Genomic DNA, 143,705 nt, shown 5'->3' with positions numbered 1-143,705 from the left:
CTGTCCCGTGTCAGCAGAGTGGGTCCAATTCCCAGCCCCCAGCTGCCTGTTCATGTGCACCTGGGAGGCACCTCTGTCCCTCCACCTGCTTGGCAGACCTGAATGACATTTGGGCTTGGGATTTCAACTGGGCCGAGCCCCAGCTGTGGTGGGCATTTGGGGGATGACTCAGCCCAGTGGAAGAGCTCTCTCTCGCTCTGCCTTTCACATGAAGTAAAACGCAGTAGTTAGGCCGGCGCCGCGGCTCAATAGGCTAATCCTCCACCTGCGGCGCCAGCACCCTGGATTCTAGCCCTGGTCAGGGCGCCGGATTCTGTCCCGGCTACCCCTCTTCCAGTCCAGCTCTCTGCTGTGGCCCGGGAAGGCAGTGGAGGATGGCCCAAGTGCTTGGGCCTTGCACCCTATGGGAGACCAGGAGAAGCACCTGGCTCCTGGCCTCGGATCAGTGCAGTGCAGCGGCCGCAGCAGCCATTGGGAGGGTGAACCAACAGTAAAGGAAGACCTTTCTCTCTCTCTCTCACTATCCACTCTGCCTGTCAAATAAAATAAATAAATAAATAAATTTTAAAAAACGCAGTAATTAGAAGAGATGCAATCAGCTCCTCCCCCTGTGAATCCGAGGTGGTCGTGTGGCTGCTCTGACTGCAGAACCAGGCAGAAGCAGTGCTGTCCGTATTACAGGTCAAGGCCCCAAGAGGCCTTACTGCTCTGCTCTCTCCTTCCCGTCTCCACTGCCTCCGTGTTAGAGCTGGACCTTGGCTGCCAGAGAAGCAACCAAATCTGGGAACCAAATCTACTGGACGCCCTGACCAGCCAGCCCCAGAAGGCAACAGCTTCTCAAGGCTAGCCCAGGGCAGAGAGAAGGACAGAAATGCTTCAATGAGCCTGGCTCAGCTGTGTGAGCAAACGAGTCATTGACTGAAGCCAGTCTATTTGGGCAAGCTTAACACAGCCAGAGAACTCCCACAGGCACCCACATTCATTTTGTTGGCCACCAAAAATATCCACTTGGTTAGGAAAATGGGCTCGTATAGTCACAGTTTTCTATGACATCTAAATTTTCACCACATGGCTCTGCCTAATTTAGGTCCACTTTACTCAACAAGACAATCCTAACGGACAGCTAGTATAGGTTCCTCCACCCATTTACTTCCCACACCTATGTGTCCTCCACAGTAGCACCACGGTAGCTCCAATCCTAATTCAAACGCTCCTTGCCACCAGTTCCCCTCAAACAATACCACCACTTGGACAACATCAGATAATGAAGATACCCAGACCGCTTCCCAGGGAGGCCCTGCTTCCCTGCAAGGGTTGTTACCCACAGCGCCCTACCCTGCTCGCAAACATGCCGACGCCACCTGTGCGTCCAAACAGGGCCTAGGCCACAGCCTAGCGTTCTCCGCACATCTACAACCTTTTCCAAGTCTGAAATCACTTGTATGTCTTCCAATTAAAAAGCTAAAGAAGTATTGAAAACTTATTTGTAAGAAAACGGGGGCAGGTGTGCTGCGGTGGGTTCAGTCCCCACCTGAAATACTGGCATCCCACACAAGAGCCAGTTTAATTCCCAGCTGCTGCACTGATCCAGCTCCCGCCTGATGCAACCGGGAAAGCAGGGGAAGATGGCCCAAGTGCTTGGGCCCCTGCCACACACATGGAGACCCTGAGGGAATGAACAAGTGGGATGGAAGAGCTTTGTCTCTCCCTCTAACTCTGCCTTTTGAAATAAAATATTTTTTTAAAAAATCTTATTAATAAAATCAATATGAAGGAAGATGGACAATTAGGAAGAGGACCCGTGAAATGACAAGTGACATCTCTCAAATTCAGCTGGATACTGGCTCGCAATAGCAATGATTTGCAACACCCCACACACACAATTCCCCTGCCCCGTATTCCTAATTTGACTATGTCAAGAAACTTAGAAAATTCCAGAACAGCACTGCTCACAATTCACTTTCTTGCAACATCAAATAGCCTGCATTCATCATTGTTATAGGGTAGAGAAAGTAACAAGTCAATCATCTGCCCTTTGGAGACTTAAAGTCATCAGCTGAATCCAAAGGGCCTGGGCCGCATTTTAAAAACCATGGCGCCCGAGACGCAGGCCAATCCTATGGGGGAACCCGCGGCGGGGCTCAGGGAGTCTGCAGCTCACAGAAAACACCGCCCCTTATCACCACTGGCCCTACATCAGGACCTGCTGACCACTAGGTGGCGCCAGGAACTCACACATAGAACTTTCTAGTACCACATTCATTACCCCTTTGAGTACAGAAACACAGATCTCCTTTCTTTCCTCCACATCCCTCACACTACATCAGCATCATTCTGTATGAATTTGTGGTTCTAACAGAGGCGCTTGTTCTCAGGGGACCTAGAGTTGGGGGGCCGTTGTGGTCAGCAGGGAAATGCACTCTCCTTTCCCAGGGCAAGGGGAGGCCACGGGAACCAGGCACTGGGTCACAGGAAACCATGTGACAGGTTCCTGACAGCCACGTTCCCAAAACCCCGACCCCAGAAGTGTTCCCAAATCGTCAGCTGGTTCTTTCCCAGCTGCCACTGCTTGGGCAACAGAGAAGTCAGCGGCTCCCTCAACCACCTGACATTCCTCAGAATTTTTGCACATTAATTCATTCCACCATTTTTCTGTGGAGTTCGTGCAATTGGATGTGCTGCAGGGCACTATTTATTATGTGTGTTTGTCTTTAAAGGTACATTAAACAGAAATGGCGAGAAATTCAAAAGGATATATGTATTACTTAGTATGCTTTATCTATTAAAAAAAAAAAAAAAACAAGGCTGGGAAATTCATGAAGAACAAAAATTTCTCTCACCGTTCACAGAGGCTCAACAGTCCGAGACCAAGGGCGCAGCATACAGTGAAGTCTCTCTTGCTGGGGTCTCACTGGGAGCAGGCAGAGAGGAAGCTAACTGAACGCCCTGAGAAGCCTTTTATGTGGTGCCCAACCCGGTGCACGGGGGAGAAGCCCTCAAGGCTGAGGCCCCTCCTAAAGACCCCGCCTCTTGCTAATGTCACATGAGCAACACCTGAATTTTGGAAGCGCTGCATTCAAACCATAGCAACCCTAGAACTACACATCTACGGTGGTGTGTTGCAGGCACCATGACACACCCAAGGGTAGGGACCAAAGATCGAACAAAACAAACAAGACAGCCACTCGCACAGATTTGCTTTCTTGGGAGAAACAAGTGGCAGGAAAAAAAAATAAATGAACGAGACAATGCTAGACAGTGATGACACCTCAAAATAATCAGACACACACGTGTGAGAGTTTCTGCACCAGGGAGAATTATTTCTTGACAGTGGATAGGGACAGTACCCCCCAAGGAAGGGACATCTGGGCAGGGATTGAATGGTGAGAAAAACTCGGGGGGCAGGCAGACTGGGCAGAGGACTCAGCAGGTGCTTTGGGGGCAAGCGTTGCCTTCAAAATGAAAAGCAAAGTAAGGAACTTGAGCCAAGTGAACTTGGACACATGGCAAAGGCCCGTCAGGGTCAAAGGTTACCATTTGGGTCCTATTTTTAGTGAAAGGTAAAATCATCTGGGTTTAAGGAAGAGAGTAACAGGGTCTAACTTTTACATATTTTTTTAGATTCCCCCTGACTGCTGATGGCAGAGGAGACGCAAGTGGACAATGAGATGGGACTGGAATCCCGTGACATTGATCTAGACGGGAGAGGCTTGGCGCGGGGACAGGAGCCACTGTCACTGAGTCCTGACAATGCAGCTGACGGGACTGGCAAAGGCGCTGGGCTGCCTGTCGGCCCCGCGGCGGGAGAGAAACCAAGCGTCTGAGCACCAGGTGGAAGGGGAAGAAGCCATTTATAGTGGAGGGGGAAACGGGTCAAGGGACATTCTGGGGGCGACCCGTGAGTGAAAATTCTGGTTCAGTCACATCAAATCTGAGAAGTTTACTTAATAGGGAGAAGGCAGAAGGAAATGATAAGAATTGGGAGTTATCAGCGTATGCATTGTATTTGAAGTCATAGGGCTGGATACTGTGGCGCTGTAGTGTAGTGGGTAAAGCTGCCGCCTGCGGTGCTGGCATCCCATGTGGGCATCTATTCGTGTCCCAGCTGCTCCACTTCTGATCCAGCTCCCTGCTGACACCCCTGGGAAAGCCATGGAAGATGGCTGAAGTCCTTGGGCCCCTGTACCCACGTGGGAGACCCAGAAGAAGCTCCTGGCTCCTGGCTTTGGATCAGCCCAGCTCCAGCCATTAAAACCATCTGAGGAGTGAACCAGTGAATGGAAGATCTTCCTCTCTCTGTCTCAACCTCTGTCTCCTCCTCTCCCTTTAAATTAAATAATTAAATAAATAAATCTTTTAAAAGAGAATGTGTGTAGATGGAGAAGAGCAGGGTTTATCCCACTGAGTCCTTGTTATGGTTGTCAACTCTCTCTCAATAAGGCTTCCATGGTGATCAAACATATGGATAAAATCGCTATAGGTAAGGTGAGAATGATAACACATGCAGTTTATTCAAGGAGTAAGTGAGGACTATATAAAATATCTAAGATGACGCTGGCCATCTAGGCCATCAGCAAAATGTTTTTTCCCCATTTCCCACCTTGGACTCTCAGTCAGCTTGGGGGTCTCACAGCCCAAGGAAGTCTGGGACATGGTCCCTCTCCGCTTTGCCAGAATGGGGATCAGGTTTCCAGGGGGTCTGTCGGTGACCCAGTTGTGAGGATCTCCTGAGTGCGGTTTTCACACAGGCTGCAGGAACTGGCCCAGAGCGTATTGAGGAAAGCACCCATCCACCCAGGCCCACGTTCCACGTGGGAAACAAAGGAGGACGCAGGAGGTGACCTAGCTTGGAACTCTTCAGTCTAAGCCACCAGCACCATGACAGCACTTGCTATGACTAGGGCCAGCCCAAGTCTCCCGCCAGCCAGCCGCCCTGCTCCCACCCTTGTTCTAAACGTGAGGCTGTGAGGAGTCCGGCACAGGCGTCAGGTTAACAAGCTACCCGCAGAGGGCCTTCGGTTCCTCCCACCATCCCAGACCCCTCACTCGAGCTGCAGGGGGAGCTGCCTACATCAGAAGACGTTGGCCGCACATCCAGAATGTAGAGTCCGGAGCGGCTTTGATGCTGCTCCTTCTCTGGTTGAGGAACGAACTGGGCTCTCAAGCGAGCACTGTACTGACGGCCGCGCCTCCAATCACAGGTGTGACCTTGGCGCTAGCCTCTCCATTAAAAAGCTCTGACCCATCTTCCTCCAGCTGCTTGTTAATGACAAGGCCGCACACTGGGGGTTAATGATTACTCGCACCTCGGCCCACGACTCCCAGACCCAGATCAGCACAAAGTGTCTTCACCTGGGATACGAAGAACCCTGGACTGGCTGAACAGCGATGACTTTTTTTCCCCTGATTTCTTTCCTTACCTGTAAGTCTAGGCTCTTCCCGTAAGAGGACGAGCAGAGCCCTGCCCAGAGCCCTGCCCAGAGCTTCCCTCTTTCTTCCTTTCTTCATTCATTTCAAAGTCAGAGCTACAGACAGGAGTGGGGCACTCTCCAGGTGGCCACAACAGCCAGGGCTAGGCCTGGCTGAACCCAGAAGCTTCATCCAGGTCTCCCACGTGGGTGGCAGGGCCCCAAGCACTTGGACCATCTTCTGCTGCTTTCCCAGGCTATTAGCAGGGAGCTGGATTGGAAGAGGAGCAGCCAGGACTTGAACCTGCATAGGAACAGGTTGCTGGTGTCCCAGGCAACAGCTTTATCGGCTATGCCACAATGCCGCTCCCTGCCCCCCAGGTGCCTTTTCCGATCACCCCTCTGCAGAGAGGAAAACCAGGGATATACCGAGCATGTCCTAGGCCCTGTGACATGTTAGACTCAAGGCAGCCTGGGAACCCAGGCTGGACTCACCCCTGTTACTGCCTCATTGCAAAAAACCTACGTGGCATCAACAACCAGGGAGGAAGCGGTACCGTAACAGACCAGAGAGGAGTGAGCAATGGGTACAAACATGACACCTGCACAGGGAGACTATGGGGTGGGGGGCACTATTGATACACCTACCGGATGTGATTTTGAGATAGAGGTCATCTCCCTTATCCTAAAAACTCTCTTCCCATATTTCTTGGGCCGGCCAGCCAGCCTTGGAGGCTTAAATCCCCACCTGTAGCCCAGCTGACTTATGAACTTGAAGGCTCTCTCCAAGTTACCTTCGCTTAGCTCAAGCAGTTGACAGTGGTTAGCACGCGATTGCCCTGGGGAGCAGATATTATCATCTGCCCTATCAGTAATGAGTGCAGTATCTGGAAGCAGTTAGCTATTGCCTGCAATAAACCATCTCACATGACTTTAAAACAACAATGATTTATCATTTTTTCAGGAGGATACCAGCTGGCAGGTGGTTCTACTGATCTAGACCAATCAGATGTCCGCTGGGTTCACCACAACACCGTGGTCAGAGGGGAGGTCCTCGCGGCTCAGTGGTCTGGGAGGCTGGGCTGATCCAGTTCTGCTCCAAGCGCTCTCACATTGGAGGACGCCTCTCGTTCGAAAGTGATGTCGTGGTGACCTCTCATTCGAAAGTGATGTCACGGTGACCACAGGGGAACCAGAGAAGAAGCAGGGACACGCAAGACCTCCCGAAATCTAGACTCAGAGCTGTCACATTGTGCTGCCCAGAGCCAGCCAAAAGGCCAACCCAAGTTAGAGTGGGCCAAGGGCCCCGGATCACGTGGGGAATACCGGAGGCCATGACCTTGACTGGCGTGTTCAATGCCTTCAGTCTACCACAGACTCTGATTGGAAAGCTGGAGAGGAAGGCTACAAGGTGGACATCATTCATAATCTTCATAGTCTCATGCATGGATATTCTGTGTTCTATGTAGCCTTGAACTTCAGCATATCTTCCTTCTCACTTGCAAATTTTTTGTTTTTAAAGACAGAGTTACAGAGAGAGGTAGAGACAGAGAGAGAGGTCTTCCATCCACTGGTTCACTCCCCAAATGGCTGCAATGGCTGGAGCTGGGCCAGGCTGAAACTAGGAGCCAGGAGCTTCTTCCGGGTCTCCCATGGGGTGCAGGGGCCCAAGCACTTGGGACATCTGCTGCTTTCCCAGGCACATTAGCAGGGAGCCAGATAGGAAGTGGAGCAACCAGGACTTGAACCGCCACTCACATAGGATAACAGCACTGCAGGCGGTAGCTTTACCAGCTACACCACAGCACCGGCCCCATTTTAGTATTTTCTAAACAAGTGAATCATCTCTCCACACCTTTTTTTTTTTTTTTTTTGGCAACAGTCTTAGTTCAAAATCAATTAAGTACTTAAAAAATACTTAATCATTTGAGTTCCAATTAGATTTTGTCTGTCACAGAGCAAACAAGAAATTTAAGTGGGAAGCATTTAGCCTAGCATTTAAGACACCCACATCCATACTGAAGTGCTCCGATTCGAGTCCTGGCTCCAATTCCCATCCAGTTTCCTGCCTAGGGAGGCCCTGGGGGATTAGCGGTGGTGACTGAAGTAGTTGGATCCTTGCCAACCACGTAGGAATTTGAATCAAATTCTGTACTCCTGCTTTTGGCTGTTGCAAGCATTTAAAAGAGTGAATTAGTGGGTAGAAGATCCCTGTCTGTCTTTTCTTCTACCTTTCAAATAAATAAAAATAAATGTAAAAAAGGTTAAACTTTCATGTCATTTTCTTATTCTAATACATGAACAACTTCAGCATCTGCAATAGCGAAAATATGGCAGAGCAACTAAAGAAAGAATAAAGAAGATAAACATTCTGGCGTAACAGGTTCCTCATCGGTAAATATTTACTGAAACCCTACAGTGAAGAAACAACCTGATCAACAGATATGGAAATTCTGATTACAGAAAGCATGGATGGGCGATAAGGCATGGATAGCATCATTTGATAGTATCAGAATTGTGTTGGCTGTGCTTAATCTGCATCACTTAAGGTATGACATTAGGAGAGTAAACCGAGAGGAACCCCGAGGGAGCACACCCTCGCGTCTTCTCACTGGCAGACACATTGGATTCCAGTAAGACACAGGCCAGCACCAGCGCAGACACTGTCAGTTCTAAGCCGCCATCAAGAGGAAGACCTTTGGTTTTTAAAAAATTGATTTATGAAATTATATCTTCGGAAGGCAGAGTGTCAGCAGGAGAGACAGAGACAGAGACATCTTCCATTTGTTGGCTCACTTCCTAAATGGCCACAGTGGCCAGGGCTACTCCAGGCTAAAGCCAGGAGCCCAACCCCAACACCTGGGCCATCTTCTGCTGCTTTCCCAGGCACATTAACTGGGACCTAGATCAAGAGGAACAACGTGGGACTCAAACCCATGCTCCAATGTGGGACACCAGTGTCGCAGGCGGTGGTTTAACCTGCCGCACCGCAACTCCAGACCTGGAAGAAGCTCTCCAGGCAAGCAGGTGCTGTGATGGTATCTGACGGGTCACGGTGTTTCTGTGCTCATTTTCTGGGTTTTGGTTGGCTTGTCCAGCCCCCCTGCGCAGACTGGGAAGGGAAAACCTTCTGAGACAGCAGCTGGGAAGGAACACGGGCCACTTGGTGCAAGGACTGTCATTGGCCACACCGGGAGTGAGGTCAAAGTCCCTTCCTGGGCCTGCCCACAGTTCCGTGGTGCCGAGTAGCCTCCGGAGGATGAGTGCAGGACGGCGCACCCTGGCAGCCGGGAGCAGCCTCCAACAAGACTTCCAAACACAGCTCATGCCCTGGAGGATTGTGCTGCCGGGGAGAGACCGGAAGCCAAGGAGGCCAGACCTGCGAGTGTAAGTCACAGGTCTCAGACCTGCCGAAACAGTTGAGAGCAGACTGTCACCTCTCTGCTGGGAAAGGGGTCTTTTGGGTGCCTCGGGGTCAGTGTCTCTGCCTGGAGGAAGTCTCTGTGGTTGTCCATTGGGAATATTTTCCTTATCATCATCCGAGGCTTAAGCAAAAGCAAAAATGATCATGCAGGATTTAATGTGCTCAGGAACTTGTGATACAAAGTATTTTGCTTCTCTGTTAATTGCAAAAAAAAAAAAAGTGGGAGAGTTCGAGGGTGTGTGTGTGTGTGTGTGTGTGATTCATTCGAGATGAAGGAAGGAATTCAAGCACAGAGGGACACGGAGCAATGCTAGGAGAGCCCTGGGAGGTGGAGCAGTGATCTAGACTCCCCACTTCGGGTAAGGGAAATGCTATGAAGTCACTTTCCATGTCATCCCTGTAGGTTCTGGTTTTGAGTTCCTTTTCATCTAGAAAGATCGGTTTGGATGGAGGTGGGTTTCTTTGAGTTCCACATTAGCAGGCACTATGTGTTAGCCTCTTGGGTTTTGGCTTTGGCTTTTTCTGTAGTTTACATTTTGGTAAAGCTCTAGCAGGGCACATCAAGTGCGTGTCGAGGTACTGGATGTCTTTAAAATCCCTCTATCAGCTGAACGACAATTGCTTCAAATCTCTCCAAGAAGCGTCTCTGTGAAAGATAAAGAATTTCTAGGAGCAATAAACAGAATGTCTTCAGAGAGACTTCTGACAGCATCCCCACAGTCCATGTGGGCATCAGGAGGTGTGAGGGCAACAGAAAAAAGGGAATTGGAGAGTAAACAAGCCAAGGAGGTTGGGGACTTTCGTCCCCACTTGGGGAGGCTGTGTGTGACAGTGGCACGAGGCGAGGCTGGGCATTCTATACACCTGCTGCATTCAAATCTCCTCTCTGCTGCCATTTAACTGAAGGTGTGGGCGAGGAAGCGACAGTTGCTCTTGGGTTTCAGTTTTCCTATCCCCAAAATGCTGCACAACGTACCTGTAGCCTGGCGTTCGTAGGAGGAGTACGTTTCTTTATGCATAGAAGTGACACAGTTTCTGCTGCTTCTCGTCCTTCAACAGGAGACACTGCAGGGCGTGGCAGAGAGCCCGCCTCCACGCTAACCCGGCCTTTCACTAACCTGGCCTCACCCTATGAGGTTTTCACAGGTGCATGGGGCGGGCAGACATCAAATTTAAACTCTGCTTGGCTGCAGATCTCAGAATGACAGCCGAACTGACCTGGCTCAGATGCTCGCGAGCAGCCCTATCTGGGTGTACAACACGTTTTGGCTTTGTCCCTCCCGAGTGTGGCACGGGTGACCAGTGTATGAGCCCCTTTGAGCCCCAGCTTTCCCTCTGCAACAACTAGTCTAACACCTGGAGATAGTAGGCTGAGAAACCATCAAAAGCCACAAAAGGGGTGACCTTTAAAAAGATCTGTGCCAATGTGTTACCCAGTTGAGCCTTCGCCTTTGTTAATTTTTTTATTACAAATAGAAAATACTTTTCATCTATTAGCCGGAGGCACTTCTGCTACAAGGTGCACGCTTATAAGCTGACCCACATTTTCAAAGATCCTATGAGGTCAGTTCTCATGATTGAACTATCATAAATAGCACAGTCTCAGGCACCTGTTCCACATCTGACCCAGCCTCACTGCTCTCCACTCATAAAAAATTGGCAGAACATGGCCGGCGCCGCGGCCCAATAGGCTAATCCTCTACCTTGCAGCGCTGGCACACCGGGTTCTAGTCCGGGTCGGGGTGCCAGATTCTGTCCCGGGTGCCCCTCTTCCAGGCCAGCTCTCTGCTGTGGCCAGGGTGTGCAGTGGAGGATGGCCCAAGTGCTTGGGCCCTGCACCCCATGAGAGACCAGGAGAAGCACCTGGCTCCTGCCTTCGGATCAGCGCGATGCGCCGGCCACAGCGGCCATTGGAGGGTGAACCAACGGCAAAAGGAAGACCTTTCTGTCTCTCTCTCTCACTGTCCACTCTGTCTGTCAAAAAAAAAAAAATTGGCAGAACAAGTGCTGAACTGAAGAGATGTAACCAACAGCAACACAGGTATGTGATAATGAGACTCTTACACTCAACCATCTTTATTCAAGAGATGGTAGTCTGTACTCTTTTCTTTTTTCAAGATTTAGTTACTTATTTGAAAGTCAGAGTTACAGAGTAAGAAGACAGTTGGAGAAATCTTCCACCCACTGCAATGGCTAGAGCTGGGCCAGTCAGAAGCCAGGAGCTTCTTCTGGGTCTCCCACATGGATGCAAGGGCCCAAGGACTTGGGCCAACCTTTGCTACTTCCCCAAGCACATTAACAGAGAGCTGGGTTGGAAGCAGAGCAGCCAGGACTCGAACCAGCGCTCCTGTGGTATGCTGGCATTGCAGATGGCACCTTAACCTGCTGCGCCACAGTCCCAGCCCCTGCGCTCTTCTAAATGCCTAGAAATTGGCAGAGAAGAATCACTATCACTGTTCTCTCTATTACCATTGTTATCAAGATTGAAATATACAACCACCTAGAAAAATGTAATTCCATGATTGCCAAGAAGGAGTAAAAGAACACACCAAAAGTTCCAACCTTGGGCTTTTGCAGACATAGATTTAAAAGGGTTAAAACATAATATCTTTGAAAGAAACACAGGTGACCAAGTTTACCAATTCTGATTAAGTTTCTACTTGCATTGTTAAAATAATTTGTTATCCAGAAATAAATCCTAGCTTTATGGTTACTTGATTTTCAACAAAGGAGTCAAAACATCACAATGGGAAAAGAATACTACGGGAGAAAGAGTGTCAGTGCAGTATACAGAAGCCGGACCTTTACCGCACAACATGCAAGACCTTATTCAGAGTGGGTCACACAGCTTATGGCTAGGATGTAAGAGCTAAAACTATAGAAGTCCTAGAAGAAAACAAAGGAGTAAATCTTCAAGATCTTGGGTTGCATAATGATTTCTCAGGTCCAATAACAAAAGCACAAGTGACGAAAGACAAGATTGACAAACTGGACTTTATTGAAACGAAAAGATTTGTGCTTCAAAGGACCCTGTCAAGAAATTAAAAAGGTAACCTATGAAATGGTTGAAAACATTTGGAAATCATACTTCACAAACTTCGTGGAAAATGGAATTAAAGGATAAGCTTACTTTGGCCCAGAAAATTTCAAATCCACGGAGTTTTCATAATAAAAATTTCCCAATATCTTTTTAAAGACCCTCCTCTTAGATCTTAAGGAATTTGTGTCTAAAATATACAATGGGATTGCTTCTCGGCCTTTTGGCTAAGATCAAGTGTAAAATATACAATGGACATCACTCTAATAAAAGGATAAGGGAATGGATTTGAATCAATTTTTCTCTCCAAAGAAGACATACAACTGGCCAATAACTAAATGATGAGCTGCTAACATTAGAAAGAAAAACAAAACGAGTCTTGGCAAGCTTGTGGGGAAACTGGAGCCCACACCAATTGCTGGCATTTTGGAAACCAACTTGGTGATTCCTTAAAAATTGAAATAGCATGATTTCATTCCTCGGTACATAATCAAGAGAAGTGAAAACCTGGCCACACAGAAACCTATACACACATGTCTAAGGCAACATTATTCAGAATAGCCAAAAAGTGGAAGCAATCCAAGTGCCCATCAACTGAGGAATGGGAACATGACATGAAATAAAGAATTCGTCATCTATAAAAAGAGAAACAATAGATTAAGGATTGCCTAGCGCTGAGTAGCTGAATGCAGAGGGGCAAGTAACGGGTGTTAGGGTACAAGGTTTCTTTTGAGAGTGATGAAAATGTTCTGGGCAGCACTGTGGCATGGTGGGCTAAGCCTCTCTCTGCCCAGGTGCCAGCATCCCCTGTAGGTGCTGGTTCGTGTCCCGGCTGCTCCTCTTCCGATCCAGCTCTCTGCTTATGGCCTGAGTAAGCAGTGGAAGATGACGCAAGTGCTTGGGCCCCTGTACCCACGTGGGAAACCCAGAAGAAGCTCCTGGCTATTGGGTTTGGATTGGCTCAGCTCCAGCCATTGCAATCCTTTGGGGAGTGAATGGGTGGATGGAAGATTTCTCTCTCTCTCATCTCTCATCTCTCTCTCTCTCTCTCTCTCTCTCTCTCTCTGCCTCTCTGCTTTCTGTAACTCTATCTTTCAAAAACATAAATGAGTCTTTTTTAAAAAATGTTCTAAAATTAGTGGATGGCAGTGGTTGCACAACTCTGAATATACTGAAAGCCACTGAATTATGCACTTCACATTGGCAAACTTTGTGTTAAGTAAATTCTATCTCACAAGGTTGTTTTTATACAATTCCAAAATCAGGCAATTGGTTACTATAAATAAGACTCTATGAATTTATTATAAATGTTGGTTAAAAAAAGACTATTATAAATCTTGATCAAGATAAACATAAAAACTTCTCAAGTGCTCATTGTGTGCAGGCAGCATTCCAAGTCTTTACAAATCTGAATTCATTTATTTCCCCAACAGACCTATTCGGTGGGTACCATTATTCCCATTTTGCATATCAGGAGACTAAGCATAGAGATCCTTAAGTCTTCTGGTGACCAAGCGGCCAGTAAGAACTCAAGCACAGAGAGTCGGCATCATTGAAACCAAATCTGTTCTGGCCCTGGAATCTGCCTGTGAGATATGGGGAGCAAATCCCTGAAATTCAGAGAATTCAGGAATGCCAAGGCCTAAGAAGATGAAAACCTGCAAGTAAAGTATTAGGCAGTATTGAAAAAATTCATGGAAAATGGGTGTGATGAGATAACTATCCACAGATTTCAAAATTTTTCACCCCAAAATGAGCTCATTTTTTAATTCCACGAATTTTGGCAAGTCCCCTCTGGTTTGTTGATTTATTCTGCTGCCTCACACAGCAGCTGTGGGATCTGGAAGGCAGCAGCGTGTGAGCCCACACCCCCGTAGCACGCTGTGTCTAAAACAGTGGCCACACGGGGCTGTTTGCTGGACAGAGACCCCGGTGGGAGCCCCTGGTTTGTTTTCCTGCTCCATGAGTTAGTGAGGAGACATTCTGCCCAGCAACGTGGTATGAAGAACAATCCAGTGATTAGGCCAGGAGCTAGGGGTGAACCAGGAGGCAAACCCGGCTCAGCCACAAACTATTCCTGCGACTTTGGGTGGGACATCTACTCCCTGGGGACACCAGCGATGGATCTGTAACACGCAGCCTCTTCCATAGGTGCGCTCTAAGATCCCTACAGATTCTAAAATCTCATCATGTAGCAGCTAGTGTCTAGACTATGCTTAGAAACGCTGCCGGTGGTATGCTGACTCCCAAACACATCTTCCTCAAGTCAGTTTCACGGAAGTCTCCAACCATGTTTCCTGTTCAAGTACAACCACGCTGTGCCCCACGCTCCAGCTGCAGGCAGAGACCAGAAAAGATGTGCTTGTTCCTCACTTTGAAATCTGAGACCTCTTGAAAATCAAAAAAATATACATATGCTTGGCAAATATACATCTGCTTAGCAAATATTGGTTCTACTTCTAGGACTATCAAAAGCAGTTTGATTCCTGTGGAGTAAAGCATAATTTTGATGATACTACAATGTTAAGTCCGATTATCTTTGGGAGCAAAGAGCTACAGCTTTTTGTTTATTTTTTTTTCTTTATATTGTGTGGGCTTTTTTCAAAAAAAAAAAAAGTGTATTTTAAAAGCCTTATGTGTTGAGGCCAGCGCTGTGGGGCAGTGGGTTAATGCCCTGGCCTGAAGCACCGGCATCTCGTATGGGTGCCAGTTCTAGTCCCAGCTGCTCCTCTTTTTTTTTTTTTTTTTTTTTGACAAGCAAAGTGGACAGTGAGAGAGAGAGAAACAGAGAGAAAGGTCTTCCTTTTTGCCGTTGGTTCACCCTCCAATGGCTGCTGCAGCCGGCACATCTCGCTGATCTGAAGCCAGGAGCCAGGTGCTTCTCCTGGTCTCCCATGCAGGTGCAGGGCCCAAGCACTTGGGCCATCCTCCACTGCACTCCTGGGCCACAGCAGAGAGCTGGCCTGGAAGAGGGCAACCAGGACAGAATCCGGTGCCCCGACTGGAACTAGAACCCGGTGTGCTGGCGCCGCAGGCGGAGGATTAGCCTAGTGAGCCGCAGCGCCAGCCCCCAGCTGCTCCTCTGCTGCTGCTCTTCTGATCCAGCTCTCTGCTGTGGCCTGGGAAAGCAGTGGAAGATGCCCAAGTCCTTGGGCCCCTGCACCCATGTGGGAGACCCGGAAGAAGCTCCTGGCTCCTGGCTTCAGATCAGCGCAGCTCCGGCCATTGTGGTCAATTGGGGAGTGAACCATCGAATGGAAGACCTCTCTCTCTCTCTCTGTGTAACTCTAACTTTCAAACAAATGAATATCTTTTAAAAAAATAAAGCCTTATGGGTTCAATGCTACCAGTGTACTTAATGCCACTAAATTTTAACCTTTGAAACAATTAAAATTGCAAATATTATTTTACGTATACTTTCCCCCCAATAAAAAAATACCAAAAAACAACCTATAATGATCCCATCTTCAGGAGTATTCTCTGTAAACACTTATCACACTGTATAATAGTAAACAAAGACAGAATGTACAATAATGACTACACCGTTTGTCAGACGATACTATGATTTATATTGAAGAGCACCGTTTTTAAAAATCTGGTAACTCCGGGGTCAAATTCATAGGTTTTACCAAACACCCAAATTTGAAGTTTGAGGTGTGGCAGTGGTGGGAGGAACTGATTGTCAGCGTCTCTTCCCAAAGCCACCTTCAGTGCCGTCAGCTCGGGGGTAGGACCTCCACTATGGAAATTATCCAGTACTATAAGTCAGAGGGTTCCTTCCACCCCGATTTAGAAAGCCAGTTAACCACCTCCTCCTGATTTAAATCATAAATACATCAATGAACAGAAATTTACACTCACAGAATGTTTTAAAGCAATTGAAGCAAGAACAATGGAAGCCTTAGAAACCATAAATTAAACAGTTTGCTTAGGGGTTGGAATCCTATGTGCATTTTTTTCTTTTGATGTTACTTTCTTTTTTTTTTTTTTTAAGATTGTATTTATTGGAGAGGTAGAGTTACAGAAAGAAAAAAAAGGAGGGACAGAGAGGAAACTCTTCCATCCACTGGGTCACTCGCCAAGTGGCTGAAACGGCAAGGGATGAGCTGAGCTGACCCAAAGCCAGGAGCCAGGAGCTTCTGCCTGGTCTCCCACGCATGTGCAGGGGCCAAAGCACTTGAGCCATGTTTTCCTAGGCCATAGCAGAGAGCTGGATGGGAAGAGAAGCAGCCGGAACATGAACTGGCACCCATATGGGATGCTGGCACAGCGGACAGGAGATTAACCTGCTACGCCACAGCACCGGCCTCTGATGTTACTTTCCGAGTCTTTCATAATCTACATGTTTTTATTCATATTGTTGTACTTTAAAAAAAAAGAATAATTTTATTTGAAACTCAAATGCACATACACAAAACAACCTGAAGCAAATATCATCCCAGACAGCGAGAAGACTTGCCCAGGCAGGCGAGAAGCCAAGAGCAGGAACCTGGGCTTCCAACTTGGTTTCTCTTGTATCATTGAGAAAAAACGCACAAAAAAACAAGTTACCCTAAGACTGAACTCACCAGGTTTACGGGAGCTGCAAGACTGATTTTCTCATCGTCTGGATGGCAGAACTCCCTCTCCAGTGGCAATCTGCTGCAGATAGAAATCGTTTTTCTGTCGGCATGCTCTCAGAGAAAGGCTCGTGACTGTGGGGCAGGAATGAACCCCCTCTCCAGTCCTTGTCACAGCAACCACAGAATAAAGGTGTTTGGGGAGAGAGGCAGGGACTTCCACTGTGTCCAGTCCAGCAGTTACTGGAGTACCCCGCGCTGCCTGGCTGTGCCTTCATCATCAACATCAACACTCCATAAACCAGGATTGGTCCCCTCACTCTCCCTAGGGGATTGATTTTTCCACAAAACACCTGCAGACATAGCTGATGCTACATTGAGAAACACAGATCGTATCTTTTGGTTAGATTAGATAAGGCTCCACTCACCGTTAGTGAAAATATGGCCCAGCTCAAAAATCACCAACATCACCATCACCACCACCAGCACCGTCATCATCATCGGCAGTATTTTCTGGATGGACTCAGCCTTCCACGTACAGGCTTCGCCCTTGAACTCCACATGCACTGTGCCAAGCCCTCACAGCAGTCTTATGGGGTAGATATTAGTATTGTTGCTCTTTTTACAGAGCACGGCAAACCTCAGTGCCACTCTAAAGTAACATGGCAAAGAAATAATGGTCCCTCCCAACCCAGGAAATGTGGTCTCCAGGCCACACAACGTCAGCCACCGTACCTTAGGAGGGTGGGCATTTTCACTTCACACCCAGTTAGCAGGGTTCTCTCTGTGCGTATTCCAGGGTGAAGTCTGGCACTGCAGGTAGCTTCAGCAAACCACAAGCTTCTTTACCCAAGTGGCAGTGCTACGTGCTTAGAGCATGCAAACTCATTTTGTGAATTCCAGCCTCAACAAAGCATAACCAACCAGATACGTTTGCTGACTTCCTAATCGTAGAGGAACTCTTGTTTATTTATATATATATATATATATATATATATACAAATAAATTGTATGCATATGTATGCAAATAAGTTTATGTATATATCAAATGTGTAAGAAACTTCTGTTTATAAAAAAGACATAGTGGCTTGCGCCGTGGCTCACTAGGCTAATCCTCCGCCTTGCGGCGCAGGCACACCGGGTTCTAGTCCTGGTTGGGGTGCCGGATTCTGTCCCGGTTGCCCCTCTTCCAGTCTAGCTCTCTGCTATGGTCTGGGAGTGCAGTGGAGGATGGCCCAAGTCCTTGGGCCCTGCACCCACATGGGAGATCAAGAGGAAGCACCTGGCTCCTGGCTTCAGATCAGCACAGGGTGCCGGCTGTAGTGGCCATTTTGGGGGGTGAACCAACAGAAGGAAGACCTTTCTCTCTCTCTCTCTCTCACTGTCTAACTCTGCCTGTCAAGAAAGAAAGAAAGAAAGAAAGAAAGAAAGAAAGAAAGAAAGAAAGAGTAAAGGCCAAATAATATAATAGGTGTGCCAAATGCATCCTAAAATCTTGATTTGGTAGAAGAGAAAAGCAAATTCCAGAGGTATTAACGGACTTAATAAGTGAAAAAGCCCAAATTCATTTTTTTTAATGTCAGAGTCTCTTTTACGAACTCGATTTATAAGGATACAACACTGTGATTTATTCGACAGTATTGGGGAAATGAGATATTTCTATCATGGGTGGTCTTAATGAACCAGCCTGCTAGGCAGGCTTCGTCATGGTTGGCTTTGCTTTCCTGTCCACTTCCACTCAAGGACATAAATAAGTCTGCCCATCCCTTTGTTTTAGCTGTGTTCTAGTTACTACGATTACTCTTCATTTTGGCCAGTGTGTCTGTGTCTGCTCTTTTGTAGCTGTATTTACACAAATGTCCTACTCCAGTTGTTTATCTTTGGTCGCCTGGTCTTTGTTTTAGTTTCCACACGCAAAAATGAACACTGGAGTCCAGGCTAGAAAGCTCCTTGGGCAGAAGCCATGTCCAGATGGCCAAAGGAGTCACACAGGGGTAGCTCTGTGCTACTGAGTATTGCTGCCTGGTGATCAAACACCATCGATCTTAAAAACAGAGCCGGCAGAATTCATGTTCTCTGAGAGGTCACGTGCCACCACCACTTCATTCTCCTTTGAACGTCTGGAGACTATTGTCAGATCTCTCATCAGCAGCTCCCAGCAAGAGCTGAAGTTCCCGGGGTCAGGGTGGGGCCAGCCCCAACTGAATCCAGTCCAGAGTGAGGTTGCAATGGCCTCCTCCAGTGTCTGTTGTGTCCGAAACCTGAACACCCCTGCGGAAGACGTGAGCGTTCCCAGTCCCCACCACTCTGAGCTGGCTTCCGTCCGCACCTGCTGGTTTGCTCACCTCTCTGGCTCCTGAAGCCGTTTGAGTTCGTGACCCTTGCTCTAGACTTCCAGCTAATCTCCTCTTTGACACAATTTCTTATGATAAAGAATTAACTCAGCATCTTACATAAGAGTTCGGTCAATGCTGTGTTAACTGCTTCAGTGTGCTTCCCACAGGCTGTTAAGCTGCTGCCTAAATGAAATCCCATAAAGCCCAGACCACGGCTACAGTGGTGCAACTTGTCTCCTTCGGCCTCCATGCTGTCTTGCACACACCCATTGAGCTACTCTTTCATCTGTTTATTCCTATTACCTACAGGGAAAGTTTGAACTCACCACCCCGGCATTCAGACTGCTTCAGAGTTCAGCCTCCATGTAGCTGCTCCAACCTATGTATCTACTTCACCTACACAATCACACACACACACACACACACCCCTGCCTCATGACCCAATCCCTTTCCTCCCTTTCTGCCCTTCCAATGTCCCCTGGTTGAAACTCAACTCAGTCCCCACCTTTTCCTCTACACGTCCCTAAGTCATCCCAGCCTCAAGTGGTCTTGCCTCCTTTTCAACCTAAATGCTCAACAAATATTTGCTGAATGAATGAATGAATTCCAGCATGACCACATTCTTACTCCTGAATTCTGGCCAAGTTGCTTACTCTTCTTCTTTTTAAGATTTATTTATTTACTTGAAAGTCAGAATTACAGAGAAAGAAGGGGAGAGAGAGAGAGAGAGGTTTTCTATCCACTAGTGCACTCCCCAAGTGGCTGCAACAGCCAGGGCTGGGCCATAAATAAATAGGTGTTACTATTATTGGAGATACCGTGATTGGCTTAATTCAACCCTTTGGTATAATTTATGTCTTTCTAACAAGATTTCCAACACAACTGGAGCACAGCGCTAAGGAGGGAAAGAGAAACGCAAACCGAGCTATCAAGGAAGGAGAAGGGAAGCTGGGTGTGGTGCCCTGTTGGAATTGTAGCCCAGGGATGCTGGGAGCAAGGGGGACCACCTGTGTCACAGCGAGGCCAGCACTAAGGGCTTCCCTGGATTCAGGGAGCTGTCTGCTAAAAAGAGGAAAATCCCAGGCAAATCAGGACAAGCTGGCCACCCTATTAAGCCCCACTGAGACCCACACCATGTCTCATTTCGAAAGCAAGCTTAGAGACAGTGCATCACACAGAGCAACAGGAACCTGTCCCTGCCTGGTTATCAGCTAGGGAGAGCAGAGTGCTGACAAGGCCAAGGCTCAAGGCTGATTTCCCAGGAAACTTTGCTCTCTTCCACAGTCAGAATCTAGGCACATCTCTTAGATCAGCCATTCTCCAGTGTCACTCACAGTGACAGCACAGCAAGAAGAGAGAGCCCAGCTACTTCGGGACAAGGCCTGCGTGGCTGCTGGTCACACTGGTGAGGGACACTGACGCTTTGAGATGGTCACATGAAAAAACACGATTTCTGAAGTTCGTGTTTTGTGTAAAGTATGGATCAGGAGCATAATCCACAGAACAGCTACGAATTCCCACAGCACGATCGCCCACGTCATTTCATCCCAACCCATGCAGCGGGCATGACAGACTCCAAGCACAGCAGGGGTGGGACCACACAAGAGATGGAGCACAGCTCTCGCCTCCTAGTGTGTATGCATGTGTATGTGTATGGGTGTGGGTGGGTTTCACACTGGTCCCTGCCTCCTGTGACCCAGCCACATACACTGCCCAAGTGTTGAGACTCCCTTGACCCCATCCGTATCACTTGCATAGAAACTCCTGAGCCATGCAGACCCCAGGAACCGAGGAGTGCAGCCTTGAGCCTCCAGGGCCTCAGCTGTGGCGCACAGAGAGGGCTGGCCAGGTCCTGTGTGTGAAAGGCTCAGAGCCGCATTCCTCACCCTGCTGGTCAGGCTCATGCGGTCAGAGAAAGCATCCTCGCTTTGCACGATCTGTCGCTCCCGGGCTCTGCCCCCTGCTTTCCTGAATTCTTGTCTGCCTAGATCCTTAGATTCCGCGGTGTTCCTAGGAATAAACGAAACACTGACTTTCCCAGACACGTCCATCCGTGTCTCCCTTAGAGTAAATGGCGGTGGGATGAAAGGCACCCCATGTCATAGTGATAGGTTACTCATTAACTGGCTTTAAAAACCTAGCCTGGGCTAGGTTAGGAGTCATGTGAAGAAAGTCTTCCTGCAGTGCAGGAACTGTGCCGAGCTGAAGGCAGCGATCCGCACGTCACTGGGGAGCCCCTGACACGCGTGTGTGAGCTCGCCACCGGCAGGGCACGATGGGGAAGAAAAGGCCGCCTTCCAGCGACACGGTCTTCCGCTTTGAGCTGCCCGGCAGCCCCAAGAGAGGCAGCAGAGAGGCGCCACACAGCTCCACGGACAGCCCCGGCTCCGTGTTCCTGAGGTGGGTACGGCGCGGCCCTGGCCGTCCACTCTGTTCCCTGGTGGCCCCGGGCCACCCAACAGGTGGCCCTTGGAGAGCTCCTTCCTCGGTTCCCTGGGGGAACGAGGAGGGACAGCCAGCCCTCCTGGAAGGAGGGTGTGTGGGAGACGAAACTGGGATGTGATTTTTCGGATCAAAGCCCGGCATTGTTACTTAGTATTACCGCTTGCGTGGGGAAATTCTCTTTACCGCCTTGGTGGGTGCTTCTTGGGTAAGTGGGTCGGGTCCTCTATTCCTGACCTGCTCTCTGGTTCATAAGACGTGAAGTCAGCTGGTGAAACCAAAAACCTGCTTTTGTGTCAGAACTACCTGGGTTATTACTAGTATCATTATAATAAGATAAATGCCTTCTCTCTGCCTCTCCAAATTAAACATTAAAATAGCACCAGCTGGGCGCCGGCTCCTCTGTTTACAATATAGTACTCACAGAGTTCTGACAGGGTTCAGACATAGCCTTCTTACCTGTACATAGTAATGCCTCATTCAGCTCTATTCTGATAATAACATACTTTGAATGGAAATTCACCCACCAAGTCTTTTGTTCATTCTCTCTAGCAAACTTACAAAATGTAGAATCAAGTAGAAGTGGAAATCAAATAGGAGAAAAAGTTTCTCATCCACTTTCACACACACTTTAATGTAACTCTCACATTAACTTTTCAAGGGAAAGCAAAAGAATGACCCCAACATCCAAGCCTGACTTCTAGATTAAGAAAGTCAAGGGTTACACTTGTTTTGTCTTTTAGCCATTTTCGATCATTTATACAAACAGTGCTGTACAGGTTTTACATATTAAGTAAAAAATAAAGAAACCCCATTTTATTTGATGACATTCACATATCAGCGCGTCAGTTTAGGAAAACGAATGAATAATTCTAAAAAGAAGTTTTAGATACCAAAAGACTGAACTTATGCAAGTTTGACTTCCTATATCTATTTTTAGTGTAGCTTAATTTTTCTACCCATCACTAAAATGAATCTGCCTCACTTGAGCTAGTGATTATTGGAGCAAGAGTACAGTTCTCATGATGGAAAGTGTGCCATTCCTGCATTACTTCCATATGTTGCTAAACTTCAAGTGTCTCTCACATTGCTCTATCTACTTAAACTGCCTCTTCAGTGCATGCAAACTCCTCACAACTCCAGCTCTAACCAGGAAAACAGTAAATCAAAGGCATCCGCAGACAAACACGGAATACATGAAGGATAATTGAAATAAACGTTTTCATAATCATAAATAAATGGAATGTAAAGCAACATAGGAAGCTTGAAGAGACTGGTAAAATCAAGAATCCTCCAGAATGATCCCGGCCTAAGTCAGCTGCGTGTTTGGTACTTGACATCAGACCGCTGTCTTTCCATCTGAAAGTGTTTTTGTAAAATGTGGATTGGAACCAACCTGAAAACACTTGGCGTGTCTCCAGATAGTATGGGCACCGGGCAACTTTCCATCTAGTGCAAAGGTTTTTTTTACTGTCCTGTGTAGGAAAAGGTTGAAGAGAATTCACAAAAGCACGCAGGCACACATTGTCTACATTTCTGAGGTCAGAAATAAGACCAGATAAGCACTTCCCTGTACCTGTAAATAAATATTAAGAATTTACGTGGCTGCTTTGAGATCCCATTATCCTTCCCATGAACTGGAGTTGATAAAAAATACTCTTAGAACAACACACTTCTTCAGATAGGCACAGAGACAACGTAGCAGGGGTTTTGTTCAATCATTCAACTCAACTTACTAACACAGGTGCAGCGGCATGTCCGGTCTGCCCCTTCTTCTGTTCCGAGCCTGCTTATGGATTTACAACCCTTTGAAGGCTAATGTCTTTTTTTCTTTTTTTTCTTTTTTTTTTTTTTTGTGGATAGTTTAAAACACACTCTAGTGATTTTTGTTGGAAAATGTTTCTAGCATATTGGTTTATTTTTGCACTTTTTATTATGTCCAAATTATTATTAATTTAATGAGGTGTTCCTTTTTTTTATTTGCATAGTCTGTGACTCACTGAAGAAGCCCTTATGACCCTTTGAGATCATAAGAATGTCCCTACACATCTGCTTCTAAAGGCATGCTTACCTTCCAAACAGGAGTCCTTTTCAAGTTTGGAATTTATTTTGTCTCTGATATGAATTAGGGCATTTTAATATTTTTATTCAGCTAATGAATGCTCTCACACTATTTAAGAGCTTCCTCTTTCTCCATTAATTTGCAACATGAACTCCATTAGACAGCCTGCTTTTAATTATTTTCTCTTTATAGCAACCAATCTGGAAAGACATGTCTTCTTCCCTAGTTTAAACATCTTTGGTTACTGTTAGCCCTGTGCTCTTCCATTTACATTTTAGGACCAGCTTGTGAAGAAAAATCTCTATTTTTTTAGTTGAAATTGCATTAACTCCATTGCTTAATTTGAGAATCTTACAGTATAAAATATACCTTTCCATAAACATGGCGTCTGCCTCCACGTACTTAGGTCATTTTTAATGTCCTTCGATAAAACTTTAGAATATCCTGCACACAAATCTTCTCATATTTATTCATGAGTACTTTACATCTTTGTTTCTATTGTAAATATATATTTGTCACACTTTTTTGTGAATGTTGTAGAGGAATGGTAACTAGATTTCTAAACTGACCTTTATTCAACATCCTTCTTATTAATTTTAATAACTGATTAGTATGGCCTAAGATTTTTTATAGAGACAACCTTTGAAATAATAAAAGCTTTGTTTTTATTCTTCCAATCTTTAGTTTTTTTAGAACTCTTTTGCTTTACTACACAAGAAAGAAACTCCATTATAATGCTGAAATAAGTAATAATTCCAAGCATTTTTGCTTTGTTCCTGATTTTTTTTTTTTTTTAATTTTTGACAGGCAGAGTGGACAGTGAGAGAGAGACAGAGAGAAAGGTCTTCCTTTTGCCATTGGTTCACCCTCCAATGGCCGCCGCGGTAGCGCGCTGCGGCCGGCGCACCGCGCTGTTCCGATGGCAGGAGCCAGGTGCTTATCCTGGTCTCCCATGGGCTTTGTTCCTGATTTTCAAAGAAATCCTTTTAGGATTTCAGGATTTATCATCCTTTTCTGGGTTAAAAAAATTTTTAATTGATGTTTTCCTTTTGTTTTTTTTAAGATTATTTATTTGAAAAGCAGAGTTACAGAGAGAGAGCAGAGATGGAGAGAGATCTTCCATCTGCAGTTTCACTCCCCAAATGTCTGCAATAGCCAGGCCTGAGCAAGCCAAAGCCAGGAGCCTGGAACTCCAGCTGGGTCTCCCCCGTGGGTGGCAGGGAACCAAGCACGTGGGCCGTCTTCTGCTGCTTTCCCAGGAGCATTAACAGGGAGCTGGATCAGAGGCAGAGCAGCTGGGATTCAAACTGGCGCTCATTTGAGATGTTGGCATCACAGGTAGCGACTACACCCACTACGCCACAACCCCAGTCCCTGAACAGAGGTTTTCCAAGAGGTTATTCAAGTTCCTGAGTACTTTCCTCACTTCCAATGAAGTGACCCTCATGTGAAACTCGTTGATGTTCATAATGGCCGCAGTACCTCAAAATTCAGATTCACAAGAAATCATCATCTTCCAAAACATACAGAACATCAGGCAGCCTTGGAAAAGCCCGAATTGCTGTAATCTTCATAGGAAGTTGACTGGCAAAGGCTTTGGCGAATTAAACATTCCATAAATGAAGTGTTCAGGAAATTTAAAACTCGAGAATTTCAGTCTAATAAAGTAGCTTTGGGAGATGCATTATGCCAATCAGCCTTTAGGTAAACATGAGAGCTGCCCAGTGGAGACAGGGCACTGTGGACTTCAGAGGCAAGCTGGCAAGCACACAGGGCAAAGATGAGGCAGACATAAACAGGGAGGGACAAGGGTGGGGCCGGGCCAGGCCTGCCCAGACTCCTCCTGACCTCTGCTTTGGGGAGCACGCCAGGCTGCGGTCAGCAATGACCTCAGAGTCCAAGGCCGCCCTGCAGTCCCACTCCCTGTTCCTGCGCTGTGTGGTTCTGTGCATCTCCTATTGCTCTTCTCCCAGCTACGGCCACTGGGTGGGAGCAGAAGCGGCTGCCCTTTCTCCCCTCCACTCTCACCTCCCAAGAGCCTTGCCTTTTCCTAGCAAAACCCTCAGCTTCTGCTTGGCACCTGAAGACCAGGACCTAGGCGAGGTTGTGGCTTTGCCTGGTTCTCACAGGTCAAGCCAATGGGCTCAGCTGCTGCTCACTGGAGCTCACACACCACATAGATACTTCCCGGCTGTGATGTGGGGGGCAGGGCTAAGCCCTGGGAAGTGGGGTTCCCCTCCAGGAGCAGGGAGGGGGTGGCCCAGTCGAGGAGAGCAGGACCGTCTTATGGGGTATGAAATGGCATTCGTTGGCTGAATGGGGGGCGGCAGAACCTGTGAACTCCTCGGAGTGCAGCGTGGTGCAGGGCAGAGGGAGGAGGCAGTGCATGGGGGGCAGCACAAGGTAGAACGCAGAGGTTAGGTGGGAGGCCCAGGCCTCCCTTCGCGGAGGGTTAGAATCTCCGGAGCAGAGAACAGAGAACCCCTCAGGGGTATTCATCGCCAGGACAGCAAGCACCTGGGTGTCTTCCTCAGACTTCCTGACTCTTCCCCATAGGCCATGATACAAAGCAATCAGACGTCCCTAACTCATCGGCTCTCGCCAGTTGGCAGGCTTCAGAACTCGCTGGAAGCCCACCTTTGACTGCCTCACAAATCCGTAGTCAGCTTCCCGGACGTACCGCTGAAGGGTCTGGCACAGATCCTGGGGACTCCCCTCCCCCCAAATCCTGCCCCTCAGAACAACAGTCTCTTCTTGTTTGTTGGCCCTCCCTCCCACAACCATACCAGAATGCCCTGCCGTTGGGATGGACTTAGGACAAAGCCAATGCAGCTTAAAATCAATGTGGTCCCTAGCTAGGTGCTCCCAGTCGTGCAGTTTGTGAAATATTTTGATTGTAATTCGGATCACTCTGTCTCTCTCCAACCTCAGTTTGTCCTCTGTCGCATGTCTACTCCAGTCAGGTGGCCAAGGACATTACTGGAAATCTGAACTAAGGAAAGGGAAGTTGTTTGGAGATAAATTTAGTTTATCTGTAAGTGCAGGGTATAGATAGCTTCGTGATATGGACGTGCCCCACGGGTGTCATGCATCAGAAGTATGTGGGGAATGAGAGCGAAACAAGGTTTGCAATGTATGAAGTCAGAGGATCTGGTCTCTGGCAAATTCTCCCAGTCATTAGATGGGAAAATTGTGAATGGTGGAGTCCATTCTTGTCACAGCCTAGTCCAAACATTCTTTCCTGCTATGCTATGTGACTGTGTACCCAGTAAGAGAGCTGATATAATGTGTACACCAACCTCACTGTTCTTTTCTTTTTTGATGGCAATTGCACATGACAGAATTTACCAGAATTCCAGTGTTTACGGTGCACATACCCCAACTAATCCTAAAACTGTACACAGCCTCCATGGATGTGAATAGATGAACATGGCATTGTCAAGGATGAGCCTGAGTTTGAAAGAAATTAAAAAAGCAAGTCTTTTCTAGAGATACCAACTCCTTTTCTTTTCTTTACAAATATTACAAAGCTGTTGCCATAGGACAGAATCAATGAGCATCAGCTAAAAAATCGTAAGAAGATAGAATACATTGGGCTCTTAATTCACAAGAATATGGTATCTATTTTCTAGGTCTGGAGACATTTATGGAATTTGTCATCTCTCTTTCTCTCTCTCTCCCTATCTCAAATAATAATTAATAATAATAATAACCAGGTTCATTTACATACTTTCATCTTTTTTTAAAGATTTATTTATTTATTTATTTTTTCGACAGGCAGAGTGGACAGTGAGAGAAAGAGACAGAGAAAGGTCTTCCTTTTGCCGTTGGTTCACCCTCCAATGACCTCTGCGGCCGGCACGCTGCTGCCGGCACATAGCGCTGATCCGAAGCCAGGAGCCAGGTGCTTCTCCTGGTCTCCCATGCAGGTGCAGGGCCCAAGTACTTGGGCAATCCTCCACTGCCCTCCCAGGCCACAGCAGAGAGCTGGCCTGGAAGAGGGGCAACCGGGATAGAATCCGGCACCCTGACTGGGACTAGAACCCGGTGTGCCGGCGCCGCAAGGCGGAGGATTAGCCTGTTGAGCCACGGTGCTGGCCTTCATCTTTATTTATTATTTATTTAGCCTTCATATTTAACCAGAACAAGCCAGGCAAACATAAATGAACTGTAAGTTCTAAGAGTGGCTGCTGGGTAACTTTGAGGAAGATCTCGCAGGGAGCTACCAGAAGGCAAAGTGGAAGCCTTGCCAGGAAGTGTGGAGAGGATGCATGAGTGTTCATATGTAACCCAGCGGTGAACATATTCATCTCTTCCATCACAGTGGCTTCCTCAAAGGAATTTCTTACAGCAGTGGCCTTATAAACGTCTGTGGCTTTTCACAAAGGGAGACGGATTACAGTTAATCTCTGCATTGCTTAGATGAGGAGAGCAAGTAAGAAAAAGAAATTTCCTGTTGTTGCTGTGTGGCAAAACTAAGCCAACAAAATCATTTCAGGTAGCCAATGCACAGCCAGCTACATGACCAGGGAACCAGTATCCAGCTCCATTGACTGCTTTTTTTTTTTTTTCCCATCTTGCTCGACTGAATTATTTGAGCTATTCACAAAAATCAAATACATCTTCAAGAGTCATTTAATTCACTCATATTTAAATTTTATGTATGTATTTATTTTTGAGAGGTAGCGAGATAAAGAAAGAGAGCTCTCCTTTGCTGCTTTACTCACAACGCCTGGGACTGAGCCAGGCTGAAGCTGAGAGCTTAGAGTTCAATCCAGGTCTTCTCTGTGGGAGACAAGCGAGCCATTAGGGCTGCTTCCCAGGGTCTGCATTGGCACGAAGATGCAACCAGGAGCCTGAGCCCAGGGATAGGCTCAAACCCAGGCACCGCAATGTGGGGTGAGTGCATCTTAGCCACGAGGGGACACACCTGCCCCCAAGGGTCACTCAATTCAGTTCCTTCATCTCACCCACAGTGATATTTATAGCCCCCGAGAGGACACAGGTCTCAGAAGTACGCACGGTACTGTTTGAAAGAACAAGGTTAAAGGAGCCCTACCTGGGATTCCCAATTCTGCACTGACCCAATTTCAGTTAACTGTAGAGACACCTCTCAATTTACACTGCAGCTACTGCCCAATAAACCCATTGTATGTTCAAAGTGCCGTGCACTGAAAATGCATTGAATCCACCTAAGCTACCAAACACTGTCGCTTAGCAACACAGAACATTTTCCACTCATGACTGGGGGCTGAGTGGGAGCTGCCGCTACTGCCACTGACCAGCTTCCCGAGAGAGGATTTTCACACTGAACATCACTAGCCCAGGAAAAGACTGCATTTTAACATACAGTTCCTGTTCCATGAGTACTGCTTCCCCACTGTGGTAAAGTTGAAGGAGCACAAGTCAAACCATCATTGGTTTGGGATCGTGTGTATCTGTAAAATCCAGTGACATTTGCTCTGAGTACAGTTGAGGAGTGGCGAAAGAACAAGGCACAAGTGTGATGGCCAATTTCATTGCACAGCTATAAAATACTTTCCATAACCCCTGTGTAGAGACACCTTGAGGATTGGCCCACAAAGCCACTGCCTGGTGCACGGCTGGTTTTGTCACCTGCAAGCTGTGATTTTTCTTTGTGCCTCCTTTTCTGCACCTGTAACGTGGGGATGATCGCAGGATTGTGGAGAGCATTAAATGAGATCATTGACAGCATGTTTAGCACATAGCAAACGTTCCAATGCAAACTCTGATGATCATAACGCAATGGGAGAGATCCCACTGGCTTACTGGTATACCTACCACCTAGCAATCCCTGGCTAGGAAGACTTCCATCCCTCTTTGGCCCCAGCACCCAGCACATAGAAGAAACTGCTGCGAATGGATTCTAGCTGAGTATATACATGCCTCCAGATGCAGTGCCTGCTTCAGGAGCCCCAGTCTCTCTTGGTGACAGACACAGACTCAAGCTACTGCAGAGGGCAGACAACACACATGCCTTGGAAAATGATTTATGAGCCTGCCACTATGCACCGGAATTCCCACGGCATACATTCTCTTCGTCCCAGGCTGCAACACTGAGCTCTAGAAATAAACTGCACATTTCAAATGCGTAGTGCAACAAAATAAACTTTGCCCAGCGCCAACACCTAACAGCCTCCAAGGTGATCCCAGGGAGAAGGGATCCTGCCCTTTCATTCCTTCCATGCCCCCACAGGGGCAGAATGAGGTGCCGTAAACAGGCTCAACCCAAACAGAGAGAAGGGAGAAAGCTGGCACCAGGGATGGTGACACAGTTATACATTCATTCATCTCCCAGGGCTGTCCCTGGGAGACCTGAGCCCGAGACAGCCTGTCTGGTGGTGTCTCTTGCCTTTCCCACGCTCCGCACCCCATACATGCACCTTCACCCACAAGCCTTGGGCAGAGTCAGCTCTGAGCTGGAGCAGACCTGCGGGCCCTCAGAAAGCCTGAGCTCTCTCTGCTATGGCCTGGGGTAGCAGTGGAGGATGGCCCAAGTCTTTGGGCCCCTGCACCCGCGTGGGAGACCCCAAGGAAGCTCTTGGCTTTGAATCGGCGCAATTCCGGCCACTGCAGCCAACTGGGGAGTGAACCACTGGATGGAAGACCTCTCTCTCTCTCTCTCTTTCTGCCTCTCTTCTCTCTGTGTAACTCTGACTTTCAAGTAAAATAAATAAATCTTAAAAAAAAAAAAAAAAAAAAACAGTAAGTCCAAGCTGCCATCACCGCCCCTCTGTGCCCTCAGCTTGCTGCCATCACTGACTACACACTGACTTCTGTTTGCTGCGAAGTTTGCCTTTCTTCCTTTAGGGTCTAAGCAATCGGTCAGCTCAGGTCCTGGTACAGTGCAGGCAACAACACACGTGAGGTGGATGAAGCAATGTCAGAAGGTAACAGGTGAACAGAGGTGTCCCCTGGGGTGAGAGCGAGGCCGGGGTGCTCTGACCTCACCCTGGGAGTGCTTGGCAGGACGTTCAGGGCGCACAAGTCAGGGACTTGCTGGGGCAGGGAGAGCAGCTGGTGGCTCGGAGGACACCCCTGATCCTCCGACACCAAAATTGATTCTGAGATCTGACGGGATGTCACTCTCTGGGTGCCAAGTGTTTTACCTTCCCAATTAGGAAAGAAAGAAAAAATATGGGGGGGGGGGAGGGATTTACTCTGCAAAACAGCCACCGGAGCAACATAGGCTGACGTTTCTATTTTATGCAGGTTTAAATGTTTCAATGTAGGACGTGGCTTCCTTCTGGGAGCTCTACCTTCCTGCTGTCTACTTCATGTGTCACAGTCAATCAAACTTGTCTCTCAGCAAAAAAAAAAAAAAAAAGTAAGAAGTAAAATTTTTTTGACAGGCAGAGTGGACAGTTAGAGAGAGAGAGAGACAGAGAGAAAGGTCTTCCTTTTCTGTTGGTTCATCCCCCAATGGCCACTGCAGCTGGCACACCACACTGATCCGAAGCCAGGAGCCAGGTGCTTCCTCCTGGTCTCCCATGCAGGTGCAGGGCCCAAGGACTTGGGCCATCCTCCACTGCACTCCTGGGCCACAGCAGAGAGCTGGACAGGAAGAGGAGCGACCGGGACAGAATCCGGTGCCCCGACAGGGACTAGAACCCAGGGTGCCAGCGCCACAGGTGGAGGATTAGCCTATTGAGCTGCAACACCGGCAGTAAATTTAACTTTTACTTACATCTCGTATTGAATTCTCATAAAAGTCATCACTGGAAAATGGAATGAAACTACCCAGGAACGCATTTGCTCTAATGAAAGCTCCGTTTTCCATCTAATCTAGAATCCCTGTCATGTACCACCCACTTTCCTACCTTCAAGCTTGTCTTTTCTCTGCCTGGAATAGTGTTTCACATACAGAGAGAGGGAGAGAGCACGAGCAAGAGCGGGAATGAGAGAGATTTTCCATCTGCTGGTTCACGCCCCAAATGGCCAAAAACAGCCAGGGCTGGACCAGGCCAAACCAGGAACCAGGAACTCCATCCAGGTCTCCCTCGTGGGTGACAGGGACCCAAGCACTTGGGCCATGTCTGCTGCTTTCCCAGGCACATAAGCAGGGAGCTGGATCAGAAGTGGAGTGGCCAGGACAGGAATTGGCTCCCATGTGAGATGCTGGCCCTGCAGGCGGTGGCCTAACCTGCTGCATCAGGATGCCAGCTGCCCTGAAACAATTCTTTACGCACAAGAATGTGTTGTGTGAGAAGCCACTAGAGCTGTCGGCAGAAGAAAGCATCAGGACAGCCCCTGAGGGCTTGCACCTTGGGAATGCTGGGGGAGCTGAGGGTGACCCCAGTCCCTGCATGGATCAGGTAGTCCCTGGGGAAATGAAATGGATGTGGAGTTCTGAGCCACAGCAAAGGGGCTCTGGGAAGCAAGGAAGAGGGAGAAGCATTTGCCGTTGTCTGCAGAAGACAAACTGCCCATGACGCTGCCGAGACAATGAACGGGTGTCTCGTGTAGATAGACAGGGCCAGGTGGGAAGAAGCGAGGCACAGCCCAGACTCAGAGAAACCCCAACACTTACTCCTGTCTGCTTTATAAACAAAATAAAAGACCCTCCAGGATTCCTGCCACCGACTGGTACCCTGCAGGGAAGGCATCCAGCTGATGCACCTGCCGGCTGAGCAATTCTCTCTCCACTTACCGTGCCCATCCCCATTCCTCCCCAGCTCTGCCCACAGAGCCTGCAGGATTCCATGGTGCGCAACAACCAAGGGCTGATCCCGATCCCAAATCCGTCACAGACGCAAGCAGGAAACAGACCTACAGGAAACACGACAGGAAGGGCTGACAGAGTCTGTGTGGGTGGTGGGTGGCGTGGCTGCACTTCACGCCAGCACTCCGCCTCCTCACCAGCGAGCTCTCATCATCCCACACCGGGTCTGTGGGTTCTGAGCAAGGTGGCAGTCAGGGGTCCGGCAGGGTCACCATCCTACAAACCACTGACTGGGGATGGAGCAGGTTTCCGAGGTGACTGGTTGACATCCCTAGTGGGTTGGTGCCAGGGATCTGAAGGAGGTCCCATGGCTCCCCGCAGGGAGAGGGGCTGACTGTGTGTCTCTCAACACAGAAACTGCCTTCCATCACTGCAACGGACTCACCAGACAGCAGTGGGAAGGCCACAGGGTCCCATACTGCCCTCTCTCAGAAGGCAGGCACCCTCATTTTTGCAATATCCTTTGCGTTACACAGGTGAGCCCCATGAATTCAGTGTGCAAGGAGACAGGACAAAGGGTCGGAATACCATGAGCGAAATTCCCAGAATCACCTTGGAGGCGGCCACCACAATAACAAAAACGATCCATTTCCAGTCTGCAAAGCGCTACGTGATGAAAGCCAAGCGTGGAATCAGGTGGATCACTCATCTGCTGCTTCCTGCGTCCCCTGGTCCAGCTGGTCCCGCTAGGTAGCTCCCTAAACCCCATTTTTCTCATTTGTAAGACCCGGCTAATAACTCCTCCCTTGTCAGACTCTTTCAAGAATTAGGTCAGGACTGTTAAGTAGCAGGCACAGAGGAACTGCGAACTCCCGTTAGAGCTACAAAGTGGGTGACTCGTTACTATAGAAACAATACGCACACACAACCCTATGTCAAATTCTGAAGGTTTTTCTGGATACCATTCCATTCTATTACAACCCAGAGACAAGCACAGGAGGAAGAAAAGAAATAATGATGACAACAACAACAACAAAAACAGTGTTGCTTTTTGTGTATCTGGACACACAAAGAAAGCCTAAGGACTTCAGGGCCAAGCTTGAAGAGCAGAACGGGGGTCAAGCTGTTCCATTTGGCTGAAGTCTCTGTCAGGATGATCTCACAGCAGTACGGAAACAAGTGGGAGCAGGAGGAAAAGCCCCCAGTCCTGAGCTACGTGGATTGCTCCAAAGCAAAAATAAAACGAAACTGAAACGCATTAAGTCTATGAGGAAAGACAAGTTCAAGGGGTCTGACGCCCATCACAAGGAAGCATTTTCCAACATTGCCGCTGCTTACGAGGTTAAATGATGCTCTGTACTCGGGAGTGGCAGAGTGTGGGTCTGGGTGGGTTTGAACTGTCTCTGACCTTGGTTTCTCTCCTGGCACAGTACAAGTAGAGACACCAGGAGAAGAGGGTCTTAGCGTACATACTCAGAATATCATTTCCCCGCCGTCACACGCTGACGGTATACGTGGGGAGAGGCCCTGGTAGCCTTCGGTGTCCTGGAGCAATCTCTACCTGTCTCCTGCTGCTCTGCTCACAAAGTGGAGAAACTCACTGTGACCGAGACCTCTCCAGACACTAGAGGCATGGGAAGCAGAGGGCAAACAGTAAATGAGGCAGGAATCATTTAAAGTTAAATGGAAATGGTAAGCTCCTTCCAGGGGAGAGTGAATGCATCTCTTAGGGATTACTTCAAGTGTTTTTTAAAAATGTATTTAGCTGCTATCGAAAGCAGTGCATTTACTATGAAGACAATGAAGCCGAAACCTGAGGGTCTAGGACTTGAAGGAGCTGCTTCTGATTTTCACCTAACTGTGTGGGTTTTTTTTCTTTTTCTTAAAGTCCCCTATCGTGAATAAGCTCCAGACTCCACAAATCAGAATCCGTCCCACTTGCTGTTGTTAACCTAAACACGCATTTTCCAGCCAAGAACTGTTTTGTGTACATTATAATCAGGATTTGGCACAGTCAGTGGGTATTATTTACTAACGGTAGTTTAACAAATCTATCCAGGAAACTATTATTAGGCCATGAAAAGGTATTTCCAAGACGACAGGGCCCTAAAAACACACAGAAAGCAAATTTATCCCCTACACAGACATAACTTTCTTTGAAACATTCATATTACCATTATTAAGTATAACTGTATTATATCACATGAGGATACTTCAAAAGGTAATGAAAAAGACACCAAAAGATAAATGTATTCAGTGCAAAGAAATTATGAAACCCATGCCTACAAGAGGCTTCCAAAAAGTTCATGAAAAATGTGTATTATGAAAAACTGTACCTGAATTTCAAGAGGGTTTTGTACTACCATGAACTTAACTCTTTCTTTGAAAGGCAGAGAGAGAGAGAGAGAGAGGGACAGAGATCTGTCAGCAACTGATTCATGCCCACAATGCAGGCAGCATCCACCTCTCCCACATGCGTGGCAGGGACTCAGGTGTAGGGCTACCACCGCTGTCTCCCAGGGTGCGCATTAACAATAAAACAGAATGAGGAGCAGAGCCAGGCCTGGAACCCAGGCATCCCAAGCAGTGTCTTAACTGCTGCTCCAATTGCACACCTCGAACCCATCTTTCCACTCCATTTCTCCACTGACTTTTTGAAGCGGCCTCATATCATCAGTGCACTAGAAGATACAGCGTATTTTCACGTAGAGTTTTATTTTAGAATAATTCACATCTTTATTTTTCTTCTTAAAAGAAAAGGAAGACTATACAATCTTCTCTGTCAACATTGTTGTATCCCACGTTTTGGGGGTTTGGCAGAACGAGAGCTCCCAGACATGCCAAAGTTACCCTACTGAAAATCTTTCCGATCCGAATTCAGAAGCAGCATGGGACAGGACAGGAGTGTGGAGCACTGACTACTGAGCCACACTGCCTGCCCTCCCTTCGGGCGGAGCTCTGCTGCCTCGGTGAACTTCTGTTTGCTCTCCTGCCAGTGGGAGACCGGGAGCTCCTGTACTGCGGAGTTTTTGTGCTAGGGTTAACAGCAAAGTGCGTAGAACACCACCTCGCCCACGTCAGCAGTCGGAAGTGAGTGAGAGTGGCCCCACTGCCATCCTCTTTAGTAATGACATCTTGTTGCCAGATCAGCTACTAACCTGCCACACTTTTAGTGGAATAACTTTGCTATTCATCTGCTATCCTTTTTTTATTTTTTTTAATTATTTTATTTTTATTTATTTTTTGAGAGGCAGAGTTAGACAATGAGAGAGAGAGAGACAGACAGAGAGAAAGGTCTTCCTTTTTCTGTTGGTTCACCCCACAAGTGGCCACTACGGCCGGTGTGTTGCGGCTGGCGAGCTGCACCGATCCGAAGCCAGGAGCCAGGTGCTTCTCCTGGTCTCCCATGCAGGTGCAGGCCCCAAGCACTTGGGCCATCCTCCACTGCACTCTCGGGCCACAGCAGAGAGCTGGACTGGAAGAGGAGCAACCGGGACTAGAACCCGGGGTGCTGGCACCGCAGGCAGTGGATTAGCCTAGTGAGCAGTGGCGCCGGCCTCATCTGCTATCCTAAGGCATTGCTCCATCCTTTCTCCTTGGTAAGATTCCACGCATGTGTGTGCCTGTGTGTGTGTGCTTCTGTGGACAATATGTTTAGACAGGAATAACCAAATAGGAACTGTGTGGTTTAAAGGAAATGTTTCACAGTACAGGAGTATTACACTTCTTTTTGAAAAGGAGTTTTAATATTCAATAAATATTGGGAATTTGAATTCTGCCTATTGCAGACCAAAGGTTTCCTTGTTGATCTCGAACAAAGTGGCAAAATGCTAGGTTGAGTTGCTTAAACAACATTGCAGGAAGCTCTCTTTCTATTACGTAGCAGTAAGTGCTTCTCTCTGCCGTACGAGTCTGTCTGCCATGCAGGAGTTAACCTGAGAAGGTGATCTGACTTTGAACTCTCATCAAGATGTGTGTTTGTAATAATGAAACAGAAGGTGTTTTATTGTGGCCCTCAATCTGTTTCTGGGCCTGAGAACACCAAGTGACTGGGGCATGGCTGCGCAAGCTCTGTGTATGCAGTAAAGCACGGTAAATATTTAACTAAAATGTCAGGTGACCTTTCTTAAAGCTCTGGATCTAATTGGCAGGAAGGGAGTTTTGTTTGTGATTTTTCCATGTGGTTCTGCAAACACCATGAATTAATGATGAATAATATGGAGCACACGTCGTGCTGACACCACTGGGGATTCTTTTTGGCCTAGCAACCTTCTTACAGCTCCAAAGAGCATTACTTATTGCTGAAGCCAAAAGAAATTAAACCCTTCTTCCGTGCGCCAATCAGGTGTTTTGGTGGTGCCAAAAGCTACGTAACCATAAAAGCTACAGCTGTGTGTGGTGTCAGTCTTTCAAAAATGCACTGTGCAGAGCAGGATAACTTATTTGTTACACATTCCTTGATTAGACACGCATCTCTCAAGAAATATCATCACGCTCCAACAATTATTGCACATCCCCTGTGTGCCAGATGTCCCCTCCTAAGTCCTTTTCACAATCAGCTCATTCAAACTTCAGAGTAACCCCGTGTAATAGGAACTATTTGTACCCCATTTTCCAGATAGGAAATTGAGTCTTGGAAAGAGTATGTGCATAGCGCCTGAAACAATGCTCTGGATTTGTTATTAAGACCCTACATGCCTTCTTCTTGCCACCTCACTACACTCCAGCTCCTCTGGTCTTTGGCTTCCTTCCACTTCAGAGGAGAAGATTGGCCTAAAAGATGTAGAGTTCCCAAAGTAAGTGGGGTGACTAAGACCTGGAATGAGAGTTCCATGTGGCACCGAATGCATAAGCAACAAAGGAAATACCACATTGGAACTTGAACAAAATTAAAATACAAGATGCTATCAAGGAAGTGGAAACATACAGAATGGATATTTGCAAACGACATCTCTGACGATGGTCTAGGATTCAGAACACATACAGAATTCTCACAACTGAGTAATAAAAGACAACACATTTTAAAAGGGGCAGAAGGTGGGGCAGACATTGTGGCACAGAGGGTTAACTCATACCCTGGAATGCCTGCATCCCATCTTGATGTGCCTGGCCTGCTTCTCATCCAGTGTCCTGCTAACTCACTGAAGAGGCAGTGGATGATGACCCAAGTACTTGGGTTCCTGCCACCCACGTGAGAGACCTGGATGAAGTCCTGGCTCCTGGATTTGGCTTGGCCCAGCCCCAGCTGTTGCAAAATAAACCATAAAATGGAAAGTTTCTCTCTTTCCCTCTTCCTCTCTTTATCTCTCTCTCTCTCTCTCCCTCTCTCTCCCCTCTCTTTCTCTCAGTCATCACAATGCCTTCAAATAGATAACTCTTAAGAAAAATGGGTAAAGGAATTGAATAGCTTTTTAACCAGAGAAGATACATAATGGGCAATAAGATGCAGTATGGTACTTAAGCGGTAAAATCACAGTGAGTATCACTTTACACCCACCTGTCTCGCTGTGCATGGAATGAGAAACTCACTAGTGCTTGTCGCTGTAGAGGCATTAGAGACGCCTGTGCTGTTGGTGGGCGGGTAAACAGTTACAAGCATTTTGGAAAACACTTCCGCAGTCCCTCAAAAAGTGAAGCAGGATTACCATACATGTGATCAGCGATGTCCCACCTCTCTGCCTACCCAAGAGAACTGAGAACGCACATCCTCACAATACCTAGGGCATGCCTCTGGGCCAGTTACAGCTCAGCGAAGCCAGAGGAAAACAGGTGCACAAGTAACACTTGCGAGTGGATATGCACAGCGGCATTGTTCATCCCGGCCCAAAGACGGAAACAGCCCAAATCTCCATGGACGGATGAACAGATAAATAAAGTGTGGAATATTCCTAGAATGGAAAGTTATCGACCTACAGGAGGAGCGCAGTACTATTTTATGGTACAACGTGGGGAAAGGGAGCCGGTCACAGAAGGCTACAGGATTCCGTTTATATCAAACATCAGAAGAGGCAAATCAGTAGACAGGAAGTAGATTCACGGTGTCCAGTGACCGGCAGGGAGGGTCAGGGGGCATCACTGTTAATGCGTATGAGGTTTTTATGGGTGGGGGTTAAGGGTGTTGATGGAAATATTCTGATAGCTGCACAGTTCTGTTTAGTGGTACAGAAACCACTGAATCGTATACTTTAAAAGGGTAAAGTTTGTGGTGTATGAATTATATCTTAAAATTTGTTTAATGGCAAGAGATTCTTAAAAGCCATTCTTTCTTGAAAGCTTATACTCTATGCATAAAAAATCTATAAGTCATTTTTCCATAGCTGGTGTATTGGCCTCCTGATTTCCAAAATGATTGATGATGCATTTGTATCTCATAGGCCTGCTGGATCAATATTTTATTTATTTGAGGTTAAGCATTTCAAAAATACTTCCCTGTTATCTTTACACCGAAACTGTGTAGGGTTAGGGTAGGTATGCATCAAAGTGAACGTTGGAAGAGAAGGGGTTGTGTCCACAGTGCCCAAGAACATCCCCAAGAACACTCACAGAGTCCCTTGAAGGACACATAGCAGTACTCGGGCCTAAGATCTCTTGCAGTGACATAGTAAGCTGGGTCACTGTGACAGATACAGAAGGAGTCGGGAAGGATCCGTGTACAGGCCCATGAAGTGTCACGGAGAGCACCATCTTCCCCCAGCAACAAAATCGCGGCAAGCTGTGTGCCATGTCTGGCACAAAAGCCTGTTGCACTCAAGACCCCAGATTTCAGGGGAGGCTGCACCCTCGCCTAGCACATACCCCAACTCCCAGACCACAGAGAAGGTCAGCATAAATCCTACGACTTGCACAATGCACCTCCTTTACCATCATGGAAACATTCCAGAAATCCAAGTTCCTGAACGCTGGCCTCAGGCCTGCTATGCGAACTCTTTTCCTGCACAGGGCTAGAAGACTAGGTTTTCAAAAACCCCTCCAATGAGCACAGATCCTGGAGGGGACGAGGAAATGGAATCAAAGTCTGTGGAAGAGACCAAGGATTTGCTGGCAGGTGTGGCTCCCAAGTTAGGGGTCCACTGAAGACCGCACCCTGGACAGATGAGACTCCTGCAGGAACAGTGCCAGGAGTTTCTGACTTGCAGCTGCCTTTGCCACCAAGGGCTGCCAAGGGAAATGAACCCCTTGGCCCTGCCCTGGAATCAGCAGGTCATTACAGGGGAGGTGAAAGTAGGGACAGGTAAAGGACAGAGGATCTCTGCCTTTGACCCCTCGCCCAGGGAGCAATCCCAGCAGATCCACAGGTGCTGACATGATTATCACAGGAGCAGAGTTCGCAGCGCACCCCTGAAATACCTGTTAGCCCAGCTGTTCCTACTAACCCAGATGGGATGCTCCAAGAGGTAACCTTGAGAAATATTGAGAAATAAACCCTTTAGACCAGTTAGTTACAAAATATGTAATTACGGTGCAAGACTCAAATGGCACACAAGAAAACAGTGCGGGCTCTGTGAGGACTTGGAATTCCTTTCCTTTTTGTACTCCTTTCTTCCTGTTGCTGGTCCACTTTCCACCCAGCAGTGTCCATGGCTCCCCTACCTCCTCTCCACACACCACCTTCCCAACCAAGTGTAAACTGACTGTAATTTCATGGGATTCAAATCACAGGTTGATTTATAAAACTCAGACATGCTTGCATATACAGGGCACCTACACGTTCCAAATTAATAGTCTGATTTTAAAGATAGATTTATTTACTTTTAAAGTCAGAGTTACAAAGAGAGAGGTAAAGACAGAGAGAGAGATCTTGCTTCTGATGGTTCCCTCCCCAGATGGCCACAAGAGCCAGGGCTGGGACAGATGGAAGCCAGGAACCAGAAGCTTCATCTGGATCCCCCACGTGGTTTGCAGGAGCCCAAGATGTGGGCCATCTTCCATTGCTTTTCCCAACCCATTAGCAGGGAGCTGGGTGAGAAGCGCAGTAGCCAGGACACCAACTGGCACCCACACAAGATGCCAACGTCACAGGTGGTGGCTTGTCTCACTGTACCACAATGCGGGCCTTCTAATAGTTCGATTTTAAAATTTCCTGGCAGTGGTGAGGGGAGGCATTTGCACAGTAGTTCAGCCGCTGTTGGGGACGCTCACATCCCCTATAGAAACAGGTTCAAGTCCCTGCTCTACAATTCAGCTTCCCCACCAGCAGGCAGCCCTGGAGGCAGCAGGGGATGCTCAAGTACTTGGGTCTCTGCCACCCACGTCGGAGACCCAGACTGAGTTCCCAGCTCTTGGCTTTTGCAGGCATTTGGGGAGTGAACCAGCAGACTGGAAATGTCTCTGTATCTGTCTTTCTCTTCGCCGGTCTCTCCGTCTTTCAAATGAGAGGGGAAAAAATCGGTTTTTAAAAAAATATATGTTACCTTTAGTAAATATTAAGGTTCATAAGTATCAAAATCTATAAGTCTCTGTGTTCAATGAGACTTAAGTCCTAGGAAGAATATGATGAACTGTTACTTAGCAGTTGCATGGAAACCCACAGTCTTTAAAGTCTATAAAGTTCCACTTCCATTGTCTTCCATGGAAGCAGAGTTTTAAGATGAAAATAGAAATTATCTCTAAGGCTCAAAATAGTGTTTTCCCCAAAAAAAACCTGAGAAAGTCAAGTTGATAGCAAAGAGCATAAATAGATCCTTGAGCGCATAAGGTAAGAATCATAGGCAGCTGAGGCCTTCCCAGGTCACCCCGGTATCCCATTGGGCCATGCAGTGGTGCAACCCCAGGGGAGCACCTGAGAGCACGAGGAGGCACCCATATCTATGTCAGTGGTTAAAGACCGAGGGGAACAGTCTGCAGAAGCAGCCTCGGGCGTGAGGCCCAGAGAGAAGGGGTAGGAATCCACACAAACACCGAAAGGCTTGCAGTGTGGTCTGAGTTGACACAGCCTGAAGGACTGACCCTGAATCTGAGCAGGACAACAGGACGATCCAATCCTTAGACAGAGAACTCTCAAAACGGAATGGCCCCAGGATGGACGGGGCTGCTCTGAGCAGTACTGAGTTTGCTGTAGCCAGAGGTGCTTGGGTCTGGGATAGACTCAGCCCACACTGTGCCTCCCTTCACCAGATGCTTATTCCAGAGGCGCAACCTTAGCTATACACAGGTGAATCAGTCAAAGTTTCTGCTCTCATCCGACTTAGATTCTGGTGAGCATCAGAAGGATGTACAGAAGGATCCAAATATGCCTACAGATGGAGTCCGTGAAGTGTTGCCCAATTGTAAGAACCTCTAACTCTGTGCAACAGAAGCCACGGCTTTTTCTCCATTTGGAGTAGCCCAACTATGGTTGCTTCTTACCAAGAGTGAGCACAGCCAAATTAATAATCCTTATCGATGAACCAGCCTCAGGCTTGTTTAGAGAATAACTGGAATACTTTTCGGGCCAGGTCATTGAAATGATCACTGTGGGTCTGCAAAGTACATTAAGGAAGAGAGTCAAAACCATTTTCCTCGAGTGAGTGAGTTAGAAAACCCTGCTTTCAGTTACAGTTCTTCTATCTTAACGTCACGTATGTTTTATGACTAAAAAAATACTTTTCCTTCAGAAAAGTAGAATAAATGTCTTATAATTAGGAAAGAAACATAAAGCTGGTTAAGAAAAATACTAAAAAGGATTTTAAAATATGGTTCACATTCTCAGAATTAATTCTTTAGTGCACACAACTGGTTAAACACAATCTATTCTTGCCTATTAATTATAATCAGTGAAGTTCATTTTCTAATTACTTTCCTAATCAGCTTATTTCAAGACATGATCGCTTTACCTCCATTGGAATTCAGCAACCATGACCTCAGACTGAATTTCCGGGGCAGTTTGGAATCACCACCTTTGTAGAGAATTCTCCTGGCTTGAGATGCCGCTGGCCAGGGGCGCCCCGGAGAAATTCCAGAGGTTAATCTCACCGCACCTCCCAGCACAGCTCCCGGCAGCACCGATCTCACAAACAGGCCTTCACGGAAAATCAGCTTGCATTCACAAATGCTCACTTTATTTCTTTTTTGCTAAAGCTTTTTTAATTGCTAAGATTAATCTCCCATACCACCTCCCCCACAGCCAAAATCTATTAGCAAACTAAGGATTACTCAATGTTAGAGTGTTAGAAGCTTAAAAGAGAAGAATGCCAGGGAGTGAAAAGTAAAAGCAGCAGGAACTGCTACCCAGTTTCCAGAACGAGTTTTGCCCAACTTACTGAGGTATAATTGACAAGCAAAACTGTATACACCCAGAGTGCACAACATGCTGTTTTGACACACATAATACATTGCAAAATGATTACCACAGTGAACAGAACCAACATATCCATGCCCTCAGAGGCACCTTAGATTTTCTTTTTTGTAATGGGAACACATTAAATCCAGTCTCTTAGCAAATCTGAAGCTAATACCAGTTTCAAATACCAAGGTTTCTCTCTTTTCTACCATATTACTGCCTCTTGTTATCTGTAAGAATCTCTTGTTATCTTTTTGATAATAGCCCTCCTAACAGATGTGAGGTGATAAATCATCACGGCTTTGATTTGCCTTTCTCTGAAGATTGGTGCTGCATTGCAACTCCACAAATACCTTTTCAGACACCTTTCGAAAAATACCCATTAAAGTTATCTGCATATTCATTAATCACATTTTTAAACTGTTGAATGGCATGAATTCCTTACAGATTTTGAATATTAACACCTTCTCATAGAAATGGTTTACAAATATTTTCTCCATTTCTTGAGTTCTCTTCACTCTGTTCACTATTTCCTTAGTTTGGTACAAAACCATTTACTTTTGTACTTGTTGTCTGTGCTTTGGGATCATATGCAAAAAATTATTGCCTAGACCAATGTCAAAAGGTTTTCTCTCTGGTAATTTTATACTTTCAGGTCTCACATTTAGGTCTTTGATTCATTTGGGGTCAGTGTTTGTACATGGTGTGAGATAAGGGTCCAATTCCAGTCTTTATGTTCATGTCCAATTTTCCCCCCACACTAATTATTGAAGAGACAATCCCTTCTCCACTGTGTGGTCTTGGAACCCCTGCCAAAGACCAGTTCACCATAGACACATGTTTTACTATGGGACTCACTATTCTGTTCCATTGATCCATATAGGAGGAGTCTGCAAAAAGTTCATGGAAAATGCATATAATGAAAAATGCATGGATTTTTAAAATTCCTCCAAAATAAACTTCCCTTTCCATTCCATTTTTCTGCAAATTTGTTAAAGCAATCATATTTGGTTTCATACTAGTGCCACATTGTGCAGATTACTACAGCTTTGTAATATATTCTGAAAATAGGGGATGAGCTACGTGTAGCTTTGTTTTCTTGCTCAGTATTGCTTTTGCTATTCAGGGTCTTTTGTGGTTCCATACAAATTGGGGAATTTTTTTTTTATTTCTGTAAAGAATGCTATTGGGATTTGGATAGGGATTGCATTGACTCAGTAGAGCACTTTGGATAGTGTGGAAATTGTAGAAATATTTTTTCTGTCCACCCACAAACCCAGAATGTCTTTCCACTTATCTGTGTCTTTAATTTCCTTCACATTTATCTATGTTTTATAATTTCTAGTTTACAGGACTTTCCCTTCATTGACTGAATTTATTCCTAAGCATTTTATTTATTTATTTATTTATTTTTGCTTTTGCAGATGGGTTTTCTTTGTTCTCTTTTCAGATAGCCCATTGCATACTGAAGTGCAACTGAATTTTATATATTGATTTCATAGCCTACAACTTTTACTGGATTTATTTATTGGTTCTAATAGTTTTTTTGGTAGAGTCTCTTGGGTTTTCTACTAACATTATAATGTCACCTGCAAATCAGAGATTATTTTATTTCTTTTCTATTTGAGTATGTTTTATTTTTTCCTCTTGTCTCATTGTTCTCAGTAGGATTCCTGGTACTATGGCAAAAAGAGGCAGTGAGGGTGGCATCCTGACTTGCCCTGGACAAAGACGGTATGCTCTGAGGGTTTTCTTGCTGATTATGATGTAGGCTGTGGGGTTTTCACACAGAGCCTTCGCTGTGTTGAGGTCAGTTTCTCCTGTGCCTATGTTGTTGACAGTTTTAATCGTGAACGAATGCTGAACTCTGTCAAGTGCCCTTCCCGTTCCTAATGAGATGGTCAGGTGGCTTTTTTCTTTTGGTTTGTTAATATGTTGAATCATATCCATTGATTTGCATATGTTGAATCATGTACGTATCCCAGGGATTCATCCCAACTGGTTGTGATGTACGATACTTTTGATGTGCTGTTGAACTTGGTTTGTTAGTATTTTTGCATCTGTGTTCATGAGGGACATTGGCCCGTGGATTTCTTTTCTTAGAATGTCTTTGTTTTTTGGTATCAAGGTGATACTACGCTCATAGAATGACTTTAGAAGTGTTCCATCTTCTCTTTTGTGGAAGCACTTGAGAAGGACTAGTATTAATTTTTCTTTAATGTTTGGTAGAATTCACCTGTGAAAGCAGCTGGTCCTGGCCTTTTTTCCTGTTGGGAGTTTTTTGAATACTAATTCAGTTTCCTTACTTGGTACTGATTTGTTCAGGCTTTTCATTTCTTTTTGATTCCGTTTCAGTAAGTTGTATATTTCCATCAATTTACCCATTTCTTATAGATTACCCAGTTGGTCTATAATTATTCCTAACAATCCTTTATGACCTATTTACTTCCGAGATGCCCACTGTAAGGTCAACGCTGATTTTGAGTGCTTTCATTTATTTTTACTCTAGATAAGTGTTTATCAGTTCTTCTCAAAAAACAAGTTCTTAGTTCATCAATATTTTTATGGCTTTAAATTCTCTATTTGACATATCTGCACCAATCTTTATTTCCTTTGTTCTGCTAATGGTGGGCTTGCTTTGTTCTTTTTCTATTTTTTTGAGGTGTAAAGTTAGGTTGTGGACTTGAGATTCTCCTCCTCCTTCTCCTTCTGCAGGCATTGTGGCTATCAACTTCTGCTTAGGATAGCTTTTGCTGTATCCCCTAAGTTTCGGGACATTGAGGTTCTTGTCAGTTTGTTCTGAGTTAGTTTTTAAACTCTTTTGATTTCCTCTTTGACTCAATGCTCTTTCAAGAGTGTGTAACTCCATTTCCACATATTTGTGAATTTCTGGCTTTCTTATTTCATGAATCTCTAATTTCATTCCATTTTAGTTGGAAAGGATGCTTGGAACACTTTTGACCTTCTTAAATCTGTGAGGTCTTGTTGAGTTAACCTTTGACATACCCTGATGAATATTCCAGTGCACTTGAGAAGAATGAGCACCCTGTTGCTCTTGGGTGAAATGTATATGCATAACATATAATACGTACATATGTTTGTCTTTTATCTTTTATACCAAGTTTACATGTATATACACATATACATATTATTTGGTCCCTTTGATCAAGAGTGTTTTTTGTTCTGTTGTAAGGCTTTTTTGTTTTTTGGTTTTTTTTTTGAAAGGTATGTTAGAGAGGAGGCAGGCAGACAGATGGACACAGAGAGAGATGGAGAGATCTTCCATCTACTGGCTTACTCCCCAAATGCCTACAATGGCCAGGGCTGGGAAAGACCAAAGCCAGATGTCTAAAACTCCATCTGGGTCTCCCACACAGACGGCAGGAACCCAAGCCCTTGGGCCATCATTGCCACCTCCTGGACACATTGGCTGGAAGCAGGATCAAGGTACAGAACAGCCAGGACTCAAATCAGCACTGTAGCATAGGATCTAAGTATCTCAAGCTGTAGGTTAACCTGATATGCCACAACATGCACCTTTATTCTGTTCTTCAAGTCAGATATTTCATTACTGATGTTCTGTCTGGATGTTGTATCCATTATTGTAAGTGGGGTATTGAATTCCAAACATGCATTGTATTTTACTGTACTGTGGTGTGTTGCATTGCTGTCAATGCCTATCTTCATATCTGTCAACATTTGCTTTATATTATGTACATAGGTGCTCTGATGTTGGCTGCATACATATTTATGACTGTTACACCTATCTGTTGGATGCACCCTTTAATCATTCTGTAATTGTCTTCTTTGTTTCTGGAGGCAGTTTTAGATTTAACATCTATTTTTATGATTTAGCCATGCCTACATTTTGGCTATATTTTGCATAAAATATCATCTCCAATTTTTTCATTTTCATGTGTGTTTTTAAGTCTAAAGTAAATTTCTTATAGACAGAATATCGCTAGAACCTTTTGTTTTTTAATCTATTGGGCTACTCTATACCTTTGATGGTGAGTTTAGTCCTTTTCTTTTTCTTTTTTTTTTTTTTTTTTTTTTTGACAGGCAGAGTGGACAGTGAGAGAGAGAGATAGAGAGAAAGGTCTTCCTTTTTGCCGTTGGTTCACCCTCCAATGGCCGCCGCGGTTGGCGCAATGCGGCCGGCGCACGGCACTGTTCCGATGGCAGGAGCCAGGTGCTTACCCTGGTCTCCCATGGGGTGCAGGGCCCAAGCACTTGGGCCATCCTCCACTGCACTCCCGGGCCACAGCAGAGAGCTGGCCTGGAAGAGGAGCAACCGGGACAGGATCGGTGCCCCGACCGGGACTAGAACCCGGTGTGCCGGCGCCGCTAGGCTGAGGATTAGCCTAGTGCCGAGTTTAGTCCTTTTACATTGATGGTAATTATTGGTAAGGGAGCACTTACTATTGCCATTTTGCTAATTATTTCCTGTTTTGTAATTCCTTTGTTCATTTCTTCCTCTCTTATTGTCTTCCTGGGTGATTTGATAACTTTTTGCTAGTTGTATGCTTTGATTCCTTTCTCCTTATATCTGCATGTCTATGAGATGCTTTGTCTGTGGTAACCATGAGGCTTATATAAAACATGTTATAACATTATTTTCAGCTGATAAAAACTTTAATTGGATTAAAAAAAACCTCTAATTTCTCACACGGTTTATGTTATTAACGTCACAAATTATATCTTCAAATACGGTGTATTTATGAAAAATAATTGTAACTATTGTAATTTTTATCAGTTATCTTTTACAGTAGAGTTAAAAGTGACACACACAGCACCATTACAGGGTCTGGATATTGTGAACATGACTGTACTAACCTGTACAAATGAGCTTTATCCTTTTATGTGTTTTCATGTTATTAATTGTCAAACTTTCATTTCAACTTGAGGAAATCCCTTTAGCCCCTCTTGTAAGACAGCTGTAGTGATGAATTTCCTCCTTTGTTTGTGTGGAAAACACTTTATCTCTTGCAATTCCGGAGCTCAGCTTTATCAGGTGTAGTATTCTTGGTTGACACTTTGAATATCATTCCACAGAGAAGTCTACTGACAGCTTTACAGACGTTCCCTTGTTTCTGATAAGTGACTTCTCTCTGACTGCTTTCAAAATTCTGTCATTGACTTTTGATTATAACGTGTCTCGTGTCTCGCCATTATCTCCTTTGGATTGGTGCTGAGAATCTTTGAGCATAATGAAACGGAAAGTCTGTATCCCTCTCAAGATTTGAGAAGTCTTCAAGCCAGTACTTTTTAAACAAGTTTCCCTCTCTTTCTTTCTCTCTCGCTCTCTCCCTCCCCCCATCCCTCTTCCTATCCTCTTCCTGAGACCTTCATAATGCATGTATAGGTTTTTCTTGATGATATTCCATAAATCCAATAGGCTTTCTTCATTCCATTTTTTTTTCTTTTTTATCCTCTGGATGGATAATATAAAATTATCTGCCTTTGTGTTTATAGATTTTCCTCCTGCTTAATCAAGTTGCTGTTGAAACACTGTTGACTTTTTCACTTCAGTTACTATATTCTCTACATCCAAAATTTCCATTTGATTCTTTCTTATGATCTCTCTTTGTTGAACTTCCTGTTTTGTTGACATGTTGTCTATCTATGTTATCATGTGGCTCACTGAAGCTACCATAAAACAAATTATTTTTAATTATTGGGATGCTCATAGATCTTTATTTATTTGAGGTTGGTTACTAAAACTTAATGGGGTTCCTCAGTGGCATTGGGTTTCCTGATTTTTCGTGTTCTTTGAAGTATTTCATTGCTATCTTCACACTGGAAGGAGCACTCAGTTTCTCCAATCTATACTGACTGGCTTCATAAAAAAAAAAGATCTTTATTAGTCATCCTGGCTAAGGATTTTGGGGGTCCCCCAGAACTTTTCTGTAGATACAACTGCTGCACAACTTTTTGCAACAAGGAATGTTTCACAGAATTTTCTGAACATATATCTGCTTTATCTGGCACTTAGAAAAGTTTACAATCAAATAGAACAATGATTGATTATGTTATTAACGTCTGTAACCAGTCTGTCTTGAGTAGATTACAGGTACTCGGCGTGGTCAGAACATCACTGTAGCTAACTGAACTCAGGCAATTAAATACCAAGGTAATCCTTTAACCCCAGGTCATATGCAGCCATCAGACACTAATCTTACCAGATGATACAAATTTGTGAAACACAGAAGTAAAAAAATAAGGACTATGGAACTTACAGCAACTTGGAAAGTATCGGGGTCACTGTTAAGCTTTCAAACCCTAACAAAGCACACTGACTGATCACATTATCTGAGGATCACTGTTTTGTCACTGCTGAACTACTCACAGTGAAAAAAAAGACCACGTAGGACTTCCAGCAGAAATGAGGTCCAGATCCCACCCTGTGCTGGCATCCACCTTTCCCTCAGTGCCTACAGTAGCATCCCCCCTCTCACACATCTGCAGGGCTCCTGCCAGCAACTGCACCGGGTTCCAAGCTATCACTGCGCCTTCCTGTGACCCCACCCTAAGTGGAAAAAGGAAAGTGGAAGCATTCTCTAAGTCAGACAGTTCTCTCAGCCGACTCCCATTAATAACACGCAAGGCTAATGAGACATGAGACCAAGAGTTGGCTGACCTAGGAGGTAAACACCACTGGAATCACACGCTTAACCTTTATCCTAAGTGTAGCACCAGCTTCCTCAAAGGAGGTCATTCCTCTCTGTCCCTCATTAGGGTCCCTGCGGCTCAACCATCAAGTCCAAGGACTGGGACAACCTTCATTGTTCTCTAACTTGCGACATAATCTCATTGGTATTTAAGGTCCACAATCCCCTCCCCACAATTCTGAGATAGAAATGGCTCTGAAAACCAACTTTTGTAACTTGGCTAGCAGAACATGAAGTGATGTGATCTGAAGCCATAAAGAGTATCTATTTGTCTCAGAGGGAATATTCAACTGGTTAGCCAAAGAAATATCATTGTGTTGAATTACAGGCCAAGGCTATTATGCAATATGTAGCATATGTGTTATATTAACTTTGTAAGAACTAAAATATCTCTGGATTCCAAAATACATCTGGGGCCATGGGCTTGGGTTAAAGGCCTGAGGCTCTGTAGTAACTTCAGAATTAATTCTAGAGTTCTCTTTTACCGATTTCCTCAGTGGTGAAAGAAATTATGCAGGAACTGTGGTTGAAGGGAGAAGGTTACACGTAAAAATGGCAAATATTCACAGTGGGAAATGTAATAGGCAGAGAGCACTTTCATGGAGCCAGGAGTTAGGGTAGAATCTCTGTAAAGCCACAGAGAGGACAATATTTTTCCCTCCGCAGCCAGGTCCTCATTTCTGTGGGTATCATTGCACGAACATTCACGGAGAGAAATCTACCCTGGAGAAATCTACACTGGAGAGGTCACCTTGGGGATAAGAAGCACCTTCTGTACACAAACAAGGCTTAAAGCAATCATTTGATCCCAAGGTAACCCAGAAAAGTTTGCTCCTGGAGTAGTTAAAACATTAGAACGTACAACATGTGATAAACTGGCTTCAGGAGTGAACCCAGGGGCCAAGCTCTTTCATATTATTCTTTAAATGAGAAAATATATTCTGTATGCCCTCTAGTGAACCTCAAAATGCCATCTGGAACATACTGTATCTCTAAGCTAACACAAAGTCAACATTATACAGTAAGCCACAATTGTTTATTATTAATTAAGTAATCATTACTTATTATTCAATAGATATTCATTGAGCACCTAACACAATGATTAGGAATAGCAGCTCAGCAATAATCAATGAAACAGCCCTTGCAAAGTTCAGAGCCTCTAAAAGATGAGGAAACTCCCACCAATGGCCATCCAGATGTTTATAACATCATTTGAGGGCCATACAGAAATATCAACTGAAACATTAGCCTGCTACAGAGTTATTGAATTCCAAGTCCTTCCTGTGGTTGCCTGGGCAGGGCCAGACTAAATGATTTCATGGGCTGCACGCTCCCCGCTTCCTCTAGGGAGTGAGAGCAGAGAAAAAGCTTTTTACTGTGGTTTAAACTCACAAATATTCAAAAACATTCCTCTTTCTGTTGTAGGTTTTTTTTTTTTTTTGGACAGGCAGAGTGGACAGCAAGAGAGAGAGAGACAGAGAGAAAGGTGTTCCTTTTTGCCGTTGGTTCACCCTCCAATGGCAGCCACAGTCAGCGCACCGCGCTGATCCGAAGCCAGGAGCCAGGTGCTTCTCCTGGTCTCCCATGCGGGTGCAGGGCCCAAGCACTTGGGCCATCCTCCACTGCCTTCCTGGGCCACAGCAGAGAGCTGGCCTGGAAGAGGGGCAACCGGGACAGAATCCGGTGCCCCGACCAGGACTAGAACCCGGTGTGCCGGCGCCGCAGGTGGAGGATTAGCCTGTTGAGCCGCGGCGCCGGCCTCTGTTGTAGTTTTACACATCAGAACTTCCTTGCGCTCTTTCATCTTCCTTAAAGGCAACTTCATCTCTCCTGAAGCAGAGTTGTCCCCTGGAAAGATTCCTAGTGAGCAACAGAAAGGTACTTAGCTCTTCACGAAAGCAGACTTTCCAAATACAGATATCTGTTCACTGACAAGCAAGAGGCCATGTGGAAGCGTACAGTTCACAGAGCCCACAGTGGAACACAAGCATCATTTCCCCAAACATTAGATATTGGATAATACTTGGACGTTACAACAGTAGACACGGTATTTGTTGTTTTAAACAAAATGAAAAAATCCACAGCATTACCCGAAAGCGATGGGGTGCCCAGGTCATATAACTGTAGTGCACGTTTGTGCATGCCAGACTTCTGACCTCAGCCATCTGCTGCTGTGGAACCACTGAGGTTACATTCTCCAGGGGAAATTAAAAAAAAAAAAAAAACAATAGCTCTCTTGAAATCAGGAAATCCCAGGAATCTACAGCCTCAATGCAAACCAAGAAAACGAAGTGTTAGGAAGTTAGACTAGCTCTGCTGCTCACGGCAGTAATGGATAGATGGAGGAAATGCCAAGGAAGTAAGCAGGGTTAAAACCTGTGATTTTTCTCACGGCAGGTATTACGGGGAGTTGAAGGTACCACTGTCAGAGGAATGAGACACTGTGGATTGAAAGCACGTATTGGGATCACTTAGGTGTTACAGTAGATCAGTTTGCGTCAACAATGTAATGTCAAGAAGAGAAAGTCAGGCCATCTTGATGTGAGTCCCTTGACAAGCAAAAACACAGAAATAACTAATTTCTAAATGGAACCATGGACTTATATAACTACCACTCTCACTTCAGATTTCAAACAGCAGTTAGGAATCTGGGGGTTGGGGGTCTGCCAGCCTGGCAATCAATAATCAGGATCTTCGGGGTGGGCATTGTAGTGCAGAGTGTGAAGCCTCTTCTTGGGACATGCGCATCCCATACTGGAGTGCCTGGGATGGAGTCCCGCCTCCACTTCTCATCCAGCTTCCTGCTAGTGCACTTGGGAGGCAGCAGAGGATGGCCCAAGCACTTGGGTTCCTGCCACCCGTGTTGGAGACCCAGATGGAATTCCTGGGTCCTGGCTGTAGTCTGGCCTGTCCCTTGCTATCATAGCCACTTGGGGAATGAACTAGCAGATGGAAGATCTGTGTGTGTGTCTGTTGTGTATGTGTGTATGTGTATGTGTATTTGTGTATGTGTATGTATGTGTGTGTGCGTCCCTCTGTGTGCCTTTCAAATAAATTTGGATGAAAGAAAACTAAAATAAAATCATCAGGATCCTCAAGAGTAGCAAATGAGTCTGAGAGCCTTTGGTTCTATACTTGATAGAATTATTAACTGGAAAACTGAAAAATGTGCAAAGTCATTACCTCGGAAAACTAAACCAATCCCATAGATCTTGGTTTAGTGTCTCAATGTGTTAAGCACCAATCTTTAGTACTGAGGAAAGGGGACTATATTCCACACATTTATGTGATACCTTCTGCACCTCACTGGGGAGATACGCCTGTGCACTTGTAGCCATGAATCAAGACACAAGTACTATGCAGCAAAATAGCAGACAGCTTCTTCCTGGCACCTCCCAGTCAAACGGCAGACCATGTTTTTAACTCACTCAGTTATCACCACCACTATTACAGTCTCCCTTCTCACACAGAGGGAATTAAAGTTCAGAGAGGTGAAGGAACTCACACAAGGTCACACAGCTTATAAGTGCTTGATTAGGGATTTAAACCCAGGATCACCCAGAATACGTCACATGAGAGATTCTGATTCTGACCATGAGAGGGAGCAGGATGAGGTGCCAAGGGGGCTTGGGGTGGAGCAGCAGGGGTTAGGAAAAGGAGAGGAAGATTCTAGGAAGAGCTGATAGTTGAGCTGCTGTTGTCCAGACAAATGCTCAATAAACTCCATGGACCTTGTTTCCTTGTCTCCAAACATATGGGCGTGGAGAGGTAATCTCTTTGGAATTCAATGCTTATAATCTATCTGAAGACAGGGTAGTCTAGAAGGAGAGCAAGTTCTGGGAACAAGCCAACTAAATTATTTGTTGTTACGGTACTGGACACGCCGCCTGCCTTTTCTGAACCTTGGTTCCCTCGCTGGTGCACAGGGCCGTTGGGAACACTAAACCATCCACACAGGACCCAGTGCGTGACACACAGGGAGTGCTCAGTTATCGCACTGGCCTGGCACCCCTTGTTCCTATTTAATCCTGTGTGACTTCTCTTCTTGAACTTACCCAAGCAAGACTCAACCAGATCATGACGGGATTGGCCATGCATCGCTAGCCCATCCTTTGGAGGTAGACAGACTTTGAAAGTACCAACTTTTTTCTTTTTCATTTGGAAGATTCTAATTGGCCACCAAGCTTTTTTAGAGTAAAATGCTGTTTATGCCTCTTGATCGCTTTGATTATACAGCCCAACTAGCATGTTAAATAGCTAGGTGACCAACTAGGAACCAAGAGCTGAAAAACGTACTACTCAAAAATCATGAGTGGTTTAGAAAGTTTCCAACAGGTACTGCATAGGTTATTGAAAACAAAATATAATGAAGAGGGGGCCAGCGCCGTGGCTCACTTGGTAATCCTCTGCCTGCGGCACCAGCATCCCATTAGGGTACCAGATTCTAGTCCTGGTTGCTCCTCTTCCAGTCCAGCTCTTGGCTGTGGCCCAGGAGGGCAGTAGAGGATGGCCCAGGTGCTTGGGCCCTGCACCCGCATGGGAGACCAGGAGGAAGCACCTGGCTCCTGGCTTCGGATCGGCATAGCTCCAGCCATAGCAGCCATTTGGGGAGTGAACCAATGGAAGGAAGACCTTTCTCTCTGTCTCTCTGTCTAACTCTATCTGTCAAATAAATACTATATATATAATGAAGAGGTTACAACTTTGTAATGTTACATGCTAAAATAAATATGAGTAAGAGCGGGTAGCAAACTTATGTATACTTAGAAGTTTTCAAAGACTTAGCAAAGAGAGAGATAAAGAGACATTTATCCCTAGAAAAAAGTAAGTAAAGAGACAAGGATCATATTGGTATCCAAGAGAAAAAGGCAATAAAATTTCATGTGTGTTGGTATTTTCTTTCTTCTTTCTGTTACTTTATTAACTCAGGTGATTTTTTATTAATATAAACAGAATAGATTTCATGTATTTCATAGACAAAATGTTAAGATCACAATACTTCTCTCCCACCCTTCCTTTCTCAATCTCCCCTCCTTCTTTTTTTTTTTTGTTAATTTTTGTAGTAACATATTTTCAACTTTCTTTGTAGTCACAGGCTTCACTTGATACTTTGTATCACTAGACATAATGTTCAACAAGTAAAAAGTGGAAAGATTACTCTGGCTAAAGATTTGAGGCTTTTCTTCTTACTTTTTAACTTTGAGACTTTACACATGTTCAAATGTACAGTTTTAAGTGCATCCTGAATGTATGCATCAACTCAGGGAGATGAATATTTAGAACAATCCCAGTACCTCTTAGGGTTCCCTGCTTGCCCGGTCCATCCCCGCAACGTAACTACTGTGCGTACTTCCATCACTTTTGAAATGTCATTGCTCTCTCTCTATTTATTTAAATATTTGTTTATTCATTTTATTCAAAAGGGAAGGAAGGAGAGGGCGAGGTTGATACAGAGAAAAAGAGAGAGACAGCAAGAGTCAGAGAAATCTTCCATCTACCGATTCACCCCCAAAATGCCCACAACAGCCTGGACTGGGTCAGCCCAAAGCCAGATGCCTGGAACTCAATCTGGGTCTCCCACATTGGTGGAAAGGGCTCAGCTTCTCCAGATAGCACTTGCTGCCTCCCAAGGTGCACATTCACAGGGAGTTGGACTGGAAGCAAAGCCTGAACTGGAATCCCAGCACTGTGACAAGGAATGCAGGCATCCCCAGCAGCAACATCACCAGTGCACCACACCTGCCACAATCCAAACTTTTAAAGAAGAACTTTAAAGAAGATGATAATGAAAAAGAAAAGTAATCCTTTATCTGATCTTGTGTTTCCGGAATGTGCTAGAGTATCTTCATTAGAGTGTATTCAGCAGAAGTTTAGTAATCATTGGGCTCCCAAGGCTACAGGGAATTCATTCCCTGATTCAGTGCAAACTACAGCCTCTAAGTTCTTCCCATAGAGAAGTTGGATTACCAATGATGTCTTTCTTAATCTAGAACAAAACAGAAAGCATCTGGAGAATTAAGCCAAACATCTCACAACCTCAGTGTTAATGTAAGTGAGATTCAATAAACTCTAAACAAAACCTTCTGCCTCATGGTTAATAAAGTCAAAAGAATAAGTCAGTCAAACCCAAACACTTGACTACATCATCAAGCTAAATGCTCTGATTTGACATCAATGGAGCACGAGTTTGATTTGTTTTTCAAGGAACTGATAATTTGACCTTTTATCACCTCACCTTTCTGGTAACTTTCCAATTATTTAAATGGAAGCCCCGAGGACAATGAATGACAGAGAACAGCTTTCTGGCCAGCAAGGCACTGAGAGCTGATATCTTACTCCATTTGAACCCCAGTCTGATGAATTAAGTTAGTACGATGTTCTAGTTTGCTCAATATTATTGGACAAATTCCACAAATAAGAGCACCTTTTGTGAAAGAAGGATGTATAAGGAGACTTCAATAGGTTCATGGGTAGTTGAAGTAAAAGAATCACATTATCCATGAACTTTTTCAGAGCACCCCTGTCTGGCTCCTGACTTTCATGGTAGCCATCATAAACCTGCACTCTGCAAGAGTTCATTTGTTGTTGACTCTTCATTTCAATGACTCTTTTACAAGTTAAACTGAAGCTGTAATGATGACAAAGGCTTCCCAGAAAAGGAAAAACCCAGGAGACGTGAGGGATTATGCTTCAGCAGTCAGACACATCAAGGCTTCTGATCTAAGGACAGAGACTTAATCTGTGCCATGAGGAAATCAGTCTGAACAGGGCTGGGGACTCTGGGGACAGAGGTCACAAGTTGGGGATCTTTGGTAACTCTCTCCAGCAGGTGACACAGTGCCCCAGACACTGAGGGCTGATGAACAAGGTCCCCGACTTCTTAAAAACAGTACTCTGGGCTGTAAAACTGGCCATGCTGATGACCAATGGTTCGCAGGAACTGAGGCCTCACTGTGTGTCTGGCACACCACACTACATCTGCTGTACACATGAACTTTTCACGTCCCCTAAGCATTCTACAAAACAGATGCTCCCGCAGATGAGGACACGGAAACTCAGGGAAGGGAGGTCACGTGTCCCAGACAGCACGGTGTGTATTTGGAATTCAGATCAGCCTGTCTACTAAGCATTCCCTAATTCTACCTCCCAGTCAGCAGCCTCATATCGCCAGGACAACTCAACTTGCTCAAACAAGAAGAGGTGTTTACTGAAAGGATTCACAGCCCATCCCTCGGACACCCAAGGGCAGAAGAGTAAATATTCTAAGACCACCTGGGAAGTGCAGCCAAGAAGTTGGGAACAAGACCACCCCCACTTCTCACTGCTGTTCCTCTGTTGTGTCGACTGCCGGTTTATACCACAGTTTCTCAGAATTTGAGGGCTTAGGATTCTGAAAGACCAAACATGTCCCATGTCTGGCTCACCCTCTGTTATGTGTTCATTAGAGAACGTATTTGTCAATGGGAGGTAAAGATGAATTTTTAATTTGATTTCTTTGATTAGTACTAAAAATAAACATCAGATTTGGGTTTTAATTAGTCTATGATCCTAATACAAAGGGAAACATTCTGTCTTTATCTTGTATGGTTTTTTTAAAAGATTTTATTTATTTATTTGAGAGGTAGAGTTACAGACAGTGAGAAGGAGAGACAGAGAGAAATATCTTCTTTCCGTTGGTTCACTCCCCAAATGGCTGCAATGGCCAGAACTGCGCCAATCCGAAGCCAGGAGCCAGGTGCCTCTTCCTGGTCTCCCCTGCGGGTGCAGGGGCCCAAGCACTTGGGCCATCTACCACTGCTTTCCCAGGCCATAGCAGAGAGCTGAATTGGAAGAGGAGCAGCCAGGACTAGAACTGGCGCCCACATGGGATGCTGGCACCGCAGGCGGAGGATTAACCTACTGTACTACGGCGCCGACCCCTATCTTGTATGGTTTTAAAGGTTGAAGCTAGCAGCCAGTGTTATCGTGCAGTTGGTTAAGGCCCTACTTGTGACTCTGGCATCCCCTATAGAGTGCTGGTTCAAGTCCCAGCTGCTCTGCCTCTGATCCAGTTTCCTGCTAACGCACCTAGGAAGGCATTAGCAGGCCCAAGTAGTAGACCTGCTACCCACCTGGGAGACCTGGATAGAGTTCCTGGCTTTGGCCTGGCCTAGCCCTGGCTCTTCAGGCCTTTTGGGAAAATAAACCAATATTTGAAAAGTTGATCTCTCTCTCTCTCTCTCTCTCTCTGTCTCTCTCTCCCTCCTTCCCTGCCTCCCTCTCCCAGGAATGGGGATAAATTATTTAGTTTCTCTGGTGACTAGATTTCAATAATTTCCATCTCCTCATGAAACTATTTCAATATCTTTCAAGTTGTTTCCCATGACATTTTTGGGTAAAGTTCTTCTCCCCTTCGTTCCTATATCTTGCCTAGGTAAACTGGAATTGCTGTAACTCCAAGGTCTAGGTTTCCATCCTCAGCGCCAGCTGCTCTGTTACTTCTGCATTGTATTTCATTAATAGATTCACATTCCAGGACAAAGCACAGAGCTTGGACTGGAGCCCAGCTCTCTTGACTTGCAGCCTAGGGCCTTTTCTAAGAGTTGTGTGGATGTGTGTGTGTGTGTGTTGGAGGAGCAGAGATTGGGTGCTGTGTGCGACCCAGACCAGAAGAACAAGAAGCAGTGAATGGCCATGCCTTTCCCTTCTCTCCATTTGCTACCAGGATGCTCCTGGCACCGAGCGTGTGGTTGTGGGAGAAGAACGTGATAGCTTTTGACGGAGGTTCTGAGAATGTAGGTTCTGTAAACTCCTGTTTACTGATCCTGTCTCCTACTGGACTACAAGCTCACAGCAACCACAGTGCTTACTCATTTTTAAGTTCCATCACCCAAAATATGGCCTTGTACATAAAATGTACACAAAAATGCTTGCTGAAAAAAAAAAGGAAGAAAAGAATGAGAGAGAGAAGGAAGGAAAGAAGGTAGGTGGGAAGGAAGGAAGCAGATACACATCTTATCTCAACAAAGGACATCCGTGTAAGAGTCGACCAAAAAGTGAAAGTAAATCTGTAGCTATTTGAGAAAAATCAAAAACTTTCTTATTTGCCAGTGGAGCCCTGTTCATTCGTTTCTCAATTGCTTATTCTTTGCTAAATTTTGTTGGGAATGATTTTTAAAACTGAGGAGTGTGACACAGAGAAAAATCATTGAAGAAAAGATAATGAAATATAAATAGCAATTGCAAAACAAGCTGAAAGTGTGTAAGAAAGAAACAAGTCAGAATAGCCAATAAGGAGTGTACAAGTGACAGAAAGATAATAAGACATGTGTAGGCACTCATTTAAAAGTAATTAAATATTAACTGTTTCAAAACAGTGTGTCAGCTGCAGTATACATTTCCTAGGGAGAAAAAACAGCACATGGCAAACCCTGGAGGGCGCAGAGAAAGGCCAGTTCCGGTATTGATGGAGTGATCATCAGTTCCCACAACACAGGAAGGAAGTAGCTGTATGAATGTTTCTCTTTAAAAAATGAGCAATTCCATAGCTCTACAGCGTTGTCTGTGGGTTATAAACAGTGGTTCCTGAACTTGCTCCAGAGCTGCGCCATCTGGGAGTCATGGGACCTCTGTAATCGGCTTAGGGCCCTGGATTCAACAGGCCCACAAGTGACAGTAGCACAAGCTGAAGATTTTCTTTTTGAGTTGGGGGTGGGGGAAGAGATATTCTTACCATTTCTTTTTCATTAACTTTTTTTTTCTTTAAATTCAAAAACACAAAAAGCCAGTACTACTCAACACAGAACATCTCCATTAGTCCTAATTCCACATAAGCATGGGTGAGAATCAACAGGTGGAAACAACCTCCAGCTAAGGATGCATTCACTCAACAAGCATCTACTGAGCACCTACCATGAACCAGACACCCTGCACAGAGTAGCAAACAAACCCATAAGCTCTTCCAATTTGAGAAAAGTTGGGTTGTGGAATCTGGGGGGAGAGAAAAGATACTATGTCTATTGAAACTCTGTTATTAATGTCCTTACTACCAACAAGTTTGAATCTCTCCCACTAGAACGCAACAGCCACCACGGTATGAGTTTTGTCTGCTTTGCTCACTTCTGTATCTCATGCAATGAGAACACGGCTGTTAGAAACACGCCCAACGCCTAATCTATTATCTGGAGCGTGGGAGCTGACCGCCAGCAGCCGCCCCCAGGGAACAACAGTTCCTGGTATCCATATCTGGCGTGGTTCTCACACCATGATTCTGGGCTAGCCCCGTGGCTCACCATTGAGCAACATAACGCAGCATACATGAGGCTGCCTGACCTGCCAGGCTGTCTCATAAGGAGCCTAGCAGTTTGTACCTTAGCATTATGGGACTTACTGTCTGGAAAAATTAGGCAACAAATAAAAAAACACACACACCTGTATGGACACCATCGTGCTTCCAAGAAGCCAAAACCAGCCCTGTGTAGGGCCACGTGGAGATACTGAAACACTCAGCCAGCCCTCGGCTTTTCCAGACACGCCAGCTGGAGCAATGGACTTGGGAGTAGAAAGTCGAGCTTCTCAGCTCAATCTTCAGCTGACTCTAATCCCAGGCTCTATCCGACTTCAAATGCATGAGATCATAAGTGACAACCACCCAGCTGCACCTTATCAACCCACAAAACCGTGAGAGATAATAAACTTCAGGTTTTGCTGTGGGTAGTTGTACAGCAACAAGTACTAACTGCAAAAGGCAGCCATTAAAGATAGCTCTAGATTCAAGTATTTGTTCCCCTGCATACATTGTATTCACAGCTGAAGGTTCCGGGAGGCTGACCCTGCCCGCCCTCAAACCACTCTCCCACACGGCATGGGTCTCTGCCACTAACGAAACCTGTCTAGCACTCTTCACTCTCCTGCAACCCTAACAGCACCCGGCTGGAAGTCCGGAAAGCTAACTCTTCAACCTGAGCAGGCCGCAGCCAAGTCACTAAATTCCCTGAAGTTCAGGTTCTTCTAGGAAAATTAGGATTTAATGTTTGAATTTTGTTTGGCGTGTGGCTGCCAACACGTTCCTTCTCAGAATAGAGATGTGCAGGGGCCGCTCTAATTGTAAAAGAAGACACTGCACTGGAGAAGTGTTCAGAAGGAGGCTCTGGAATCAAGGACCCAAGCTCCAGGGCCAGGTGTTCCCCTCATTTGTCCCAGGAACCTGGAGCTCCCCCACCCATGCTGTGAAATCCCCGCACGGGAAGAACTCAGTGGCCTTCCCACGCCCCAGATTGGGCTCTGTACCATTTATCCTATGAAAATAGACATTTATTTTTAAACGCTGGGACAGATTTTCATTTCATTTATTTGTAGTCTTTATAAAACATCATTTATTTTTACTTTTTAAGGAGTATTGATCTCTCATTGCTTCTGTTTTCCCACTGAGCCAGGCTCCTGCCCGTGTTTCTCAGCCACCCTCTGGTCTCTGCCCATCCCTCTCAGCATAGCTGATAAGCTTAGTTCTTTCTTTATCTCTAGGGGGAGACATGGAATGTTTCAAAGCTCACAACTTATCACTAGGTTTGGGAAATGCTGGTTTAAAACCACTGTATTGATTTATCTTCATCATATTTTCCAAGACTTTCATAAGATATCCACAGCCTACTACAGTTTCCCATGCCAATATTTGATGGTTACAATCATTAGAAAACTTCCCTTTCTATTTGACCTAAGCATCCAAAAAAAGGTGCCCCGTCAAGTGATGCTTCTCAACTTTCATTGTCACATACAACTTTTCAAAAACATCGTAGAATTAAGTTTGTCAGTGTTAGTGTCTGAATGGTCTCAGCTCTTTCCCATTTTTTCCTTTGGATACTGACCTTAATTGAAAACAGGAATGGTCTGAGAAGTTTTCCCAGCATTCCTTGATTATGAAACATCATGCATAGTTAAATCATTATAGAGCTTCCTAGTTTCACCTTGAGATGATCAGCATGTTCCAAAACATGTCATCAGGCAATATGCGTAAAATTCCAGGCATGTGGAAAGACTTTACCTGCACTTATATTGGCTAATAAATATGCATCCTGTGACGTGCTATAAATTAGGTAACTGGGATCACACATGCAACCCACGTTCCATTCTCATCTCCCAGGTTATGTGACCTCTGCCCCGAGACTATGGACAGGTGTATCTCTCATCTAATCAGTGTTCAAAGCAGGTCAACGTCTGACCAATAGTCTAAGCTCCTACCTCCTTGAAGGTGCTGGGTTGGGCATTTTCTGGCACAGCTGCTTCAATAACGCAAAAACAGTCCTCAGAACTCTTCCTCACTGCTGTAACAAACGAGACTTTAGCTTCCCAGACGCTTGGAGGAAGAAATGTATTGTCTCATGGGTACAAAATCATCAAAACCTCTGGATATGGACTCTAGGAAGAATCTTACGTCTTTATTTTGTCACACTGCAGTGAAATTTCCCCTACTGCTTAGCTGCTGCCGCCTTTTAAATAGGGCATTCCATTGTAGCCCCAAGAAGAACCAAATTGGGCAGCTGTTTGGCCAGGTCTTTTACACTTCAGCAAGCCTGCTCCTTCCTAATCCCCCTACTCTACTGTATCCACTCAATCTGCTGTTAGCCCCTCCTTTCCCTGCACGCCCCCCTGTTCTCTCTCATTGAAGACCACAGCACTGGAAGTCCTCATCTCATGCCCTCAATGAGTTTCAGGGGGATTCCTGAGCCATAAGCCCATGCTGGGGCTACTCGGAATACTGGTCTTTATTCATCTCTCAGAATGGCTTAACCACAATTTTTCACAGGATGGCATGTGGCCCACCAAATCCACTCCCAGGTACATAAACATAAGAATTGAAAACAGGGACCTGGACAGATACTTGTACACCAGTGTAGACGGCAGCCTCACTCACAACAGACAGAAGATGGAAATAACCCCTTAGCAGGTGAAGGGATTAAAACACGTGGTCTGTAGTCTATAATGGACTATTAATTTAGCCAAGAGAAGGAACAAAATCTGCTATGACATGGATGGACCTTTAAGATAGTATGCCAAACACTGAAGGAAAAATAGTGTATGATTCCACTCAAGTTGACGTGTATGCAACAAACCCGTAGCGACAGCTCGTGGAAGACAGTGGAGCTGGGATGAGAAGGAAGATCTATAGTTGAATGGGCATTTATGTTGGGGATGATAAAAAAAAGTTGGGGGTATGGATAGTGGTGGTGGCTATACCACATAGTCAATGTATTTGATGAGACTAAACTTGTACATTTGCCAGTGGTTAAAATGATAAGTGTTACTATGTATATTTCACAATAATAAAATTACTTAGAAGGAGTAAGTCAGTGAGGTGTGAGCCCAGTAGCAGTCTTCCAGGGCACTTGAAATTTGAGGGATCACCAGCCAGAGTCTGGGAGTGTCACAACCTCCTCCCAATTCCAAGCCCACCCTCATCCTGAGGGTCCACAGGAAGAGACAGAGACTATGGGGACCCCTCCCAGCTTCCAGGTCACCCAGAGAGGCAGCCCTCCTTCCCTACCCCTCTCCAGTTACGTGCAGCCAGGGGGGTCAGTGGTCAGAAAGAAAAAAGAGAACTGATTAGGCGCACTGTTAAGGAACTTACCAGTACTCTTTGGCTTTACTTACTGAATTACAAGAATCAATTCTGCAGGAAGCAGGCTACAAAAGGATGCTTTGGCTCTCTCAGTCCAAAAACAGAAGCCAACAAATCCAGAGGGATTAAGAAAACACTGGAAAGCACTCCTATCTCCATAGCGCTGGTGGTTATTTAGAAGGATGGGTGCTTTGCACACACGTACACACACACACATTCATAGACATATACACTACGATGGTTGCATAGGCGTTGTAATCAAAATAGGCTCTATTTTTGTTTTAATCTGAGCAGCTCAGGGAGCGCTCTAATGATTCACTCCCCAGACAGCCACAACAGCTTAAGTCTGGGTGGTGCCCGCTGGGCGCCGAAACTCAACCCAGGTCTCCCACGTGGGCGGTAGGGATCCAGGAGCCAGAGTCATCATCACGGCCGCCTCCTGCAGTCCGCATCAGCAGGAAACTGTTACTGGGAGCAGGGCAGGGACTCAACCCCAGGCAGGCTCTGGGGTAGGGCACGTGGGCATCCTAACCGGCTTCCTCACCGCCAGGCCGGTCGGCAGCCCCTGTGCGCCTCGCTCTGGTTCTCGGATGCTCTAGAGCTACAGAGCCCACACATGCCACGCGCACAAATGCCGTCTGCTATCCTTGCCACGACGCCTGGAACATGCTCTCTCTGCCAAAACGCCAAAGCTCAGCCCAGGGAGAAAGCCGAGGCCCGGGGAAACCGGGGTCCGGGAGCGGCGCGCCCTTCTCCACCCCGACGCCCCAGCAATCACCCAAAAGACAGAGCGGCCGCCGCCGCCTCTGCTTCCCTTCGGTTATTTTCGCATGAAAAATTGAGCAGCCCCATTGTATGAGCGCGGAGAGGCGGCCCTCGCGCCGTCCACGTCCCGACTGAATAATTCAGGCCCGGGCGCAGGCCAGGCGGCGCGGCGCTGGGGGCCCCCACTCGGCCGGCTCCGTCTCCCCGGGTTCGAAAAACTCCCCCGGTTCCGGGCGCGGCGAGAAGGCCGCCCCCGCCCGCCACCCGGCCCGGCTGGCTGGGCCCGGGGTGGGCAGAGGCGTCACCTGCCCGGCCAATCGGCTGCGTCGGCCCGCAGGACTCGCTCAACAGGTTTCCTCCCGGTGAGCCGGCCCGCGGGGTTGGGGGAAGAGGCTGTCACTTCGTTCCGACCCACCCCCTCCCCTCCTCCCCGCCTCCCCGCCTCCCCTCCTCCCTCCCTTCCGCGGCTCTGCCCCGCCGCTCCGGGCCAATCGCGCCCGCCCCCCGACGCGCCCCGGCCCGCGGCGGCCCCGGGAGCCCGGCCCGGCCCGGATGCGGGGAGCCGGGGAGGCGGCGCGCGGGGCTGACGGCGCCCTCCGGAGCCGGGCCTGATGACCGAACTCCAGCCCGAGGTGGACGACGCCAAGACTGCGAGAGTGCCCGGCAAGCGGGAGGGCCGAGTCGGCTCCGCCGCGTAAGTACGCGCGCCGCTGCCCGGCCTCCAGCTGGCCGAGCCGCTCGGGGCAACTTTTCCGTGGCCGCTGCAGCGCCCTGAGCTCGTTCCGTGGCTCCTGCCAGATCCTCCCTCTCTCTCTGCCCCTGGGGGATGTGAATTACTCGATGGGAAGGCGCGAGCCCGGCCATGGGGTTCCCGACGCTTCTGCCCGGAGAAGTTCAAGGCTCGGAGCGGGGGAGGGATGAGCGGCCCGCCGTGGCGCGCGGGAATCCCGCCCCGCGCGGCCCCCGAGTGTCCCTGACTCTGGAAGTCGCTGTTGCTCTCTAACTCTGAAAAAGGCAGGCGTCACCCAGGGTGTCCCTCTTTGCCGGGAAGCTTGTCTGACACCTTGCGTGGCAGGACGAGACCGAGCCAGGTGCGCCCCGGGTGACGGCACACTAGATCCGGTTTGGGGGAGCTGGTGCCTCCGGAGAGCGGGCAAGGCTTCGTCTCCACCGCTGTTGCAGCGGCGAGTCCTTTTTTTGTAGACACCACAGCCTTGTTCCAGGCCAGGTCTGTGTGCCTGAAAGCTGTGCGTCGGTTGAGCTTCCGCTTGCTTGGGGAGAACAGCTGTGTGCGCCGCTTTGATGGGCGGCTGCAGGGCTGTTGGCCGCGTGGCTCTCCAGGGTCTCCCTCGCTCTGCCAGCTTTCTCAACCTAAGCTGAGCCTCTGGAGTCCGTGCAGCGCTGCTGTGGGGGAATCTCCCCAAGTTGTGTCTGCTTTGTCACCCTGAAATAAATTCCTAACTTTGTAGTAATTCATATTCAAGAACAAAAGATGAGCTCAGAGGGGTAGGTGTTTGGCTCAGCAGTTAAGTTGCTGCTCATCCCACATGGGGGTGCCTGGTTCCGCTCCCAGCTTCCCACCTGGCTTCCTGCACATCCGGGGAGACAGTAGGTGGTGGCTCAGGGGCCTGGGTCCCTGCTGTCCACGAGGGAGACCTCGATGGTGTTCTTGGCTCCTGGGAAGGGAACCAGTGGACAGATTTCCAACTGTCCGCCCTTCAAATAAAAAATGAAAATAAAATTTTAAAAGATGAAGGATCAAAATCCATTTCCTTGGCACTTACTATGTGCTTTTATCTCGATGAGGAAGAGGCCGTGGGCATGGTTATAGGTGGAGGTGACGTGTGTGCAGTGACAGCAGCAAGCCCGCCACCCCAGACTTGCTCTTAGTCCAGGACTCGCTGGGAAAAGGCAGTCTTGAGTTCCAGTTACACAGAGCAGAACGATTCAGGCCTGTCCAACAGGCAGTTTGAAGTCTTCGTGTTCCCAGTAGTCTAGATTTGCAGGACTTGGTTTTGATTGAAAAGTCTTCTGTAGCATTTACCCAGATTCTCTTAATTCAGCCTTCACGAGATGTTGGGAAAGTGATATCGGTAGAAAACAAGTCTAATCCCTTGGAGGCTCAGGACCCCATCCCAGAGCTCTGTTTGGAAAAACTGGTTTCATGGATTTGCGTTCGTTCAACAAATACCGCGGTACTTATTTTACATTATGGTGGACACTGCAGGGCTGGGCGTGACTTGGGATCTGCCCTCCTGGAACTCCCAGAGCAGGGAGGGCAGCACAAAGGCATCCTACCAGGGAACTTCAGAAATGGAGTGAACAGAAACGTTGTATTTTGGTGCAAAAATCTCTTGAATCCACAGCTACTTGGTTCATCACAAGCATTTTCCATCTTCCCTGAAGACGCCTCATGCTGTGTTTAGGCTCAGGCCAGCGCTGTGAACAGCCTCGCGTGTCCCTGGGTCGTCCCTGCTCTCGAGCCTCTCTGGTGAACTTTGGTGAGCGCCCAGGAGTCTGAGGGATTTGTGTTTGTTTTTCCCTGCAACGTGGTGTTTCCTAAACGTAGTGAGGCCGGCCACTCGTGACTCAGTCTTCTGTCTTACATGTGCCCTTCTTCTGGGTTCTTGAACTCTTGCTTCAGGATAGAATGAAAATAATTGTATGGGAGAAAGATGAAGGTGTATTATCGCAAGTACGTTCTGGTAGGAGAATTCCACGTTGAAATCCTTGGAGATGGCTGAGTTTTTGTGCTCAGTTTAACCTCTCCATTTGAAACTTAGATTTGTTGTCTCTGAGTTCAGAGCCTTGTTGGATCTCGGGGTCCCAGTGAAGGGGTGGTTCTCAGTTCTTCTCATCCTCTCCCCTCCCCCATCCCCTAGTGTCTGTAGCTGCTCCCACTGCCTCATGACCAGACATAGCCTCCTAAACGAGAACAGCTGGTGTTGCTTGAGACTGTTTGCCATGTGACAAGGATCACCTGGCTGTGTGGACAGACTGAAGTAGGCACTCTTAGCTCTGTTTGACACGGAAGAACGATGCAGCTCTGAGAAGTTGAGCAGTTAGACGGCATCGGCAGAGCTAATGCACGGGCAGCTGAGATTGGAGCCGGCAGCTCTGTAACCACTGCACTACACGCCCTTTAACCTCTGCCCCAAAACCTGGTGGCACTGAGTGACCTACCCTGAAAACCAGGCTCCTCTTCGATGAATGCGGACACGCCAAGACTATTTCAGCCTCCTTTGCTGATGCTGGGCAGCTTGTACATTTCTCATTGCCACATCATCGTGCCAACAGCCCTATACTTAAAGAAGTGACAGGGAACACTCCCCTGTTCATTGCAGCATTATCCACAACAGCCAATGAATGCATAAGGAGAATGGCGTGTGTGCACAGTGGAATATTACTCTGCCTTCAAAAATGGGAAACCCAGATGGAACTCGGGACAGGATGCTAAGTGACACAAGCCAGGCACAGAAAGATAAATACTGCGTTATGTCCTTTAGAAATAGAATATTCAAAAGTTGAACTCAGAGAAGTAGTGAGTAAATGTAACAATTTCCAGAGGCTGGGAAGGTGGGGAGGGGATGGAGAATTGCTGCTCAGAGGATACCAAGTGTCAGGTGGACAGCAGGAATAGTTTTGAGATCCATTGTACACAGGATGACGGTAGTATTAATAATGTGTAATAGCTACGTGTCACATTATTAGAAATGAGAGGTAAGTAAAGGGGTGGGTATGTTAATATTTGACAGTTATTCTACCTTGTATGCATATATTGAAGGCATACTACACCACACAACAGTACAATCATGATTTGTCAATTAAGAGTATTAACTTAGGCCGGCACCGTGGCTCAATAGGCTAATCCTTCTAGTCCTGGTCAGGGCACCGGATTCTGTCCCGGTTGCCCCTCTTCCAGGCCAGTTCTCTGCTATGGCCCGGGAGTGCAGTGGAGGATGGCCCAAGTGCTTGGGCCCTGCATCCCATGGGAGACCAGGAGAAGCACCTGGCTCCTGCCATCGGATCAGCGTGGTGCGCCGGCCGCGGCAGCCATTGGAGGGTAAACCAATGGCAAAAGGAAGACCTTTCTCTCTGCCTCTCTCTCTCTCACTGTCCACTCTGCCTGTCAAAAAAATAAAAAAATTTTAAAAAAGAGTATTAACTTAAAAATATATTTCTTATAAAACAAAACAGAGACAAAATGCCGGAGCAGTACGAATGGCGTCAAGTGTGGGTTAGAAAGCCGACTTCTCCCCACGCCCTCACTCCTGCCTCCCCCGCTCCTTCCTTTATCATGGCCATAAGCAAACATCTCCCGCTTATCCACGCTCACCTTTACCTGTGCGGCCAGCCCCATCGAACTTAGCTGCTGTGCTTATGACTGTTACGTAACACTTCGCTGGTACCAAGGACCATTCTAAGTAGTTGATGTCATTAACTCACACGAGCCCCATGAATAGGAATTCTTTCTCTCTGAAACAGAGCACAAACTCCCATCACATTTTCCTTCTTGAATTTCTCAGGGGGCTTAAAAGATAGTGATTCCCATCAGCATCTATGGGGGAGCAGTGGAGGCTGAGGCCCCAGACCTACTAATAAAGAAATGTACCAGGCTTGTGGCCGACGTTCAACTGCCCTGTGCCACGGAAGTTCTTTTAATATTTCCTTAATCCAGCCTTCCGTCAGTGGCAGAGTTTTTAGATGCAGTCACTCGCCTGAGAGCTGGGCCTTATTTTTTCCTTTTTGTGCTCAAAGATAAGCTGCATATTTCCTCATCACCACACACCGCATGTCTCATGCAAGAACAGGCAACGTTGGCTGTCTTTGCTCCTGCGATCATAGCTAGTCCCACTTCTATTAACTTGTTCCTTCTGAATGTTATGTTCCCGGTTCATAGACAGTTGCCTGTAGTCTACATTTTTTGTCACACGGTTGGTGAAACTCAGTTTCATTTTGTAAACAATCTTGTGGATCTCATTTGGTAATGGCCTAGTACTTTTAATTAACTTCAACAGGTGTCTAAAACAAGCACCGATATATTTCTGAGTAAACGTCATCTTGATTCTTATTTCAAATAGTGAATTATATTACCCATAAGCTACATTTGTAGTGTAGTTTGAATTTTTCATGTTTAAACTGTAGTAGCCTGGAACATAAGAATTTTGGAAATGTGTTCAACACCGTATAGAGGAGGAAGACCGGCATTTTTCGGCTAAGTGGTGAATTCTGGTGAAGATTCAGGGCTGTAGTGAGCGCGTGTCTGGGTCTTACCTAAGCTCTTTGACATGGGTCATTGACAGTGAGAAGTAGGAGCTGGGAGCAGGCCTGGTGGCCTAGCCACTGAAGCTGCAGCTCGGGACAGCCTCGTCCCATATCAGAGTGCTGGTTAGAGTCCTCGCCACTCAGCTTCTGATCCTGCATCCTGGGAGGCAGCAGGTGATGGCTCAAGTGCGTAGATCCCTGACACTCAGGAGGTAGAGCAAGAATGAGTTACTGGCTTCTGGCTTCGGCCTGGCCCAGCCCTGGCTGCTGCAGCCATCTGGGGAGTAGGCCAGCGGATGGAGGCACTGTCTGTCTGTCTCTGTCTCTCTGTTGCTTTCTTTTTCTCTCTCTCTCTCTTCAAATAAATAAAAACTTTTTTTTTTTTTTTAAGAATAAAGATATGCGCTGTGGCATAGTGGGTAAAGCTGCTGCCTGCAGTGCTGGCATCCTATTTGGACGTCAGTTCGAGTCCCGGCTGCTTCTCTTCTGATCCAGCTCTCTGTTGTGGCCTAGGAAAGCAGTGGAAGATGGCCCAAGTCCTTGGGCCCCTGCACCCACTTGTGGGACCCTGAGGAAGCTCCTCGCTCCTGGCTTCAGATCAACACAGCTCCGGCTGTTGTGGCCATCTAGGGAGTGAACCAGTGGATGGAAGACCTCTCTCTCTTTCCTTCTCCCTCTCTCCCTCTACCACTCCCTCTCTCTTTTTCTTTCCCTCTCCTCCTCTTTGTGTAGCTCTGACTTTCAAATAAAATAAATACATTTTTTAAAAAAAATTTCCAGGTCATCAAATCTGATAGACCGAGTTTACTCTTGTTGGGACATAAAGAAAAGAATTCTGTATGACATATTCTAAAACATAAAAATTATATTAAAGTGCAGTAATCAATGGAGGAGTTCAAGAAGATGGAAAAGAAACAGAACTGTTCTGGACCTTTTTTTTTTTTTTTTTTTTTTGGATTTATTTGTTTGAAAGGCAGAGTTAGACAAAGAAAGAGAACTCTTTCATCTGCTGGTTTGCTCCTCAAACGGCTTCAGTGGCCAAGACTGGGCCAGAACGTAGCCAGGAGCCAAGGACTCCATCCTGGTCTCCCACGTGGGTGGCAGGAACCCAAATACTTGAGCCATCTTCCATTGCTTTTCCAGGCACATTAGCAGGGAGCTGGATTGGAAGTGGAGAAGCCAGGACTCAAACTAGTACTTGTATGGGATGCTGGCATCAGGTAGCAGGTTAACCCACTGTGCCACAATGCCAGTCCCTGGAAGTTTTTAAAAGAAATGAAATGACCCAAATCAGCTCTCCGACTAGATTAATACCATACAAAGTTGCTGATTTGTGAAGGCAGTACATAAAGTGGTAGGAGGGAGCGGGTTTTGGGCCTGGTGGGTAAGATGCCTATGTTACCCATCTGAGTTACCTGGGTTCAGCTCCCACCAGTGTGGGACTGACTGCAGCTTCCCACCAGTGTGGAGGCAGCTACGACAGCTCCAGTCATTGGCGTCCTGCCACCTGTGTGAGGGATCTGTATTGCTTTCCCTGGCCCAGCTCTCGGGGGCCGTTGTGTGCACTTGGGGAGTGAGCCAGAAGATAGGAGCTCTTGCCGGCGCCGCGGCTCACTAGGCTAATCCTCCGCCTTGTGGCGCCGGCACACCGGGTTCTAGTCCCGGTCAGGGCACTGGATTCTGTCCCGGTTGCCCCTCTTCCAGGCCAGCTCTCTGCTGTGGCCAGGGAGTTCAGTGGAGGATGGCCCAGGTGCTTGGGCCCTGCACCCCATGGGAGACCAGGAGAAGCACCTGGCTCCTGCCATCGGATCAGCGCGGTGCACCAGTCGCAGCACGCCAGCCGCGGCGGCCATTGGAGAGTGAACCAACGGTAAAGGAAGACCTTTCTCTCTGTCTCTCTCTCTATCACTCTCTCACTGTCCACTCTGCCTGTCAAAAAAAAAAAAATTAAAATTAAAAAAAATAAAAAGAAGATAGGAGCTCTTTATCGATGTCTGACTGTCTCTCTAAAATAAATAAATAAATAATAAAGGCAGTTAAGTATGCATACCCTGAGGAACTAGCTCTAGAATTCTAGCCTTCCTGACTCCTGGAGGTGTGAGCATGCCAGGGTCCAGAGCATCTTCAGTCTGGGTTTTGTTGTCTGTGAAGAGAAACACCTAAGTCAGCTCTTTGTACTAAGCTTGCTTTGAGGTTTACATGGAAAATAGAAGAAAGACATTCGGCCAGTGCCGAGTGTGCTGTCAGTCTCCATGAACTGTAGACATCTTAGTCCTCAGTGTTGAGGGCCGGGGGTGTGCGCTGGGGTGGGGTGGGAGAATGACAGACAGGAAACGTCTTTAAACCTATCAGAATTCTAAAGGCTGAAACCCTTAGAGCAGCATACAGCATAAGTCGTGGAAAATGTGTGTTATGAAAAATACTGTGTGTAGGCTTCAGAAATTTTAGCACCAAAATAAACTTATCTTCTCATTCCATTTTTCTGTGAACTTAGAAAAATTTTAAAAATCTGGTAGAGAATCAGATAGACAGAAGAGAGAAGGATAGAAAAAGCTCCCATCACTGGTTCACTGCCCAGTGCTGCCAGCAGCTGGGGCCGGAGCCAGGAACACAGTCTCCCACGAGGGTAGCAGTAACCCATTTCTGGAGCTTCAGAGAATTTGTATTGGCAGGAAGTTGGAGCCAGGACCAGAGCCAGGAATCGAACTCAGGCCTTGTGATGTGGGATCAAGCATCGTAAACACCAGGCTCGAAGCTTGCCCCTTGCAGAAATGTTTTGAACCCCTTCAATGTCAGGTGCACCACAGGACTCCTGTGACAGCACCCGGGCACTTCCGTGAATCGAATGGGCACCTTGTTTTTGGCTTGGAGCTAAAAAGAGTCTCCTGCCATAATGCTTTTATATGACCTCTTGGCTTATTTAAATATTACTTTCTGGTTTGGTATTTCCACATCTGTTGCCCGGTGCTTTTGCCCATGATCCATTGATTTCCACATCCTGCACCCGGTGCTAGGCTTTTCTCACAATGACCCTCAGCTTTAAACTGGGTTTTTCCAGTTTGCTCACATCCTGCAGAACTGCCCATGAATGCCCTTCAGCCTTGGGTGCCTCGCGCATGCTCAGTGGGGTAAAGCAGAGGTCCCAGGGAGACTCCTCCATCGCAGTAGCGACTGTGTCGCTCTCAAAGAGGAGAGTCTTTATACAAGCACACACTGGTTATTTGCCATCAGACAAGAAGCAGAACCAGCTCAGACTGCATTCGCTTACATAGACGGATGTGTCTGCTGCCACTGGTCCCTGCTCATGTGCCACAAGTTTCCACGTTTACAATGGGACATGATATCCCAGGATGCATTTTACGTATCAGAAAATGCACTCATTTCTAGTGTACAAGTCAATGAGACCTGGTGCCTTGACCATCACCATAAGCCAGATGCAGACACGCTTATATGTGATCCTCATCCCCAGCCAGCTGTCAGCCGCAGGCTGAAATAACCACCTATTTTCTATTTCTGTTACCAGCCTTTTCTGGACATCTAATATACAGATGCTCGTGACTTACAGTGGGCTCACATCCTGATAAACCCGTTAAGTTGGAAACAGCAGGAGTCATAAATGCATTCCGCCCGCAGAACCCGCCAGACCTCGCACCCTCATGGTTGTGCTTGGCTGGGGCTGCAGCGACAGTGTCAGACCAGGAGAGCCTGGAGGACTGGCAAAGTGCACGATGTGTGTCGCGGTCACCCTGCTGTGAAGTGGAGAAGTCATGGGCTGCACCATCGTTGTGAGTTGGAAAGCTCAGGCGCACCATGCCGCTGCCCCTCTCACTTCACATGACATGCGGAGGGCTGTCCCCGAAGCCCTGTGTGCCTGTAGTCCGTTCATTGTATTGCTGAATATCCGGTGATGTGGATACACCACGTTCTGTCTCTTCTTGTTTCCACACTGAGGCTAGAATGAAAAATGCCTTGGTGGCTGGCACTGCAGCTCAATAGGCTAATCCTCTGCTTGCGGCACCGGCACACCTGGTTCTAGTCCCGGTCAGGGCGCCGGTTCTGTCCTGGTTGCCCCTCTTCCAGGCCAGCTCTCTGCTGTGGCCCGGGAGTGCAGTGGAGGATGGCCCAAGTGCTTGGGCCCTGCACCTGTGTGGGAGACCAGGAGAAGCACCTGGCTCCTGCCTTCGGATCAGCGCATGCGCCAGCCACAGTGCACCAGCCGCGGCGGCCATTGGAGGGTGAACCAATGGCAGGAAGACCTTTCTCTCTGTCTCTCTCTCTCTCACTGTCCACTCTGCCTGTCAAAAAAAAAAAAAAATGCCTTGGTGAATGTTTGCCTGCAGGTCTTACTGTGGACATACGCTTTCCTTCTTTCTTTCTTTTTTTATTTATTTATTTTAAATTCAGAGTTACACAGAGAAGGAGAGGCAGAGAGAGAGGTTTGCCATCCACTGGTTCACTACCTGATTGGCCTCAATTGCCAGAGCTGCACCGATCCGGAGCCGGGAGCCTCTTCCGGGCCTCCCGTGTGGGTGCAGGGGCCCAAGGACTTGGGCTGTCTTCTACTGCTTTCCCAGGCCATGGCAGAGAGCTGGATCGGAAGTGGAGCAGCTGGGACTCGAACCGTGCCCATGTGGGATGCCGGCAGTGCAGGCAGCGGCTTTACCCGCTATACCACAGCGCCGGCCCTGGCATACGCTTTCATTCTCTTGAGCATGTATCTCAGAGAGGAGTTGCCGGGTCCTGTAGTAGTTCTGTATGTGACACCTGCTCCGGTTCAGGTTGCTTGCCGCTGATGATGAGTGAGGGTCCGTGTGGGAGACTTTAACAGAGTGGCTTTCACGTAGCAAGGACAGCAAGCTTGTGAGCAGCCCCAAGGCCAGTCAGTGGCTTACTGTGGGTGACGTAATAAATACCCGATGTGTGCTGACTTGGTGACATGTGTGCTTGAGATCTGGCAAACTCCCCACCACAGTGTCACACAAACTCGGGTGATACAGGAGTACAGTTTTTATATCCTCTTAAAACTTTGCATGTAATGACTCAATACTGCTTTTCTTTTCTTTCTTTCTTTCTTTCTTTCTTTCTTTCTTTCTTTTTTTTTTTTTTTTTTTTGTAAGGTTTATCTGTTTGTTTGAATGGCTTCGTTATAAAGAGAGGGAGAGATGGAGAGAAAGGTCTTCGATCTGCTGCTTCACTCCCCACATGGCCACAACAATCCGAAGCCAGGAGCTTCTTCCTGGTCTCCCACATGGGTTCAGGGGCTCAGGGACTTGAGCCATCTTCCACTGCTTTCCCAGGCCATAGCAGAGAGCTGGATCAGAAGAAGAGCAGCCGGGACACAAACTGGCGCCCACATGGGATGCCGGCGCCAAAGGCAGAGTCTTAACCTGCTACACCACAGCGCCAGCCCCAGTGTTTACTTTTCTTCGGTGAAAAGAATTGGACCATAGTCTCCCATCTGATGACATTTGTAAACCAATACGAATAGAAGCTTAGAAAATTAAAACTGTCTAGACACATGGGAAATGACAGGTGAAGGTGTTCTTGTCCCCGCCTGACAGGTGCTCATTTCAGAGGGAGTCACTTTGTTCTTAGGCTCTTGTCAGTTTAGGCCAGAATCCAGTTTTTTACTAATTTGTTTTGTTCCTTAAAATATTTACTTGCCAGTATGCATATTAGTGTGTTGGACTTGGGGAACTGAAGCACCTCACTGCGTTTGCCCTCTGCCCACTGCCTGACTACGCACTGCAGGAGAGATGGGTCAGTGGTGGGCAATGTCCTCTGGTGTAACTTCTTTATGGTTTTCCCAGCAATAAATGAACCCATCAGAATACAACTCTCTTATGGTCCCCTTAGCGAAGTGGGCTCCAAGTGTTCATCAGAGGGGTTGGTGTCTGGGCCGTCCTAGGCTGCAGTTTCTTCTCCTGAGTCTTCTGTTCGCTCTTCTAGTCCCAGAGAGGCCCCGTGTCAGCCGGGGTAGCAACACCTGGGCCAGCCTCTGTGCCTAGAGGGCATGGTGTGATGCCCGTGTTCAGAAGGAGAACAAACCAGGTCGGGGAACAGCAATGTGAAGTTACAGAAAGTGAGTAGAGAGATGAGGAGAGAAGAGGGGAGACTGGAAGGGAGAGGAGGAAGTAATATTGAGTTCTATGGAGAAAAGAAAGAAACCGCATATTTCCTGTTAGCCGGTAGCAGCCCTCCTCCTCTGTGCTGGAGTGCTCCTCCTCCTCCCTGCGGTGCTCCGTGCCCTGGCACTGCTTTTCCTCTGGTGGAGATTCTGATTGTGTATGCTTGTTGGCACATCCTTCAAGTCCATGTGTATCAGGTGCACCTTTATATCCATACATACTGTCTTCTTGGTTTTTCAAGTTATGTCTTCCATTTTCTGCAGTGGGTTAAAAACTGGGACTGAGCCGGACATAGCCGGACTAAGCCAGACCATGTTTGTTCTGTGCCCCTCACTGTTAAGGACTATTCTCTGAAAACAGTTTCTGCGTGATGCTACCTATTACTTTGAGACTGCTGCTGCACGGGGCTGAAAAAGGCATTCAGGGCCGTGAACTGAGTTGTTGTATGTGGGTAATGATGAAAGACGACTAATTGATTCGTCCTGACAACGTCTATCATCACCATGTTATTCCTCAAATTCCTTGAAAAATAGCTACTAATTTGATCTAGTTACTCCTTAAATTTTGTGTTGGATGCTTTGTATTAATATGTAGTGATGGACGGCGCTGTGGTGTACCGGGCAAAGCCACTGCCTGCAGTGCTGACATCCCATATGAGCGCAGGTTCAAGTCCTGGCTGCTCCACTTCCGATCCAGCTCTCTGCTATGGCCTGGAAGAGCAGTAGAAGATGGCCCAAGTCCTTGGGCCCCTGCACCCACGTGGGAGACCCGGAAGAAGCTCCTGGCTTCGGATTGGCCCATCTCTTCCTGTTATGGCCATTTGGAGAGTGAACCAGTGGGTGGAAACTCTCTCTCTCTCTCTCTCTTTGCCTCTGCCTCTCTGTAACTCTGCCTTTCAAATAAAAAAAATAAATAAATCTTTAAAAAAAATATGTAGTGAGGTCCTCCAAGATTGTGTATGAATTGTCAAGAATATATTTCTTTTCCCTCCTGCTCCCCTTCCTCTCTTAATAACGAAGTTACATAGTATGTAAAGTTGGACTTGTCTTGACCTAAAACTGGTACATACCTGACATTTATTCTTTCTTTCTTTCTTTCTTTCTTTCTTTATTTTTATTTTTGACAGGCAGAATGGATAGTGAGAGAGAGAGAGACAGAGAGAAAGGTCTTCCTTTTGCCATTGGTTTACCCTCCAATGGCTGCCGCGGCCGGCGCGCTGCGGCCAGCGCACCGCGCTGATACGATGGCAGGAGCCAGGTGCTTCTCCTGGTCTCCCATGGGGTGCTGGGCCCAAGCACTTGGGCCATCCTCCACTGCCCTCCCTGGCCACAGCAGAGAGCTGGCCTGGAAGAGGAGCAACCGGGACAGAATCCGGCGCCCCAACCGGGACTAGAACCTGGTGTGCCGGCGCCGCAGGCAGAGGATTAGCCTATTGAGCCATGGTGCCGGCCACATTTATTCTTTTTTTTTTTTTTTTTTTTTTTTTTTAATTTTTAACAGGCAGAGTGGATAGTGAGAGAGAGAGAGAGAGAGAGAGACAAAGGTCTTCCTTTTGCTGTTGGTTCACCCTCCAATGGCTGCCGCAGCCGGCGCTCTGCGGCCAGCGCACCGCGCTGATCTGATGGCAGGAGCCAGGTGCTTCTCCTGGTCTCCCATGGGGTGCAGGGCCCAAGCACTTGGGCCATCCTCTACTGCACTCCCGGGCCATAGCAGAGAGCTGGCCTGGAAGAGGGGCAACCGGGACAGGATCGGTGCCCCAACCGGGACTAGAACCTGGTGTGCCGGCGCCGCTAGGCAGAGGATTAGCCTAGTGAGCCGCGGCGCCGGCCACACATTTATTCTTGATCAGACTATTTTCTGGAAAATTTTTGAAAGAGTTACAACGCCCTTTCTCAAATGGTAAAACTATAAAATAGCAGAGCTTTTGCCAGAACCTCTGAGACGAGAGGATAATAAATGGCATACATGAGCTAGGAGTCAGTGTTTGACAACTGATAATGACCTGAGCTTTGACCATGTACTCAGCCAACATTTGCCAAGTAATTTTGTGTACTGCGTGCAGTGCAGAGTGTCACAGAGATTACCAAGCTGACCAAGATAAGACCTTTGCCCACAAGGAAAATGGAGCAAAGGAAAGGAATATTTTGGTTTTGAGATTTGAGATTTGATCTTTTTTCGCTTCGCTGAGATGAAGAACCATAGCTACGTGTTGGAGACTGTTCAGAGTGCTTCTGTGTATGTATGGATAACAGACAGAGTTATCCAAGGTCGTAGCAGCTGTTCAGGGGTTGAAGCCAACATTCAAAGGCAGGCGGTCTAATCTGAACCAGCTTCCTAAAATCACTGCCTATGCAGCCTCCCTAGATAAAGGATTGGCGACCATGCAGAAGGCAGAGTGCCTTCCACCGCATTGCTGAGTAGGTCTCTTAACTCTCACAGGTCTCTCTTCCCAGCCAGAAAACCAGGGCTGTTTGCTTTCTGCTGTTCTGCCATTGAAAGGTTTTCTCCTGCTCTGTGGGAGACAAGATCACCTTTCAGTTCCTTGGCACTTTCTGTGTATTGTCAGATACAAGTTATCTCCTTGGAAACTCCTGCATTTGTTGGTGCTCAAACCTGACAGTGGAGAAGTTAATCTTTCTGGTTGGAGCTTTAGGTTGTAATTTGCTCAGTAGTCATTTGTAGATTTCAGTTTCTAAAAACTGGTCCTGGGTTCCTCTTTGCATAAGCACAGGGTGTTTTTATAAAGCGCTGTGACTGATTTATTTAAAAAGCATGTGAATGCTGTCTGGTTAAAAGTAGTCACTGCAGGAACCCAAAAGCACTTTGAACAATGCTGCAATTGCACCACATCTCTTTGAAATTCCTCTTGCAGAGTAACTTTCAAAGCCTAGAGCCAAGGCTTTGAATAGTCATAGGGTTGGCAAATCCTCTTCCTTTGAGAGGGCATTCGGGTTTTGGAAACAGTATAAAGTTCTTGAAGCCAGAAGTCTTGAATAAGGTGGATAAGAATAGTTTGAATACCTGTAAACCACTCTGTGGATAAGATCATTTTTAATTCAGACATAATGTGACTATGAAATAATAAAACTGAATTTCTGGCAGTACATACAAAAATTTGTATGCTTCAAGATGTAGGTTTATGACTTAGTAGCCTTATTATAGAAACAGTAAAATTTTATAGTTACCACTCTGCTCTAAAATAATTGTGCGGTGTTTATAATACACCCAGTAGGTGTTGATGTATCATAAGCATTACAGAATACTCTGAGGATGAAAATGTAACACGTAAATCTTTTTCTTGAAGAATTGTGTTACAGAAATTTGAGAAAATTTCCATGAGTTTACACAGGGCTTAGCTGTTAGAAGCTCTCCATTCTGTCTTCTACATATTTATACATGATGGGAATTTGTATGGAAATTGCATGTTTTCAGGCTCCTTCCCCGTGTTATCATTTTATATCAAATGAGCTTTTTGGGGGCTGGCACCATGGCTCACTTGGTTAATCCTCCGCCTGCAGCACCGGCATCCATATGGGCACCAGGTTCTAGCCCCGGTTGCTCCTCTTCCAGTCCAACTCTCTGCTGTGGCCCGGGAAGGCAGTGGAGGATGGCCCAACTGCTTGGGCTCCTGCACCCACATAGGAGACCAGGAAGAAGCACCTGGCTTCTGGCTTCGGATCGGTGCAGCGTACTGGCCATAGCAGCCATTTGGAGAGTGAACCAACGGAAGGAGGACCTTTCTCTCTCTCTCTATCTCACTGTCTATAACTCACCTGTCAAATAAAAAAAAAAAAAAATGAGCTTTTTTCACTGAATGCAAGGTACCACTCTTGACTTACCCATGTGATAATTATCTGTGTTCAGCATTGAGAGTTTGATGTTTTGGTCGTTAACACATGGCAAGGCCCTGAGCACACAAAAGGACATGTATTTCCTGTTCTTGACCATTGGTCAGAATGGATTCATGAGCATAGCAGTGTTTGTTTTTGTTTTTGTTTTTTAACATTTTATTTAATTGTTTGAGAGTAAAAAATACAGAGAGAGAGAGAGAGAGAGAGAGAGAGAATCTTCCATTCATTGGTTTACTCCCCAAATGTCCACGATAGCCAGGCGGGAGCCAGGAGTCAGGAGCTTCTTCCAAGTGTCCCAAGTGGGTTTGGGGGCCCAAGCACTTGGGCTATCTTCTGCTGCTTTCCCAGGCACATTAGCAGGGAGCTGGATCGGAAGATGAGCAGCTGGGACTCAAACCGGCACTCATATGGATGCCAGCACTGCAGGCAGAGGCTTCACCTTCCGTGCCACATCGCCAGCCCGAGCGTTGCGGTAATAACGCAGCCATTCATCTGTATTATTCCGTAACTTTGGCGTGCTGTGTTGCCAGTCTTCCGTCGCCCAGTGCCTTCCTCAGCCCTGTACCCAGCTCTCCTGGGCAGTCGGGGCTGTCTGAGGCCCGCGTGATGCACTGGAGGAGCTCCAGGCTGGGGAGGAGGGGGCGAGACGCACTCACAGGCCTGCTGGTACCACGCGATGAGAACTGCGTGGCCTCAGCCAGAGGGAGAAAGTCCTTCCAGGCAGCAGGAAGGACAAGGCTGGGACACTTGAAAAGTTCAGGTTCATGTTTCTGTGGGACTCCGGGTTCTCCTGCTGGAGGACTGGGGTGGTTGCCAGGGGAGGATGGGCCCCGGGGAGGTGGGGGCAGCCCCTCCTTGTGTTGCCCTCTGTTTCCCTGCCTCCTCGGGCTCCACCACAGACTCCTCCAAACTCCAGGGAAGTCGTTTTGCTCTTAGCCTGCGTGAAGACAGCAGGCCGGGTGACCTGTTTGTTAGACCCCTTCCAACTTGCAGCCCGCGCGTCTTTGAAGAAACTGCCCCAGTTCTGCGGCCTTTGTGTCGGCAGTTCTGCCACGTTGAATGCATTGAGGCAAATGCTTTCAGTACCAATAGAATCCGTGCTTCCTCGCTTGGGCTGGCCTGGTTTTTTTTTTTTTTTTTTTCCTTTTATTTCTTTGCCTGGGTAAACTTAGACCTGTTTAAGTGAGGACACCCGGACATCCACCAGGACATACCTAAGCTGCTGTCCTTGTACACATTTCTGAGATACTCATCAGCATGCACACTGCGTTCTCTCAGCCCTGCTTTGCCACAATGCCTCCAGACTGGGCAGAATGGAAGTGACTAATTGGGTAATTTAATTTCAGCCTCTAATGCAAACGAGGACCACATTCGTTCTGAATACACTCACACGCGTTTCTGGTATACTTATGGTCTGCAAATAATCGTGTATTTCACTTGAATACCGTATACAGTTTAAGGTTAAAAAAAGAAAAGTCCTGCTCTTCAGACATGAATTTGGGGAAATCCCGAGGGACACTGTCTACCTACTTCACCTTAATAATTCTGCTGCTATTTTTAATGTGTTTTTATCATCTGTACCTATCTGCAGACAGGAATTACATGGAAGCGCTGTTTTGGAGGACCTGCTGTTGGTAGGCACTGTGCTACACTGGAGCAGATTAGCGTGTGTCAAGCACGGATCCTGCAGCCGGGGGAACAGAAGGGAGGAAGCAGGCATCTGGTGCAGTTAGGACACAGCACGTCCCCGTTGGAGTGTCTGGGTTTGAGGCCCAGTTCCAGCTTCGTGCTAATGCGCGCTCTGGAAGGCGACTCAGGCGCTTGAGTCCCTGCCTGCCACATGGGACGACGCCAGGATTGAGTTTCTGGCTTCTGGCTCCTGCCTTCAGCCTGGCCAAGCCTGGGAAGTTGGGGCATCCAGGGAGTAAACCAGCAGATGAAAGATCTCTCTATGTGTCTCTCTCTGTCTCTCTCTACCTTACAAATAAAAAAAATTTGAAAGAACATTAGGGACGATTTCAGTATAATCTGAGCAATATGTCAATATGACATTAAATATGAATTTTACTCTAGCGTGATAAATATGAATGCGTACTGGGATTTTTTTTTTTTTTTTTTGATAGAGTGGATAGTGAGAGAGAGAGAGAGAGACAGAGAGAAAGGTCTTCCTTTTTGCCGTTGGTTCACCCTCCAAGGGCTGCTGCGGCCAGCGCATCTCGCTGATCCAAAGCCAGGAGCCAGGTGCTTCTCCTGGTCTCCCATGCGGGTGCAGGGCCCAAGCACTTGGGCCATCCTCCACTGCACTCCAGGGCCACAGCAGAGAGCTGGCCTGGAAGAGGGGCAACCGGGATAGAATCCGGCGCCCCAACCAGGACTAGAACCCAGTGTGCTGGCGCCGCAAGGCGGAGGATTAACCTGTTAAGCCACGGCGCTGGCCTGCATACTGGGATTTTTAAGAGAACAGTAACAAGAATAAACTAGCCCAGGGTGGGGATTGAGTGAAGACTTTGTAGAGGAGATGATGCTGCCGAAGGTAAGTTTGAAAGTACGAATAAGAACTCCCCATGCCACCCACAAAAAAGATGTCATTCTAACCATCTAAGTGAAGATACAGTGATATGAAACGGCATTGTGACTGTAGAGAATTAATATTACTAGGACATAAAACCCATGAAATTGAGTGCCAAAAGGGGCTGTGTCGCCTAGCGGTGTAGACTCCCATTGGAGTACTTGTGTTCATTCCTCAGCTCAGCCTCTGAATTGAGCTTCCTGACGGTGTAGACCCTGGGGGACTGCAGGCAATGGCTCCGGTGAGCCCCTGCTGCCCGTGTGGGAGACCTGGGTTACATCCTCAGCTCCTGGTTTGGTGCAGCTGTTCCCGCATTCGGAGCGTGCTTGCTGGTTCTCCCTCACCCTCCCTCCAGTGCATGAGATAAGAAGAGTGGGTTGGAGTAAGGGCACAGAGGAGGACTGTGTGTGGAGAGAAGGAGCCCGAGTGTGGCCGTAAGCCAGAGGGAACCACTAAAGGATTTACCCAGGATGGAGTACAGTTAGGTTTCAGTTTTGTTTTTTTAAGATTTATTTATATATTTATTTATTTGAGAGGTAAAGTTACAGACAGAGGGAGAAGCAGAGAGAAATGTCTTCCATCCACTGGTTCACTCTCCAAATGGCCACAGTGGCCAGAGCTGGGTCATTCTGAAGCCAGGAGCCAGGAGATTGCTTGGGTTTCCCACGTGGGTGCAGGGACTCAAGCACTTGGGCCATCTTCAACTGCCTTCCCAGGCCATAGCAGAGAGCTGGATCAGAAGTGGAGCAGCCAGGATACAAACCAGTGCCCATATGGGAAGCCAGCGCAATGGGCGGAGTCTTAGCCTACTATGCCATAGTGCTGGTCCCGGGTTTGAGGTGTTTTAGAGACGATTCCAGTGTCGGGGCTTAAGTTGGATTTGTTGGAGAACAGAGCAGTGAACAGGGGTTAGATGGTTGTGAAACAATCCAAGTGAGATAGTTTTGGTGTGCAAAAAAAAAAAAATATGTGAAAAATGCTGAGGAGATAAAATTGAACAGACTGAGTGGTGGATAGGATTGGATTGATGGAGAGAGGAAGCTAAAAGGACTCATTTTCTCCCTCTCGGACAGCTGGGCGGATGGTGACACCATCGTGTGAAGCCACGGGACAGGAAGTAAAGGAGATCTGTGTTATTTAAATGAATTCCCTTCTCTCTCTTTTTAAGATTTATTTACTTGAGAGGCAGAGTTATGGAGAGAGAAAATATGTTCCGTCCACTGATTCACTCCCCAAATGGCCACAATGGCTGGCGCTGGGCTGATCCAGGAGCCAGGAGCTTCTTCTGGGTCTCCCATGCTAGTGCAGAGGCCCAAGCACTTTCCCAGCTTTCGGCTTTTGGCTGCTTTCCCAGGCCATTAGCAGAGAGCTGGATCACAAGAGGAGCAGCCGGGACGTGAACGGGCGCCCATATGGGATGCTGGCACCACAGACGGAGACTTGGCCTACTACAACACCGGCCTCAGTGAGTTCCCTTCTGTAAAACTTAAGGTTGGAATGGAGGTCAGCGCTGGGAGATGTATTTGGGAATCATCAGCCTAGAGGTGTATTCCAGGCTTGACAGTCGATGGAATTTCCCAGTAGAGAGAAGAGGAGGAAACCAAAGAGAGAACCTGGGAAGGAAGGCTTAGAGAAGAGGCCACAAGGTGATAGGGAGGCAACAGGAGCAGAAAGCCAACACAAGGGAGCAGAGGAATAGAACCGTGACAAGACACAGGCAGAGGACTATCTCCAGGGGGAGCCATCAGTGGCAAGGGCAGCATGAAGAGAGCTGCTGGAATGCCTGGGCACTGAAAGACACAGAAGTCACCTGTGAACTTTGCGAGAGCAGTGTCAGTAGGGTGATGAGTGCGGAGGCCAGGCTGTCGTAGACGGGGTGGTTGAGAAGGGAAAGCAGACACAGCTTGGGTAGGCACCGGCCTCAGGGTGCCTGGTTGAGAAGCGAAGGAAGGAGAGGAGGGTAGCTGGCGGGGTGAGCGCAGTGGGAAGCTGCCGGTGTAAGGTGCAGGACCTGCGAGCCTGCACAGGAGCTCGGAGAAAGAACCACGGCAGAGGGAGAGGGTGACACAGGGCATCTGACGGCTGCAGGAGCTAGCCCACAGGTGTCAGGAACTGGACTTAACAGGAGAGAGACCGGAGGAGTGAGTAGATGCAGGTGCAGATAGCTGTAGGTCGGGAGGAGACGTGGCAGCTCTCCGCTGGTGATGTCTGATCTCAGTGTTCTTCTCTCTCAGCTCTCTCTTCTCAGCTAGAGGGATGACTTGTCTCTGCTTGGGGCTGGGGCAGCACACGAGTGTTTGGAAAATGAGTTCAGGGAGTAGAAGTAGACAGAGAGAGAGAGGTCTTCTATCTGCTGGTTCACTCCCCAAATGGCCGCAGCTGCCAGAGCTGGGCCGATCTGAAGTCAGGAACCAGGACCTTCTCCCAGGTCTCCCATGTGGGTGCAGGGACCCAGGGACTTGGGCTGTCTTCTGCTGCTTTCCCAGGCCATTAGCAGCGGGGGCTGGGTCGGAAGTGAAGCAACCGGAACTTGAACTGGTGCCCAAGTGGGATGCTGGCACCACAGGCAGGGGGTTCACCCACTGCACCACAGCGCCGGCCCCAAGGGCTGATGCTTCTGCCTGTTAGCATGCTCTAGACCTGGGGATTACAAGTTCAGATGGTGAGATGTGATGTGACTTGGATTTTTGTGTATTGAGTGGGTGTGGCAGAAGGACTAAGGAAGCAGGGTGACCCTTCACACGTGGGGGTTCCTCAGAAAGTTCATGGAAAGTAAACAGCTGAGTTGAATCAGAGAACCTGGCTCTACCCCTAACTCCAGCTCCCTGCTAGCGCAGACCCTGGAAGGCAGAATGTGGGCCTAAGTGAATGGGTTCACGGGTTCCTGTCCCTCACATCTCCTGGCCTTGGCCTGGGCCTTTGAGTTATTTGAAAAGAGAGAAGAGCACTCCCCCACCTCCCACCCCTCCCTTCCTCTTCTCTTTTCTCTCCAGGTATAGTTTTTTTTCATAATACACATATTCCATGTATTATCATTTTAAAAACATCGAAAATTTTCTGCATTAAAATAAACGGATACTTCTAGTTTTCCATGAATTTTTTGAAGCACGCTTGTTAATGGCCTGAGCTGTCTCATGAAGCCACGCTGAGTGTTCTTCAAAAAGTTCATGGAAAATGGAATTTAAAGATAGTTATTTTGGTGCAAAAAAATATTGGAAATCCATGCATATGCGGAGTCTTCAAAAAGCTCACTGGAAAAGCTATATGAAGAAAACTTCATGGATTTTCACCCACAAACTTGTCACGTGTTCCCAAGTGGTCCTGAGGGGAGATGGAGATGACAAGGCTGAGGCGCGTCAGCGGTGCGGGTGGCGAGGGGTAGGAAGCACTGTCAGAGGCGGGCGGTGGGGCCGTTGGTGCTGTCTGTTGACAGAGGGTCCCCGTATGGAGCAGTGGCAGCCATGATGAAGGCAGGCACTGAGGGTGAGTGACTTCTGGGAGCTGCCAGCACCGGTCACGCCTTAGGGCGAGATCCGTGGGTGCCATCCAGGTAGAAACTGGAGGCGTCGGTGTCGTGAAGAAAAGGGAAGTGTGGGCCGGCGCCATGGCTTAGCAGGCTAATCCTCTGCCTTGTGGTGCCGGCACACCGGGTTCTAGTCCCGGTTGGGGCGCCGGATTCTGTCCCGGTTGCCCCTCTTCCAAGCCAGCTTTCTGCTATGGCCCGGGAGTGCAGTGGAGGATGGCCCAAGTGCTTGGGCCCTGCACCCGCATGGGAGACCAGGAGAGGCACCTGGCTCCTGGCTTCGGATCAGCACGATGTGCTGGCCGCAGCGGCCATTGGAGGGTGAACCAACGGCAAAAGAAGACCTTTCTCTCTGTCTCTCTCTCTCACTATCCACTCTGCCTGTCAAAAAAAAAAAAAAAAAGAAAGAAAGAAAGAAAAGGGAAGTGTGGCAGAGGATGAAGGCCGTAAGAAACTTGCAGGCAGCTGGGACAGGGGTCACCTGTGGGAGGCTGGCCTTTCCCAGCATTTGTGTGGAGCTTACATAAAATTGTTTGTGCAGTATTCTTCAAACTCCAGTGAACCAACATAAGGCAATTAACAAGAATATTCAGGGGGGCGTCTCAAGGGCCGGCACGGCCTCGGCCCGAGGCCTTGGCTACCACATGCAGTCCACCGGCAGAGGAAGTGGACGGCTCAGCTGTCTGTGGCCACCTGTGTGTCCTGCTGCTCAGGTTTCTTCCACGGCTGTGCCTCGGGCGCAGGGGGTGGGGTGCTGGAGAGGTGCTGGCGGTGTGAGGCACAGCCCGGTGTGGCTGCCCCGTCCCACCCCAAGTCCTGCTGGTTCATCCGCTCCGATAATTCTGTTCCCAGTTACAGGTCACCTCGTGTTGACCACTGTCATCGGATTCTGTCTTTCCTCAGCTCCAGGAAAGCCTCATCTGGCCCCAGTGTTGAGATTAAAGAATGTCATTTCTATCTGCTTCTTCCCAGAGTAGCCACAGCGGGTGGGCCCCCGTGTGTGAAGGGGCACTGGTGCCCAGAAATACCAGGGGGGTCCCTTCCGGAACCATCCAGCCATTTCCATGTGGACTAATGCAGGGAGTAGGAACTCCGCCGCCCCCAGCTGCACGCACACCTCCTAGCAGGGTACTTCAGTCCATATTACCCTCACAACTGCCTTGCAGTGTTAATACTCACACTTCTTGCACTTTTCATTTTTTTAAAAAAAATTTCTTTTTCTTTGAAAGGCAGAGAAACAAAGAGAAAACTTCCTTCCACTGGTTCACCCCCCAAATGCCCACAATAGCCGGGGTTGGGCCAGCTCAAAGCTAAGAGCCTGGAACTCCACCAGGTTTCCCTCATGCGTGGTAGAGATCCAAGCACTTGGGCCATCGCCTGTCACCTTCCAGGATGCACATCAGCAGGAAGCTTTGCATGGAGAGCAGAGTGGGGCTCAAACCCCGAAACTCTGATTCAGGATGTGGGCACACCAAGTGGTGTTGTGACCATGGTGCCAAATGCCCCATCACTCGTTCTTTTCATTATCAGTTCTGATTTTTAATCGTTAGGTTTGGTGTGAGTATTATGTTTGTCTTTAAAGAACCCTTATCTCCTAGAGCTGTGTGCTGTTGTAGCAACAAATGGAAAGATAATATCTTGGATTTGCTTCAGAATAAACAAAAGGGTACAGTAGGCAGGGATACAGATGAGATAAGATTGGCCTGCCTAGTTATAATATGCTGTGTGTTCTTGTATATGTTATATAATGGTCATAGTAAGTGATTTAAAATTGTTTAATTCTCTATGAAAGTGGGGTCTCTTAATTACCATAGTCCTGGCTATACTTTGAATTTAATGTTAATCCCAAAAAGTAGACCAGCCTGAGTTTTTCTAAAGAAATCCAGCAGTAACCAGGATGATGTTTCAAACATTGCTACTGTTATCAACCATTCCTAGCTTCACTGGTCAGATAGGAAATGTATACATTCCCTCCAAGCTTTTTCTCCAAAGCTTATTCTTTTAAAGATTTAGTTATTATTTATTTGAAAGGCAGAGATACCGAGAGAAGGGTTCACTCCCCAAGCACCCACAATGGCTAAAACTGGGCCAGGCTAAGGCCAGGAGCCGGAGGTTCTTCTGCATCTCCCACATGGGTGCAGGGGCCCAAGCACTTGGGCCATCCTCTGTTGCTTTCCCAGGCGCATTAGCAAGGAGCAGGATCAGAAGTGGAGCAGCCGGGACTTGAACCAGTGTCCATATGGGATGTCACCCTGCAAGCAGAGGCTTAACCTTCTTCACCATGGCATCGGCCCCTCCAAAGCTTATTGTTAAAGGGGTAGGGGAGAGCCTGGAGTGGGCATATAGCCTTCGAGTTAACACCCATGTCACATGTGAAAGTGGGATACCCGGCTCTGCAGGAAGATTCCGGCTGCCTGCTAATGCAAACCTGGGTGGCAGCCGGGATGGCTCAAGTAGCTGGGTTCCTGCCCCCCATGTAGGAGACCTGGAGTGCGTTCTTGGCTCCTGGCTCTGACTCCAGACCAGTCCTGGCTGTTGCTGGCATTTTCTTAGATTTGAGTAAGATCTGACACAAGCAGCTGTAGCCACAGGCTGTGGGAGGGAGGCCTTGCAGGAGAGAGAGAGTGAGCACTTAGTAAGACGCTGAGGAATGCCAGACATCCGAATGAAGATGCCACTCCCAGAAACTGCAGATGGGAAGAGAGATCTCTTCGCCCTGGGCCGCCTCCATTTCTGAGGAGGGGTAAGATGAGGGAAAGCACTCCTGTCTGCTCCCATCTTTTGCAGTCTGCCCTATCTAAGCCTTGCCCTGTAAAGTCTCACAAAGTGCAGCCAACGAAGGTCCCAGCCCCTCCCAGCACCGGTGGTGAGATGGCCTGGACGCCACCACCTCCCACCTGGTCTTATGGGAAGGAATAAGTAAAACTTGCTTGGAGGAAATGCTCCTGCATCCCCCTTCGCAGTTCCGGTCCGTCCATCGTTGTAGGGGGAACCCCAAGGCCGGGCTGTTGGCTCACCCACACCACCCTCACGTCTTCAGTCTCAGGTTGTCGGAGCTGGACGCAGCCCCAGCTGAAAGCTTCCTGGCTGTTCCCGTGCCAGTCTTCCCAAGCCCAGGAGTTCCGAGTTGCTCACATCCCTTCCTGTTGCTATTTATATCATCTGTGCAGCTGTACAAGGCCCTGGGCTAGAAATCAGAAATCCTGACCTTTGATGCTGGCTAAAGAACACGCCATCCTTACGGTAAATGAATCGAGTCCTTCCGTGGGGAGACAGAGATGCAACACCAGGACCCGCCTCCCCGGGCAGGGCAAGGGCAGGAAGCAATAGCCCGTTCATAATTTCTAAACAAACCATATATTAGAGTGATGCAGTTGCCCTGACCATCAGACCTTATAAGGCAGTGGGGAGGAGTACAAAGAAGGGACACTCGGTCCTCGGGACCCAAAGGTGTTTGGGAAGGGCTTGGTGTAGAGGAGACCCCGGCCAGAGCTGGAGCTTAGAAGAGGAGCCGGAGAGGGCAGGCAGCTCCAGCGTAGGATGCTCATGCGAAGGGTGGCCGGGAGTGAAAACCGGACAAAGTGTCAGGTGACAGAGGACCTATCCTGTGGTCACATTCACCTCTGTGGTTTTAAAGTGGGTGGAGCAATGATGTGATCGTATTTGGGTTTCTGAGAGGCTCCAGGGCTCAGTGGTCTCCCATACTATGGGGGGAGGAGGCGGGTGGTCCGGGCAGGAGACTCTGAGGCCCCTCACCACGCCAGCCACGTGGGGAAAGACATGGAGGGGGATTCACTAAGAGGCGGTCAGGAGGTCAAGTCCACAGCTCTCGCATCTGGCTGGGCTTGCCGAAAGGAGGCCCAGGTGTGGGGTGATGGAGGCTCTCATCAGCTCTCCTCTCTGTCCTGGGGTTTGTGCCTTGTGGGCACTGCAGTGAGGGTTAGCGTGGGTTCCTATAGCCATGGGGCAAATGCGATGTGAGAACAACGTGGTACAGTGCAAATAGAAAGTCATCGGGGGGGGGGGGGGGGGGGCTGGCGCCGTGGCTCAACAGGCTAATCCTCCGCCTTGCGGCGCCGGCACACCAGGTTCTAGTCCCAGTTGGGGCGCCGGATTCTGTCCTGGTTGCCCCTCTTCCAGGCCAGCTCTCTGCTATGGCCCGGGAGTGCAGTGGAGGATGGCCCAAGTGCTTGGGCCCTGCACCATGGGAGACCAGGAGAAGCACCTGGCTCCTGCCATCGGATCAGCGCAGTACGCCGGCCGCAGTGCACCAGCTGCAGCAGCCATTGGAGGGTGAACCAACGGCAAAGGAAGACCTTTCTCTCTGTCTCTCTCTCTCTCACTGTCCACTCTGCCTGTCAAAAATTCAAAAAAAAAAAAAAAAAAAAAGTCATCCGGGGAACCCAACCCGGATGAGGGAAGAGGCAAAGATGTACTTTCCAAGGAAGTGTATTTGCAGCACAGATAGACAAAAACGGTGTTTGTGGTGGGAGGAAATAAAAATGTCAGAGGAAGATGTATTAAAATCTGTTCAGGGCCGGCGCCGCGGCTCACTAGGCTAATCCTCCGCCTTGCGGCGCCGGCACACCGGGTTCTAGTCCCGGTTGGGGCACCGATCCTGTCCCGGTTGCCCCTCTTCCAGGCCAGCTCTCTGCTGTGGCCAGGGAGTGCAGTGGAGGATGGCCCAAGTGCTTGGGCCCTGCATCCCATGGGAGACCAGGAGAAGCACCTGGCTCCTGCCATCGGATCAGCGCGGTGCGCCGGCCGTAGCGCGCCTACCGCGGCGGCCATTGGAGGGTGAACCAATGGCAAAGGAAGACCTTTCTCTCTGTCCACTCTGCCTGTCAAAAAAAAAAAAAAAATCTGTTCAGACTCACTGCTTGTTTCCTTGAAAGAGATACTAATTGCCACGTATAAATTACATTTAATCTACTTCCATCCTGTCCTAGCTAGTTGTATTTAAAGTATTGGGATAAATGTCTTATCAACAGTGGTGAGGAGTTACCATCAGTTCTAGAGCTATTCCATATTTTTATACATGTAAGAATTATTTTAATATTGTATTTTATGTGCATAAGAAGCATTAGGATAAATTTCGAGAAACACCAAATAAGACCTTTATTACCTAGGTAGGTTACAATAACACTTTGAAAACCCCATGACTTGTAAGAACTGAAAGTAGACTCTCTTATGTTTTGTTATGGGTAACAGGAACTGTGCCTTATATATCTAGTCAGGGAGTAAGTTGTAATTCAACCAAAGATTTTTGTAGAAAACTGTTTTTTCCTATGTGTGGATTTTCCCTTTTTAAACAAACAAACAAAAAATAGCAGTGTCTTTCTTCTCTAGATTGAGTCCCACTGATTTATTTTATTCATGGCATTTACACTCAGGAATTTTCTCCTTTAAGTTTTTTTTTTTCAAACATTTATTGACTTATTTTTTTTAAAAGATTTATTTATTTATTTGAAATGCAGAGTTACAGAGAGGCAGAGGCAGAGAGAGAGAGGTCTTCCATCCATTGGTTTACTCCCCAGATGACTGCAACAGCTGGAGCTGGGCTAAGCCAAAGCCAGGAGCTTCCTCCAGGTTTCCCATGCAGGTGCAGGGGTGCAAGGACTTGGGGCCATCTTCCAATGTTTTCCCAGGCCATAGCAGAGAGCTGGATTGGAAGTGGAGCAGCTGGGACTTGAACTAGTGCCCATATGGGACGCCCGCACTGCAGGTAATGTCTACCTACTGCGCTCCAGCGCTGGCCCCTACTAATTTATTTGAAAGGCAAAGTGAGGGGAGGGAGGAAGAGACAAACAGATGGAAAGATCTCTTCAGCCTCTGGTCCATTCCCCACAGCAGCCAGAGCTGGGCCAGCCTGAAGTTAGAAGCCAGGAACTCCGTTCAGGTCTCCCCTGGGCTGACAGGGACCCAAGTACGTGGCCATCATGTACTGCCTCTCGGGTGCATTAGTAGGAAGCTGATTGGAAGCAGAGGTGCCAGAACGTGAACTGGCACTCGTCAATGGGATGTGGGCATCCAGGTGGGGCTTTACCCACCGTGTCACAGTGTCCATGTGAAGCACAACATTTTCACCTGTGCTCATGGCGTCTGTGATGTCCTGTGCCTAAGTTCCCTCGGCACCGCAGTGTAGACGTCCCACGCTGTCCTCACACACTCGCCGTGTGCACTGTGAATGAGAGCAGGCACGAGAGCCAGGAAGTTGTGATGTTGCCTTTGAGGGAGGGAGGAGCAGCACGGAGAGGCGGTGCTGGGTGCTCCCTGGAGCTGTTTTTGGACTCTTGGAGTCACTTAACTCTGCCGCACAGCCCCCATACCCCAGTCTCCCAGCTCTCTCTGGCTTTTGATCTCCTTTTTTTTCCTCGTACATGGAACAGAAAGACAGTGTCACAGAAAGTGAGGGCACAAGAGGAAGGAAGGGCTTTCGTCATCGATGCCAGCCAGGGGAGCATCCTTGGAAGCCCTTGGAGCTTCAAGTCCCAATGCCAACTCCTCCAGCAGCTGAGGGCCGGGGTAACATGGCCATCTCCACGGAGACCTGGCAGGATCAAAACAAAAGCAAACATTTGTCTCCTCCAAAAGTGTTGGGTCTTATGGCCCTGGTTTTGTCCGTCTGTTTTCACCTTAAATGTCATTGCACTATTAATAGGTAAAATACTCCCTCCGACCCAACACGTGTTATTTCTGGCCATGACACGTTCTGCGCCCCTGCCCCCGAATGCATTTTATCGTTGGTGTGATGGCACGTAAGGTCGCGAGAACAGAGCTGGGATCCAGCACAGGAGGAATCTGTGTGGACCTGAAGGAGCAGTTATGCGTGGTGCACCCTGGGGTCTCTGCCTTCTTCCTTTTCCTGTCTCACTTTCTCCCCGGTCCACATTCCTTCTCTCTCCTGGAAGAGAAAAACCTGGTGCCCTAATCCATTCGGGCTGCTGTTACCTCCAAAACAATATTCGCCATGACTGCACTGCTGTCCATAATCCAGGCTGTAACGTAGTTATTTCTAAAATACCTGAACTGCTTTTCGGGCCTACGTGGTATTCATGGTATTTTGAATATTTTACTCTAATAGCTAAAGATGTGTTAATGTTGTACTTTGTCCAAGTATTTTCCTCTGGACTTTATGCTCTATTCTTTCATATTTCTATCTTTGTTTTTGGATCATGTTAGTATTCGCTTTAAAAATCTGTTCCTTGCTAACTATTTCCTCCAACCCAAGAACTTTAATCCACCAGGTGTCCTCTTGTGCATCTTTGATGTGACAAACAGTGGTTTATTCCGACCTCAGCAGGTGCCGGTAGAGGAACCAGTTCACAAAGAAGCGGAAGTAGACATGTGAACAACGTTTAAGGTCCCCGTCCCTGAGCAGGGTTTCTGCTGGTCTGAAGGAGATGTTTTCAGCGCGTGCTCTCAGGAATTGTGCTGGTAGTGAGCTGTGCCCAGCACTGTTTACCTGCTGATGTGTAAATCACAAAGAACTCACCAGTAGCACCAGCCTACCTTGAGTCGGAACTGGAACAGCCCATCGCTGCCTCCTTCCTGCATTTTCTTGTGATTTTCCTTCGTTGCTTTCCTGCTGTTTGGCCTCAGAAGGCCCCTGCCGAGAGGTTACTTAGTTTGATTGTGGTTTTGCTCGCTCTTGTTGATTCTTCCGGTAACAGAGTCTTTTTAAGTTCCCACATGGCTTCAGCGATTGCTCACACTCACCTAACTAACAATCAGTGTGAAACATGAGTTTGCACACAGTGCTGATACAGTAACGGTGAAAGGGAAAAGCTGGCCTCTACACCCCCCCCCCCCAACACGGCCTCTTCCAATAGGACCTGTCACCCCTACGTGATGACGGGGATCTTAGCAGGGGGGACTTGAGATCAATGTGTACCCAAGCCCTTCCTACCATGCTGATCGCTGTCCTGTATCATCGAGTCAGCAAGTATTGACCGCGCAATTTCTTACACCCAAACACTGGAAATGAAGAGATGGGGACGAGCGTACTTGCACTTGTTCTGGGCTGTGGGAAGTCAGGAGGAGCGGAAGTAGAGAGGACACAGCATGGTACAGACGTGACCAGGGAACATGGCGGGATTGAGGGCTCTTTTTGAGAAGTAGCCAGGATCAGGAAACCCTGGGGTATCCTGGCTCGCACCCAGCTTCCTCAGGGTGAAGGTCAGTAGAAAACCATTGTGGGCTCTGGAGCGGCGGCGTGACAGAGCCGGTGCAGGCGGAGTCTGGAAGATGAGTGGGGCCATGGACGTCCTAGCGGACAGACTTGGAGAGGGAGGCCCTGGACATGGCTGCCGTGTGTTCCGGGGGTGGAAGGGAAGCTTGTGCAGCTGCAGCTCTGTCCATGGCAGACCTGGTCTTAAAGCAGTGACCACAGCCCCGGGGCTGAGGGGGTCGGTTTGTTTTTGGCATAGCTACTTTGGCTGGAGGTTTTCCCCTTTGCCGTCAGCACCCGGACATTGAAAGACTTTGGGGAGTTATATGAGTTGCCTTGGAAGGAAGAGTTAGTGCTTTAGGAAAACAGAATTGAGATGTACAAAGGTGGCAGTGGGAAAATGATTTGTCGGCTGCAGGTGGAATGGAGGGGAGCCCCGTGGAACCTGGGTGCAGGCAGCTGTGGCCTCGGCGCCTCCATTCTGCCTCTGAAACAGGATGGGCAGAATCCTCCCCAGCCGACACGTCTCCTCCTGTGTTCCTGCGGCTCTTCCCGGCTGCGCCGTCCTCTCCATCCCCCAGCAGACCGGGGTTAGCATGGGTTTTCCTCTCCCTTGCTTGTTCCGCCCTGTCTTTGCAGTGCTGTCTCTGGATTCTTTCCAGTGCGGTCTGTGCATCTGCCCCGCACGGCCATCCCCCCATCTGCCTTTTCATTCTCTCCCTCTCTGCTCTCCCTGGTTCTTGTTCGCAGACAGGACCCTGATCCTCCAGACTCGGGCAGCTCACCAGACCCTCAGGATGAGGGGGCACTTCCCCATCCTTTCATTCCTTCCATTAAAACATCTTCAGTCAGTCCTTACAGCCAGACAAGTGACATCCGGAAGCAGCCCCCGCTCGCTGGGAATCCACCTTCACAGCCACCTAACTCCTGCTTCTCCCTTCTGCCCGTCCTCCACAAAGCCCCGAGCCACTGGGGTTCCCAGCGGGCGTGTGACTCTGCCTGGTCTCCGTGTGTCCCTTGGACAGGTGCAGCGGTTACGTGCCCAGCTCACCTGCCCGTCCCGCCGTGGTGAGCTCTGCACACTGACAGTAAGGCTTCAGGCAGAGAGAGAACACTGACGGCTGTGATTTAGGCGTGCAAGGTGTGATTCTTCCCGATCCAAAACACTTCCACTGTTTTGTAGAACAAAGAGGAGCATCATTTAAATTTTTGGTTTGTGGCAGTGAAATCTGTTTTTGGCCATGACAGTAAGTTTCTGATGAGTTGGAAGGGACGTATTAGCTGACCATCCCACACGGTCATACTTCTTCCACCTGTCTTCCTGATTCTCCTCATTACGATTAGAAGAGATTTCTGACTTCCTTAGACCCTGTTTTGTGGTAGATATTCCTTACGGCCTGTGTTTTCTTTACTTATGGGCGAAGCTAAAATCCCCAACAAAGGCCAAGTCACTTGAGAACACACAAGCTGGCATTGGGTTTTATTCTGGTAAGAACTCAAATATCTGAGGACGGTAAATCCACCGATTTTTATTTTCCATGGAAGTTGCGTGCTGCATCTTTTCTGCAGGAATGTTACTAGTGTTTCCCTGTGTTGTAGCCGTTCACCAGCGTAATGCATTCACATTTTTGTACCGGGCCCATTTCCGCCCTTGCCTGCAGCTCTTCACTGCACCTGATTTTTGTGGCGGTGGCTACTTCATCGCCTGTGAGAATGTGTGTACCCTGTGCCTTCTCGCATTAGCAGTTTTCACCCTTCTCTCTGTTTTCTGTTTTGATGGAGAAGGATCCACTCCCTCGCCTCCTACCCCCAAATTTGAATATTCATTTCACTCTTCCTGGCTCCTGTGTTTGTCTCAAGAAACCATACAAAAACCTCACTCGCTTGCTAAATCCCTCTGATTCCCTATGTTTTTAGAATAAGAAATTTTGGCCGGCACCATGGCTTAACAGGCTAATCCTCCGCCTTGCAGCGCCAGTACACCGGGTTCTAGTCCCGGTCGGGGCGCCGGATTCTATCCCGGTTGCCCCTCTTCCAGGCCAGCTCTCTGCTATGGCCCGGGAAGGCAGTGGAGGATGGCCCAAGTCCTTGGGCCCTGTACCTGCATGGGAGACCAGGAGAAGCACCTGGCTCCTGGCTTCAGATCAGCGCGATGCGCCGGCCGCAGCGGCCATTGGAGGGTGAACCAACGGCAAAAAGGAAGACCTTTCTCTCTCTCTCTCTCTCTCTCTCACTATCCACTCTGCCTGTCAAAAAAAAAAAGAATAATAAATTTTGGGGGGCTGGCACTGTGGTGTAGTGGGTAAAGCCGTCACCTGCAGTGTCAGCATCCAATATGGGCACTGGTTCAAGTCCTGGATGCTTCGCTTCCAATCCAGCTCTCTGTTATGGCCTGAGAAAGCAATAGAAGATGGCCCAAGTCCTTGGGCCTCTGCACCTGTGTGGGAGACCCAGCGGAAGCTCCTGGTTCCTGGCTTCAGATTGGCATAGCTCCGGCCATTGCAGCCATCTGGGGAGTGAACCAGCAGGAGGAAGATTTCTTTGTCTGGTTCTGCGTGTCTCTCTCTCTCTCTCTCTCTCTCCCCCCCCCCCCCCTCTCTCTCCCCACCCCCTCTCTCTAACTGCCTTTCAAATAAGAAATGTAACATTGCTGCAAACTTCCTCCCTTTATTTTTTTATAAGCTTTTCTCTTTTGCTCTCTTTAGAATGCCTTTTGTCTGATACATAAAAACGTGGCTTACACATACTTTGTTCTCTCACCTTTGCTCTTTTGTAACCTCTGTATCTTTATGCTGTCTTCCACCCTTCAGTTACACATGTAGGTCTCCTTGAGAAGGAGATGCCCGGGTAAAGACTTGAAGGGGACAGGGAGACCGCGCGCTGTTAGGCGGCAGCATGGCAGACAGAGGGGACAGCTGGTGCACAGGTTTTCTTTGTTTCTTTGTTGAAAAAGATTTATCGATTTATTTATTTATTTGAAATGCAGAATTAGAAATGAATCTTGTAGATAGTGGTTCACAGCCACCAGGGCTTGATGAGTCCAAAGCCAGGAGCCAGGAACTCAATCCAGGTCTCCCACAAGGGTGGCAGAGGCTCACATACTTGATCCTCACTTGCTGTCTGCCAGCGTGTGGGTCAGGAGCCAGCCCTTGCAGCAGCACTCCTGTGTGAGGTGTGTGTGTGTGATACCACTAGCGGTACCTTAACTGCTGCCACAGATACCCCTTGAAGGTGTCCAGGTTTTGTCGCAGGATCTTGGAGTGTGGCAGGCCCAAGGTGAGAGGCACCAGCAGCGCTGTACAGGTCAGGGCTCTGATCCCTTCATAGGCAATAACAGTCAGCCTTCCATACCCACAGTTCCCCAGCCATGGACTCAACACCAACCCCTGATATTAAAAATAGATTTTTGTTAAAAAGACTGCATTGTTCTGAACATGTGCAAGCATTTTTTCTTGTCATTATTCCCTAAACAATACAGCACATCAGCTATTTACATGGCATTTGCATTGTAGTAGGTATCAGAGTTAATCTCAGAATGGTTTAAAGTGTGGGGGAGGGTGGGGTGGCCTTGTGGCCCAGAGTTAAGTTGCCGCTGCAGATTAAGCCAGCATGTGGGATGCCTGGACCCCTGTATCACAGTTCCTGGTTTGAGACACAGCTGCTCTGTACTTCTGATCCCTCCTAATCTGGCTCAGAACAGCAGATGATGGCTGGAGTACTTGGGTCCCTGCCACCCACGTGGGAGACCTTGGTGGAGTTCTTGGCTCCTAGCTCTGGCCTGCCGCAGCCCCAACTATTATGAGCTTTTGGGAAGTGAATCAGCAAATGGAAGATCAATTCTCTCTCTCTCTCTCTCTCTCTCTCTCTTTCTGTCCCTGTCTGTACTGCTCTGCCTTTCAAGTAGATGAAAATAATTACGTTTTTAAAAGATTTATTTATTTAGTAGAAAGGCAGAGAGATTTCCATTCACTTGTTCATCCCCAAATGGCTGTAATGGCCAGAGCTAGGCCAATCCAGAGCCAGGAGCTTCCTCCAGGTCTCCCACACAGGTGCAGGGGCCCAAGCACTTTGACCATCTTCCACTGCTCTCCCAGACCATTAGCAGGGAGCTGGATCGAAAGCTGGGACTCAAACTGGTGACTATAGGATCCCAGCACCATAGGTGAAGCTTAACCTACTACGCCTCAGTGCCAGACCCAGTAAATAAATATTTTAAAATAAACTATAAGAAGGTTATATGCAAATACTACACCATCTTATTGAGGGACTTGCACACCCTTGGGTCTCTGTATCCGTGGTGGTCCTGGAACCAGCCCCCCCCACACACACACACAGATAGCGAGGGACAGCTGTACGTGGATTCGGACTCTGGGGACTTCGAGTGACCAGTAGGGTTTCCTTCTCCATCATACTGTGGCTCTGTTTATGCACGCTGTTTCATCTCTTGGAAGCTGTAAGCTGAACGTGTGGTTGTGTTTCCTTATTCTTTGTTTTGAGGCGGCTTCTGTTTTGCTGTTGGTTTACCTTAGTCCTTTCTCTCAGACCTGAGGCTTTCGTCAGAGAAATGGCCGTCTTCTTCCTTTCCTCTCCAGGGTGAGGGCGCAGAGTAAGGCCCTGTCCAGAGCCCAGCCTGTTTGAGTGCAGGGAGCTGGCTCTGGCCTGAGGACTCACTCCCCCCAGTGGAAGGGGAGGGTTGCTGTGGGCTCGTGCCCGGCGCGCTGTCCCTGCCTGGGCCACCTTTGCAAGCGGCACCCTCCTGGGGTTTGGAGCTGAGCCTCTGAGCGTGGGGCTGGGGCAGGGGACGAGGAAGACCTCCTCGGGCACACCCTGGGTGGAATCCGCTCTTGGCAGCCACCTCTCTTTCCCTTGAGACAGACCCCCGTCTCCCCCGGGGCCAGTGTCCTCCGCCGTGGCCTCCTCTCCTGCACTGCGTGAGTCGGGCCCTTTTCTTCCTGTTTTCCGTGTTGTAGGGATTTTGGGAGATCAGTCTTTGATTGGTGGTTTCCCTCCCTTACTATGCCAGGGTTTTTACTTCTCTTAGAAATACTCACTGTAAAGGCCTGAGAGTGAGAGAGGCAAGCCTATATGCCCCTTCCCCATCTTGCTCTGGAAGCCAGAGAGAGACAGACAGATGCCATTCACTGGTTTACTCTCCCAAATACCCACAATACCCTGCACTGGGAGCTGAAACTCGTAGCCAGGAACTCAGTCCAGGTCTCCCGGGGGGTTGCAGGGATCCAAGTACTCGGGTCATCACCGCTGCCTCCTAGGGTGGGCATTGGGAAGCTTGAGTGGGAACCCGAGGTGGGTACCGACCCAGATCCTGGCTGTACCAAGCACTAGGGAGATGGCTACATGCAGCAGCCAAAGTTCCGCTCACCTCAAAGAATCCTGGGTTTTGGGCATTGCTCTCAGCTGTCAGTGACTTTATCAAGCAAAAAGGCCGTTTCTCATTAGTTTTCTTCTGATGTCATGCTAACCCCTTGTAGCTGCTTAACTTTTATAATTGTATAAGATTGTTTGAAAAGTTAATTCTAGGATGTTGCCAAGAAGCTGTGATGCACTTATTAGGATTGTCTTTCCTAAGTATTCCAGTCAACAACCCATTAGAAAAACTGGCAAAATGTACATACAAGACGGGAAAATTGGGGCTGGCGCAGTGGCTCACTTGGTTAATCCTCCGCCTGCAGTGCCGGCATCCCATATGGGTACCGGGTTCTAGTCCCGGTTGCTCCTCTTCCAGTCCAGCTCTCTGCTGTGGCCCGGGAAGGCAGTGGAGGATGGCCCAAGTGCTTGGTCTCCTGCACCCGCATGGGAGACCAGGAAAAAGCACCTGGCTCCTGGCTTCAGATCAGCACAGCGCCGGCCGTGGCGGCCATTTAGGGGGTGAACCAATGGAAGAAGACCTTTCTCTCTGTCTCTCTCTCACTAACTCTTCCTGTCCAATTAAAAAAAAAAAAAAAAGGACAGGAAAATTATTTAAAAGACCCTCAATGTTTGAAAATACACTCAACCTTACTCATAAGAAAAGTGTGCATTGAAACTGTAATGAGATGTTTTTTAGCATCTCACGTTTGCAAAGATCAGGAAGTACATTTGTTGTTAATAAATGATTCCTGTTCCCCCGTGTGCCGGCTACTCTGCTAGCTGTTTTGAAATATGAACTTTTAAAGTGCAACGCTTTATTAGTAAGCCGCTATATATTGTGGGTGTGGATCGTAAAACCTCTCCTGAGGGCAATTCGACCATAACCATAAAACTTTTCAACCAGGAGCCTTTTGACACAGTGGTTCCATTTTTAGGAAATGACCTTCTGGATCTATTCACACACGTAAGAAGCACAGAGGGACATCTGTTGCAATGTGGTCTGTATTTGCAAATGTGCCCATCACTGCGGAACTGGTTAAATTATAGTTTATTTATTGCAGTGAAACTGCATGGTCATTAAGAAGAGAGGGAATGACCTGTGTGTCCTGATATGAAAACAGCAGGTACACTAAGCGAATGCTATTGCACGTGCCTAAAAAATGCACGCACTCATGGGAAGGGCCCAGAGTTCATGGAAAATGTCTATTATGAAAAACCTATGTGTCGATTTCAGAAAAAAAAAATTTAAGATTTATTTATTTGTGTTTTTAATTGACAGAGTGACGGGGGCTGGGGGGAGGGGGGGTGCGGGGGAGTGAGAGACTGACTGCCATCTGCTGACTTACTCAAGTGGCTGCATCAGCCAGGGCTGGGCCAGGCTCAGACCAGTAGCCTGGAACTCCATCCAGGTCTCCCACGTGGGTGGCAGGGACCCAGTCACTTGGGCACATGAGCAGGAAGCTGCATTGGAAATGGGGCAGCCAGGATGTGGCTCGAATCAGTGCTCCAGTATGGATGCCAGCGTTGCAAGTGGTGACTTAACCCCCTTGTGCCACAAATCTGGCCCCGCAAGACTATTCTTGCTTTGTTAAAAATCGTGTTTGGGAGATTCTGAGTGTATGCAGTTGGGGAACCCAGGGTGTCTTAGCTGGCCCAGGCCCTGTCACCAACTCCTGCACCCCGTTCTGCGTCCTTCTTCATGCTCCCAGGATGCGTTCTTTATTTGTACTGCACCTGCTGCCCAGCGGTCCGCAGAGCCGTACTGCCCACCTGCAGCCCAGCTCTTCACTTCCCAGTGTCACGGCCCTGGCTCACCAGCCAGGCAGGCAGCACCCCAGATGCGAGGGTGTATGTGACCACGGGGCTCTCAGTACAGGGTTCCAGCAACGCTCTCTGCCTCCATGCACCTGCCGGGCCACAGCAAGCCTGTTTCCAGGAATGTTGCCATGGAATCCTCTGGCAAAACAGCCGCCTTCAAGTCACTTCTCAACCTCTGCTGGCCGACAGTATGGTTTTCAAAAATCATAATGGGTATTAAACTATTAAACCATAAGGAAGTTTAATAACATATTTTTTTGCCTTAGCTTAGGCTAAGTTTATTTTATTTTTCTTTTTTAAGATTGATCTGTTTGTTTATTTGAAGACCAAAGGGGTGGGGCTTGAAGAAGGAGAGAGATCTTCCATCTGCTGGTCACTGCCCACATGCCGGCAAAGCCAGGAGCCTGGAACTCCATCTGGGTCTCCCACATGAGTTGGAGGGACCCAAGTACCAGAACTATCATCCACTGCTTCCCCCATGCAACAGCAGGAAGCTGAATTGGAACAGAACATGCTCCCATATGGCAGCCTAACTCCCTGCACTAACACCACCCGCCCCTGGCTAATTTCACATCAAGGCGGTGCTAACACGGGCAAGGGCACTGTAATTAGAAGGGAACCTGGCTTCCTGGACTGAGCCCCAGCAAAGCACTTGTTTTCCTTTGCCTGGGATGCAGCCTAATCACAGCTTCTGCCCAGCAGGGACTCTGCCCTGGGCTTGCTGGGAAGCTGCCTGGTTCAGTCCACTCTCTCAGAGAGGCAGCAGGCCTGGGAGACCAGTGTGAGCAGAGACAGGAGTGCTGCCATATCTTGCACTCACAGAGGTGACTGCAGGAGGAATGACGGCCGATCCCGCTTGGGAATCTGCATTCTGAGAAATCGTGAGATCCACATTTAATGAGGTCTGGGAAGTGACAGAGCATGGGCTGTGGACAGGGAGGGTGCACCCTGTTTGCCATTGACAGACCCCGTGAGTGGCAGGGTTTATTGAAGCCAGTGGTCCCCAGCGGTTCATCAAAGTGCTCTGCCCTTCTTGATGAGGCCAAGCTTAGGTGGTAAAGGCGTGACCGTCTCACCGCTTTGAAGTTCTGCTGAAAAGCTACCAGGGCCCTGGGCTGTGGCTTAGCTTGGAGGGGGGAGAAGAAATCACCTGCCATGGCCCAGGGGAGGCTGCAGCTGTGTTTTCAACGTCTGCTGCTTCCTGGGCACTGCTGTCTCACCCACCTCTTACCCCTACCAAGCCCTGAGTGTCCTACCAGCAGGATTGGTTGAAAGAGGAGGATTAGGGTTCTTTGCTTTTGTATTTTTTCAGTTGGCTCCTTAAGTCAACGTCCCTGAAGGGCTTTGTCTTCTTGTTTAGAAAAGAAGGAAGAAGGAGGAGAGGAAGGAAGGAGGGGGGGAGGGAGAGAGGGAGGGAGGGGAGAGGGAGCAAGGGAGGGAGGGGGGAGGGAAAGGGAGGAAGGAAGAAAGGGAGGGAGGAAGAGAGAGAATGAGAAGAGAAAGGGAGGAAGGAAGGAAACAAGGAAACAAACCAGGGTGGCCATTTAGCCAAGCAGTCAGGACACACACACCCGTATCAGAGTACTGGGTTCCATTCCCAGCTCTGGCTCCCAACTCCAGCTCCTGCTAGTGCAGACCCTGGGACGCAGCAGGTAATGGCTCGAGTGCTTGAGTTTCTGCCACACTGGGGAGACCTGGATTGTGTTCTCAGCGTCTGGCTTTGGCCCCGGCCTAGCCCCAGCCATCGTGGGCATGTGGGGAGTGAGGGGAGTGAGCCAGAGAGTAGCCACGGTCTCTGACACACTCTCTCTCTCTCTCTCTCTCTCTCTCTCTCTCTCTCTCGACATTCCAGTGAAAAGCACACACACAACCTTATTTTCACAACTTAACCCTATTCAGCTTCACTGACAGTAACTTGGATGGGGGCCTTCCAGTTGCCCTCCCACACTCTGCTCACTCAAACCCGGGCTCGGCCGTGGCCGTGGGGTGCCGCGTGGTTTCTGCCTGCTGCTGATAGCACGGCCAAGGGAAGAGAGGCTCCCAGCAGTCAGCACGCCGGTGTCAGGAGTGAGCGTGCTTGAGCCGGAGGCATCTTTAAGTAAACAAAATCCTGCAACTGCGTTGACCCATGGATGAATTTCACTCCCTCTTTGAGACACTACATAATTAACCCCCCATCAGTCCACCTGTGAATGACCACAGTGCACAGAGGGTGAGTTGAGTGCCACGGAAAAACCCAGACATTCCCTGCCCCGGAGGAACTTAGTGCAGTGGTTGGGTAACCGAGACCCTGGGGAGAAAGGAGTCTACGTGGCGCTCATTCCTTAGTGCCCAGCAGCGTGGAGGAGGCCACCTGGGTGGGAGGCTTGGAGGAGGGCTCCCTGGGCAGGAGAGAACCGGTGCTGGACACCAAGCTCAAGGTTAAGGAAAAGTTAGGGGAGAGGATGAGGGAACAACAAGAAATCCTTGGGAAATAGAAATCAAAGATGAGTTCATGGTGATGACAGAAACTGTGTAGTGCACGCGTGGTGTCTTCATCACGCGTGGTTTCCATGAACGTTTTGAAGATCTCATGTTTGCATGGATTTCACAATTTGGGGCACCAAAATAACCTTGTAAATCCGTTTCCCCAAGAAGTGCTCTTGTGTCTAGAGAACGGCTGTGTTGACTTGAGTGCACCTGTATGTTCTGTCACTGAAAGAGCTGGCGTGGGACAGGACCGAGGCACATGATGTACTATTGCCAGGGCGGGGCTGGGGGCCCCACAACAGGCCTCCCACGCGTCCCCCGTACTGCATGACAGTGCACGGCCAGGAAGGGTCAGGGTGAGTGAGGGGCTGAGGTCCAGCCCACGCTTGACTTCCTCCGCACCGTGGTCCTGGGCTCTCTCTGCCAGGGCCAAGCGTCAGCAGGATCCCTTCCAAACACAGGCACCTTCTCCCGAGTGCTGCGTGGACAGTGGCTCTGTCTGTGCACACACAGTGCTGTGCAGGACAGCCGCAGCGCGCCTGAGTCTCGTCTGACCGTGCACCGAACTCAGTAGCTGTTTCGGTGAACCCCGGGCTGGAATGTTGAGGTTCGCGCACAGTTGGTGTCCCTGCTGAAGGGGCTTAGTGGATTTCTGAAGAAAGGGAGTGACCCGTGTGTCGGGGGAGGGAGAAAGGAAAAGGTGAAGGTATGCTCTGAGACCCCTTAACAGTCACGGAGCTGGTAAATTAGCCTTGATGCTAAGTTGAAATAAAATCAAACTAATCCGTTCTAACCCAAAACAGTGTTTTCCTACTACTACTGCAAAGCCTTCGATGCATACCTCTGTAGCACAAAGCATTGCAGGTATGGACTGAGCCCTTTAGCTGAAGGCATTTTGTGCCTGCAGTACTTAGAGAACCAAAGAAGTAAAGTTGGACCTGTGCCTTCAGGTGTTAATCGACTTAGGAAAAGAAAGAAGCTGACTGGGGGCCGGCGCCATGGCTCACTTGGCTAACCCTCCGCCTACGGCGCCGGATTCCGATACAGGCACCGGGTTCTAGTCCCGGTTGCTCCTCTTCCAGTCCAGCTCTCTGCTGTGGGTCCGGAGGGCAGGGAGGATGGCCCGAGTGCTTGGGCCCCTGCACTGGCATGGGAAGGAAGAAGCACCTGGCTCCTGGCTTCAGGTGGGTGCAGCGCGCCAGGCCAGCCATAGGCCATTTAGGGGGTGAACCAACGGAAACAAGACCTTTCTCTCTGTCTCTCTCTCACTATCTATATCTCTACCTGTCAAATAAAAAAAGAAAGAAGCTGACTATAGAATGAGTGAGTTAGGCGCTTGCAGGGACTGTTAGCTGGCAATGCTTGTCACATACACTTGGTCTTGACCTTGACCCCAAGTGTGGGCTGCAAGTTTGACATGCTATGGAAAGCAGTAAGCAGGCAGCCACAGAGCCTACACTGACTGACAGCATCTGCCGCCTGCATAGTCACGAACGAGAGAAATTACTGACCAGTGACAGTTGGGGTGGAAATTCGCTCGTCTGTGCCAGCACTGCCATCTTGGTCAGTCTCGGCGTGTGCTCAGCCACACCGTGGAGTCGTCCCCCACCCCCTCCAGTCCTCAGGAGTGTGTCTGAACTAGGCTCTTTGCTGGGCAGTCAGGCTTCCAAGGCCTCATCCGTGGGTGACATCTCGTATTCCCTCTGGCCCGTTCCTCCTCTCCTGCTCCCCACGTGGAAGTGGCTTCCCTGTTCCGGAGAGATCTCCAGGCGCTGCGTGGGGGAGCTCAGGTTTGTGTCCATCACACATCCTCACTGTCCTCCAGTCGTTAATGTCAACGTGCAACCTGTCTGGACTTAACTTTCCCCTCTACCTCCCTGCGCTCTCTGCTTTACCAACGTCAGAAACAGCTTTCCCAGGGCCTCCTATGCAGCCCCTGTGGCTCTTTAGAATAACTAAGGTTGCTCTTCTACCCTGGAGCTGTGACATGGAAGAGCCAGTAAGGGCTGTAAGTGGCTGAGCAGGTGTTTGGGGGATGATGGATCAAGAGAGTTATGTAGACACAGATGCCTTACGGGTGGAGAGAGCTGCGTTTGAATCCCAGTAAACTATGTGAACCTGAGCCGAATGTTCGTGAGCGCCTCAGATTCCTGGTCTGTAAAAACGAGAGTAGTGATTCCTCCCTAGCCTGGGCGGTTGTAAAGATTAGAGACTGTAAATTGCTTCGGGAAGTGCTCGGTTGAAACACGGCAAAGTGGGACCCACGTAATTACAACAAAAGCTGCTAAGTGATGTAAGACAAGTGCAAACAAAGGCGGCGGGGGTTCCCAGCACCTGCAGGAAGCTGCGTGTCACATGTGTGCGTGGGGCCCTCCCAGCCTCCAGGTGATCTGCTGCCCGGCACACACCCAGGCGGGGCCAGGCTGGGCAGCACTGGGCCCGCAGCACAGACCTGGGAGCCCAGAGTCACGGTGCAGCCGAGAGGGCTCGCCATGGAGGCTGGGGCCGGGCACAGCTATGAGAACTATGGAGCCCGTCGGTGGGGTTTGAGGGTCGTTCCGCTCTCCCGAAAGCGAGGCTACTTCATCGTTTTCCCGTCCACCTCCCTCTGGCTGTCTAAGGTGAAGCGTCTGTCGTTCTTCTCCAGCTCGGAGGCCGAGAATGGCGTGGAGGAGAAGAAGAGGGGGTGTAGGTCGCCAGCCGCCCAGTCGCCCACCTCGTCCGTGGAGGCCGAGTCCCCGGACTCGAAGAGAAGCATCAGCCTTTGGTGAGTCCTCGCCCACCCGGTCGCCCCCCTGCCCTCTGTGGGGAGACGCTGCCGGCAGAGCTGCTCTCGCTAGGCTCACGGCCATTGTCAAGAGTGCGGATCCACAGTCGGCGGAAGATGCCCGAGAAGGAACCCAGCGCTTTTCCATGACGCCCTGCGCTGGGCGGGCATCCTTTCTTCTCCTCTCTTCCCTCCTGTCTGCCCCGGCCGTCTACGGGATGTCCGCACGCTCTGCAGACACTCATCGGGCCGACCGACAGAGCCAGGTGTCCAGCTCTCAGGCTCGAGTTATCACGCTCCTGGGAGAGCTGACTGGTGGCCGTGTCTGCCCGCCCTCTGGGTGGGCACCCCTGTGTCTCCCTCGCCCAGGAGCCCCCAGCAAGGGCAGGGGAAAACCCATCCCAGAACCCTCCAGGGACCTGTGTCCAGGGCTGTGAGGACAGAGGTGGTTTTAAGATGTTCACCTGTGGTCCCCGTCACTCTCAGAGGCACCTGCGACCAAGGAGAAACCCAGCAGGGATGGGTGTCTGTGGCTTTGCATTCGCACTGCCTGTCGCTGGGGTGTCAGAATGGCCACCTTCTGCCTCGTCCAGCCCATGCTGCGGGTGACACGTAGCTCCTGCTTGTCACTGCTGGCCAGAGCTTCTCTGTGAACCTTTCCTTCCGTCAGGGCCCCCATTGTCCCTTTCCCACTGCCATTCCCACTCCCCTCTGCATCTCTGCTACATGCCTATTTTGTGGCCTCTGGCTCTCCCCGCGGCTCCTGCCCTTGTTCCCACCAGGGCCCCGTGCCTCACTCTCCAGATGTTTCTCCTCTAGGGTACAGAGCACGCCTTCTCTTGCACCTTTCACTGCTGCCACAGGCCACCACGCCCCCCCCCCACCCCCCCGCAGGTGCTGCTGCTTTGCGCTCACTTCCCCGGGCTTCTGTGTGAGGGTAACACACTCATCCACGGTGCGTGCATGGGGCTGGCCTGTGGCTGTGCGATGCGTGCATTCGCCAAGGGCCTCACACGTGGTTTACTGCTCTGCTGTCATGGCCTGGAAATTCTTTTGGTCCTTTGCATCAGAGGCCCCAGTTGTCCTTTTTCACTGGGCTCCGAGGTCACCCCATGTCCCCTATGTCTCGCATAGGCAGTGAAAATAGCATGATTGAGAAGACCCCAAGAAGGCAGTCCCATGTAAACAAACAGCAGCCTCAGAGCCATGCTGTGCCTGGAGCCACCTGCTGCTTATGCCTGGTGAAATCATCAAGGGTAAAGGTGCCCACTGCCCCTTCCACGGCTCTTCACAAGGGCTGATCGTCTCCTTGCATTCCCATCCACCTTTATTAATGGATCCGTAGAGGGGATACATTCAGACTAACATGTGGTATACATAAAGGGTAATGGACAAAAAATAATTTTGTTTTCAAGTAGAATATAAATGCTATTGGAGTCTCTGGGAAATCTGTCTGCGCAGATGTCTGTCCCACGGCCTGAAGCCAAGATAAAACCCACTTAACTAGAATTGCAGAGGGGTGCTTTGCTGTGACCTGGGTGCATGGACGCCTGAACTGTGGGGACTGCAGGGGACCTGAGACAGCAGGTAGCACCTCTTTCCCAGCTGGGAGAACCAGAGCGTCTCCTAGCTGTGACCACAGTCATTTCTGTCCCTCTGTGGCACCGGATGCCATCTGTACCACCTCATATTCTTCTCAAGTCTACTTTGAACCAAATATGTTTGACTGAGCTTCATGTAAAAAAAAAAAAAATGCAAATCTCCCCTCCACCAGCAAACGATATAGCAGCTACATAATTAAAAATCTTGTTACTATACATCTCCTAAAAATTACGTGTGCATTCCACTCTGGAATGACTGCTTTGAGCTGTAGAGTTGACGGTACGTGCAAATTCACACTACAGTGGAAAACCTGGCCTAGAATCACCTGAGAAAGAAATCCTGCCCTTAACAGGACAGAGGAAGACTTGACGTCCACCATGTTCTTCTGGGGTGGGTGTTTGGCGCCACAGTTAAGGCACCACCTGGGACGCTCCCATCTTACATCGGAGCGCCTGGGTTCCTGTCCCGGCTGTGCATCCGATTCCAGCTCTCTGCTGATGCATACCCTGGGAGGCAGCAGGTGTAGGCTCAAGTACTCGGGTCCCTGGCACCCAAGTAGGTGACCCGGATGGAGAGCTGGGCTGCTCGCTTTGGCCTGGGCTGGTCCTGGCTGTTGTAGGCATTTGGAAAGTGAACCAGAGGATGGTTCTGTTTTTCTTTTTCCTTCTCTCTCCATCTCCCTCCCTCCCCCTCTCTCTGATTTCCAAATAAATTCACTAATTTAAAATAAATTTTTTAATTTTTTTTTCTGATTGTACTTTTACTGTTTTCCCTCACTGGAATGTTTTCCTTTTTTTTCTTCATACTCAATTCCTGTCCATCTGATTAGCCCCAGCATACTAAACCCACATTTTGGGGCTGGCGTTGTGGCACAGTGCATTAAGCCACCACTTGGTGATGCCCGCACCCCGTACTGGAGTGTAGGTTCGAGCCCTGGCTGCTCCACTTCTGATCCAACTCCCTTCTTTTTTTTTAAATTTTTTTAATTTAGTAAATATAAATTTCCAAAGTACAATTTATGGATTACAGTGGCTCCCCCCCCCCATAATTTCCCTCCTACTCGCACCCCTCCCATCTCCCGCTCCCTCTCCCATTCCATTCACATCAAGATTCATTTTCAATTATCTTTAAAGTTTTTTTTTTGTTTGTTTTTTGTTTTTTTTTTTGGACAGGCAGAGTGGATCGTGAGAGAGAGACAGAGAGAAAGGTCTTCCTTTTTGCCGTTGGTTCACCCTCCAATGGCCACTGCGGCCGGCGCATCTCGCTGATCCGAAACCAGGAGCCAGGTGCTTCTCCTGGTCTCCCATGCGGGTGCAGGGCCCAAGCACTTGGGCCATCCTCCACTGCCTTCCTGGGCCATAGCAGAGAGCTGGCCTGGAAGAGGGGTAACCGGGATAGAATCCGGCGCCCCGACCGGGACTAGAACCCGGTGTGCCGGCGCCACAAGGCAGAGGATTAGCCTGTTAAGCCATGGCGCCGGCCCATTTTCAATTATCTTTATATACAGAAGATCGATATGCCCCTGGAGAGACAGAGGATGACAGCTCAGGTCCTGGGACCACTGCCACCCACGTGGGAGACCTGGATGCAGTTCCTGGCTCCTGGCTTCAGCCGGCCCAGCCCCAGCTGTTGCAGCCAGTTGAGGGATGAACCAGTGGATGGAAGGTATTTCTACCTCTATCATCTGCTTTTCAAGTAAATAAAATTTTTCAATATTTATTTACTTATTTATTTGAAAAGCAGAGTTGCAGAGAGAGAGAGGTCTTCCATCCGCTGGTTCACCCCCCAGATGGCTGCAACAGCCAGAGCTGTGCTGACCCAAAGCCAGGAGCCAGGAGCTTCTTCTAGGTCTTCCATGCAGGTGCAGAGGTCCAAGGACCTGGGCCATCATCCACTGCTTTCCCAGGCCATAGCAGAGAGCTGGATTCAAAGTGGAGTGGCCGGGACTTGAACCGGTGCCCATATGGGATGCTGGCACTGCAGGCGGAGGCTAACTATGCCACATTGCTGGCCCCAATAATAAATTAAAAAAAAAAAAAAAAAGAAAACTTTTTCCCTATTAGTCTCCTCTATGTCCTGTTACACTTCCCATCTCTATACCTTCTCCTGATTCCTGAGATGCATTTTGTTTGGGTACTAAGTCGTGTGCTGCCTGGAGCTGCTTAAGGGTAAATACTGCCCTGTGTGCCCAAGGCATTGAACACAATGCCCTACTCAACTAGTACTCGTTACATATTAATGGATTCTGAAACAGAAACATCGTTTGAAGTATAGCTGCAATTTGTATCGAGTAAGGTGCTTCATCTTGTGAGATGGTCTGATAATTGAGGTTTATTAAAATGAAATTAACGAGTGGCATAAATAAAACCGTCTTCTAAACCCGCCGGGTTTTATTTCCCCCAGGTCAAAATCCAGTTTTGATGGTGCCTCTTTAGCAAGCGATAAGAATGACTATAAAGCAGAAGGCAAAAGTGACTCTAAGTCTGAAAGAAAGAAGTCCTCGTCTTCCAGCCAGGTAACGTGGGAACGGTACGCGTGTGGTCTGCGTGGGGGACACAGCCAGAGGACAGGTAGGCCCGGGCAGGCGGCCACCTGCTGCGCGGGCCGAGTGCAGGCCTGGCACTTGGAGAACTTAGCCGGCGCTGACGGGTGTCACTCTCTGCTGCATCTTCTGCCAGTATTAGAGTCGCTGCTGAGTCTGAGTGATCGTGAGGTCCAGGCGGTGCCCTCCAGCTCTGCCGGGTGCCCGGAGAGCAGGTCCCCACACGGTGATGACCCCTTAGCCACTACCAGGACAGCGGCAGATGTGACCCCGTGTGTTACAGTGGAGGAGTCTGCTGATCCGGCTGCCTCAGGAGGGGGCCAGCCCGGCGCACAGAGCAGGAGGGCTGGTGCCCAGGGCCGTGACCCCCCAGCAGGGATTGCCATAAAATACACCCGAGATGCAGGGTGTCCGCCTGGGGCCTCACAGGCGGTGACGCACTGGCCGAGGCCAGGAGTCTGCCCGGGTCACAGCGTTTTTATAACTTTCCCCCTGAGTCCTTGACTATGTGTCTCCTAAGAATTAAATTTAAAAACAGTTGGCCAGCTCAAGACATTTGGATACTAAATACACAAAGGCATTGGTCACGGAAAACCCCTTTTTAGATTTCCGTTTGTCCCAGCCATGAGTGACCTTTATCAAGGTTTGCTTGTACTTTGGGTTTCTCTCCAGGCTCCCATTAAGTCACAACCTGCACTCATTTGCCACGTGGCTTTCCATGTAGCTCCATCTTACTACCTGTGTTTTTTTTGTTGTTTTTTTGTTTTTTTTTATCTTTTGGCCTTTTATTACAATGATGTTTTTGAAGCATATCTGGCCTGGAACATTTTACATCAACTGTGCAACCAAGGCTGCCTGTGGCTTTTAAAAACACAAGCTCATTGGCTGGTGCCGTGGCTCACTAGGCTAATCTTCCGCCTGCGATGCCAGCACCCCAGGTTCTGTCCCGGTTGCTTCTCTTCCAGTTCAGCTCTCTGCTGTGGCCCGGGAGTGCAGCGAAGGATGGCCCAAGTGCTTGGGCCCCGCACCCGCATGGGGAGACCAGGAAGAAGCACCTGGCTCCTGGCTTCAGATCGGCATAGCACCGGCCGTAGCAGCCATTTGGGGGGTGAACCAACAGAAGGAAGACCTTATAATTTAAAAAAAAAAAAAAAGCTCATGAAGCCCCTGTAGGTCACGGAGGTTTCCCCACAGTGCCTCTCGGCATGCAGAACGTACTGCTTGCAGGCATCCTGGGTAATTTGCTTTAGCCAAGGCCTTAATCTGCAGAGTCGCTGGCTTGCCCGGCCACCTGTTGCTGTAGGGACCTGGGCCGTGGCTCTTCTGGAGATCAGCAGTAGGGCAGCCACTCCTGCCTTGGATCATAGCCCATCAGGCCCTGCCTGTGCGTCTCCACCTTCTCCTTAGCAGACTTTCTCTTCGAAAGCCAGACAGACACTGTGGAGGGGACGACCAGCACCCCTGTTCACAGTGGTGTGGTGCAGGCCACATCACCCGTTATCCCCAAGGCACAGTGTCCTCACCTGTGCCATGGGGGTGCCAGGTTCCCAGGGCTACTGTGACGATGCCATCACAAGCTAAGAGTTGTCACTTGCTGGCTGTACATTGTCAGTTGTCACAGTTGTCAAAATAGATGCCATGAAAAGGCCCAGCTTGCAACATCTCAGATGCTGGGGCCTTCTGCCACCCTGGAGAGTTAGGTCTTGGGTAGGAAGTCCTACTTGGGACAGTTGTCCTGCCCTGTCGTGGCCCGAGAAGTGCCTTCACCACAGCAGTAGTGGTGGCAACCACACATCGCTCCAGGCAGTGGGGTCCTTAGATGTGGCATTGTTTATAAAGATTTATTTATTTGAAAGTCGAAGTTACACACAGAATGATAGGCAGAGAGACAGGGAGGTCTTCCATCCCCTGGTTCACCCCCCAATTGGCTGCAACTGCCAGAGTTGGGCCGATCCGAAGCCAGGAGCGAGATACCTCCTCCAGCTCTTCCCTTGCAGGTAGAGGGGTCTAAGGACTTGGGCCATCTTCTTCTGCTTTCCCAGGCCACAGCAGAGAGCTGGGTTGGAAGTGGAGCAACCGGGACTCGAACTGGCACTCATATGGGATGCCGGCACTGGATGCCGTGGCTTTACCTGCTAGACCACAGCACTGGGCCCTGGGTGTGGCATTTCACATAAGCCTTGGGACATGCCCCCGATGCTGGTATCCTTCCTGCCCTCCAGCATGGAGACGCAAGCTGAGGTCCAGGGAAGTTCAGTGAGCAGGTCGTGCTCACATACCAACCAAGAGGTAGAATTGAGCCTTGAACTCAGGTGAAGTGGAGTACTCGCCTGTGTCCTCCGCGCCCTGGGATCCAGCACCTTCCCCATTGAGATTCCCTGGAATCTCATGTCATTTTCACCAGCAACATCCGTGTCCGGCTTTCTCATCTCGGCACAGGCCAATGGCCGTCCGTACTACTGGGCCCACCATCAAGGTGTTAGTCTCATTAGAAAATGAAACCTCTGTGCCCAGGCTCCCTCTGGCTTTCACTGCAGGGGTGTGGTGGAGACCCCAAGAACCGAGAGGTTGAATTCCTTAAGATGGTCCTAAGGCGGGGATCTCTGATCGAAGTTGCAGCTGAATGTGTGATGTTGCACGAAACGGTGACGCCTGCCTTTGCTCTCCTTGTAGTACAAGGCGAATATGCACTTTCACAAGCTGTTTCTCGAGGTCCCAACTGAGGAACCACTGAGGCAGAGTAAGTTCCGACCTGTTTGACTTCCTGAGCACTTAATTGGCAACGGTGCTCATTGATTGGGGGGTGGGGGAGGAGGAGGGTGTGTCCCAGGGACTGAGGCATATCCAGGGGGAACGAACAGGTTTCTCAAAGTCGTTAACAGCAATGCCAGCGTCAGCCAGCTTTCACTACGCACCTTGGAGAGCCCAAGGCTAGAAAGAGAAACTGAATCTCACCATGTGGTTTGCAGTCATCCAAGGTGGTTCCAGAATGTTATCTGTGCCTCCTGTATTGACTGCTGCAATGCAGTGATTAGATTGTCCTGAGAGTTAGGATAACCAGCCTGGCTCAGGAGAGGCCACCAGAAAGCCTAAAGAAAACAGACACCCAAGTGGGCACACATGTTAATACCTACGGGCGTGGTGGTCACACCTACAGCCCTTGCCCAGTGTATCACGTAAGTGTGTGGTTCATTGCAGAGCCCAAGACTGTATTCTGGCCTCTCCCCGTGTATAAATGTTAGGGCAAGGTGCTGGACTCCTGCCATGAGCTCTCAATCAGAGGCGTGAGTCACATGCCTTCTCACAGTCAGACCATCTATTCCGAAGAAGTCATTGGTGAGGATCTCTGGGAAGAGAGGCACATGGTGTTCATGTGGATACACGCAGGTGACACCCCTGTCTGCATAGAGGTGGCTTAGGAGCTCACTGTCGGGGCCCCACGTGCAGTGCTCGACTTGCTTCTCCTGTTTCATTCTTATTAAGGTTCATTTTATTTCTTTGAAAGGCAGAGTTAGAGAGACAGGGGGTGGGGGTATTCCATCCATCATTTCACTGTCCAGATGGCCACAATGGCTGAGTCTGGGCCAGATTGAAGCCAGGAGCTTCTTCCCATCTCCCATGTGGATACAGGGGCCAGCAGTCTTGGGCCATCCTCCCATGGCTCTCCCACGCACATTAGCAGGGAGCTGGATCTGAGGTGGAGCAGTTGGGACTTCAGCCAGTGCCCATATGGGGTGCCAGCATTGCAGGTGGTGGCTTAACCCACTAGGCCACAGCGCCAGCCCAGATTCTTATTCTAAAGTCCACGTACGTTTGAATTACAACACAGACTCTAGTGGCTTCTTCCACTTGAAGTGATTAACAAAGAGAAGATAGAACTCTGGAGTAGCTACGTATGAGTGTTGTCACTGGCCATCCTCATATCCGAACATACACAGAGGTTTGATTTTAAAGAGAAGTTCTAAACGGTGTTCTACCCGTGTGTGCTCCCCAGGCTTCACCTGTGCGCTGCAGAAAGAAATTCTATACCAAGGGAAGCTCTTCGTATCAGAAAACTGGATTTGTTTTCATTCCAAGGTCTTCGGAAAGGACACGAAGGTTGGTATAAATTTTGAAAAAGCAAGCTAACCCTGCATTTCTTACATATTGTGATTATTGTTTTAGAGTGAGCTATAGTTCTAAATGTTTCTCTCACGATATGACTTTACACCAAGTTTTTTTAAAAAAAAGATTTATTTATGGGGCTGGCACTGTGGCGTAGCAGGTAAAGCCGCCACCTGCAGTGCTGGCATCCCATATGGGCACCGGTTTGAGTCCCAGCTGCTCCACTTCTGATCCAGTTCTCTGCTATGGCCTGAGATAGCAGTAGAAGATGGCCCAAGTCCATGGATCCCTGCACCCACATGGGAGACGTGGAAGAAGATCCAGGCTCCTGGCTTCGGATCGGTGTAGCTCCAGTCATTGAGGCCAACTGGGGAGTGAACCAGTGGATGGAAGACCTCTCTCTGCCTCTCCTTCTGTGTGTAACTCTGAATTTCAAATAAGTAAATCTTTAAAAAAATATTCTAAAAGATTTATTTTAAAGACAGAGATACAGAGAGAGAAGGAAGGAGGGAGGGAGGAAGAGGGAGAGAGAGAGAGAAGGCGCTTCCATCTACTGGTTCACTTTTCAAGTGGCTGCAACAGCCACAGCTGGGCCATGCCGAAGCCAGCAGCTTCTTCCAGATCTCCCACATGGGTACAGGGACCCAAACACTTGGGCCATCCTCCACTGTTATCCGATGTGCATTAGCAGGGCGCTGGATCAGAAAGTGGAACAGCTCGGACTCAAACCAGTGCCCATGTCGGATGCCAGCACTTCTGTGCCGCAGTACCAGCCCCATATACCAACTTTCTTTTGTAGCGGTTGTAATGCCTCCAGGGAACTGCGACTTCCTCTTTTCCCTGTACTCCAGTCCTCACCCACGGATGTGTAAACCTCTCCCACTCCCATGCCCTGCACCCTTCTCCCCACATGTCACCAAATACTACTGCACGTTGTGCATAAGGAGACTGTGCCATAGTCTGTTTCAAAGACAGTCTTTAACACTGGACCCAATGTTTTAACAAATACCACTTTTTGCACCATATTCATGCCCGTTTCTATCAGACACTTTAAAGAGTCTGAAGAGACTTCCAAGAGGTTCAATGAGCACCTTACCTGAGCTTACTTTGTGCCCTCTCCTGCACTAAGTGAACAGGAAATGGAGAAGTCCTCGTTGTAGGTTCACAGTGCACCCTGACACTCTTTCCATTTCAGTATCAAACACAGACTTGGGGGAGCAGAGGTGCAGGACCCCGGCCATAACCAGAGTAACCTGGGGCAGCTGGCGTTTTTCCCAGGATCCACCTCTAACATGAGCAGCTTGTGACTGCGGTGTAAAGGCAGAGAAGAGATAAGAGATAATGCTGTCCACCGACATTCTTCACCTTTGAGCTGTGAGGATGTGACATCACCGCCCATGCAGGTCACCAGAACAGGAAGTCAGGGAAGCAGCTCGGGGTTGCGTGACCTGAGTTTTCACGCAGTCTGAGTCAGAGTTTTTGAGTCAGCACTTTTCATACTCAGGAAGTACTGGATTAAAAATCTTCTGAGTTGGCCGGCGTCGTGGCTCAACAGGCTAATCCTCTGCCTAGTGGCGCCGGCACGCCGGGTTCTAGTCCCGGTTGGGGCGCCGAATTCTCTCCCGGTTGCCCCTCTTCCAGGCCAGCTCTCTGCTGTGGCCAGGGAGTGCAGTGGAGGATGGCCCAAGTGCTTGGGCCCTGCACCCCATGGGAGACCAGGAGAAGCACCTGGCTCCTGGCTTCGGATCAGCGTGGTGCGCCGGCCGCAGCGCGCCAGCTGCGGCCATTGGAGGGTGAACCAATGGCAAAAGGAAGACCTTTCTCTCTGCCTCTCTCTCTCACTAGCCACTCTGCCTGTCAAAAAGTAAAAAAAAAAAAAAAAATCTTCTGATAAGCTTTATTTAGACATTCTCCCTAAAACCATTAGCAGTTGTAGAAATGCCACTTAACCACTGTAATGGACACACATTGCTTTGTTTGCCTTGGGTCTACAGGCTGGCGTAGTATTCTTAGACAAAATGTGGGTTTTTCTTAATATCCTTTATTAAATACGTTCATGTTTAGGTAAACACCTTGATACACAGTATTATCTGAATCTGTATAATGCCAAGCAATATTAAGCAGTATTCTGCCACATTTCTGGATTACAGAACTTGCTCCTGGAATGGGAAAGGACATTGGGCAGTGCTGGTCCGTGTCATAATGACAGCCAGCATCTCTGGGCAACGCAGCAGGGGCTGGGGACTTCAGTGAACACAAACTGTCCTTTGTTCAGCAACAGGAGAATCTACACAGGCAGCAGTGCCGTTCCAGACTGATGTGATTCTCCAGGGATTTTTTTAAAAAAAAGATTTTATTTATTTGAAAGAGAGAGAGAGGTGGAGCCCCAGAGAGAGGTCTTCCATGCACTGGTTCACTCCCCAGATGGCTGCAACGGCTGGAGCTGTGCCAATCTGAAGCCAGGAGCTAGGGTCTCCTATGTGGGTGTAGGGGCCCAAGGACTTGGGCCATTTTTCATTGCTTTCCCAGGCCACAGCAGAGAGCTGGATTGGAAGAGGAACAGCTGGAACTAGAACCGGCGCCCATATGGGATGCCAGCACTGCAGGCCAGGGCGTTAACCTACTGTGCCACAGCACTGGGCCCTCTCCAGGGATTTTAAGATCCTGCTTCTCAAGAGAGGACTGAGACCAAATAGCTAAAAGGAGTGACCCTGTTTTTTCAAAAAACATGGACACCCTGGGATCACTGACCTACGTAGGCAGGAGAGCCAGCACTCGCAGAGGGCGGGCCTAGGAGCTGTGTTAGTAACTTATGTACCCCTCTAGTTTCCTCACTGCCAGCAGCAGGTGCAGCCCAATCCGATATGGAGTAAAGGCACCTGAACAGTTTGCTCCCGTAGGGGGAGCTTGCTAAGCACCCCACTGTGGAGAACTCTACATAAATGGAACCTTCGTTTTAGCGGGGTCTTTGGGTCAGCATGCTGGTGGTAGCAGACGCTTGTCTGGTCAGCACGCTCGTACCACAGTCTGTCCAGGTGCGATTTGCAGTGATCTGAGCTCCGTGTTTCCCGTGTCGTGTCGTCATGATGTTACACTCAGGACTTGTCTGACTGAAAACACCTTTGGAAGACGTTCTGTGTTTTAGGTTATGGAAAAATCCCAATTTATAGTCACTGTGCGTGGCTGCCCCGGAAAGAAAATTAGACTCATTTTGACCTCGACGTCTCCCTGAGTAGCTCTTCAATTTTATCTCTTTCCATAGTTGGCCAACCTTACGATTCTGAACTGTCCCCTGTCCCTGGAGATTCTTGTGGGCAGAGTGTTTTTGGCCAAACAGTTTTAGCAGATGTCTAATTTGAATTCGCCCCTCGTTCTGCCCCCTCCGTCTTCTCGCCTGGCACTCAGTAGGGCAGTAAGGAACCCATCTCATCGGTGCACACATTGAGCGGCACTGTTCACAGTATATATAAAGTCCCTCCCTCTGCCTTCACATGGGCAGTGCCACGTCCAGACCCTGCTCTTCCCCACGGAGCTCCCGGTCAAGAGAAGGGGTTTACCTGTGCAGGGAACGGGATCATTCTCCCTCTGCCACGTCCGTGTGCCATCCTGCTTTCTAGGGAAAAGCCATGCGATGCTTTCTCCTTTGAGACCAGGATCTAGCGTGGACGTGTTGGGAGCGTCCGCTGTGCTTTGTGCCATCTGCTCCGTCTGTGTCACGTGATAGCAGAGGGGACCTGCGGCTGGGATGCAGATTTGTTCCATCTTTGTCACCTGAGCACATCAGGTGTTTCCACTGCTCTCCCGCTGTCACCTTCCTGATCCACATCTGGCTGACGGACGTTGATGATGGTGCCTTCTGCGGGTAGCACCACTGTTCCCTGTCGTCGAACCAGGAATGGACGTAGAGTTCTTGTGGTTTCATCCATCCTGACGTCCTGAGACATAATTGCAAACGAATGAAGTTCTTATTTGGCACTGGACACCTTCTACACGTTATCTCATTTTAGTCCACAGAAACTCCTGAGCGGCTCCTGCCCACAGTCAGGAAACTGCTGTCTCGCGTGCAGAGTTCACGATGTCGAGTGGCCATGGCCACGGAGCTGAGCGCTGGCCGCACTGTGACACTTCTGCGGCTGTGGCTCCTTGTAGCATTTCCCCCTCCCCACAGGCATCTAAACAGAGAGTAGGGGGGAGGCATAGCAGGGTTAGGCCCAAGGGAGTGATCCCACGCAGGAACCGCCTTTAGAACCTTGGACTTGTCTGCAAAATGATGGCAATGTTGCGTTCTGTTCCATGTGTGGAGATAAAGGCTTCCACCAGGAGGTGCGGTAGAAATAACGACCCCCACTGCCTGCTGGCTTTGTCAGCAGCAAACTGCGGGGCTCAGCCCTGTAGCCGTGGCAGCCTGTGAGATTCTCTTTCCTCCCCGGAGGCTGGACAGCCTGCTGCTGCTGCTGCTGCTGATTGCTTTATATATATATTTTTTCTTCTTCACAGTGAAGATTCCAATCCTGTGGAGCCTGAAGGAGTGCTAACCCGGTGCTTCTGTTTCAGATTTCCATCCCGGCTTTCTCGGTTACCCTAATAAAGAAAACCAAAACTGCTCTCCTGGTGCCAAACGCCCTGATTATCGCGACGGTCACAGACAGGGTGAGTACGCCGCAGGGCCAGGGCACGGGTGCTGGTCTCTCCCGCTCCGCGCTCTGCTGCCTGCAGGGCCTCTTGCCAGGGGCGGAGCCCCTAAAGCCGTAAATACCACCGCCTCCCGCAGGCAGGCATGGGTCACTGTGGAAGACACGGGTTGGAGAGTAGCGCCCTGGGACACTTGTGTGGCCTTGCCTTCCCTCCCAGGTGACCGACTGTCATTGGGTCATTGCCAGCTTTGCGTTTCCTGCCGACTTCATCACACCTGTCTGACCAAGGTTGAAAAAATGAAATTCTTTTCCAACTTCCCTTTCCCTGACATCTGTTGGGTCAGGTGAAGCTGAAACATGCAGGTGTTTTGATACCATTTTTTAACAAATACACAAAGAACAATGGCAGCCCTGCTGACTGGGGAGGCAGGGTTCTGCTGAGGAGTCCCTGGGGTCCGGGTGAACAGCCCCCATCCCCTCCATTGCTGCCTCCCCGGAGCCATGCGAGACACAGGGAACTCCAGCCAGCCTGCCGTGCAGCCTCTGACACTCCTGGGCCCCATGCTACCGAGAGACCTTGCTCCCTCCTCTGTGCCCAGATACTCCCGATAGTCCCGAGCTGTTGTTGGCTCCTGGGCCTCCTCTGACACGTGCATCCAGAAATCCAGTGTGTTTCAGTTGGCAAGATAAGGAGGTCATTTGGTTCTTTTTCTTTGGAAACTGACTCTTCTTTTATTGTTTTTGTGAACGCATTTTGTGAAAGCTACATTTCATTTCTAACCATACTAGATAACTTAGGAAGAGGGGAGAAGGAAAAATAAAAGTGGCCATTCTGATAAACTACAGAATGTGATAGTATTTGAAATGTTATTTTTTTTAAAGATGTATTGATTTATTTGAATATCAGAGTTACAGAGAAAGACAAAGCTCTTCCATCTGCTGGTTCACTCCCCACATGGCCACAGTGGAGCCAGCAGCTTCATCCAGGCCTCCCACATGGGTGGCAGGACCCCAAACACTTGGGCCATCCTCAGGCCATTAGCAGGGAGCTGGATCAGCAGTGGAGCAGCCGGGACAGGAACAGGCACCCATAAGGGAAGCCGGCACTGCAGGTGGTGGCTTTACCCGCTACGCCAGCCCCTGAACTGCTTTTAGTATGAATGGATACAGAGGCATCAGTACTTACTCCTCAGCCTGCTCACAGTGAATGCTTTCCTTGTAATTTGTCATTTACTCCACACTGCCATCCCACGAAACATTAGTATTAAGAAAACTCTGCAGGCCCCCTTGATAGAGTTTTTGCAGTACCCACTTGATGATGGGTTTTTCTATTTTCTGTACACGCTGTTAATTAATTGTCAAATCATTTTCCCTTTGCCATCTGCCTTCAGATGATCAGTCCAGCTCTGGCACTACTTTCTCATAGCTCACTCCCAGGCATCCCCCTAGGCCGTCCCCACCTAGGACAGGGAAGGACCTGGAAGCCACAGGACAGAGGAGGAGCTCCCAAGAGCCACCGGGAAGTTCTCAGTGAAAATGCAGGTCAGAGCGGAGAGTGGATTCTCTGCAGTTGGTACATACCTTGAAAAGCCAAAGCAAACCACTGACAGAGAAAACCTGCGCGAGGACATGGCCGCTCCTCATGCCCAGGCCTCTGCCCGTGTGCGCGTCTCCCGAGCGCCAGAGCCTCCGTTGTCCCTTCCATTTCTTTGTCACTCTTCAGCGGGGCTGCCGCTGTGCTTGATGGCTGGCGTAAAAACTGACGGAGAGAATGGGAACACAGACGAGGGAACGGCACGTGTCGTTTGAAAATGGAGCCGCTCTGTGCTTCCCCTTGGTTGAATCGATCGCTAAGTGCTCTGTTTTGCTTTTCAGTACATATTTGTCTCCTTGCTGTCGAGAGATTCAACGTACAAGCTGCTGAAGTCGGTGTGCGCCCACTTGGAAGTGAGTCTGACATCCCTGAGCCGCAGGTGCCTGTCTCTCTCCTGTATCTCTTCCGGTCTCCCTGCTCATGTGCCTTTTCATTTCATCCCCGTCATTTCAGAACGCAAGTCCCAACCCATGTAACACTCCCAACCCGTGCTGTGCTGAAAACAGTTTCCGGGCAGACCGCCCCTCGTCCCTGCCTCTGGTAAGTTGCCTGCGTAGCTGTCTGCTTGCAAAAAAAACAGAGGGTGTGGTGTGGCCCCACGTGACACCTGCACTTACACCCTGACTGGGTGCACTTGAAGCAGGGCCCGTTTGTCCCGAGGGAGAAGGAGCCATAAGGAGGCCAGAAACCTTTTTTAAGTAGTTGAAGGGTTGCCCTGAAAAAGAAAAGCCAGCTGCCGACAGGCCGCCTTGGTGAGTTGCTGATCACTCAGGGTCTGGGTGCTCTGGTTGCTTGTCAATATCACTGTAGAGGAATCCACAGCTCTATCTGAGGCCAGGCAGGAGTCATTCGGCAGATCGTTGAGACTGTGCTAGTATACACTTAGGGATTCCAGGAAAAATCTATGCTCGCCTTCGAAGACGACAGCACAGAAGAGATGACAGGCGTGCGCAGAATTAACTGTAGAAAAATCGACCAACTCCAGCCACAGGCAGACAGGATTTGATTCCCTGAGGCTTCGTGGACTCTGGAGCACATCCACCATGGGGAGTAGCTCCGCCTGCTTGTACAAGATTTTCCACAATTTTTATTTACTTATTGAAGAGGTAGAGAAATACAGACACACAGAGAGTCCTTATCTACTGATTGATTCCCCCAAGTGCCCATAGTGTCCAGGGCTGGGCCAGGAATGAAATCCAAGTCTCCCGTGTAGCTGGCAGGGACCTCGTGAGTCGAGCCCTCAGCCCTGTAGTCAGAGACGAGCCAGCACAGCCTCACACCCGGGTGTTCTGATGTGGACCGCAAGCCCCGAGGCTGACACCCCTGTGTGAACAGGATTCGTGCATGTAATGGTGTAGTATTTCGCCAAGAGATTTCTGACTACATCATTCTGGTGATCCTTCCTAAACTGAACATTGTTAAACACTCGCCTTACAGTGTCAGCGTCTTCTATGTATCTTGGTGAGGTGTTAAAAAAATTAAGTGGATGGGACACATGTTTACACAAAAACTAGTTCTAGAATATTCAGAGCAGCATTATTCCTAATAGTCTTTAAAAAAGGAAAATTTTAATATTTATTTATTTGAAAGGCAGAGTTACAGAGAGAGACCAAGATCTTCCATCCACTGGTTCACTCCCCAAAGGGCCCCAGTGACTGGAGCTGGGCCGTGCCTAAGTCGGTAGCTTGCCCCAGGTCTCCCACATGGGTGCAGGGGCCTGAGTACCCAGGCCATCCTCCTCTGCTTTCCCAGGCACAGTAGCAGAGAGCCCGTGTGGGATGCTGGCCCCTCAGGAAGCAGTTGTACCTACTACAGTACCGCACCAGCCCCATAACAAAAACCCTAACGTTCATCAAGTGATGAATAGATTTTTAAAATGTGCTCTATCTGAACAGGGGAATATTAAGCCATAATACATATTAATGAGGCTATAACATCGGTGGACCTTGCAATTCTACTGATATGAAATGTCCCACTGGACAAATCCATAGAGACAGAAAAGAAAGCTGGGGAATGAAGTGAAAGAATAGTTGGAGTGACTTTCCCATCACCCAGAGTGTGTCCTTTGGGGCTGATTGACTTGTTCTAGAATAATATAGTGTTGATGGTTACACAACATTACAAATATTCTAGGACTGGTGCTGCAGTGTAGGCATCCCCTATGGGCACCGGTTCAAGTCCCAGCTGCTCCACTTCCAATCCAGCTCCCTGCTAATGTACCTGGGAAAGCAGCAGAGGATGGCCCAAGTACTTGGGCCTCTACACCCCATGGGGGATGTGGAAGAAGCTCCTGGCTTCTGGCTTCACTCTGGCCCAGCCTTGGCCATTGCAGCCATTTGAGGAGTGAACAGCAGATGGAAGATTTCTCTTTCTCCCTTGGCCTCTTTTGTAACTGCTTTTCAAATGAAAAAATTACAAAAAAAAAAATCTGTAAGCCAGTTAACTACCATATACCTTAACATGGCGAATTTTATGTTACATGAATTTCATCTCAATTTTTAAAAATCTGCCTTAAAAAGTTGTGGGAAGCAACACAAAATAAATGAAACACTTGCGATTTGGAGTACAGAAAACGTGCTTTCAAACCTGGGCTCCCCACGCTGTGAAGTCTTCAGGCAAACTCTGCACCTGCTCTCCACCCAGTCAGCGCAGCCTCCCCAGGTAGCTGTGAAGATTCAAGCTGATACGTTATCATCACTCAATAGATCACTACCAAATTGGAGAGGTTCAGATTTTCAGTTTCCTAATCTCTATTTAAAAAGAAAATAAATAAATAAAGCTTTGCATGAAGTTAACTGATGATGTGTGAAATGAGCTAGCTAGAACTAGGTGAAAGTTTAGTCATTTGCTTATGAGATGACTCTGTCTGGCAGCCGAGTTGTTACAGCTCAGCCTGATTGCACTTTCCCCGGGACGTTTTACCGTCACTGTCTTCAGTTCCCAGCACCTGGGAGACCAGGGAAATACAGAGGCAGACACTGCTTTCCCTCTATCCTCTGCTGTTTTCCTGTAACTGAAGTGGACTATCCCTGACGCTATGGGAATTAGAAAAAAAAAAAGTCAAAACATTCTTTCCAGAATCAAATTGGCCATCCAGTCATTTTCTCTTTTCTGTGTTCAGTACTTTTTTTAAAAAAAATAAAGTTTATTTGAAAGAGTTACAGAGAGAGAGAGGAGGAGCGGAGCGGGGGAGAGGGTGTCTGCCATCCGCTGGTTCACTCCCCAGTTGGCCACAACGGCCAGGAGCCTCTTTCAGGTCTCCCCCGTGGGTGCAGGGACCCAAGGACTTGGGCCATCTTCTACTGCTTTCCCAGGCCATAGCAGAGAGCTGGATCTTAAGTAGAACAGCCAAGACTCGAACCAGCATCCAAATGGGATGCCAGCGCTGCAGGCAGTGGCTTTACCCACACTATGCCACAACACCAGCCCCTCAATATCTTTTTTTAAAAAACTATAATACAGTGGGTGTCCAGCATAGTGGCTCAGATACCACTTGGAATGTCTGTATCCCTTATCTGAGTGTTTGGGTTCAAGTCCCTGTTCCACTCCCTCTTCCAGCTCCCTGCTGATGCAAACCCTGGGTGGCGGAAGGCAGTTGGGTTCCTGCCTCCCACATGGGAGATCAGCACCCAGTGGCCTGTTTCTGCTTCAGCCTGGTCCAGCCCTGCTTGTTGGAGGCATCTCAGGAATGAACCAGGGATGGGTCATCTCAGTCTCCCTCCCTCCCTTTTTGTCTGCCTTTCAAATAAAAGCTTTTAAAAACCAGTAATTTACTAGTACCATTTAATACTTCAACCAAACGTGGATTTAGGCGTCTTGGTTTTTTCTTACATCCGTGCCTACAGCAGTTTCCAGCACTAAAGAGACTCCCTCAGCTTTACACCGCAAGGTTTTCAGTCATCAGCATTCCGAGTTTTTCTTGAGACGTTATTGTTTCTAACAAGTGGGCTGCTGTAGCCAAACAAGTTCTGACTGCCCCGAGGAATTTCACTTTCGGTAGCCAGTTACACAGCAGCGTGTTGGGAACAGCCCTGTTGGCTGGCGTAGCCCTTCCTCCTTTTCCGTGTTTTGCAGATCAGCCCCAAGTTAAAGGGCCGGAGGTGACGACGCCGTGTCTGTAACAGGGACAAATTGGCCTCTTCATTTCCTTGTGTTCTTTCAGGATTTCAATGATGAATTCCCAGATCTGGATGGAGTGGTTCGGCAAAGGCGGCAAGACATGGAAGGGTACAGCAGTTCCGGCTCCCAGACCCCCGAATCGGAGCACTCCCGAGGTCTGGGAAATCTCTACTTCTCCACCCCAGTTTGAGTCCCTCCCTCTCACCTCCCCATGGGAACCTGGAGACAGAGAGTAACCTGGAGACAGTAGCTTCAGACTTCCGGAGCTATGCCTTGCCTGTGTGGATAAATTCCTGATACTTTGTGCGCACTGCACAGATGTCTGAGACACGCCAGCAGGGTGGTGTCTTCTTAGCTCTTACTTCCGTAACATTACCGTTCGAGCTGAGTCGTCCTGGTGTGCTGGGGGCAGAAGTGAGGACACAGACCGTCCTCCTCCCACTCTTGCCTCTCTGGGGGATTTCGGGCTCCAGCCAGCCCAAGTCAACTTGCAGGAAGATCCACTGATGTGTTTGACCATCACGCACATTAAGGGATTGCCTTGGTTTGTGGGGGATGCTGTGTTTTTAGTGCCTTGGAGAGAAAAGTGACCCCACTGCGTTTCTTGGCCTGGTAGATTTCCATGTGACAGAATCCCAGACAGTTCTGAACGTCTCCAAAGGAGAAGCAAAACCAACCCGGGCAGATGCCCACGTGAAGAGAGTGCCAGAAGGCAAGGCCAAGAGTGTCCCTGCCCACAGTAAGCAAGGGGACTTTCTCAGGGGTTTCTGTTGTAACTTGTTCACTCTATGACTGCCTTTCATATTTCCACCCCTCCCTCCCTTCCTGCCCTAAGTCTTGGCTTGCACACTCACTTAGGCACTGAGCAAACAGTCCCCCATCCCGTGCTTCCCATCGCTGTTGTTCACGGAGGTCACTTAGTCGTTCTGAGTACTTCAAGGTTATGATCCAGAAAGTGCTGGCAAACCTCCAATTATGAGCAACAGTTGAGAATCACTTACTGATTCCAGTAACATAGGCAGTTATGCTGGTGTACCAGCGAGGCTGGTGTTGCCTTGTTCTCCATTAACAAGCTTGGTGCTTAACACAAAGATGACCCTCAGTAAATACATCTGGAATCAGCCATGTTGGACTGACTCTTGAGTATCAGCTACCGTGACAACCGGAAGATTTATCTGTAAATTATCTCCCCTCCCCCCCCTGTTCCCCACCAGGACATTGCTGGCGGAAGGAAATGCATTCTGTTTTTTATAAGCATTGCGTTTTACTTCCCACCCAACAGGTCAAGTGGAAACAAGTGGAATCTTGCATCAAGTCAGATCTCAGAAATGCCCGACTCTCCACCATATTCTTATATTCTATGCAATTGTGTAAGTAAACCCGTTTCCCAGGAATGACTTTTTTATCTACAGGCATAATCTCTTCCTGTCGCCAAGACCTGTGGTATAGATCACTGGAATGTGAACCGTGTATTTTATTTGCAAATTTCTTTGTCCTGCTGACTTTTTGCCATATACTTAGGTGAAGTTTTCTAATGACTGTACCAAACCTGGCAGGGGACTGAGCTCCTACTGGATACTATTAATTGGGAAATTGTTCTGTGAATTATGAAGTACGTTTGCCCTTGTCACTTATTTTTCCAGCTGTCCCATGTCCTCTGGACAGAGGCCAAAAGAATTTTAAAATGTCATCCCCTTTACTGAGAATACAGGCGCTAAGTGTTTCCACGTCCAGTCTGCTTTACTCAGAATAGCCTGGCCCAGTTTGACACTGTTCTTCACCCAGGAGGATGTGCTCAGACCTCCAGCTAAAATAAGGATTCCAGAGAACAAGGCTGGACACTGTGCAGGGTGCCCCAGCTGTGGGGACAGTCCCAGGAGAGAGGTGAAGCACTGGCCTTGAACAGCCCTCTCAGAATGGCCATCATTTACTCATCGAGGCTGGTGCTGTACAGTTTAAGGCCGTGCAGTTTTTTGAAAGGCATCAGACGATTTTAAAAATGTCTTTGGCAAGTCTCTTTAGCCAAGTTATGGTGGAAGATGCCTTGCTGGGAATGCAGTGTTGGCCTTGAGCTTGCTGTTTTATGATCGGCTTCTGGCTGTTAACCTGTTGAAGATTTCCCTGTCACCCTTTGCAGTGTCTGCGCGTTAATCATCTCGACCTTCTACATGAGATACAGAATTAACACTCTGGAGGAGCGCCTGGGGTCACTCACCTCCTTTGTGGACAGCCCTAATACTGAGTAAGACACTGGCCTCTCTGTTCTCATCTGCTTGCTGTTCAGACTCACAGAGTCGCTGGCCTGAACTTACCATGCTTCTTAGCAAACTATAATTGAGGAAGAATTTTGTACAGAACATTTTGTTAAGTGTATCTGTAGAGAGTCAAGAGATGGGAGGCTGCTGGAAACAGATGACCTATCCACATGAGTTGCTACAGTATCGCCAGTGGCCTGCCAGGAAACAAGCTTAGTTTTACATTATCCTTTGGCCGTGACCTTGGCCCTTTTTTTCCAACTATACAGCTTTGTCTTAGTAAAATGGCAGTGAGCCAAGCACTTCAAGCAGCACATTTGGTCGTGTAGAACTCTTTATATTGATTTGTTACAACATTCTTGAGCACTGTAAAAATCCATGGTGGGACTAGTAATTAGGTGGACATGTCTGAGATTTAAAAAAATGAAGAGGGCCTGCGCCGTAGCTTAACAGGCTAATCCTCCGCCTTGTGGCGCCGGCACACTAGGTTCTAGTCCCGGTTGGGGTGCTGGGTTCTGTCCCGGTTGCTCCTCTTCCAGGCCAGCTCTCTGCTATGGCCCGGGAAGGCAGTAGAGGATGGCCCAAGTCCTTGGGCCCTGCACCCGCATGGGAGACCAGGAAAAGAACCTGGCTCCTGGCTTCGGACCAGCACGATGTGCCGGCCGCAGCGGCCATTGGAGGGTGAACCAATGGCAAAAGGAAGACCTTTCTCTCTGTCTCTCTCTCTCACTATCCACTCTGCCTGTCAAAAAAAAAAGAAAAAAAAAAAAAAAAGAAGAGATGTATGTATGTATGGGGAAGGCAGACTGACAGCTCTTCCATCTCCTGGTTCACTACCCAAATGCCGCATCAGCTAGGCTGGGCCAGGCTGGACACCATTCAGGTCTCCCTCATGGACGTTCTGCTGCTTTCCCAGGCACAGAGCAGGGAGCTGGGTCAGAAGTGGAGCAGCTAGGACTCAAGCAGCACTCCCATATGGGATACCGGCCCCTCATCATTTTTTGGGCTAGGGGGGCATGCATGGCTTAAATATGTTCAGACGTAAAGGTCTCCTTTTAACTTTTTCACATGAATATTTTGACACATTGCCTAAAAAGTAGCAAATTGCTGCATGTTAGAAAGCACTTTGGCTGGCGCCGCAGCTCACTAGGCTAATCCTCCACCTGCGGTGCAGCACCCTGGGTTCTAGTCCTGGTTGGGGCACCAGATTCTGTCCCGATTGGTCCCCTTCCAGTCCAGCTCTCTGCTGTGGCCAGTGAGTGCAGCGGAGGATGAGGATGGCCCAAGTGCTTGGGCCCTGCACCCGCATGGGAGACCAGGAGGAAGCACCTGGCTCCTGGCTTTGGATCAGCACAGCGCCGGCCTTGGCGGCTATTTGGGGTGTAAACCAACGGAAGGAAGACCTTTCTCTCTCTCTCTCTCACTGTCTAACTTTTCCTGTCAAAAGAAAAAGAAAAAAAGGAAAGTATACTTTTAGCCTGTGTTAAATGTAGAAGTAGGGGTGAGCATTTGGCACGGCAGCTGACGTGCCCCCACCCCCTACTCGAGTACTGGGTTCGAGTCCCAGCTCCACTCCCCATTCCAGCTTCGAGCACATGTACACTCTCGTAGGCAGGAGGTGGTGGCTACAGTAGTCGAGTCTCCACCAGCCACCTGAGACCTGGCTTCTGCCTCGCCCAGTCCTATTAGATCCATTTGGAGAAGAAAGCAGCAGATGGAACTGGGTTCTCTCTACATCTCTGCTTTTCAAATAAGTATTTTTTACATAAGTATTGTTTTCATATAACCCATGTGTGTCCGAGTCATCTCAGCGTGACTTCCTGTGTTCATGCCCGACATGTGAGTGCTTTGTCCCTATGTGCTACGTTGCACGTGTGGACAAACTATTCACGTATGACCACGGCAGTCACGTACGTGTGCCAAGCTGCTAAGAAGGAACTGCAAACATCTCCCTTCCGCAGCTTCCTAACCGTTCTCATGTAAATGGCTCCTCCCATTTAAAAAAAAAAAACACGTAGGCGATTGGGACCAGCAGGAATGCCTGCACCGATGCTGGGTGCTGATGGAGAGATGGGCAGGGAGTCAGAAACCACGTGCTTGAGTAAGATGCCCGCGTTTCGCTGGGAAGCCGAGGCCCAGTGCAGCCTGTTCCGCAGAAGTAGCTGCAGGGGCTTCCGGCTGAGCGTGCAGGGCCTGGGTCCACTCCGCGTCCCGCCTGTGCTGTGGGTGACTGCAGGGCCTCGCTGACGTGAACCCAGGCGTCACTCACCCTGTTCTGCTAGAATCTCGTTTTCTGCTCAGATACATGGGGAGGTGTTCGTTCTCCTTCGGTCTTGCCCGCAGTCATTTTTTCGCGTTGTTCTTACAGGCAGACAGCACCCTCCGGCCTGGGCTCGCAAGTCCAGTTAAACGTGGAAGTCCTCTGCCAAGAGCTTTCAGCTAACATAGTGAAATTAGAGAAGGTGAGTGACGTCTTTCCCGGCCCTGGTGGCCAGCGGGGCCGTGTCCGCCAGGTCCCGCACCCAGACTCCACGCTCTGTGTGCAGAACAGGCGGCGAAGAGTATTTGCTGTCTCCGCTTCATCTGCCTTGGAACTCACGGTTGTGCTGGCCTTTTGATAATCTTCCGTGGTTATTTATCTGTACCGTAGGCCAGTCAGTGAGCACTTACACTAAGACTCAGTGTAGAGACACAGTAGGGAATCAACTGGAAACATTGGCCCAGCCACACCTAACAGAATGCACCCCCAACTCAACCCGGACTGACTGTCCTGATCCATCTAGTACCATGCTCCATAGCAGGTGCAACCCTGGGAGGGAGGAACCCTGGGAGGGAGGCAGCCTTGTTCTTCTAGGATAGTGGAAGAATCTGTTTCAGATTGGCTTGTTCAAGGTGATGCCAGGCACACAGGCAGACCTGGAACGTGCACCAGGCCTGTCTCAGTGCCTGGCGGTGCGTGCCGCCCTCTGCTTGAGAGCTTCTCCCAATTCATCAAGGCCACGACGTACCCCGGCTCGGCCGTGTCTTCCTGCAGCAGGGCGGTGCCAGAGCAGAGCTGGCCGTAGCTTGTGCGCTGCTGGAAGTCAGCAGGAGCAGGGGCGAGAGAGGCCCCGGAGTTCATCCGAGTCAGCGGGTCTTCCTGTCTTCTCCCCTCTGCACTGCCATCCCCTACCCGCTGATCACTGCTATGTTTTCTAAGCTTGTCTTCTAGGGGAGATTCGCAGTCAAGAATCAAGTGTTCTGTTAGACCCGCTACTGCAAAGGCCCGGTATTTGGTAGCTTTCTGTAGCATCACAGTTGCACTTACGTGGGAACAAGAATGAGGGACAGATGAGAGCTTCCCGATTCCCTCCTCTGGATGGTATCTAGCATTTCAAGCTTTCAGAGCAAAGGTGTCTCACAACCACTGTTCTGTACCACGTGAGAACAGATATTCCGACTAATCCCTGTGTCCCCCGGCAAACTGGGCAGTTTTTCTTTAGAATCCAGATCAGCCTGGAGGAGGGATGGGTGCACCACCAGCACTTTTTCCCTTCTGAAACACTCAGTGCTCCTGAGTAGCTGGGTTCGAGTCCCAGGTCTGCTCCCGAGTCTGGCTTCCCCGCTAACGCACTCCCTGGGAAGCGGCAGTGATGGCTCCCGTAGTTGGGTCCTTGCCACCCGCTTGGCAGAGCTCGATTTGAGTTTCCTGCTCGCAGACATTTGGAGAGCGAAGGTGGCACACGAGTGCTCCCTGGCACTTGTCGCCCTCTGCCTCGCAGGTGTCTGAAAGAAATTTTAAATGGTGCATTCCAAGGGTTTTTTTCTGTAAAGAAATGCTTACCCGTGTTTGGCTTCCATCCTGACCTGCACAGGGGAGTGGTGTTTTCACTTGGCGTTCACTCTGTCCTACAAATCCTAGTCTTTGCATCAGCAGCAGGTGCACGCCTGCGTTGCTTCCCACTCTCCTGCCAGGCCCCGCCAGACTGGCGCACTCTGCAGTAAGGGAGCAGATAACGGGAAGACTTGTGCACAGCAGGCCAGCAACCAGCCTGTAGCGGGCAGGGCAGGGCCCAGTTTCGAGGCCAGGGAGGGCCACCATGGAACCAACAGAGACCTCCTGTAGCCCAGGATCAGTGTAACTGGATTTGGGGTCAAAATGCACAGGCTGACATGCTAAGAAGTTCTTAAGTTTCACGCCTCCCTCAGAGCAATCACAATCTATTTGGTTAGCCTTCCCCCGGAGGTCATCGGGCAATAACACAGTGCCGCTGGGCGGGGTGGAGATGTTTGGCATGTGGCCTGGCTCTCTCTATCCAGTACCAGCAGTTCCCCTCCACTGGACAGCAGTGGAAACTCCAGGATCAACCCTGCCTGGGCCGCGTGATGTGCCTGCTTCCAGTGTCTGTTTCTGTTCACTGCCCCCTCTGATGGTGTAGATCGAGGTCCTGTGTTGGTTTCTTTTTGTTTTTTCCTGATGACTACTGCCGTTGCTCATCTCAGATATTCATGGCCATTTGGGCTTTCTGTGTGAGTTGCCTACCTCACTCCTTTTAGTTTTTTTGTTTTTTGTTTGTCTTTGCAGGTATGTTTCGTACACTGTGCATTTTGGTTATCTTGTTTCTTTTCCTTTTCTATCCTTCCACACTCCTGTTTTTCCACTTATCCTTGGACCCCGAGGGATAGGTGAGGAGCATGGGGGGAGACGGTGATTCCTTTGATGGGTCATGAACTACACAGCGATTCTCCTAGCACTGGACGTGGCATTAGTGGTGTGTGGTCTTCCAGAAGTTCATGGGAAAGAACCTCATGGATTTCAGAAACTGCCTTGCACCATAACAAAATCAGGTCATCTGTCTGTTCCGTTTTTTCCCATGGACTTCTTCAATTCCCTCACGTAGTAGAGAGCCTGGTTTCAGAGTCACTTCCTTGTTCTCGCTACTCTGCCCCATGCTGCCTGGTAACTGGTCATGTTAGTCAGGCTCTCTGGCCTTCGGTCTCACACATGCAGATGGCCTTTGCATGGTGCTGTGTGGCTGGGGTGATCCTGTGTCAAGGCACTGGCGCATGCATAGTCCAGCCCCTGCCCTGAGCCCCAGGGGAACAGCGTGTCCTCTAAGAGCCCAGTGTTTACATTCTGTGTCTCTGCTTGCATCACAGTACTGCTGCCTGAAGATTCTTTGCTCCAAGTTCATTTACTGAAAAATATTTACTAAGAATACTTGCAGTGCCCAACCCTAGACTGTCAATCCAGTCTGTCCCTATCTCTCTGGAATCTCCATCTTGGACCCAGCATTGTGGCCCGCTGCCTGCAGGGCCGACATCCCATATAGGCACTAGTTCAAGTCCCACCTGCTCCAGTTCCAATCCAGCTCCCTGCTAATGGCCTGGGAAAGCAGCAGAAAATGGTCCAAGTGCTTGGGCCCCTGCGCCTGTGTGGGAGACCCAGAAAAAGCTCCTGGCTCCCAGCTTTGACCCAGCCCAGGCCCGGCCACTGTGGCCAGCTGGGGAATAAAACAACAGATGGAAAATGTCTTTCTGTATCTCTTCCTTACTCTCTGTAACTGATTTTCCAAGAAACAAAGCTTTACTGAGAAAGGACAACAGGAATTCACCATCTTCCAGGCATGGTGTATAATGGCTAGCAGGAATACTGTTTCCCATTGTCTCACGTAAAACGCACTTGGGTTATACCTGGTGTTGCCAGTTGTTCTTCTGTCATTGCTCTGGGCCTCTCCTGTCATTTTTCATCTTGGTGTGACTTTTTTTTTTTAGTCCCATCTCTCACTCTCGTAGACGGTCACAGTTCCAGGTCCTGAAAAAGCACGTATTTGCCTCACTGAAGTGTTAAGTGCTCTGTAGCTTTGTATTCTAGGTAGAGCGGTCTGGAGCAAAAGCCAAAGCCCTGTGGTCTCCCCTGTATGTGACAGTAAGAGCTGCTCTTTCCTGACTTCTAGATACAGAACAACTTGCAGAAGCTACTTGAGAACGGCGACTGAACGGGCAGGTTGCCTGGGCCCACGTCATACCTCACGTTTCCCCCTGCGCAAGGTGCTCCCCGGCGTCTGGCGGATGCTCCCTGCTGGTCAGAGGCGCGAGCAGATGAGAGCCCAGACACGTTTGCACTTGGAGGGCTCCAGCTCAGGAAAGGGGGAGGGGGAACAGTTTGGTTCTTGTGCAATAAACGTCGAGCTCGACCCTGGGAGGAAGTCACTGCTGCTGCTGCCCGGAGCACACAGATCCCCCTCGGGACGTCTCTGGCAGCTCCCGGGGTCCGTTCCGGATGGGTTGCAGTTCAGCCGTGAGCAGGATGGCGTCAGCAAACACTCCACTCCCCGGCCACCCTCCGCCTCTCTCCCGTACCCTCTCCTCCACCAGCCTTCACACCGCACCAGCGAACTCACTGTGATCCTTTGAATGAGCCGTGAGTGTCCAAACAGGCAGTCGACGGCGCCAAGTGGACAGATTGGCTTCACAGAAGTCACATCTGCTTGTCTTTTCTTTCTGCTGTTTTCTTCTTGTTTACCTGCATATCTTAGTGTCGCAATTCAGTTTTGGCAAGAATGCCAGGAGAAGTAGACTCAACGACCCTGTGTGTGTGTTGTTTCCTTCTGTAACTGATACTTAATAGCAGTGATTCTCACCCGCACCTCGAGACAACAGTCTGAGGCACTGGACTCAAGTACTAAATTCCACTCACTATGAAACCAAAACTAATCTGTAAACCAAAAGAGGTAATAGTGTTTTAATACAGAATGACAAACACTGAATTTTTTATATTGTAAGTGGACTGCGTTAAGCAGTTTGGAAACAAGATGTCGGTATTTAAAGCTAAAACTAACCCATTTCAGTTTAACAATAGTTACGTTTTCTTCCTTTGCTGACGAAAATTAAGAAATAACTGGTGTTTGCTAACTTTATGATACGGATTGGCTGGTTTTTGTTAATTATTTAGGGTACCATGAGATCTCTAAGTGCAAAAGATATCCTGTTCCTATCAGTAATGCATTTTTATAATCATTTCTATGAAATGTCTTTTGTTTAATCAGATAAGCTAATAAGTGAGTTGGTTCCATCATTTGTATTTGGTAGCCTAGTGGAGCAACTGTGCCTGGTGCACCAATGGCTTTTAATAAATACTCATTGGTTAAAACCTCCTGCCAACACTGTGTTGTGTCACTTTGTCAATTCTCTCAGGAGCCAGCATTGTGGTGAGCAGGTTAAGCTGCCACTTGTGAAGACAACATCTCACATGCATGCTGGTTTGAGTCCCAGCTGCTCCACTTGCAACCCAGCTCCCTGCTCATGCACCTGGGAAATCAACAGGAGATGGCCCAGGTGCTCAAGCCCCTGTACCACCGGAGAGACGCAAATGGCGTTCCTGGCTCCTGGCTCGGGCGTGGCCCACCTATGGCCATTATGACCGTTTGGGAAGTGAACCAGTGGATGAAGATCTCCCTCTCTGTTACTGTGCCTTCAAGATAATAGTTGAAGTTTAGTTTTTAAAATTTAAATTCTCTCAACTAAGACTTAACCACGCGTTTCAACTCTTCTACCACCTTCTCTAGCTCTACTACCCCATGTGCACTTCAGACCTACTCCTCCCACGTATTCATTTCACCACTCAGAAGTGATTTAACTTACATTGGGTTGCAGTGGTATCCAAGAAAATTAACTTTGAAACCACAAAAACAATGCTTGACTGCTGGACGTGACTGTGGCAAGATAATTAGCCATTTCCCCCACTTGACTGATAACTCAAAGCAGGAATGGCAAAAATCAGAGTTGTGGAGGCCGGAGTCGCTCAGTGGGTTATGCCACCACCTCTAATGCTGGCATCCCATGAGTGCCAGTCCAAGTCCCAGCTGCTCCACTTTTCATGCAACTACCTGCCCATGTGCCTGGGAAAGTGGCAGAAGACAACCCAAGTGCTTGGGCCTCTACCACCCACGTGGGAGGCCTGGATGGACGTAGAGGCTGCTGGTCCAGCGCTGGCCATTGTGGCCATCTCTCAGACTGTTCCCCTCTTTCAGTAACTCTGCCTTCCCAGGAAACAGAGGAGGGTGAGGAAGAGAAGAAATTATGATTACTTTTCTAAAAACATGGCCTCGTCAGGCAAGTCATGTACAAGTACTGTGTTCACCGTTTTAAAAATTATTTTCACACCTGACATTCCAGTTCAGTGTTAAAGGCTTTATGTGTACTGAGATCCCACAGATTCCCAAGTGTGTCTACCTGCCACCTCTGCAGAACTTTACAACTGGATGCAAAGTCTACAAGGCTCAGATTTCACTATTAATATTCTGATATCTACAGGCCGGCGCCGTGGCTTAACAGGCTAATCCTCCACCTTGCAGCGCCGGCACACCGGGTTCTAGTCCCAGTTAGGGTGCTGGATTCTGTCCCGGTTGCTCCTCTTCCAGGCCAGCTCTCTGCTATGGCCTGGGAAGGCAGTGGAGGATGGCCCAAGTCCTTGGGCCCTGCACCCGCATGGGAGACCAGGAGAGGCACCTGGCTCCTGCCTTCGGATCAGTGCGGTGCACCGGTCGCAGCGCGCCGGCCGCGGCGGCCATTGGAGGGTAAACCAACGGCAAAGGAAGACCTTTCTGTCTATCTCTCTCACTGTCCACTCTGCCTGTCACAAAAAGAAAGAAAAAAAAAGAAAAGAAAAAACTTTGACTTGCAAATAAATGGAAGACCTCTCTAGGCCGGCGCCTTGGCTTAACAGGCTAATCCTCCGCCTTGCGGCGCCGGCACACCGGGTTCTAGTCCCGGTCGGGGTGCCGGATTCTATCCCGGCTGCCCCTCTTCCAGGCCAGTACTCTGCTATGGCCCGGGAAGGCAGTGGAGGATGGCCCAAGTGCTTGGGCCCTGCACCCGCATGGGAGACCAGGAGAAGCACCTGGCTCCTGGCTTCTGATCGACGCAGGGTGCCGGCTGTAGCGGCCATTTGGGGGGTGAACCAACGGAAGGAAGACCTTTCTCTCTGTCTCTCTCTCTCACTATCCACTCTGCCTGTAAAAAAGAAAAAAAAAATTCCGCCATCTAGGAGTTTATCCTAAAGCAATTGGATGCACAGTTTCACATACTACAATGTTCTTTGATGCCTTCTGCCAACAGTGGTCAACAGCAGTAACAGTTAAATTATGTAGTTGTATTAATAGTTGTGAAAGAAAGGCATAGAAATCACATTAATAGGACAGCAGAAACTGGATGATTATCAAGAAAATCCTACATTTATGTGTGTATAAATACACACACAATGTCTTCTGTATCCTAGTTTTGTATAATGAACAGTCATTGCCTTGTTTTTTAAATCAAGTTAATTATTAACTAAAACACTTGGGTGGCTCAGCAGGGAATTGGATCCCACAGCAGCCTCCCCATCCTCCACCTAACAGTTCTGCTGGACCTTTACCCTCAGCTGCCGCGGCTGCTCACCTGCCGGAAGGGAGAGGACGGTCCGTCAGCTCCAGATGTAGTTACGGTGCTGGCTTCGCGGATGCCATGGTTGGCTGCTTTGGTTTTCATTACTGGTTCCCAAGTCAAAATGCTAAGCAGGTGATGAAGCCCAGCCCTGTGCTTGCTTATTAACTACAAATCACCAGAAACCAAGCATCTAGAACCTACGTACGGTGCAGGCGCCCAAGGACTTGGGCCATCTGCTTTCCCAGGCCATAGCACAGAGCTAGATTGGAAATAGAACAGCCTGGTCTTGAACCGGTACCCATAAGGGATGCCAGCACTGCAGGCTAGGGCATTAACCCACTGCGCCACAGCGCAAGCCCCCGTTCTTTTTCTATACATTGGTTTTATTTTTTGTATTCTGCTTTTTAAATCTGTAATTAAGTGTGAATTATTTTAATGATTAGGAAATTAACAGTCTTCTATAACTTCCACATGGTTAGGTTATTGTTGACCTCTTGAACTCTGAATGTTTAGAATACCTTCCTACATACACTGCATACTCTAAAGCATTTTATACATTCATTTGTAATATTAACAGATTCATGTCAAAAAAATTACAAAAGTAGTCACTGAGTGAAGCATCTATGACCAGTGAGATATAGCACTTCTTTGTGTCCCGATTCTGTGTCCTGATTCTCAGCCCTTTTCTAGTTTAAAAAGAACCAAAGACCTGTTTACTTCGTGTGTGCTTACCTGCTTCTAAACACTCTCCCTTTTTCTGTTTGCTTGCCCACACACAGGTCCACAGTTTGTGGTAGTGAGAAGTGGGAGGAAAATTTAACCCATGCCTCCCACAAGGAAGACCACTACTGCAGTAGGTTTTGATGAACCACACGCTCCATTCTCCTTAGGTCTTCTAGAATTCCTCCAAGGCAACAGCTGATCCCACACAGGCTCTGCGATCCAGGACATGAAGACGCAGTGCCTGGCTTCTGCCCTGGCCCAGCCCAAGTTGTAGCAGACATTGGGGAGTTGAACCAGCAGGTGAAGAAGTCATCTCTCTCTCTCTCCCCCCTCCCCTATCCCTCATCACTCTGCTTCTCAAAGCGATCAAATTCCTCTAGAAAGGTTCACTTTGACTGCTTTTGCTGGAAATGACCTTGATTATATGAAGCCTCCGTCACAAGGACGCCAGCGCGTCCTAGAAGTCAGAAGCTCACGTCCGTTTGTTCTGCCACCACTGTGCCTACTTCTAGCACATTACAGGCAGCAGCATGTCTCCTCCTGTCTCCAAAAAGCTAGTGATGTGTTGACAGTGTTGCTTGTTTGGTTTCCAGTTGCCCCCAGGCCACAGGCATAGTTTTAGTGGGATTTCATCTCCCTGCCCCAGGTGACAGAATGGCCCATCTCCTCTAGACCTGGTTAGTCCACATTCTTGGGTCCTGGCCACACAATTCTTTGTTCCTTCTCCATTCAAGGATTTCAAAGCATGACCTCTGTCTCTTCCTGTCTACCCCTGAGTGCCCTAGCAGGAAGGAACAAAAATATTCCCAAGACCTAGACCTGGGCACTGCTGGCTCCGTGGGGAGAGCTCTACAGTGGGAGTGCAGTGTAAGGCTGTGGGACCCCGACGGAGGTGGAACTATTAGCTGCGGAAAACAGTGTCTGTGCAGTCTGTCCAGCCACATTCACAGCAGCACTCAGCAATGTAACTCTGATGTGTAATTTACTTAGTGAACTACGCATGTGTCAAGTGTACAATTTGATAACTTTAAACTTAAGTATGTACTTGTGAAATCATTTCCACAATCAAGATAGTAAGTTTATCATTTTGCAAGAAATACCTTTGCAGTCCCTGTCTTGTACCCCGCCTACATTCCCCCATTTCAAGCAAATGCTGACCTCATTTCTCTCTGCAGATTATAGCTTTTGCTAAAATTCTGTATAATTTGAACTACACAATACGTACGTTTTTCCCAAGTTTTTTCACTTAGAAAAAAGTCTTAAAATAATGATGCTAAGGATTTAATTTGAAAGGCATTATTATAGAGGGACAGAGAGACAGAGATCTTTGATCCGCTGGTTCACTCCTGAAATGGATACAATGGCTGGGGCTGGGCCTGGCGGAAGCTAGGAGCCTGGAACTCCATCGGGGTTCTCCCACGTGGGTGGCAGGAGCCCAACACTTTGGCCATCTTCCACTGCTTTCCCAGACACCTTAGCAAAGAGAGAGACTAAAGTGGAGCGGCCGGAACTCAAATCAGTACCCCTATGGAACGCTATCTTCACAGTGCTGCACCACAGCACCTGTCAGTTATTTTTTACATTCTTCAATTGTTCACACCTTTTTATTGCTCAATAATGTTTACACATACACACTCCAAATTGTTTAGCCATTTGCCTGTGGAGGGCCATCTGAATTTTTCCTAGTTTGTTTATTGCAAATAAAGCTACAACCATTCTAATACAGGTCTTTGTAGTATGGATATGCACTTTCATTTCTCTTAAATAAACATCTAGGAACAGAATGGCTGGACCATATGGCAGGCGTAGGTTCAACTTTTTAAGTAACTACCCAATGTTTTCTTCCAAGATATGCCATTTGCATTGCCATCACCTGTGTAACAAATGTCCATTGCACCACATCCTCATCAGCAGATGATGAGTAATCTTTCAAGTTTTAGATTTTGAGGCCAGCAAATGCCCTGCCTGAAGCGCTGGCATCCCACATGGGCGCCAGTTCTAGTCCTGGCTGCTCTACTTCTGGTCCAGATCTCTGCTGTGGCCTAGGATCACAGTGGAGGATGGCCCAAGTGCTTGGGCCCCTGCGCCTGCCTGGGAGACCCGGAGGAAGCTCCTGGCTCCTGGCTTCAGATTGGCACAGCTTCGGCCGTTACAGCCATTTGGGGAGTGAACTAGTGGATGGAAGACCTCTCTCTCTGCCTCTACCTCTCTCTGTAACTCTTTCAAATGAATAAAATAAATCATTAAAAAAAATTTAGATTTTACAATATAGATGTGTTGAAATCCATGATGACTGAGTACAGAGAGCCTGCACTCACCTCAGTCATGGAGAACATTCCAGAACAAAGGAAGGATGATGTTTCCAAAGGACTGGGGGAAATTTCCAGTTAAGAAGTAGAACAGCACACAGACTCTGAGACAGCCGAGAGGAGATATAGAAACGTCACCACCAGCAGCCACCACAGCCAGCCCCAACAGGGTCTACATCTACAGCCTGTGGCCTGGACACCATCTTGCTGGGAAATTCTAAGAAAGGGGCACCACAGCCCTCACTGCAGAACTCCAGTCTTCCATTCCAGTGTAGCCTAGGGAGTTGACTGGGGTCTGAGGGACCACTCTGCTCTGACAAAGTAACCCACGTTGCCTCCATCTCAATCAAGTTCTAGACTATAACTTCCGTGGAGCCGCTTCTGAACTATTCTGACTCAGGGAACAGCATGCAGCCTGTGACTGCCAGAAGCCACCAAGAACAGAGAGAGCACCTTGCAGGGCAGAGAACAGACCCCATTCACCCTGTGACTGGGGGTTATAGGTATAAACCCCAGAGCTGCACCAGCTCACACTGTGTTATCCAGGGGCATTCCCCTTGGGGTCCTGGAGCTAGCACCAACATCAACCCAAGAGGACCAGACCTGAGGACATTCCCTCCGCACCTCCTAGCTCATGGTGCTGGGAGCCCTTGGAACAAACCCCAGAATCACCCTTGTAAGCTGCATGGGAAATGGGGGCCATTGGATCTGCACCTCGCAAATCTGGGAACATCAATTTTGCTGTTACTGTCTCTGGAGTAATGTGCACTCATTTGCAGTATGTGGAGAGTCCATCTGCATTTCTCTGCTGCAGGTGTGTGACTTCCACAATCCCCAACACTTCTAGCTGTCACCTGTGGGATCTGGGCAAGAATCCCCCTGCATCCTGGAGTGCCACAACTGTGACTGTTAGTACTAAATGCCTTAGTCACCAACATCTACCCTGAGGGACCTAGGGAAGAACCTGCCTGCATCCCACCTTTCCAGACCCATACCTGCTAGTACGTAAGCCCCATCACATCTTGGAGTCACCCTGTAGGGCTGGAGAAGGGCGCCCTTTACATCTTTCAGGGCTGGAACTGGTGCTAAAACCTCAGCACAAGTCACTCCCTCCCAGCAGGGACTGGGGAAGATGGCATCCCCATCACGCAGTACTACAGCTACAGCTGTCGGTGCCACCAACTGCATCACTCCAGCTTGTCCAGTGGAACAAGGAGGCAAGCCCCTCCATGCTTCAGCACCGGAAGACAGTCTGGCTATCAGAAACCTCCGGGTGAATGACATCCAACTCTCTGGGGACCGAAGCCCACATCTGCTTCAAGGCTGAACTTCTACTTCAGTGACTACAGATTAAACAGCAGCACCTACAGACACAGCTGACATTGGTTCAACCAAAAGAAATCCCTCAGAGGTTATACTTCGGGGTTCACCTAAAACCAAAGCCAAAGCAACAAGCCAAGTGATACCCTGCATTCCATCTAAACAAAAGGCTATCTTCCAACAAACTCTACTCCATAATGAAGAAGGGGCTATTACACTAGATACACAGAGATCAGCACAGGGACACAGGAAACATGAAGAAGCAAAGTAGCATGAAGATTCCAAGAACAACACAGTAGTTGTCCTGAAAAAGATCCTCATCTGAAGGAAATCTATGAAATGCCGAAAATGGAATTCCAAGTAATTATCTTAAACTCAATATAAGAGAATACAGATGCAGTTTGAACAAATGAAGAAAATAACAGATGACATGGATGTGAAATTTACTGAGACAGAAATCTTTAAAAAAGACCAAACAGATTTTTGAGATGAAAATCTCAGTTAATGAAATAACAAATATAAGTTTCAACAACAGAATAGACCAAGTGAAGGAAGAAAATTGTGATCTGTACGACAGGACTTCTGAAATAACTGTCAGGCAAAAAAAAAAAAAAAAAAGGCAAAGAATGAGAGAGAATAAAGAAAGTCTATGCAAAATGTGGGACACCTTTAAGCCACCTAATATTCAAATTAGAGATTCCTGAAGGAGCAGTAAGGGGAAAAATGCCTTGAGAACATAGCAAATGAAATGACGGTTGAAAACTTTCAAGTCTGCAAAGAAATACAGACATCCATTTCCAAGAGGCTCAAAGGACCCCACATAAAATCAAAAACCAATCTTCTCCAGGGCATACTGTAGTCAAATTGTCTCAGGAAAAAGAGAATCCTCAACACAGCAAGAGTAAAGTGTCCAGTTATATGTATAGCAAAACAAACTATCCTGACATGTTTCTCAGCAGAAACCCTACAGGCCAGAAAAGACCAAGTTGATAAATTCAAGATCTTAAAAGAAAAAAAAAAAAAAAAAAAAAAACTTCCAACCAGGAATATTACATCCAGTGCAGCTATCCATGAGAAATGAAGGAGAAAGAAATGATTTCCCAGACAAGCAACAGAAATATTTCATCCCCACCAGACCAGCCTCACAAGGAATTCTGAAGTGAGTCCTCCATCACTAGTAAGCATCATGGAAACACACAACACTACCAAAAGCACCGATAGAGCAAATACAACCAGCAACCAGTCAACAAAACGATGGCGGTTAGTTCAGATCTACCAACACTAAACTTCAGTGTAAACGGATTAAATTCCCCAGCCAAAAGATAAGATGTGTTGAATGGATTTAACAATAGCAATGAAGACCCAACTACATGATACCTACTAGAAACTCCCTTTACAAGTAAAGATACATGAAGACTGAAAGTGAATGGCTGCAGAAAACATACCAGGTCAAAGGGAACAAAGAGTAGGAGTAGCTGTATTTGGATCAGCTGAGACTCCAAATCAAAAATTTTAAAAGGAAATGAAAATGACATTACATATGGATAAAATGATCGATTCACCAGGGTATTACAATCCTAAGTACATACATACCCTACTAAAGACAGCCCAGACATAAACATCCAATGTTATTAGACCTAAAGAGAGAGATGGACTCCAATACAATAATAGTGAGAGACTTCAACACTCCATTGTCATCAATGGACAGATCATCCAGACTAAACAACCAACCAAGATGTATCAGAGCTGAATCACACTATTTACCAAATGAACATAATAGACAGTAACAGAACATTTCACCCAACAGCTACAGAATACAAATTCTTCTCATTGGCACATGGGACATTTCCTAGGATTGACCATGTAACAGAAAAGCAATCAAGTCTCAGTAAATTTAAGAACATTGAAATCATACCATGTATCTTATCAGACCACAAATGAATAAAACTAGAAATCAACCACAAGAACAATAAAACATTTACAAATATATAGAAAATGGAATTAAAAAGCTTTCTTGAAAAATGAAAACACAACATATCAAAATGTATGGAATACAGCAAAAGCGGTACTAAGAGCAAAGTTTACAGCAGTAAGCCAAAGGTGGGGAAACTTTTTTCCGCCAAGAACCATTTAGGTATTTCTATCATTCATGTGCCATACAGAATAAGTAATTTAAGCGGCAGCACTGTGGTACAACAGGTTAAGTTTGCAATGCCAACATCCCACATGGGTGCCGCTTCAAATATTGGCTGCTCTCCCTCTTCTGATCCAGCTCCCTGCTAATGCACCTCAGAGAAGCAACAGAGGATGGCCCAAGTACCCTACCCAGATGGGAGACCTGCACAGAGTTCCAGACTCCTGGCTTCTGCCTGCCTGCCTGCCTGGCCTGCCACTGGCTGTTCCATCCATTTGAGGAGTCAAACACTGGATGGACTCAATCTCTTTCTCCACCTTTCAAATAAATAATTTTGCTTAAAATTCTCTAAAAATTATTATTTAAGTTCTTATTTTGGCTATGCTATTACAGAAAAATGTTAGCCATCTCTTTTATAAGGTCTAAAGATTAAATTGTGTGTCCTACCGATTCCTTCATAATAGAATTAGTTTCCTACCTTGAGGAGAATAGAGAAATGAAAGAACAAGTTGGGCTTAGAATAGAGAAATGAGGGAGCAAGTCCTAGATCGCTTGCTGACAATAGCAATATCACATGAATACTTAGCAAACCATTTCAACCATTAGATAACAACTTAAGAAAACATTTACCAGAAGGTCCAATGCCTTCTATAAATTTTAAGAATCATGTATTTGAAAACACCTCTTAAATATCTAACATGGTGTAGTTTGTTTAACCAGTAAACTTAAGCACAACCATATAAAGTGTTTTTAGTTTCTTTCTACCAACACGTTTAAAACATATGATACACAGATTCAGGTCACACAAATTAAAATGTATCTTTGATTGATTTTAGCAGCTTAAATTTATGGACAATCTTATCTATAAGCCATTTAAAATAAAACTCTTAATAAAATTTCCCCCTGTGGACATACAATATGAACACACATATAACATAGCATAATAGACCAATATAGCAGTTTTATAATAGCTTTTATAAAAAAAATTATTAGCTTAAAAAATTAGCCTGCTATAGATTTCTATCGAATTTCCGGTTCCACCTATGGTTGCTTAGGCAGGGCTAGACCACAGGATTTCATGGCCCTTATAGGTCCTGTGGGCTCAATGTTCCCCATCCCTTCTGTAACTGCTTACCTTAACAACGCAGATCTCAAATAAGTGATCTAATGACCTATTTCAAGGACTTAGAAAAATAACAAACCAAACCCCAAATTAGCAGAAGGCAAGAAATATTAAGCATCAGAGAAGTAAATGTAACTGAAGTTTTAAAAAGACAACCTCAGGGGCCAGCATTGTAGCACAGCAGGTAAACCACCCACCTGTGATGCCACCCCGGCTTGAATCCCGGCTGCTCCACTTCTAACCCAGCTCTGTGCTAACGGCCTGGGGAAGCAAAGGAAGATGGCCTAAATGTTTGCCACCCACGTAGGAGACCTGGATTCAGCCTGGCTGTTGAGTCCATCTGGGGAGTGAACCAGCAGATGGCAGATCTCTCCCTCTCCCTCTGTGTGTGTGCGTGTGTGCGCGTGTCTCCCCTCCCTAAGTGACTTTCAAACAAATATTTTTCAAAAAGAAAAAAAAGATGAACAAAATGCTGATTTTTGAGAAGATAAACAAAATTAATAAACCTTTAGCTAGATTAACAAAGAAGAAAACCCCCTAAATTAGACATGATAAAGGATAGATTGTACCTAATAAGAGGATACCACAGAAAGAAAAGGAACATAAGGAACTACTGTGAAAAACTATTTCATAAAAAACTGGAAAACCTAAAAGATATGGACAAAATACTGG

General features: G+C 48.3%; 1 protein-coding gene across 1 annotated transcript; it reads left to right on the top strand.

Annotated features, from left to right (window-relative positions):
• The first annotated feature begins 63,784 nt into the window (after positions 1-63,784).
• On the top strand, positions 63,785-133,154 carry GRAMD2B (GRAM domain containing 2B). The gene is made up of 14 exons (XM_062189240.1): positions 63,785-63,933; positions 105,047-105,166; positions 109,172-109,283; positions 111,984-112,050; positions 113,305-113,408; positions 117,969-118,064; positions 119,924-119,995; positions 120,096-120,182; positions 123,805-123,916; positions 124,378-124,500; positions 125,044-125,131; positions 125,899-126,003; positions 128,385-128,478; positions 131,953-133,154. Exons 1-14 carry the CDS (start codon positions 63,851-63,853, stop codon positions 131,992-131,994), a joined length of 1,305 nt encoding a protein of 434 aa, XP_062045224.1. The 5' UTR covers positions 63,785-63,850; the 3' UTR covers positions 131,995-133,154.
• Positions 133,155-143,705: the final 10,551 nt, after the last annotated feature.

Source organism: Lepus europaeus, chromosome 4 (genome assembly GCF_033115175.1).
Source record: "Lepus europaeus isolate LE1 chromosome 4, mLepTim1.pri, whole genome shotgun sequence".
In the NCBI taxonomy this organism is placed as follows: domain Eukaryota; kingdom Metazoa; phylum Chordata; class Mammalia; order Lagomorpha; family Leporidae; genus Lepus; species Lepus europaeus.
This window is presented reverse-complemented; position numbering and strand designations above follow the sequence as displayed.

Excerpts from the sequence above, each read along its gene's own strand:
- GRAMD2B (XM_062189240.1), top strand. The coding sequence starts at position 63,851 with ATGACCGAACTCCAGCCCGAGGTGGACGACGCCAAGACTGCGAGAGTG. Across the intron at positions 109,284-111,983 it reads AGTCCTCGTCTTCCAGCCAG|TACAAGGCGAATATGCACTT; the intron begins GTAACGTGGGAA and ends CTCTCCTTGTAG. Across the intron at positions 128,479-131,952 it reads ACATAGTGAAATTAGAGAAG|ATACAGAACAACTTGCAGAA; the intron begins GTGAGTGACGTC and ends CCTGACTTCTAG.